Source organism: Choristoneura fumiferana, chromosome Z, assembly GCF_025370935.1.
Source record: "Choristoneura fumiferana chromosome Z, NRCan_CFum_1, whole genome shotgun sequence".
Lineage (NCBI taxonomy): Eukaryota > Metazoa > Arthropoda > Insecta > Lepidoptera > Tortricidae > Choristoneura > Choristoneura fumiferana.
Genome location: NC_133472.1, coordinates 20,336,427 through 20,460,437, shown reverse-complemented (window position 1 = coordinate 20,460,437; position 124,011 = coordinate 20,336,427). Strand labels below are relative to the sequence as shown.

At 37.3% G+C, this 124,011-nt stretch overlaps 7 protein-coding genes across 10 annotated transcripts in view; 4 read left to right on the top strand and 3 right to left on the bottom strand.

The window, feature by feature from the left end:
* Nucleotides 1-2,340: 2,340 nt before the first annotated feature.
* Nucleotides 2,341-2,765, bottom strand: LOC141431151 (NADH dehydrogenase [ubiquinone] 1 alpha subcomplex subunit 3-like). Its single transcript, XM_074092189.1, has one exon. The coding sequence runs from the start codon at nucleotides 2,633-2,635 to the stop codon at nucleotides 2,408-2,410; it is 228 nt and encodes a 75-aa protein (XP_073948290.1). The 5' UTR covers nucleotides 2,636-2,765; the 3' UTR covers nucleotides 2,341-2,407.
* A 2,536-nt stretch (nucleotides 2,766-5,301) lies between these two features.
* Got1 (Glutamate oxaloacetate transaminase 1) lies at nucleotides 5,302-17,577 on the top strand. Its single transcript, XM_074092125.1, has 10 exons — nucleotides 5,302-5,566; nucleotides 6,180-6,287; nucleotides 9,467-9,540; nucleotides 9,652-9,760; nucleotides 10,144-10,361; nucleotides 12,637-12,787; nucleotides 13,471-13,636; nucleotides 14,223-14,294; nucleotides 15,419-15,634; nucleotides 17,398-17,577. Exons 1-10 carry the CDS (start codon nucleotides 5,455-5,457, stop codon nucleotides 17,417-17,419), a joined length of 1,248 nt encoding a protein of 415 aa, XP_073948226.1. The 5' UTR covers nucleotides 5,302-5,454; the 3' UTR covers nucleotides 17,420-17,577.
* A 3,025-nt stretch (nucleotides 17,578-20,602) lies between these two features.
* LOC141431106 (periodic tryptophan protein 1 homolog) lies at nucleotides 20,603-35,211 on the bottom strand. The gene is made up of 13 exons (XM_074092113.1): nucleotides 34,969-35,211; nucleotides 34,568-34,626; nucleotides 32,449-32,573; nucleotides 32,268-32,341; nucleotides 32,054-32,159; nucleotides 31,803-31,910; nucleotides 31,528-31,702; nucleotides 31,335-31,431; nucleotides 29,324-29,494; nucleotides 28,302-28,392; nucleotides 25,533-25,611; nucleotides 23,416-23,567; nucleotides 20,603-21,638 (listed from the first exon to the last, which is right to left on the bottom strand). Exons 1-13 carry the CDS (start codon nucleotides 35,050-35,052, stop codon nucleotides 21,559-21,561), a joined length of 1,401 nt encoding a protein of 466 aa, XP_073948214.1. The 5' UTR covers nucleotides 35,053-35,211; the 3' UTR covers nucleotides 20,603-21,558.
* A 5,055-nt stretch (nucleotides 35,212-40,266) lies between these two features.
* Nucleotides 40,267-66,071, top strand: LOC141431092 (uncharacterized). Of its 2 annotated transcripts, none has more exons than XM_074092094.1 (9): nucleotides 40,267-40,417; nucleotides 41,095-41,235; nucleotides 41,319-41,517; nucleotides 42,476-42,833; nucleotides 43,402-43,475; nucleotides 56,310-56,432; nucleotides 57,554-57,662; nucleotides 61,878-62,052; nucleotides 62,160-66,071. In XM_074092094.1, exons 3-9 carry the CDS (start codon nucleotides 41,332-41,334, stop codon nucleotides 62,374-62,376), a joined length of 1,242 nt encoding a protein of 413 aa, XP_073948195.1. In that variant the 5' UTR covers nucleotides 40,267-40,417; nucleotides 41,095-41,235; nucleotides 41,319-41,331; the 3' UTR covers nucleotides 62,377-66,071. The 2 variants fall into 2 exon arrangements, with proteins under 2 accessions (XP_073948195.1, XP_073948201.1); XM_074092100.1 differs by lacking the exon at nucleotides 40,267-40,417 and adding an exon at nucleotides 40,661-40,813.
* On the top strand, nucleotides 49,341-51,619 carry LOC141439200 (uncharacterized). Its single transcript, XM_074103385.1, has one exon. It carries the CDS (start codon nucleotides 49,341-49,343, stop codon nucleotides 51,462-51,464), a length of 2,124 nt encoding a protein of 707 aa, XP_073959486.1. The 3' UTR covers nucleotides 51,465-51,619.
* Nucleotides 66,072-71,233: 5,162 nt separating the features above from the next.
* Nucleotides 71,234-77,544, bottom strand: LOC141431083 (protein lifeguard 4-like). Its single transcript, XM_074092083.1, has 5 exons — nucleotides 77,329-77,544; nucleotides 76,555-76,718; nucleotides 76,365-76,470; nucleotides 74,165-74,316; nucleotides 71,234-73,816 (listed from the first exon to the last, which is right to left on the bottom strand). The coding sequence occupies exons 1-5, from the start codon at nucleotides 77,392-77,394 to the stop codon at nucleotides 73,564-73,566; spliced, it is 741 nt and encodes a 246-aa protein (XP_073948184.1). The 5' UTR covers nucleotides 77,395-77,544; the 3' UTR covers nucleotides 71,234-73,563.
* Nucleotides 77,545-109,247: 31,703 nt separating this feature from the next.
* LOC141431071 (acetylcholinesterase-like) overlaps nucleotides 109,248-124,011 on the top strand; it is a 79,670-nt gene continuing 64,906 nt past the window's right edge. For all 3 annotated transcript variants that reach the window (XM_074092072.1, XM_074092051.1, XM_074092061.1), the window contains exon 1: nucleotides 109,248-109,356. The gene's annotated coding sequence lies outside the window, so the exon portion shown is untranslated. The remainder of the gene's footprint in view (nucleotides 109,357-124,011) is intronic.

Genomic DNA, 124,011 nt, shown 5'->3' with positions numbered 1-124,011 from the left:
TAACTGTCTGTCTGTCTCTGTCTGTCTATCTGTTACGCTTTCACGCAAAAACCGCTGAACCGATTTGGATGAAATTGGTACGAGATAGAATAGACCATGGAAAGAACATAGGCTATCTTTTATCGCGAAAAAAGAGCTTTAAGGGGTTGAACTAGGGGGTGAAAGTTTATATGGTGGAAGTTCGTCGCTGTTGAAATAAAACCATGAAACTTGGCATTTAGGCACTTAATAGAAATAAGTCGGTATGTGTTTTCAGCTTTTTTGAAAATTCGACCTGTGAGGCGGATGAAATAGGGGATGAGCTCATATGGAAGGTCGTCATTATCGAAGATATCCATGTTTCTTTATGAAACTTGGTATTTGGGCACGTGATAGAGATAAATAATTGTTCGAGCGTTTTTTTTTAATTCTTTTTCTTCTAAAACCGGTTAAATCGACTCGAACTCGCGCGTCAAGGGTTCCGTGCATAGGTATTTATGAATATCAAGTGTTAGCAGAGCCAAGCTCATAAGCAAAATGTACGCAATGTGGGGTCATTTTACATGGCTTATTAACATAAACAGTCAGAACTTGAAAAATTATGATTTTCAGATTTTTCTTACTTATTTTGCTATAAAGGGAATAAAATTTTGGCTATAAGACTTCTTTTACAAAATTCAAGTTCTAGGACAGCCGAAAGTACCCTAAATAATTTGAGTTTTAGGGTTTTAATTTAACTCGATAAATACTCCGACGTTTACGGGTAAAGGTCTTGACAGACAGACGGACGGAGGACAGCAAAGAAATCCTATAAGAGTTCCAATTTTTCCTTTTGAGGTACGGAACCTAAAATACAATTTTTCCGGATTTTTTCAAATTTCGTCATTTTTTCATACTACTTGAAATATGGGATGAAAGTTCGTAAAAAGGAATTCCAAAAAATTCTATATATAGAAATATTGTGTAGCAATGCTTAGTAAGAATGCCGTTTAATTAAATCTACCTCCTAACTTACAATAAGGAGAAGATTCAAGAGCTCACTATAAAGAATTAGTCCTTTTGTGTTGCAGGGTAGAATACTTTGTTTTACCAAATGGAAAAAAAAAAAAATAGTTTAATATAAAGCATGTATTAAATAGTTATTTTCAGTAAAGCCGTAGAAGTTTCTATGTGCTATTATTTGGCAGAATAGGTACCCTAAATAAATTAAATACTTTCCAAAGTTACTATTCCACGCGGACGAAGTCGCGGGCAAAAGCTAGTTTTGTAATAAATGTTAACATCACTGGAGCTATAGAAACGCAGATAATCGCGAAAAACCTGACTTTTTTGACATTTCACCTTGAATAACTTACCTATGATGCGGACACAAGATTATGTGACTTTTGAGACAACATTTAGGACACCAAAATGAAGCTGTATACAAGTTTCCAGCTTATTATTTCTCATTCCGAGATTGACCCCTTCTCATTCCTTAATTGACAGAATCAGTATGGTAATGTAGTATCACGTATGACAATGCATGTACAGTAAATAAAAGAACAGTGAGCAAGAAAAGCTGGTATTAAAAATAAAAGTTATGAACAAAAACTTATATAATAATAATTATAAAATGCTGTACAAAGCAATTTGAGCACTGTGAAATATACAAAGCTAAAATTCACAGACACTAACATTTTAATATGATTGTATTTTTATTATGTGGTTTCATAACTAATGACTAATACAAAATTTTTTGGTTACCTCGTCACTAGTTTATCAACCATTCATTATTACCAAATACTGATGTGCCAAAGGAAATTTTCCAAAATTGTGGAATATTTCATATAATAAAATTTCGGAAACTTCTCACAATTTTCTGTGGGGATTGCAACTTTCCGTTTCTTAAATTTAAATTTTCTATGTTGTGAAAATTATTGGAAACAACTTTTTGGAAACTTTCTGCAACTTGCACATCAGTACCTACTACCAAATTACCAATGACTCCTGACAGTAGCAAAGTGTGTTTTAACCAGTTTTTATATTTTAAATTGCGTTTTTGCACTCCTTAAACAGACATATACAAAACACAGTGAACCAAACATTTAGAAAAATAAAAATCAGTTTAAAAGGCAAATTTTATCCATCTGTAATGTTTGAAACTGTGTCTCAATTGCCAAATTGTTGACAGCAGTTAGTTTAGTTAGATTAGTCATTACATTATGTCAGTAAGGCTTACCATGGTAGTCAAGTGACATAATAGGAATAACAAACAAGTAGTCCGATGCGTAAAGTAGTTTCGAAATCTTTTGAGAACGTACAATTTCGCTCTGTAACTTCTATTTAGCTTCCAACTGTAATAACAGCGATTAAAACACAATATTTAAAAGAACACAAGTTTATTACATAATTGAAACTAGTCCTTTGCTACAACTCGAAAAAACACCAATCATTCCTTGCGAATTAATTTAGCTTTGGGGTCGTCGGGCCTCATCACTACATAGGTCATCTTGTATCTTCTATTATCACCATCGTTTTTCACGTAATTATAACAGCCGATGGTGGCCAAACCCATGCCTACAAACGCTACCCCAGTGGAAGCTAATACTTCGGGAATTTCATTCCATCCCTGTTGAAGGAGTTGGCCGAGGGAGCGTCTTGAAGCAGCAGCAGCCATGAGTGATTTAACTTCAAATTTACCTTAATTTACGTAAATTTGAGACCCAAATTGCGATACTCGCTTTCCAACTAATTTCGTTCGACGACGGAAACCAAACCAACCATAGATTATTACGGGTGACACACTTTTCCGGCCCGGATAACACCGACATGGAAATACCGGCCCTGCATGGCTACTACGAAACTAAAAATTCGAAGTTCGTATCGTACTGTCCCTCTCGCTCTTTAAATAGTATGTGTCAGAGGGACCGCACGACACGAACTTTGATTTTCGAGCTTCGTAGTAGCCCTGCTGTTTTTTGTGGGGTGACACTCTTTCCCTGCCCGGATAATACCGGGATGGAAATACCATTCCTGTTTTTCGTGTACACGCCCATAGATGCTCCTGTCAGTTTCTATGGGCGTGTGCGTGTACACAAAAAATAGGGCTGGTATTTCCATGTCGGTGTTATTCGGGCCGGGAAAGATTGCCAAGGTTTCCTTTGGTTTCACCCGATAATACAAAGAGATATATTATTTGACGTTTGTGAGACGTATTTTTCGCTTCGTACATTTTGTGTGTGACCACGGTATCAAAAGGCATGTGTATAGGCACGTATAGGAGTGTTTGTTTTGAGCATGCTTATTGCTAACGAATGTAAACAGTCCATGAGCATGCTCATGAGCATGCTAGTAACGAGCATCTGTAACAGTGCCTTTACACATGCTCGTTGCCACTAATGAGGATGCTCATGGACTGAAGCAAACGCGTTCACACTTGTTGTTACCTTTCCCCCTTTCACCCCTGTCTCGAGCATGCCACTAATAAGCATGTTCGATAGTAGCATGTCTTGTTCACACATGCTAGGTAGCATTTGCTCGATAGTAGCATGCTCTCTTGCTACTAACGAGCATGTGTAACAGTGGTCTAACAGTAGCTTTACTTTGAGCATTTGTGCCTTTTGACCGAAGCTTTTGACACGTTTTGGTTTCTGGTAGTCTCCGGTGCGGTGGTAAAATGTATGAGCGTGCCGAATAAATAACAACGGTACTTTTGAATGATTCAATAAATGCTCGGTGGACTTCCGCACGAAAAATGATTGATACTGGCTAACAGAACCAAACTATACTTACTAGACACTGGCAAAATTGTCCTCCAAAGGACAGCGCCAAATTTAAAAAAAAAACCTATACTTATATTTGAATTCGAAACGACAGCGTCAAAACATTCTTATTCAATTAAATACAACGATAAATTTGTATATTATGATATATAATACAAACAATTAGAGCAAAAATTTATTTCTAATAGTTGTGCATTTGCATCACCGAGAAATATTTACGAATAAAATGCCTGAACCTGCAGAAATTGGACACCAAGTCAGATTTGGTAAAAACTTAGTTGGCCTTTTTAAAAGAGGGTGTTGGGAAATACCGGAAATAATGTGCTCTTCAGTTGTGGCGTTGATAGGTATAGGTCTAGCCATATATGGTGTTAATAGATACATCAAGAATGATGGCGCTAACACAGAATTCAAAATGTTGTACACTGTTATGCGTCCAGGTGATCCAAGAGAATGCCATCTTAGAAATCCTGTTTTCTCTAAATATCAATGTTAAAAGTTATGTTGGAAGTGAGCGATTTGCTTAATGTAATAAATGAATAGTAACTTATTAAATTATCTTTTCTTTTAAAAAGTGCTTTGAGAATGCATTTTATCATGATTTTCCAGATTACAATATTACAATCATCACATTGACATCTATGTCGATGAGTCGTTGTTGTTTCTTTAAAAAAATATGGCTCTGTCCATCGGAGGACAATTTTGCCAGTGTCTAGTAGTTTTTGCCGTTGTACGGTAAAAAAATTCTAGAAAACGAAATATGAGAGGTGATGGTGGATGAACGATGACCAGCGAATTCATGTCGATGAGTCATTAGCACCAATATCTAACCCAACTGAACTCAACAAATATTTGATAGGTACGATTCAAACTGTCTCTATTTCTGGCAGAATATCTGCCGCGCCGCAGATATTAATGCAGGTGGCTGCACAGCCATCCAATAATAAGTATCCGCACAAAGTTGCATAACATCGTTATCTAATTTTTATAGCGCTGGTTCGATGTCCAGGTAAGGCAAGTTAAAAAAAAGTCATTCATTGTTCAACAATGAATTATGAATGACTTTTTTTTCGCTTGTCTTACCCGGGCATCGAACCAGCAGGGCTACTACGAAACCCTAAACTCGAAGTTCGTGTCGTGCGGTCCCTCTGACACTTATACTATTTAATACGAGAGCGAGAGGGACGGTATGACACGAACTTCAAGTTTCGAGTTTCGGAGTAGCCCTGCAGCGCTATAAAAATTAGATATCGCTGTTATGCAACTTTGTGCGGATACTTATTATTGGATGGCACTCCTACAGATCGGTTTCTTTTTAAAAATGAATGTTAAAAAAAAAAGTTTAAGGAAAATGAGCTAAGTATAGGATTTGAAGTAGTTTTTCCCAGGGCCCATCAATTTTTTCCATTGTACGCATTCATCAACTGCGACGCCATTATAAATAGTGACCACACTGCTGGCTTGTATGGACTATAAGTACTTAGCTTTTTCCAAAATGAGATTTAAAAAAAACCTGGCGTTTGTCGTTGTCGTATATGCACATGTCAACAACATGAATGACAATTGACGTCAATGACATTGGCTGAGCTAAGGTCAATTGATAAAAATTACACAATTTAAGCTGGAAGTTACTGATACTTGTTTCATAACTATTTTATCAAGCACTTAGTGGCTTTGGCTTCGCTTTAGCTAACATTATAAAGTTATTTAGAAAATGGGTTCCCGCTTCCAAGTTGTCGAACAGGGACCTCCGATCGAGGTGTTCCAAAAGAACAAGCTATTTCTTGAAGACACTTTTCAAAACAAGGTCAATTTGACTGTTGGCGGTGAGCATATACATTATGATACTTTTTATCTTAAATTAATTACTCTTACGTAATTGATAACTTTCTTCTAACCAGCAAGATTAAATGGATTATTTTTGCGCTGGTGGAAAGGCTTGGTGTCAGTTAATTTAACTCTAGCTAATATGTTCACGCGGTTCACGCCTGATTTCTATACACTAAATCACTTAATTATGTTGAACTGGCATTTACAATCTATTTATCTTATTTCAAAGGCCTTAAATTTGCATAAGCATTGCGAAAATCTGGATATCATTACAATTAGGAAATAAATTTAGATCAAAATAAGAGCCTTATTTTGTAATAATTAGTCCACTCTCATTACATATCAGGCATGTAGGCCATAATTAAAAAAATTGAGATTATCATGTCAATAAGCTAGTACCTGGGCGAAAAACTTGATAACAAGTGTTTTTCCAGAGATAAGACCAAGCTAGATTGATTTGTCATCCCTGAAAACCCCTACTTTCCAAATTTCATCGAAATGGTTGGAGCTGTTTCTGAGATCCCGAAATATATATATATATATTACATACATATTACATGTTATACTATCTATCTAATACCTTTAAATGAGCAATTGGTCCTTTTACAGCATACAGAGACGAGAATGGGAAACCATGGGTTCTGCCGGTGGTGCGCAAGGTGGAGAAGCAAATAGCAGCTGATGACACACTTCTGCATGAATATTTACCTGTTTTAGGTGAGCAGTCCTTACATTTTTTTAAAGGCTGAAAATAACTTCGGGGCCCAGGTATCATGAAAATTGCAAGTGTTTGAAACTGATTATGGTTGACTTTCTTGAATTGTACTTTTTTGAATTGTAGAACTTGTAATATTTGTGGTATAGGGCCCCCTGAAATATTGATTTCAAATCAAATATTGAAACATCTAGCTACCTGAGAATAGTTGTAGAATTCTTTATAAAAATGTAGTAATACATTATATCAAGACAATTTTTCGGTCTAAAATATTTTAAATATGCTCAAGGTCATCATAAGTAATATATATGTTATCAAGCCTTGAAAATATTTTGACAACTTTATGCCACATACTTTTAATGTATAGTGTATCATATGACACCTGACACATATCTATTTTAGTTCAAACATCCCCACTTTACCCTCCTATTTGAAGATATACAGCCTTATTCATAAAAAGTTAGAGCCTCCTTGAAGGCTCCTTGAAGGCCCGATGCTAAAAAACATGATTCATAAACGTCTGTTAGCGCTAATCAGTTGATCAAGGCTCTGCTAAAGTTAGAGGACCGTAGACCCTCCTTTATCTCTCTGCTAAGTCACAAAATGGCCGCCACAAGTTTGAACAGCTGATTTTGACTAGAGCAAAAAACCATAGGTACCGAAGATATTTATAGTGAAGGCAGGGCTACGCAGATTTAAAAAAAAAACAGGAAAATTTATTTTCAGGAATTTGTATTTAAAAATCCTCTAAATTAGCAACAATAAATTAACAATAAATATGAAAATAAAATAAGGATGATTAACATAATTATGGCTTTTTGCACAACATAAACATGCGGATCGGAAATGGCGGGAAAACAAACATCTCGCTTTTTATTTTTTTTCCTGGTAATTTGCTGTCACTGCTGTCAATTTTTTTTTTTAAATTATCGATTAGGCCATTTTTTGTCTTTGATTTGTCAAGGTGGCCAACATAACGCGTCTAATCCGTCTATCAGCAGCTCAACAACTAGCAGACTGCTAGCAAGCGTTTATGAATCATACTTCTTGATAACCATCTAACAAGCTTAATCAGTCTGCTAAGTAACAGACCGATCAAACCTCAATTAAGGATTTTTTATGAATAAGGCTGTTAATCTTTAGCCTATTAACAGTATGGTTTTTACCAATAAATTGTATCTACAACCTATACATACTCTTTTCTACAGTGTATAAAACTGATTCATTAGAGTTGTGCTAGGTGTATGCAGTCATAATTGGTGAACTGTTCATTGTTGTAATTAGTACTTCCTATGTTTAATTAGTGTGGTTCCAGCAGAATTATTGTGTTGTGGAATGAATAGTGATGAATGATGATGGATGGGTGAATATTCGAGTGTGTTGAGTGCTCCAATGAGGGCTATCGTTTTTTGTCTTTCTAGATGGCGCCACTGTTGCATGAGGTTTTTAAGTGTGGCTTTCAAAGTCTGTTATTACGGGCGTGAAATCAAAGTTTAGATTAAAATCATATTTAATACACCTTAAAACCGTACCATAAAAATATCGAACAACCACAGTGTTGCATAGTCCCGTTTTGTTCGGAAAAAAAAGGAGGTCAAAAGTTTCCGAAAGACAAAACTGTCTCAAAACACACAGACACTCATTGCCCCGTAACGCATAATTGCCATAATTAATTTCAGGTAATGCAAAATAATCACAAAATTATTTTAATTATAAATAAACTCACATAGCTCACTCAAAAACTATGAGATTTGACATTTCGGAGACCTCACGCTACACTAGCGCCTCTAGCGGCGAATTCATACGCGACAGCCCTCATTGAACCTCATTACCATCCCAAGATTATAACCTCAACGGAGGGACACGTTGTAACAACTTTGATCAAACTAGATTCAGCATTAGTACTACTTGTATCTTTTGTTTTCATAAATAGTTAAATTTTAGCATTATGTCTTTTATCTATATTTGATGAGAGGGTAATGACGAAAAAACAGTGAACACGTGCAATACGTACATACATACGTAATTATAAAGATACTTTATTCTTAAAGACTTGTTTTCATAATCAATGCAAACTAAACTGTTTTGTTCATTTATGGTGTTCTTATCATGGAATGAAATGATAAAGCTATTCATAGTCATTATGATGTGAAATGTCAAGGCATATTCAATAGCTTATCAATGTTATACCTAAAGACATTACGCCATTACCCATGGTCATCAACATTCGTTCACATAATTACATAACTTATTACCAAAAATATTACAACGCAAACCAAATAATAAAATTGTAAACGGCTATAAGCTAATGTGGTGTGGTGTACTCTCATTGTCGCTAATTTTATTATGACCAGCAAATATTAAATAACTATATTTTATGGATCTAGCATTCTAACTGTTGTCGATACATAGCACATAAGTAGGTACTTATGTCCCTTTGTGATCAACATACATAGATACGTGTAGCAAAGGAATGATACATGCATACTTCCTTCCTAAAACCAATTTACCATCTCTTTTGTATGCCACCAGCCCACCACTCGAGAAGTTTGTCGGCTGTTATGTTCTTTGCTCTGATAAGCACACCAAACACTGACTTTTAGGCACAAATGGGTTAAGATTTAAATATCACAGGTTTTGCAGGGCAAGGAGGGATAGATATGTCCTTCTTGTCCAATATGCAAATTACGAGTAAGATTATGGGTGAAACACACGAAACTTCCACAAGCAAAGATGAAGAATTCGAGAGAAAAAGAGAGAATGGTCAGAAGAAAGCCAAGCGATGATCGCTTACAATAGAGAGTCCTTAATGTTTTGCAAACGAGTAAGGACTTCTTCGGGTTAGGTTTTGGCGTGGCGGTAAACCAAATGCTCGTTTCTAACTAGTAAATGTGCGTGAAAATGATGGAATGCTCAAGTATACGATGAAGGCTTGTGTGCTACCGATGCGGTAACAGGTTGAGTAGAAGTTAGGTTTGTATATATGATAGACCGAAGGACAACGAAAAGGATTTTTTCTCTGTTCTGCTGGAAGGTTTTAAAAAAACATGCTTTAAATATTTACGAAAGCTTTCTCGAGACACTATTTGAAAACATTAAACGCAGCTACAATTTAGTAGGATTATAATTTGATATTATAATGAGATAGTTTAGTAAAGAATAAGTATGTTTTGTCTTGCAGGAATGGAACAGTTTTCTGCTGCGTCCGTGTCCATGCTGCTCGGCGAAGACAGTCCCGTCATAGCCAGCGGCCGCGTGAGTAAACTCAATCAGACTCATGCATTTAATAAGTGCGGTTAATTTGATGATTTTTTTTACTATCCTTAAAGTGAATTTGTGTCGCTTTACATAAGACTTGCTTGACAGGCTTTCGGTGTGCAAACCCTTTCCGGGACCGGCGGCCTGCGCGTGGGCGCCGAGTTCTTGAACAGACACCTCAAGTACAACACCTTCTACTACTCACAGCCGACGTGGGGTGAGTAATTTTTTGCGATTAAGACCTAACTTATTTTGATACCGATTGACTGTCATACGATTGGTTCTCATACGTTTTCTGACAATTTAAAGCTTGAACACACACAGAGAGCGGTGGCGAGCTAACATTGAAGAGGGCAGAATACCGCGCGGGAAATAAACGTGGCGCGGTATTCTGTGTGCCCTCTTTTAATTTGCCCGTATATCTATTATTAGTAAGAATAGCCTGTGATTATTATTATGCTATATTTATTTTTGAGGGTAAAATGAAGGAGTTGAAAAGTACTAGTAACTGGTGCTGGTTGTAAAATATTGAGGGGTGCCGGCGGATCCTATGGCCGGGAGAGTATAAAATTAGTGAGTAATAGTTGCTGGTTTATTTAGAGAACCATCACCTGGTATTCGTGCGTTCCGGATTCCCGAACGCGCGCGAGTACCGCTACTGGGACGCGAAGACGCGCGCCATCGACTTCGACGGGCTGATCGAGGACCTGCGCAGCGCGCCCGCCGACAGCGTCGTGCTGCTGCATGCCTGCGCGCACAACCCCACCGGCATCGACCCCACGCACGACCAGTGGGAGAAGATCGCAGACGTCATGGAGGTGCGTCACCCCCGCCACGTCTACTTCACTAAAAACCATAGAAGATATCAAGCATTTTGACCGTTTAAATTGCTATTCTAGCATCAAACAAGCGTAACCGGTCAAAGGTATGTGCTTGGCATCAAGCCGTTTTATTGTTACCGAAGTCTTAAAGATGATCCAACCGTACATACTGGACTAAAGCCGTGTCTCCGTCACACGCGCCTTAACCTTAATTAGCTCGCTTAATAAAAGGCGCCTACTTGCCTAGGCAACGTCCGAGCTACCGCAGAAACCAATGCTAATTTGCTTAACTAATTTGTAAACAAGATTCTAACCTAAAAGTTAATTCAAGTTAGCTTCATTAAAACAATCCAATGTTACATACAATTCCATTAAAATCTCACAAAATTATTAACATAAATCCTAACTATTTTCGCTATATGATATTCCAAAACGTTACCCCAACCCCGAAGCATTACACAAAAATAACTGCGCTGGCGTTTATGACAACAACAACGCCCACCCTTGCGATAAACTTGCCAAAAGCAAGTAATTGTCATGCAATAAATAGGTGCGTTGTTCTTATTTTGGTTTCGCTTATATGTATATAGGATTAACGTTAGCTTTTTTTCTCCTACAACGGGTCTGGTTATCCCGTAAAAGTGCAAAATTCCCGGATGACGACAAATTCTCAATAAAATTCACATGTCACAATGTTTATGACCAAACTCCTCTGAAACGGCTTGACCGATTTTTTTTTTTTTTTTGTGTGTATTCGCTAGGACGTAAACTATTTTTCATAATTCTACGCGAACAGAGACGCGGGCAACAGCTAGTAACTTCTAAATGCTTGACCTATTACTCTGGTTGCATTTGGAGATAGGTATACGGGACTGATTGACGTTATCAAAGAAAAACGAAAGGACCTTCATAATCTAGATGAACTAACATCAGCGAATAACATCAAATATAAAAAAAAAACTTTTTTTTCCACCGTCTAAAAGAAAACTACGCTTGCAGTCCCCTTATGTGCTTTGTACTTTAAATTGGAATCTATTTTGTTTAGCACGCAAGTCAATAAGATATTGAAGAATAAATAGTTTTGCTTACCTACCACTTATAGCAACCTATTTTCAAAGTTAAACACGTTCAACAAAATGTTTTCATCTTCAATGTAAAATAGTTTTAATCCGGTAAACAGATGGGTGAAGATTGGCCTTCTACATATCCTATTAGCTTGGTACTGTTTTGCAGTCGCTTGTGTATAATTTGTGCGTATGATCTCTTTACAATCTGATTTTAATGGTATAAAATAAAATTGAAACATGGCTTCATAGTGCAACTCTAATCGCCGGTCTTAAATATAATATTTTATTTACTAATCTACATTATCTATTACTAAGTGCCATAAAATTATTATCATTATTTGCTAACCATGTGGCTTCTGCCACATTGACATTAAAGGTCAATTCAGTAAACACTTTGTTATTGAAAATGAACAGGAAACTTTTTATGACTACATATATCATTACAATTTTCTAGCGGCGCATTCTCGAAAATAATGGCATTTTTGAAAGCGCTGATTATTAAGACAGACTAATAAAAATATCCTAACTTAGAAAAATTGAAAAACTCCACACATTGTCATTACATACAAAGTTCAATATCTCAAAAATGGCGAATAAAAAAATCGCATCAAAATTTGTTTGGGCGCTACGATGCCACAGACAGACACGCAAGCGAGCAAACTAAGGTCGCTCATTCCTACGTGCGTGTTCAACGCGTACACGCGCGCGCTACCAAAAATAAGCTTATAAGCGCGAATAAAACGAAAGTCTGTAACCGCCCTTACAACACCCCTCTTTTTGCGTCTGGGGTTAACCTCCTGCCGCCCAAGTCTAATTTTTGTTTTATCAACATGAAACTTAAGTCCCTTATGACAGAGTTTGATGTCAAATTACAATAAGACATATATATGTATAGGACACTGGGCGGCAGGAGGGTGTGGCTTAAAAATAAATTATTGACGAATTTGTATCTCAGAGATGCCCGCCGTCTAGGGTACCCGTGGTCTAACTAATTTGTCCCACCCGGAAATATTATATTTACATTTATTAATATAAATATTATATTTTAATACAAATATAGGTAGGTTATGGTTAGGTTAGTTAGGTAACTTCAGTTGCCCGAAGGCCGGAGCTCCGTGGAAAAGCAGGTGGACAAACTATAGTAGGACCACGGGTACGTCACGCGCCGTCTGGTAGCAGTGCTAAACACGAGCATGTGTTCTTAGGAGCGCAAGCTGTTCCCATTCTTCGACAGCGCGTACCAGGGCTTCGCGTCGGGCGACCTGGACAAGGACGCGTGGGCCGTGCGCTACTTCATCAAGCGCGGCTTTGAGCTCGTCTGCGCGCAGTCCTACGCCAAGAACTTCGGCCTCTACAGTGAGTCACCTATCCTTCCCCTTGGAATGAAATCAATGGCCTTTATAGTATAACGTAAACCTCTCGGAAATCTATTAAATAAACCTAATCTTGTCAATTAACTATAAACAATTACTTTGCTCACCGGCTGCTGGCCTAACCTAAGCCTAAGTAAACTAAGCCTGATTTAATAAAATTAACCTATTGTTATCTTATGTATATTCTTACCTTATCTGAAACTACATTTATGGATAGTTCTTCCAAGAGTTGGTGAAAACATATATTTATCGGAGACTTAAATATACAGCCAACCAAACCAACACAAAATTTATCGGCATGAGAGAATTGGGGCTGTTTGAATGGAGGCTTTTGTAAACTGTTGGCTGCACTTATGGGGCGCTCTGATTATGCAGGCGGGTTCATTCATAAATGAGTAAGCCCGCCAAACTTTTCAACTGCTTTATCGATTGCGTTACCAAAATCGAATATGAACCCAATTTTATTGCTACCTACTTCGCGACAGGTGTGTGTGTGTGACCGTCTTGGCAGCAACAAGCTATGTAACAAGGAAGCGCAAAATTAGCTTAACCCCTGTGCAATATCGCAACAAATTTAGACTGTCAATGATAAAGTACAAAAGGTCCATCTACTTTCGAACTTGACTATACAAATGAGATTGGTAGCATAACGTGCGTGTGTGTCAGACGAGCGCGTGGGCAACCTGACGGTGGTGACGTCGGACGCGGCGCTGGTGCCCGCGCTCAAGTCGCAGCTGACGTGGGTGGTGCGCTCCATCTACTCGAACCCGCCGGCGCACGGCGCGCGCGTCGTCGCCACCGTGCTCTCCGACAAGGCTCTCTTCGACCAATGGTAACATCAAACTTGCACAGTCGAACAAAATGATTCATGAAACATGGTGGAACCTTTTAATAATCAATTTCACTATGATTTTCTTGACAAAAGTACGATGTGAACATTACATTAATAGCACAAAGGGTACACTTTGGTACATGATTCAGTTTGTGCGACTGTACAAACAGAGATCGCAATTTTCGCGACACATTTGAGCGAATGACATTTCACATATCGACTTCAGCGGAGTCACGGAGTCACGGAGTCGAGGGCAACAGCTAGTCCTTATCCTTGCTAATATTATAAATGCTGTTAATTAAAATTAACAGGGCAATTTATTTTTGTATACAGAACGCAGCTTTTTTGAACGCTGCTATAGTAGAAGCGAGATGTCTATCGCCATCTCTCTCTCTCTCTCTCGCGATCAGACCCTCACGCAACGAGGCGTGGGGTGACACTCTTTCCCGGCCCGAATAATACCGACATGGAAATACCGACCCTGTTTTTTGTGCGGCGTGTGCAACAACTATACAAGCTTCTTTTAAAGATCCGCCTAATTATTGGAGTATTATAGTTCCCGTTTTGATAATTAATAATTTTACAGGAGAGAACACATTAAGACGATGTCTTCAAGAGTCATCCAAATGAGAGAAGCTTTGAGAGCCGAGCTGATAAAGTAAGTACGACAAAGTTTAACATATAATTTTATAGCCTAAGTATAGTGTCGCACTGCTGGGCATAATCTCTTCTTCCTTTCGCCATTCGTATCAGACAAGAGCCTGCTCCTGCCATTCGATTTTGTACGCGTCCAGTGGTTACCGGTTCGCTATAACCAAATGTCATAATACCAAGTTCCTAGTACGCCGCAATGTCAAAACAGATGTTACAAAATGTCTCAAATTTTAAATGACTTACCCCTACTTTTTAAAACATTGTATTCTTAACATTACTAGTTCAAATTAACTTGATACAAAAATGTCTTAAGATTAAAACGTACAATTCTCAAAATACCTAAAATTCACACTGAGATGCTATGGAAAAATGTCTAAATCTTGAAATCACTGTTTTTTTACAAATGTTATATAGCGATGAATAACTAAATTATTATCAACTTGAATTTCATCAATTTATCTTGTTATCTTTTTATCATAAATTTGATCGAAAATTTAATACCCAGTAAAAATGTTTGGTATTTTTGATTTTAGTAATTATGACACTAATGCATTTTCACCTTCAGTCTTATAATAAGTAATTCGATATTTGAAGGAGTTGTTCTTTTTACCAATTATATGTTTTGGATATCGGATGTAATGTGTAAAGGTAATTATGACATTCTGTTATACAGAAAATAAAACTATTTGAGATTTTTGACATTTTAGAACTAATCTGTTTTGACATTGCGACGTACTAAGAACATGGTATTATGATATTTGGTTTTAGCGAACCGGTAACGTCCAGTGCCCTATTTCACGAAGCTACAATTTACAAGCTTTGTTACTACCTACTTTGTGAATACCGCTTGTAGTAACTTGTAGCTTCGTGAAGTGGTCCACAGGTCATCCCGCATTCAACACCGCACCGTAAAAACACGTTCTTGCATTAATTTATTTTTATAGCGACTGTGGTATTGTAATACATATTCTGTGTCTATCTAATATTTCAAGTGTCAACTTAATACGGTTCATATACCGTACTAAGGATGATGATGTCCTCCCAGACGTATCCGTCGACCTTGTCAAGATGAGGTAGTCAGGTCTCTTACCTGGACGGAACCTGTTAAGCATAGTGGTGTGTGTTCAGGCTGGGCACGCCCGGGTCGTGGGAGCACATCGTGAAGCAGATCGGCCTGTTCTCGTTCACGGGGCTGACGGCGCGGCAGGTGGCGCACCTGATCCAAGAGTACCACATCTACCTGCTCAACTCGGGCCGCATCAACATCTGCGGCCTCAACCCCGGCAACGTGCAGTACGTGGCGCGCGCCATCCACGACGCCGTCACCAAGTTCCCCGCTCAGGAGTAAATACCTGCACTTTCCACTGCCGACCGTGTAGCGTTTAGTACTTGGCGAGGGCGCAGCCGAACTCTTGCAAAGGTTGCTTTCGTACTCTCCAATGTATACACTAAAATCTGTCTTGGTATATGCGTTTACTGGGCATGTACGTTAAAAATGATAATTCCCAAAGCGGATTCGACTCGACACCCTCACTTGTATTATATGCTCTAGGTTAACAACGTCTGCATTTCGCGACTGCACCTGTGACAACGCGTCAGTAACTCGATACACGCATTGTATAGCCAGCTGTCGTGATTTGCAAGAACAAATTAACGTTTAAATAGATGAAAGCTTGTAACCGGCATTTTAGTGCAATCTTAATATTAGGGTCCCGCAGAGGCAAGCTTCATAATAATATAGTGTAAGGTTTAGAAACGAAGTGTTCAACTAATTACAATTTAGTGTTATTGAAAATATACATAGCTTCAGAATAAACTTATTTTGTAATTGAATTTGCGAGGCCGAATCGCTGGAATAATTTTCTTGACATGGAAATTATCGACTACGAAATTGTAGTAAGTGTAGACATATGTTGCTTATTGTTATTAAAATTGATGATTTGATATTAAAATTATCCGAGCAATAATAGGATAAGTGATCTTTGTTTAGGCAAAGAGTAAATGTTATTTTTGTGGGTTAGTAAGTAATTCCATGATTTCATTTTGCATTTTGAAAAATATTTATTTTAATGTATGTTTAAACGATTTTATGTAACTATGAATTATGGTTTTCATATATTTCTGTATTTTTCTCAGCTTATTGCATTTTTGTTGATGACAAGCACTGTGAATGATCACTATCCCCAAGTGGATTATATCGGCGCCTTGTCTTTGTTTACTGGATGTTTCTTACTAATTGGTTACCTACTAGTCACTAAATACAAAGATAATACCGGTGCCGTGTTATCAATCAAGTAGTCTAATGATTTTATATTATAAATCCGTTGAGAAAAGCGCCTTGTTCATTCTGCTAACCAGTATTAAATGGCTTTTAATAGTGTGTGCGAAAAACAGATTTCCTGTTATGGTCGAAACATGCAATAGATGTAAGAGCTTAAGTTTTTTTTATAAATATTAATCCCGTCTAAACCGCTCAAAAATCATTGGAACTAAACTCGTTCTTACTTATGAGAAATAATATTAGTTAGGCAACCCGACAAACTTTTATCTCTATTAATAATTATTTCTAAAAATTGCATTTCATTTTTAAAATAGTACGAAACTACGCAGTCTAATTGGATTATAAAAGGTAGCGTATGATTACTGCAGCGGCACCCAAAATCAATTGAGTTTTCCGACGTGTATCGCAGCCGCATCGCACGCGGAAAGACGCGCCTGGACTTGCCTCAACCTAAAGCAAAGCCAACGCGACGAGATTGATTATGTCAAGAGACAGAAAAGGAGCGAGATAGTAATGACGTATCAGACAAAGATGAATAAAATTATTTATGTCAAGATACAGAAAAGGAGCGAGATAGTAATGACGTATCAGACAAAGATGAATAAAATTATATCTCGTCTCGTTGGCTTTGCTTTATAATCTGATATCACACAACAGGAAAGAAGTTAAACTTACTTCCTTCTATACTGTATAAGTACAGTAACCGAAGTGTATGCTTTTTGTAACACGTTTTATTTTTTATATTTGTCTTTATTGTTTTGTAAATGATGCATCCATTGTTTATTTGTCAATAAAATATGTTAAAATTAAACTTCTTTCTTTTCAGTGAACTAGTCGCAAAATTATAGCCGCTTATGACAACCACTGCAGAATGCGGATTGGTATGTTAAGGGTTTACGGTGGCGGTGTTATTAGTCTACCAAAACGAGAAATAGATACCAACTGTAAAAGTAGAAGCAGATAGAAATAACTAAAATAGTCGATACAAGTTAGTTGTCATATTCAAGCAAGTTTTCTATTTATACTACCTGTTGCCCGCGACTTCGTCTGTGAAGAATTCGTTTATCGCTATCACGGGAACTATGCAATTTTTCCCTCGTAGCAAAAAGTATCCTATGTGCTAATCCAGATAATAATAAATTATCTGTGTGCCTTTCATCATAATCCGTCAAACTGTTATGGCGTGATTTAGTGACGAACTTTTTAATTATAATACTCATAAATATTAGTAGGATTGTAAGGCTTGTCATTGTCATTTAACAGAGGTTACGAATTAGGGTTTTTTTTTGTATTATTATGAGGGAGGAAAACGAGCACGCGGGTCATCTGATGGGAATGATCACCGCTGCCCATGACTACAGTCACCAGCACCAATATGTGACAAACAAAGCGTGCATAAATATCTGATACGACTATATTTCCAGGGCCGGTAGGACGTGTCAGATATTTTTGCAGGTGACTGTACCATGGGCAGTAGGTACCATTTCTGACTATATACTAACCGGACCTCAGGATACTAACGCCAGCTAGCGATCCACCTGTCGCAAAAAGCCTATTCTAAAAGTAAAAATAAGTAAGTACTTTCTCGTAAAAGTAATAGATTCTTATTTTGGATGCAAAGAAACTAAACTTTTACATGCAGTGGGACAATAGTATTTTAGGCAACTGTATCGTAATAGGGGTCCTTAAAACACGAGTGTGGGTTTAATAGGGCCACATGAGTGTTTTAAGGCCTAATTACGTACAGTTGCATACAATATTTATTTTTTAGTTCTTTTTTATTTATTTCTATTAATTATTGTATATATTTTATTTGTTTATTTATAAATATTTTTTCCCATTGGCAATAAAAAAAAAGTTAGGTAAATATTCCATGATGAAAACTTATTATATTAGTATATAAGTACCTACGTGACACCAGAATTTTGGAATGACGCAATCGCAAATATTTGTTACTTTCTAATGAATTTTTACATAAAAATGACAATACAATATTTTATCTATATCTATATATGAAATCCTCTATCATGTGTTCAAGAACCATTGAGAATGACCTGCATTAACGAGAACTAGGTAGGTATGTCTGCCCCACGAGCTGCGCCCGCTGCGCGCGCGGCGACCTGCTGCTGCACGCTGTCGCGGCGACTGTGCTGTAATGATGTATGAAATCTCATTACGATACAGAAATCTGTACGTTACGATACAGACGTGTTCATAATAGAATCCAATGTCGTAATGCTGGTCAGTGCAGTGCTATGGTTTTTGAACGCATAATTGAGGATTTACTATATAAGTGTAGATAAAGATCTTAATGAACGTGGCAAAAAACGGAACTAACGCGGCTATCTTGCAAAACATCACTTTTTACAGTTCGCTATAGCACTTGAATATAAACCTAATATTAATATTTTTCTAAGGATTTCGTATTTTATACGGAATCTTCCAAGTTTAGGTATATTTTATACCTTAGGCTGCTTACTTCTCAAGCAAACTTAGCCGTTACAGTTTTCCTTGAAAGTTTGGTATACTTACTACCATCCTCAATTTTTTCAAATTTTTCCACCCACCAGTTTAGATTTTAGAGGGGGGGGACGCTCGATTTTCATGAAAATTTGCACTTAAAGTTGAATATTTCGCAAACAAATCACTGAATCGAAACCCCCACTTTACGTCTATGGGAGGCACACTAAAAAAATTTTTTTGAATTTTTTATTGTACTATTTTGTCGGCATAGTTTACATATATATTCGTGCAAAATTACAGCTTTCTAGCATTGATAGTCCCTGAGGAAAGCCGCGAACGGACGGACAGACAGACAGACATGGCGAAACTGTAAGGGGTTCCGTTTTTGCCATTTTGGCTCCGGAACCCTAATAAAATGAAGGTCACCCATCTTACCTACGAAAGAGCGGACAGTCAGTGAGTCATTTCATTTCTACTATTTAATGTTGTACTCGATGTGTACAGTCACCAGCATTTATATCTGCCACAGCGGAGCGTGCAAAAATATCTGACACGTCCTTCCGGCCCTAGAAATAGAGTCTTATCAGATATTTATGCACGCTTGTTGTGTCAGATATTGGTGCTGGTGACTGTACATGTCGATTCACAAGAGCTGGCACGAATGGATTGAATGAAAGTATCAGTGTGTCACCTATTTTGAATACACTTCCCACAAAATAATAATGAAATATCATGCATCTCTCATTTTCCTACAAAAATGTCTAAGTGACATTACTTTCATTTCGTTGAACCCATTCGTGCCAGCCCTTGTGAATCGATCTGTGCCCTACTTGAATGTAAATCGGTAACGCGGGCATAACATATTCATTGGTTACCGAACCAATCGCCACATCGTTAACGATTAATTAACAGTTTCCTTACATTCATTTCTTTACTCTTGTACTTCCAAAATGGAAAATTCTACCCGAATTTGATATGATCACGTATGATCCATGGAAATGGTCTAAAGCAATCAGGGATAAAACTGCGTTCATGATTAATATGTGATTCATTGGACACTATTGGACAGGAACTAGAAACTTATTCAAAGAGAGCCACTGAGTAGTGGATCGGCTTGAAATTTGGTACATACATGCAAAGAGCTCCGATTTCAGCAGCAGAAGTGGATGAACGGTTACGGTGCTCAACATGATCTACACACGACTCTACTGCCAAGGTAATAAGAGTGTGTCTAGATGGTTTTGAGCACCGTAACCGTTCATCCACTAACAAATGATTAAAACAATAACAAATTAACCTGAGTAAAAAGTTTATAATTTTATAAAAAAATGTTTTTGTAATGAAGCTCTTTTACACTTAAGACATTTATCACTTTAGTAAACGTTCATTCGGGTCGAGGGTCTGGAAAAAAGTGTAAAACACCTTTAATCGACTTCAGTTGAGTTGGTTTCTGAAATCAAAATAATAAATTTAGGTAATCCATCCATCCCAGCCTATATACGTCCCACTGCGGGGCATAGGCCTCCTCTCAGAATTAAGGTAATAATAATAATAAATAAAACAAAATCTAACCGTATTAATGTTTTTACTGTAATAAAATACATAAATGTACCTCTTTTTTATAAACAATGGTATACCTTACTGATAACATACGTAATTGTAATTTCCATTTATGATTATTGTGAATAGTACACCTATGCATTGAAATAAAATACCTGAGTGAAATGATACATCTTTGAGATATTTATTCAGTACTTATTAGCCAACCTATTACGGTGAGTTTATGGGGTAATATGGTTGTGTCATTTTAAATGCAATACATTAGAGAGTAATGGAGAGCCCCATGGCATAAAACTCTTAACTAATCTGCCTTATTTTCGAAGTCTGACTATAGTTTCATATAGGTACAATTTTTTTTTTCTGGGCACATCAACCAAAATCAATATGTAGCTTGATTTTCTTACTAGTTTTCATTTAAAAGCTCTCCTGCTTTCCTACCTTCCAGGGCAAGGGATATTGGGGTACGTTAATTCTTACTGCCATTTCTAAAAAGTTAACAGGTTCCCTGTCCCGAAGCAATGTGCAGCGTTCTTCTGACACGTCCCCATAGTAATGTGAAAGTATGAAATATCCCCCATAATAATTTTCATTGGTTATCTAAATGTGGTTCAAGAGTAAAAATAATATAATACGTAATAACTTTTATTATTTATCGAAAGAACAACTGCATTATTTACATCACTGGCCATGAGGCACATGTGCCTCATGGACGTACCAGTAAAGTCACGCATGAATCACATGTGCTTCATGAGACAGCGAACCTGTTAAACATTTTTTAAATTTCCACATTTTAGACAAACTCGTTGTGGTCATGCAGACATGGCGTTGTCAATCTCTATGTGTAAGATTTCAACACTCGCATTATTTGCAAAGACGCTTATAATTACAAACACTACATTCAGGTAATAATAACAATTATGTTAATAATCAGTAAATACTTAGGACTATCTTTATCGATGGTCGTTTATGTTTCCATAGCGTCCCCGTCGGCGGCGGGTTGCTGCGGGGGCGCAGGCGGCACTCGTGACCCGAAACAATTCATAACTGAAACAAAATTGATTTCTTACATTTCTATGCATATTTAACAAAAATATAATAAAATCAACTCTCACAAAGTTTTGCATCAGTAAACGAAGCATATATTTATAAAATCACAATGCCTAAAATATGGGGTTTCAGTTCAAGCATCCTGTATATTCAAGAAATTACCATGGATAGAATTTCTCAACTATATTCTGATCGCCTATAATGGCAATGATATGACGACTTGATTAGTGATATGAAAACTAGTCCAGGTAACCTATTAATTATTCTATCACGCTCAAATAAAATGTAAACTAAATGTGTGAATTTTGCAGGTTAATTTGAATCCACTTTTAACTTAAAAAGATTAACTTGAAATTTGGTACAAATATGTAGGTTGGATAACAATGCAACGACAGTAAACAAAAAGTTCAATCAGCAAAAAAAAACTTGTACTGGAAACAAAATTTTAACAAATACTTATTCATCACGTTCTATGTACGACCCACTGCATGGTATAGAGTATAGACCTCTTCTTACAATTGATTTGGCCAAAAAGTAAATTACCAGATATAGTTTCTATCAATGAACTAAGCCGTCTGTCGAAGTATGTATGTACTCGTATATGTATGTAAACTCTTTATTGTACTGAAATAGAGAAAGAAACACTTTACAAATGTTGAGTTTAGAGTTAAAGTTATCCCTTAATTTGAAAGATCTTTACCAATCAACCTTTATAAAGCAAATGAAAATCAAGAAAAACACGGTGTAGTATACTGACTCTCATAAAATTCTTATTCCTATTTTTAATTTTACTACCGATTTGTGTTCATAATATACTCAGCGGCACAAAATTTGGCACACCCTTTATACAAAATTACTTATTAGGGCAAATACATACAAATTAGGGCCAGCATTTTGCCGCTCAGTATAATTACTCTTCATAATTTTAATCCTCATACTTTTTTTGTTCATAATTTTTTATTACTAACATCGGAACTCATAACAGACAGTGTTCATATTTTTTTTACTCATAATGTCATTAAGTACTAAGAACACATCTCAACTCATAATGTTGTTTTTCAGAAAAATTTCCTTCACAACAGACTAATATCATACATAATTTTCTTATTAATAATGGCATTAATAAGAAAACATTTGAACTCATAATATTGTTTTCATAACGGTAACTACCTATACAAAATAAGATTTTCTTATATCGTTAATAATTTATATGAATTATTTCAGTATTAGGTGAAAAATTATGTTGGCCCTGGCGCTTCACTGGCCGCTGCCGCGGCCCGCTCGCTTCGCCCGCTCGGCTCGCGCGCTGTAGGGTCACAGTTCTACCTAACACTCCTCGCTTCGCTCGTGGTCGTACCTAACGGAGTTCTACCTTAAATAGATCATTTCGCACCATCGAAAATTATCCAAGCCCCTGCGCGTCAATAATGCGGGTAAAGAACGCTTATGATTAAGAAATATATGAAAACAAATATTAGTATTGATAAAGTTATGAATATTGGCGTTATGAATTAGAATGATTAGGAGTTTCGATCGTTAGTATAAGAAAATATATGAAAACCAATATTAGTATGAACAAGGTGTATGATTAGTGATATTATGAATTCTGATGATTATGAGTTTCGATCGTTAGTATAAAAAAAAATATGAAGACTGATCGTTATGATGTAAAATGGTATGAGAAACATTTTCGGACTTCCGATAATAGGACTTAAAAAGTTATGTGAAAAAATGCGCACCCTACGCACATACGCAATAAGAGAAGAATGCAAACCTTGTTCGTTGGCGGCGAGGTCGACGAGTTCGATGAAGCACTCCTTGTTGTCGCCGCCCAGCGCCAGCGAGTAGGGCGCCTCGGGGCACGCGGCGGCGCACAGCGCCTGCCCCACGCGGCCCACGCGCTCGCTCACCTGCGCCGGCGGCGACCTGCGAGGCATCGACGTCGGTCAGGCGGACCATCATCACATCAATATCGCAAAAACTCCTCCTTGCTAATGTATTTCCAAGTTGTTGAAAAAAACCAAGCGCGAGCAGACTGGCGCACCGAGGATTCTGTACATCTCTGAATAAACTGTCTGAATGCCCCCAATTAGCTGTATAGGAGCCCCTTATTTGTATGGTTTTGGGTCAACAAGATGCTACACTGCGCAAATTAAAGGACTAACTGTAACCGTTTGGCAGTAAAACCTGTGTGACAGACAGACTTACAGTCAGTCGGACATGTGAGTCACAGCAATAGGGTTCCGTTTGGATCTTTCGGGTACATATCTTTTTACAGGTTTTTATTCAGTGAGAAACTGTGGTGGCCTAGTGGTGTGACCTATCGCCTCTGAAGCAGAGAGTCGTGGGTTCAAACCCCGGCTCGCACCTCTGAGTTTTTCGAAATTCATGTGCGGAATTACATTTGAAAATTATCACAAGCTTTACGGTGAAGGAAAACATCGTGAGGAAACCTGCACAACCTGCGAAGCAATTCAATTGTGTGTGTGAAGTTCCCAATCCGCACTGGGCCCGCGTGGAAACTACGGCCCTAGCCCTCTCATTCTGAGAGGAGGCCTGTGCCCAGCAGTGGGACGTATATAGGCTGGAATGATGATGATTCAGTTTCACCTGTCCCGGGTGTCCGGGGACCTGGTACCCCCCTCTAATTTAGTGGCAAATCTTTTAGTGGTCTGATTGACTTATAATTTGTTTTGCAGGTGGTAGGACCTTGTGGTCCGCCCGGATTGCTACCACCATCATGCTCGCTAATCCTGCCGTGAAGCAGCAGTGCTTGCACTGTTGTGTTTCGGCGTGGAGAGTAAGACAGCCGGTGAAATTACTGGCACTTGAGGTATCCCATCTTAGGCCTCTAGGTTGGCAACGCATCTGCAATTCCCCTGGTTTGCAGATGTTTATGGGCGGTGGTGATCTCTTACCATCAGGAGACCCACTTGCTCGTTTGCCATCCAGTCGTATAAAAAAAAAATGCACATGGAGTTCGAATGGCAATGCAATTACAGTCAACAAAAAGTATGTACTTGCCAGCATAAAAGCTTACATTCAAAGTAAAACTTATAATTTTGATATTTGTTAATAAAGAGACTCATAAGAACACTAGTGTCGTTGTCGTAACTTAATCTGATCACGCTCCCCTTCATCATTTTTTTTTCATCACACAAGGGAGGAAAAGTTTAGTTTTAAAATTTGCAAACAAGTACGTAATTTCAGACTAAAGAGGTTTCAAGTCAGCAAACGTTTTATTTATATCTGTAAAACTTAGCTATGACCCAATTTCACACCGCAAAACTTATCTCAGCTTCATGAAACTGAGGCTAATATTAATGAATACGAGAGTGAGAGGGACGGTAGGTACGATACGGGCAGTAAGGAGATTACGAATTCGAGTCATTAAAAGCCCTCTATCTTCGGCGTCGGGCTTCTAATAGACTCTTGTTAGTAATCCCCTTCTTACGGCCCTTAATGCACAATGTAGTATAGATCGGCAGCTCTGACTTGCCTGAGGTCAACTTATCGACTATCCGCAAATAAAACTACACTAGTTGTTGAAGGTTCGACAAGGCTCTGACAAGTCATAATAGTGGGAATAAGCCTGACTAGCGGCTAACTTGCGGCATTACAGTTTAATGGCATTTAATGGTGCGTTCACATAGTATGAAAAAGGGCTGTACGTATATTACTGTTTGAAATACATCGACATCTATGTCCCTTACGGCACTGGACTGGCTGTTTGGAACAAAACGGGCGGCGCATCATTCATCAATATTATTTTGACACAACCCCTGTCACGGACGTCGTGAACTGTTCACAAAACCGCGCTGTGAACAAATGTGCGCCGTTGATGTAAGAAACATGCAGTCTATACATAGATGTCGATGTTGAAATACCTACCTTGTGATGTCCCAAGTTTTGATTTTGCCATCTGTGCTGACCGTGATAAGCATGCCGGGAATTTCGCTAAGGATGAGCCCTGAAAAAAAAGGATTAATTAATAAACAATTTGAATATTTCTCTTTTTCTTCAAACATGACACTGTTTATATTATTGGCCTAAAAACTAGTCTTTTTGCGCATAGAAAAACGGCATTCAAAGCATGATTGGTTTTTTTTTTGGAGTCTTTTTGTATTTTTTATTTCAACTCCAATTTTTTTACTTTTACGGTTATCCCGTGAAACCATCCCCAGTTGGTTGTCCAGCAGTGGTGTAGGGGTTATAGCACGCAGCACAGATTGCTGAGGACCTGGGTTCGATTCCCAGTGCTGGTCTCTTTTTCTGGTTTTTCTGTGCATCCATGTCTGTTTGTATTTTCGATAGCATTCAAAGCAGCCGAACATACTTAACCGTTAATGTAGGTCAGTTTGATTGACCAATACAAGGAGATATGGATAGATAGATGGTGTCACGTAGCTAATCCTGGTTCGCTCAAGCCTGCCCTAGGGCTGCTTGCAAAGTCTAGAGAATCGTCAAGTCAGGTAAGGAAAGTTAAGTTTCATACATTTTAAAACTATTTAACTATGAAAAATGTGAGTTATACAGAGTGAAAATATTTAACGCCATCTGAAGGTAAAATACTCCCAAAAATTAGTCAAGTGCGAGTCGGACTCGTACATGAAGGGTTCTGTAAACAGTTCAGTAAAAGATTTTCTTAAAATTCTTAGTTCTTTTTGCTGACTGTACTTTATGCCCCTGGTTACCAAAGTACTCGTCAAGACGACAAACGAGTCGAAACTCGATGTGGTCGAGTCGTTTATCACAGAGTTTCTATGGTCACCCGCTAACTTTATCATCAGATCAACTCCATGTTATAATAATATTGCATTGTCATCGGATTTATACATGCGTGTAAAATTTCAGCTCAATCGGTTGAAGATATCCACTTCAAATTTGAGTTTAAAGATTCCACCAGAGCAAACATAGTTACATTACACTGCAAATAAATATAATGCTTGTAATAAGTTTTTGTTAAAAATTTCATTTTTAATACAAGCTTTTATGCCGAATGTACTTTTTGTTGACTGTACTTGAATTGTGGTCTAAACTACATATCTGTACCAAATTTCAAGTCGGTACTATTAACTATTGAGGAGTTCCCTCCTGCAGAGACGATCCTGGCAGGACCACCAAGATGTCACTACCAGATTATTGTATTGTCACCAAATTTACATAAGTATGCCAAATTTCAAGTCGATCGGACCACTGGAAGTGGGTCAAATTTAGCTTCCAAGATTTGACCCAAACAAACAATAAATAAATAAATAAACAAACAGGGCAAGCTACAGAAAAGCTTCTAAAAATATCGCCGAAATGTAAGCACTTGTGCAAGTATTTCGAATAAAAAACAATTTGAATTCTCATCCTCCTTGGTTCTGGCTGTTTGCTTCTGAAACCATTGCCAGCGAACGCCGCGCGCAGTTAAAAAAAGATTGCTGTCTGTCAGCACAGTTCATTCGCGGGAAATTCGGTGGACTTCGTAAGTATGTTGTGTAATTAAATAAGAAGAAGCTCCACTAGTGTGAATTAATTTTAAACTGTATTATAAACCTTGTAAATAGTGTTAAATACGTAGTATGATTTTTTTAGTGTAAAAAACAATAGGTAAACATAGTGATTAATACGGTGCGGATTTGGCGAGCGCTTTATCAAAGTTGGCTTCATTGAGGTTTGTGGTGCATAAATTGCTTTATTAATTTTACACAAAAACAAATAAACCACACAATCAGACAGTCAGTACATTAAATTATCGAAGCTATTATAAAACATCATTAAAATCGCAAACTTAAAGGTAAATATTCAAAGGACAGCTACCCGTTGCTAGGCGACTCGGTCGCCTTAGCAACGGCTAATAACACCTAGCAACCAAAAAATGCTGAATAAAATACGTTTCTTATATGACGACCCCCTTTAATTTTCAACTTTATTTTATTTTTAGTATTTGTTGTTATAGCGACCACAGTAATACATAATGTGTGAAAATTTCAAGTGTCTAACTTTTACGGCTTCAGAGATAGAGCCCTGTGACAGACGGACGGACAGACAGACAGACAGACAGCGGAGTCTCAGTAGTAGGGTCTCGTTGGCACCCGGTACGGAACCCTAAAAATTAAGATATAAGATCTACGCAAAGGAAGCGTTCCGTTTTTATTAAAATACCCCAGTGAAAAAAAATCGTTTTATTTTTATCGGACTTTAATGAACTTTAACGAAATTTAATGGTCTGGTTTTCATTTTATTTACCTACCACATTGTAATCCTATCGATTCGTGCCATTAAAGAACAGGATATGTTTTATTTTTGTCGGCTCACTCCTCAACCAAGGTGTGGCAAGCACATTTCCAAAAATCTTTAAATGCAGTAGGTAATTAGTCTAAATTTTCCATTTATATTTAGACTACTTTCCTTCCAAGTGGCGTTAAAAATTTCCACCTGTATAGTTAGCTCTGGTAATGTGTAATTTATGTAGTGTGTAATGACTCATCATCATCATCAGCCTATAGCAGTCCACTGCTAGACATAGGCCTCCCCCAATGAGCGCCATTGCGCCCTGCCCTCGGCTAGACGCATCCAGCTTCTACCAGTAGCCCGCCGCGGATCGTCACTCCACTGGGCCCGGCAGACGTTCTACACTACGTCTTACATTACTAATAAAATAGAATCAGTTACCGGTGACCTCCTTTTCATGCGCCGCCAGCGTCCACACGGGCTGGTCGCTGCGCACGTCCACGTACGCCACCTGGCCCTCGTTGTTGCTCATCTGGGGACACACTGCTGACGTCACATTCCACGAGTAGTCACACTGCACTACTACACGACTGTACGATCACACACACGCATCTTTAGCGGGTAAGGACTAGTCAGAATAAAGCGCCGAGACAGCACACTGCACACACACCAGAGCTATGTATGAGAGCATGTTACACTTAAATAAGCCAGTGCATGCAGTTGTACAATTAGTTATACGAGTAGGTGAACAAGCGACTATGACTGCCCTCATTCAAAAAAAAATATGAAAAGATTAATTTGTTAGAACGCAAGACAAAATTTCGCCATAAATAGGTAAGGCTTAGGCAGATGGTGTTTAAAGAGTCCAGACTAAAATATGCAACGCTTGCGCCTTTATAGATGGACTGCTTGGAGCGGTCGCAACTGGTCTATTCTCACTTGTGCTATTTTCAATTCAAGGGTCAAAGTAATATTCAAACGTGATTTTCCCGGTCTCGATACCACGACCCTCTGCTTGAGAGGCCATAAGTCTGCAAAGCCTACTTCAAACTACATTTAGTTCCATGAAATGAAACCTTGCATTTTCAATAGCCTTCGCGACCGGCTGGTTGCGGTTGGGTTTGACCGCAACGCGGCTGCTTCGATGCCGCTGTTCATCCAGCGGGCCGCGCGGGGTGTAACCAAGCGTGGAGAGAGGAAGAGTCGCTCAAACCGCCCGCGTATGGCAGCAGCTCTCTGTTGTTGCTTGCAAAGCAATACTTCACTGCCCTGAGACTATACGACTCCAAACGAGCTGTTTGAGCGGTCCGTATATTATGAACGTTATTGATACTGCAGTTCGACCAACCTCAACCATCAAAAAGCTGTCGACACCGACTGCTCCAAACAGTCAGTCTACGTCAATGAATCGGCTGTGTTATGGTAGATGGGTAGAGATTAGTTAGGTTGAATAGAGTACTGACAGCAAAGCAGTAGGGGTTGGCGCGGTCCCAGGTGACGCGCTCGACCTCGGGCGCCAGCCGCCAGGCGCGGTGCGCGGCGGGCTCGCGGCAGTCGCTGGCGCGCGCCGCGCCGTCGCCGCACCCCGTCAGCAGCGTCTGCGCCTCGTGCGGGTGGAACTCCATTGTCTGGATCTGCACACGCCACGTTTCATCAGGAAACATATTACAAGCCTTATTCATAAAAAAACCTTAATTGAGGTTTGATCGGTCTGTTACTTAGCAGACTGATTAAGCTTAATAGACGGTTGTCAAGAAGTATGATTCATAAACACTTGCTAGCAGTCTGCTAGTTGTTGAGCTGCTGATAGACGGATTAGACGCGTTATGTTGGCCACCTTGACAAATCAAAGACAAAAAATGGCCTAATCGATAATTTAAAAAAAATTGACAGCAGTGACAGCAAATTAGCAGGAAAAAAAAATAAAAAGCGAAATGTTTGTTTTCCCGCCATTTCCGATTCGCATGTTTATGTTGTGCAAAAAGCCATAATTATGTTAATCATCCTAATTTTTTTTTCATATTTATTGTTAATTTATTGTTGCTAATTTAGAGGATTTTTAAATATTAATTCCTGAAAATACATTTTCCAGTTTTTTTTTAATCTTTGCTTAGCCCTGCCTTCACTATAAATATCTTCGGTATGGTTTTTTGCTCTAGTCAAAGTCAGCTGTTCAAACTTGTGGCGGCCATTTTGTGACTTAGCAGGGAGATAAAGGAGGGTCTACGGTCCTCTAACTTTAGCAGAGCCTTGATCGACTGATTAGCGCTAACAGACGTTTATGAATCATGTTTTTTAGCATCGGGCCTTCAAGGAGCCTTCAAGGAGGCTCTAACTTTTTATAAATAAGGCTGTAATACTTTACTGGGTTACAGTACTATTCAGTATCAAATAAAGACTTATCCACGGAGCCCACGCACCTACTTTTAGAACAGAAAACAAAGAACGCCATCGATTTTCGAATCGAAAGTCTAGTATACAAATTAATCACTTTAGGTATTTGAACTTTAGATTTGAGCAGGAGCGGATTTATACCTAAGTAGGTACAAAGCCGCTCCTGCTTTGATTGGGATTTTTCGGCTGCAGCCCAGGGCCCTGTGGATATAAAGTGACCCGAACCCCCCGTTGAAGCCCTACGAGGACACAGCGCCGTTATGGAACAGCATTTTTGTAGTCGACTAAACCAAAAATAGTAACAGTGAAACAGCAGCTGATAATGCGATGAAAAGAGTTTTTTTTTTATTCCAGGGGGCCTTTCTCAGAGCTGAGTCCTTGCTGAGTCTCAATGGTTTACAAGTGAATGAAAAACCGATAATGTCTCTAGTCCGAAACTGAAACGCTAAGTCGCGAAAGGGACGCCGCTGTATGCATACCAGATATTGTATACTAAAACCTCTTTATTTTGGAAAAACATAAATATTTCACTCCGTGTACTTAGCAACCGTTGTGTTGATTACAAATATAATGTTTATGCTGTCACTAATCCACGAGTCTCTTTTCTCACTGAAAAACTAGTTTTATCAATGAGGAGTTAAGAAGCACAATGTCGTGAGTACCTATGAAAAGTTATAAAACTTGAATAAAAGTTTAAAAGTTCTTGAAATTTAAAAAATATTCCAAGTAAAACACTTAAAATTCCAAAAGAATTGTCAGAATGAGTAACTTATACTGAATCGCTAAATTTGACACTGAAGCGATTTAATTACCGCTCAAGTTAAAAGCGTCATGGTACGAAAACCGCTTGAAGTGAGTGAATGAAAATGTCTGTATCACTGTCGCTGAACCGTGCTTGAACTGAATCGCAAAAGTGACGTTGTGGTACGAAATAGCGATGCAGTTCAGTTTAGAGCCTAAACTGAATCGTATTAAGAGAGCGTGGTAGGCCCCCAGCTCTCTTCTTGCTGGACATACCGACTAGCCAAATAGTTGGTCACTTTCCAAACATAAATGTGATATGTTATATATATGACTTACTTTGTCCTGAAAGTAGTCCAGTTTTGTGTGGGGAGTGCCTTGATCTAAATCCCATAGCAGCACGGTGTTATCTGCAGAACCACTAGCCAAAACATGTCTGAAAATTATTATAAAAACAACATATTAAGGTTAAAAAAATTCACACTCCTACAAAACATATCAACACCTGCGGCGAGGTAAGCGTAATACTTACGAAAAGTTCCTATTCCATGACATATCCAACACCGCACTTTTGTGTCCCACTCTCTTGGTTTTCTTCTTCTTATTTGGTTTCTTTCCCAGTTTGAATGCAGGCTCAAGACAGTTCTCAATGTCCAAATCCCATACTTGGATTACTGGGTCCATCCCACCCAGAGCACAAAGATTACCTAAATGTGTAAGAAGTCATGTGACACATCATTCAAATACAAATAACTATTCATTTTAAAAATATATGTATATCAATAGAAACTTCATCTCTAATTGTACCTGGCTTGGTATCAGAAGGATCGTGGCTCAGCCATTCTATACACAGTGGGAACCAGGGCAAAACAATGTCATGATGTACGTAGAAAGATCCTTCCTCCTTGTTGAAAACTACAAGAATAAAAACATAAATTATATTTTGCTGCTGACAGCATAAATAAATTCTATTTTATTTAAGAACACTGAACAATCGCAAAAAAAATATTAAAATTACATTTTACTTTTAAATATAATGTTTCCCAAGACGGACTTACTGTATACTTCCAGAACGCTTGCATCACTCTCCACATGACCCACCAACAGCAGGTTGTCATCAGGTTTAATAATGTCATCTTCTTCATCACTGTCAGGGCCATCTGTCTGTGAATACAATAATTCGATGTAAGTATTACTCTGTAAAGGTGATAAATTTACTCAACTATTTAGTTTTATTTTTTTTTGCAAATATGTATTTTGAATTCCACTTACCCTAATTTGAACATTATCTCCTAAGTCTCCTAAGTTGGGCAAAGTAGCTACTGTTCCTATGCCAACTGGATTACCTAAATAATAGATATTGCTTGTTTAAAGGTTTTAGATATAATAATAATTGTATTATACCAATCAGCAATTCAAGAAGTATATTGGCATGAAACCACCGCAAACTAACCTGAATCTTCTTCATCATACTTTTCAAAGTCAAATTCATCATTTGGATTTGTGGGTGGAGGCCGTGCAGAGCTGGGGCCAGCTTCATCCTCATCGTCAGACACATCATCACCTTGCTCTGTTAAACTATAAATAAATAAAAAATACATGTTTTATTTTAGGTTTGTTAAACAAATCCATATAAACGAAATTCAGATTCAACAAACAATTGAATGAGTGACTTAGTAGGATGAGAATATCAAAGCACTGTAAAGAATGTGTTTCAAATATATTTTTTTCAAGACTACTAACAGTAGCAGGGTAAGGACCTGAATTTGATGTCGCTAGGATTCTACCCATGCGTTTTCTCTTCTTTGGGTACTTACTAACACCATGCTCTGATTCCTTACTAATATTGCAGAGCAAACACTACTAGTGCATAGTACTAATGCCAAGGAGAGCAAAAAGCAGTTTGATGGGGGGATTTTCCCAGACTACCAGGAGGAGCAGCTAGAAATGTTTACCAACTTGCGAGAACCTGCACCTTGTTTAATCATCATAAAAAAAATAAGAGATCATTATCAAAATGCAGTTTTAATAACACCAAATATGGCTATCACAAAGAGAAACACATGAAGAAACTAATATTTGGACCTATTCATATAAAATAAAAAATATTATTAGAATGATCTTCAACTACGGCCCATTCTGAGAGGAGGCCTGTGCCCAGCAGTGGGACGTATATAGGCTGAGATTATTATTATTATTATATCTTTAAATCAAAGCCTCAGCCCTTCAACCTAAAACTCTCAAATTTTGAATAGAGGTTCCCTTTAAGCAAGTTATTGTTTTAGATATAGAGGAGGATAGGGTGCGTTTACGAAATTCCCACACAACAGGAAAGCAGAGCAGTGAACGTCATGTAAAACCTGTCTTTTGCATCCTTATAAGTGGTAATTTTCACTTTTAAGTTTACAATATGTTTTTTTTTTTATTTCCGTGATAGGGACACCCACCAATTTTCGTTATACTTGTATTATGTAGAAACTATTAGTCTTTAACATATTTTTTTTTCAAAAACATGCACTTGGATCAACAGGGTAAAAATACCATGTGTATGTGAACAGACACAACCGGGAGAACTTGCTTGGTCCCGTATCAACCGCTGCTCTTTACTAATTACCATAGTAAATCATTTTGGTTTGTCTATTCTATAGCAATGCTTATTGAATGATGTTAAATGTCACAATAACAAGGTGCTGTGGTTGCCTAGGAATGAAATTGGTTGACTGTACACTAAAGTACTACCTAATAGAATCAAAATTTGCCTTTACCAACAGCGGCTGCTCCTCCCCTACAGCCTTGCAGTCTGAGAGACCTTGCGCCTCGAAAGGTTCTTGTATTTTAAGTCAATTGAAAAAACTGTCACTTAATGTGCAGTGCACCATCATAGGGCCTTATAAAATCTATCTAGCCCACACCAAACTCGGGTCCTGCACCAGCACTGTTCGGTAAGCTATATATTCAACTAGAGTTGTGGATAACGCTCATTTTTGAGAGAGTCTTAAAGACTCTACTATATTTGACAATTAAATTGGCTTATTTTATGCATATGGATGCAAGAAACCGTCTGTGCGGCCTTTGAGAAGTTAAGCCTCGAGAGTCTTTAGGGTTCGAGGCATTAAGCCGCGAAATGAGCGTTTTTCGCACACTATATTCAATATTCACCCACCAACCAATTAATCATCAACAGAGGCTGATACAGAATTAAAAAGAATAGAATCACTATGTGCCAATAAAAGTGGTACGAAAATTACTCTATTACATGGAGAGATGGAGCACTGGTAAAAGTGTAAGCATATCATTTTGTTTAAATCATCCATTGCACTTCAGAATGATAATCATCATTTGTTAATAATTATATACCTACCTACCCTTCAAAACCAGTGAGGTTCTTCCATAATTTATACATCAATTTTGAGTTTTATCAAGTGAAAACTAATAATCTCAGACAAAATATCAGATTTTAAATTGCTCTATGGCAGCAGTTGGCTTTGAAAAGTTTTTTTTTTGCTGACACACTATTATGAAAATAATCTCATAGTAATTTTAATTTAACATGTGGTGGGCATATACCATACCGCAACTCATTTGCTGTTTGCTTTATAATCTTCTCTAATTCTTTCTCTGACAACTCGATCTGTAACAGACAAATAAATATAAAGAAATCATGTCCTGTTAGCACCAGCCTCTTAATAGCAATTGAAATTTAATGATACTTTCATGCTATTTTGCATCTGACTTGGTCACAGGGACCTGTTCTACCAAGAAATTTAGACCAATAGTTTAATTTACGCTATGAATGAATTACTACACAAAGAGGGGTTACTTTTCTACCAATATTCGAGTCAAATGGAGGTGGTGGAAAGTGTTTGTTTATGATCAACAAAGTAATCTTTAATTTAATACGAATTATGTAGGCTTTTTAATCAAATAAGTAAAGAAAAGACAATTACAATTCAACAGACAACGTGACATTTACCTTCTCAGGAACCGCTTTAGCAACTCCGCGTCGAACGAAGTGCATGCAGGACACCAAACTAACCGTTGGCGTATTTTCATCCATTGTAATAGTTGCTTAAAATATTATTTTTCCTCAGCAAGTATTCTAACCCAACGTAATGTGAACACACGTGCGCATGTGTGGATACGATCAATGCGCATTACCCAAAACACCATCAAAGTGTAAAGTGCTTTGACAGTGAGACAGTGACAGTTGGTGTGGTGACAGTGATAGGACAATGACAGTACAGTATGACTGTAGAGCTGAGTAGAAGTTTTTTTGACTTTTTTAAAGCGGCCCACTAATAGTCCTGCATACAATGACATTGCCGGCGAAGTCCCAGATTGCCAGAACCGAACATTTTTTGCTAATACTTGTATTATGAATATAAGTAAATGTTTGTAGTAGGTAGGTACTTGAGATGTTTGTATGTATTTAAGTATATATGTATGTATGTCTACCCGTTGTTTAGCACCCATAGAACAGACATTGCTTAGTTTGGGGCTGGGTCAATTGGTGTAATTTGTGAGAAGATATTATTATTATTATTTCATTCATTGTATTATCGTCAAATTTCAGTTCAATTAAGTATATCATCATCATCCCAGCCTATATACGTCCCACTGCAGGGCACAGGCCTTCCCTCAGAATGAGAGGGCTTTAGTGATGGGGGATTAAGTATATGATCAATATTATTTCCCAGTTTTTTTTTTAAATAATATTTAGGTAACCGTTTGATTCAATTTAGGTGACAGATCTACTATTTTAGTAACAAATATTATTTATTAGGTCGCCGAAAACGCATTTATTATACTCCGTTTAGTTTAAGGTTTGAATTTACGGTCAAATTGTAACACACGTTTCTCGATATTTTGAACACAAAAAAATACCTACATGTACATTTAGTAGCGTTTTTTATTATAGAAGTTCACAAAATTTTAAATAGTTCCGTTGTTTCATTTAAGAAAGTGTGCAAATGCAAATTTTACCGTTAAGTTTCAAATGTTAAAATAAATGGAGTATATGTTATAGCCTGTGGTGTGTGCCAGCCATCTGTCAAGTTGTCCTGCATCTCGGTACTGTTATGTTATCAGTCGAGGATTCGCGCTGTCATCGTTCATCCACCATGACCTCTCATATTTCGTATTCTAGTTTTTTTTTACCGTACAACTGCAACACCTACTAGACACTGGCAAAATTGTCTTCCACCAATGGACAGAGCCAAATTTTTCTAAAAATCTAATCTAATCTATGTTATCAGTCAAGGATTGTTATGATTAAGTTTTGGCTAAGATTGTTGAGGACTAAGAAATTAATAATTGTGGAAATTATTTTATTTTAAGACTAGCTTTTGCCCGCAGCTTCGCTCGCGTTAAATTTGGGTACTTAACACAGATTTACTTTCCACGATCTTTATTTTCGTGTTTTAATTGATTTTTCGGAGGATTATATTTGCAAATTTTCGAATTTAAAAATCAACTTTGAAGCCCTGTTTCACATCTTCAGGTTAGGGGTGTAATTTTAGAAAAACCTATAGTCTTTTTTTTAAATCAGCTCAGTTGTTTCAGAGATTACCCCCAATAAACAAAGAAACAGACAAAGTTTAAAAAGACAAAAAATCCTTACTGCACTTCTATGATCCTTTATTCACTTACTTACATGTGTGCCAAATTCAGATCTGTAAAATGTGTAGTTTAAGCTACGCGTTGTCTGTCAGTCAGTCAGCCAGTCAGGGTATTTCGTAGCACGGTATACTATACTGTCTTATAGGTCTGGATAAATTTTGTTACGTAATGAGTTGATTGGTTTGGCGTAGGTACTTAATGTGTCCTACCCTAACCGTTAAGGTGTTATACCTTTCAGCATCAGCTCACCTGAATAACCAGTAAGAACAAAACTAAAGGTCTATACGTGCAAATTATGATATTAAAAGAAACTTCCTCTAACTCCTAACCGTTAAGGAGTTTTACCTTCCATCTTCAGCTCATCAACATGAGATGATATCTATCAGACGTAAATACTTAAATAGCTAAAGATAATATATGAAAAACGTAATGCGTGCCTACAAAATTTGAGGGTTGCCCTCGATTTCCCTGTGATCCCGTCATCAGATCCTGATTTGGTGACAATAGAACCACCCCGCGAGTATACACTTTAGAATAAAAAAGATTTTTTAAAATAAAAAAGAAAGAGAAAAAGAAAAATCCTGTTTTTTCCCGTTCCCGTAATTATTTTCGGGACATGCTCTCTTAAAGCTCCCCAAGGAACCCACTTACCAAATTTCAGCTTTCTACGACCAGTAAAATGAAAAACCCGTTTTTCCCGTTCCCGTAGGAATTTCAGATAGTCGTCTCTCAATACTCCTTAACTCTCCCCAAGTAATCTACATGCCGATTTTTAGCTTTCTGCGTCCAGAGTAAAACGAAAAATCCCGTTTTTTCTCTTTCCCGTGATAGTTTCGGAAAATTGTCTCCTAGTGCTTCCCTACACTCCTCAAGAAACCTATATGCCAAATGTCAGCTTGCTGTGACCAGTAAAACGAAAAATCCCGTTTTTTCCCGTTCCCGTCAGAATTTCGAGAAATTCATTTGTAGTGCTCCCTTACACTCCCCACAGAACCAAAATAAAAATTTTTAGTTTTCTACGACCAGTAAAACGAAAATTCCCGTTTTTCCCCGTTACTGTGGGAATTTTGAAACTCCACTCTAAATGCTCCTCTGAATCCCGTTAAGCAACCTAAATGCCGAATTTCAGCTTTCTACAATCAGTAAAATGAAAGATCCCGTTTTTTTTCGTTCCTGTCAGAATTTCGGGAAATTCCTTTGTAGTGCTCCCTTAAACTCCCAAAGAACCTAAATACCAAATTTCAGTTTTCTATTATATTTTAATTAAATTTCAGATAATTACATCCATTAATGTTAGTAAAAAGTATACAAATAACTTATCAATCTATGACCAGTAAAACGAAAAATCCCGTTTTTTCCCGTTCCCGTGGGAATTTTTAAATCTCCACTCTCTATGCTCCTCTACACTCCCCAAGCAACCTACATGCCAAATTTCAGCTTTCTACGATCGGTAAAACGAAAAATCCCGTTTTCTCCCGTTCCCGTCAGAATTTCGGGAAATTCTTTTGTAGTACTCCCCTACACTCCCTTAAGGAACCTAAATACTAAATTTCAGCTTTCTACGACCAGTAAAACGAAAAGTCCCGTTTTTTCCCGTACCCGTCAGAATTTTGGGATATCCTTTTGTAGTGCTCCCCTACACCCCCAAGGAATCTAAATACTAAATTTCAGTTTTCTACGACCAGTAGAACGAAAAATCGATCCCGTTGAACTGATTATAAATCCAGTTTTTTCCTTACCCCGTGGGAATTTTCGAATATTCTTAAACATATTTTATACTATTATAATCACCTACTTTTGTGCCAAATTTGAAGTCAAGTAATTATAGTTCACAGGATTCCATTGAACTGAATATATAAATCCCGTTTTGTCCTTATCCCGTGGGAATTTCCAAAAATCCTAAAAATGGTTTTTTACTATTATAATCACCTACTATTATAATCACCTACTATTATAATCACCTACTTCTGTGCCAAATTTAAAGAGCCTAGTTATTATAGTTACTGAGATAGGGTCACTCGAAATTGAATATAGAAATCCCGTTTTTTTCCGTTCCCGTGGGAATTTCCAAAAATCCTTTCTTAGTGGGTGCCTAAATTGTATAAGTTATCTATGTGCAAAATTTCAAGTCTCTAGGTCCAGTGGTTTGGGCTGTGCGATGATATATCAACAGTCAGTTAGTCAGTTTAGAATTTTATATATAGATAAAACATGGCGCAGCCGGTAGGATCGTGATCGGTAGAGCGTAGAGCCGGTAGGTGATCGATAAAATCATACCCTATTTTATTCAGTTATTTTCTTAGTGCCTTGCTTTTGCTGAGCTGTGAAGTGTTTGGACACAAAACAATTTAATTTTTTCCAATTTTTTTCCTCGCAATGTGATGAAAATCATTGTGTGTATTACGGGCCGTAAGGGGATTACAAACTCGGGTCATTAAAAGCCCTCCGCCTCTTTTAATAGACTCGTTAGTAATCCCCTTCTTACGCCCCTTAATGCACAATGTACTATAAAAGTACCTAATGGGCGGTCACCGGCATGGCCGTGCACTGGCACCGGCGCCGGGGCTTCGTTTTTCCAGTGCGCCGGTGTCGATGCCGGTTTGGGTATTCGACCGGTGAGTGGTACACATGCAGTTTTGCCGGGTCGGCACCGAGTGGGAAGCTTGCTACCCCGACGACGGCGACGACCGACGCCGGAGGGACTGAAGTTGACTGAACGCCGGGCCGGCGCCGGCGCCGGTAAAGTGAAAAAGCAAACCATACATTTTTGCTTCCCCGGCACTGGCAGGCGGCAGTATATCCCAATATATTATACTACTCCTCGGGCCGGCTAGTGGAAAAATGCTTTCTAAATGTTCACATTACTAAAAGAATAATGGATTAAGTATTTCAAACTCGATGCAAAATTCGTGATCATGAGGGTATTAGGCCTGTGGCAAATCGTATGTATTCGTTACTAAGTAATGAGTACTTCATCTGATTTGAAGTAACGAATCGTTACTCACGAATACTTACGTCTCGTTACCCGTATAACCCGTATCGGTCGTACTCTGTTCTGGTTCAACTGTCATTCTTTAATCATTTTACTAAGAGTAGCGCGTTCAACCAAATAAAGCAACTCTTTAGCTTTATAATATTGACATAAATTAAAATCAATTATTATAATTACAATATTACTTGAGATTTATTACAATAATCACTTAAAAATATACATTAGAACATTTCGTTCGTTCATACCGTACGGTGACGGGATGCGGTGTTTCTGCTTCATGGTCGCATCAAAAGTAACGATACGATAGTAACGAGTACTGGTTAATAAAGTAACGAATACATACGGGTACCAACCAAGGTTTTCGTTACTTTACAGCCCTAGTGGGTATTCAACTCGATCTGCGTCTGCCAAATCGGAAAGTCTGCAGGGCTGCTACTAAACTCGAAACTCGAAGTTCGTATCGTATCGTCCCTTTCGCTCTCGTATTAAATAGTACAAGTGTCAGAGGGATCGAACGACAAGAACTTCGAGTTTCGAGATTTGTAGTAGCCCTGCTGTTCGCGGTATTACTAGTAATAAAAAAGGAATGTCAAAACCGCTGGAACAGTAAATGTTGCTAGGTATAGTTTTGCCATAGACAAAAAATATCTTCCACAATCCACATTCATTCATTATACCATACCATTTCGAGACTGACTTCAACGAGGATTTCTTCGGAACGAGAAAGTATTTTCTATTTTTGTTTTATGTAAGATTGCAGTTTCAAACATTTCGTTTAACAAGATTGATTTCGAATTGAGCTCCTATCTAGGTGAGTTCAAAAATAAATATCTTAAGTAACATCTTGAAATAATTTTAATGTGAAAGGATACCACATAATAGTGTTGCGTTCTATGAGTGAGACAGATTGCTTATAAAAATGCATTTGTATGTATGTTATGTGATTCTGTAAAATTCGTGACAATTTATAATTGAATGGCTCCGATATGTACTTACTTTTCTTATTTTAATTTTGTATAACTTACCTATCATTTAATCAATCTTAACTTACTCTATTACTCTATAGCATAGCTGTCAAAAATGGCGACGGATTTGGCATTTGTAACAAAAACAATGATTTAACAAAACATTTTGAATGCTTTTAATATTATATTTACCTCTATATCAACAGTTACTTAGTGAGCGCTAGTAACCACGTGAGAACGCAGTGAGTTAACTTGACAAACATAATAATTTAGTACCTGGTTGCCATCATGCATTGACATCTATGTACGATGCCATCATGTACCTATCCAGAAAATAAAACTGTAGTTTGTTCGGGTTCCCTGCTGACAAAAATTGTTTAAGGAATTGATCACTCTATGCTCCAGAGATATGACAACTATGATATTTTCGCTTTACAAGAAAACTTCCAGCATGGTCCATGCTGCATGGAATGCTTTTTACTAAATAATCGTTGTGTATCTTATATTTACATAAATATTTCAGCTTACAAGACAGGGTACCAACTTATGAAGATCGCTTGTGCAATTGCCACATTATTCATGAACACAAACTAAATTTACCAACAGTTTTTGCTCAATGTACAAATAACTAGGATTATGTGCCTTCTGAGAGTAAAGCAGATGAGTAAGTCTCATGTTTTTGAGATAATTATGTTGCTGCTTTTTGTTCAAGTATTAAATTTTATGATATGCATTTTATTTTATTAGGTTTGTAAGTGCCATGGATGTTCAAGATCTGCAAAAAAACAACATGGCAGAAAAAGATGATGAGTTTGAATGTCGGGCATGTCTAGACAAAGTGAATTCAACAGAAAACTTAGTTAGTCTTTTTCAAGCATGGACTACACCATGGGAAGGAATGGAAAGCACCATAGCAGAGGATCTTTCCAAAATTGGAAATATACAGGTACATCCTTTTTAGATGACCAGATGGCCTAGTGGTTAGAGAACCTGACTACGAAACTCGAGGTCCCAGGTTCGATTCCCGTGTCGGGGCAGATATTTGTATGAAAAATATGATAATAATAATAATAATAATAACAAATATCATGGGACACTTGACACCAATTGACCTAGTCCCAAACTAAGCAAAGCTTGTACTATGGATACTAGGCAACGGATAAACATACTTATATAGATAAATACATACTTAAATACATATTAAACATCCAAGACCCGAGAACAAACATTCGTGTTATTCACACAAATATCTGCCCCGGCCGGGATTCGAACCCAGGACCTCAAGCTTCGTAGTCAGGTGCTCTAACCACTTAGCCATCCGGTCGTCATGAATGTTTGTTCTCGGGTCTTGGGTGTTTAATATGTATTTAAGTATGTATTTATCTATATAATTATATTTATCCATTGCTTAGTACCCATAACACAAGCTTTGCTAAGCTTACTTTGGGACTAGGTCAACTGGTGTGAATTGTCCCGTGTTATTTATTATTTATTATTTATTTATCCTTACAAGCCTCGTCATTCTATTCTAATTGTTTACTTTGCCATGTAAAAGTAAAAAATATATATTGTCTGTTTGTGAATTATTAACTTATTATACTCTGTATGTGAGCAGGTGGTGGGGGTTAGACCAGTGGCGGATTTTTACTTTTTATGAGTGTAGGCCACTTTATATCCGCCGCCCTATGTAACTTTCTAAAATAATATTTTTTTGAAATCTGCCACCCCTAGGCCTCGGCCTATACTGCCTATTTATAAATCCAGGACTGGGTTAGACTGACCAAGTTAACACTGAAAATAGCCCTTGCAAACTAGTGTGAATATGATGGTCTGATCTGAAAAATCAAAAATGGAAATACAGTTTTATTTATTGCAATGCAAGTGAATGTATTTTATTTTTACAGCTATCATCATCAGACAGACATTCCAAAGTGATATGTGATTCTTGTTACAAAAAACTACATAATGCTTGTAGTTTTGCTGCTGTTGTTTACAAAAGTGACAAAGTTCTTAGACAGAGATACCCTCCTGATGAAGAAGATCCAAGTGCATTTGATATGGTCTGGCCAAAACCCATTCAACTTGATAAAAATATTAATGGAACTGTTTATGAAACTGCAATGGACATTGAAATAAAACAAGAAGTACTCTCTGACAATGATTATGGTACCTCTGATGGAACATATAAGGAGCTTGCAGATGGCATAGAAATAAAAATAGAGCCAGAAGAAATGATGAGACCACCTACAATACAGATTAATGGTAAGATGAACTAAATCAATGTATGACAACTGTAAAATGAAGATAAACAAATACAATGTAGCATTGGGCATACTACAGTATTATTTTCACATTTAACAAAGCATTCTGCTTTACTAATGAAAACTGCTGTTGCAGTTGTAGTGTGATGTATGTAATATAATTATTGTAATAACTCATTCTTTAATAAAACTTACCTACTATGATTATTAACAGCACTGAGACTATGAAAACAGGGTGTGAGGTCTTGATAATATCATGTCATATACTGTTTTTCTTGTTTTCCTTTAACTTCAAGAAATTGCTTAGTTCATTGATACAAACTTTACTTCAGCACTAATAATTTCAAAAAAATATTTTTTTAAGCCTTTAGCTTTATAGCTAGAGGGCCCACGCATGAAACACAGTAAGGGCATAAGTGAATAGTCAGTCACTGTCCGACCCACCCCATTCCATCCCTAGGGACCCTAGGGACTTAATGGAATTCAAAAATACTATTTGCTTGCAACAAACGACTGGCCCTTGACTGTCAATAGTTAATTACCTAATCCATTATTTTGTCTAATTTTAGGGACATTTTCTTACCAGGACTCCGACATGGTTACAAAAACAATGCTACAAAATGGACATGATATGCTAGAAGAAGTAAGTTTTAAATTTTCTAATAACATTCAGTCAAATCAGATAACATCCATTTATAGGACTAAACTAAATTGCCACTGACTGATGATGACTACTTGCAGATTTTTTTTTAATGTATTATCTATACAATAGGTATATATTGATTTAGTGTTAAGCTCACTTAATTATTAATTAACAACTAAATCTAGATTTTTTCCTGCAGTACAGTAAAGAAACAAGTTTCCAAATAACTACTTTAAGTCGCATTGACAATTGATACATACAAGGGTTGATCCAAAAGTAATCATAATGAGTATGAATTGCAAAGCATGTGGTCAAGAAGTAAATTTATATTGCAATGTCGTTTCCTAATAAGTCTACAAATGTGGGCATCTTGTATAGAAACCACAAAAATCTTTTAAAAAATAATTTTTTTCTTGACTCGTCAAAAAATTCATCCACCGCGGCCATTACCTCATTATTATTAGAAAAATTGTTGCCTCTGAGGTCTCCTTTGAGTCGTGCAAAGAGATAAAAGGAGTTTAGGTCTAACGAATAATAGGGAATGTTGCGGAATTTCGAGCCCTGCATCTCGAATAGCAGCCATCACTGGCCTTGTGAACGGGTGCGTTGTCTTGATGAATTAGAACGATGGCTCGAAGTTTGCCCCGCCGCCTCTCTTTGATTACTTCGCGCAATCTTAGTATTTGGTCAGCTTAGTAAAAGCCCATAATAGTGGCTCTTTTCTCACGATATTTAATCATTATTCCTCCCTTGGCATCCCTGAACACAGATGCCATAACTCATTTCTGCGGCGTTGAAAGGATGATCGTTTCTCTAGATCATGGACTGCTGTTTGATCTCAGGATCGAAATGATGGATCCAAAACTTGTCCATGAGCACAAATCGGCGCAAAAACTTTTCGAGATCAGTTTGAAAATTTTGAAGATTTGCCTTTGTGATTTCGCATCGTATTTCCCTTTGTTCAGCTATTAACATTCTGGGCACCTAACGAACGGATTTTTTTTTATGTGCAGTTGATCAGTTAAGATCCTTTGAAGACGTCCAAATGAGAGCCCCGTGATCTCAACTTGATGCCTGATAATTATTCAACTATCCGCCAAAACAAGATTTTGTTTTTTTTTTAAATTATCTTCAATGAGGGCTATAAATTGGCGGCCTTCGCTATGTTCGTCTGTAGTGGATATTCTCAGATAATACTTATTGCATTAGCGTGCAGTACATATGGCAGAGTCGAATACCCTACTGTTTCCAACAAGTCGCTGAATATATCGTTCAAAGACTTTTTTGTCAAGCAGGCGTATTTAATTTCTTTTTTTGCGCAAGGATTCCGACCGTGCGTGTATAAATAGCTGCAAATCTCTAATACATTATGTTATTATTAATGTTTTATTTATTTTACTAAGAAATGTATACAGCTACTAATGCAACTTCTTTTTATTTTATTTCGGAAATACATATATTCAATTATAATTACTTTTGGATCACTCCTAGTATATTATATTATTGCCTGCGATTTTAACTACCAAGAATTCGTTTATCTATCCTCCAGGAACTATGCAATTTTCCAGGCTTAAAACTATCTTATGTCCTTCCCATAATCTCAAATTATCTCCATATTAAAAGACGTGACAGACAGACAGTTTCAAACCCTACTAATATTATAAATGCGAAAGTTTGTGTGTGCATGCGTGCGTGCGTGCTGGACGCATTTAGATGAAATTTAGTATGTAGATAGATGGGTGTCTGAAAAACACAGGCTATTAGGGTTCCGGAGCCAAAATGGCAAAAACGGAACCCTTATAGTTTCGCCATGTCTGTCTGTCTGTCTCTGTCTGTCTGTCTGTCTGTCCGTCCGCGGCTTTGCTCAGGGACTATCAATGCTAGAAAACTGTAATTTTGCACGGATATATATATAAGTAAACTATGCCCACAAAATGGTACAATTAAAATTAAAAAAAACATTTTTTTAGCGTACCTCCCATAGACGTAAAGTGGGGGTGATTTTTTTTTCTCATCCTACCCTCTAGTGTGGGGTATCGTTGGATACGTCTTTTAAAACTATTAGGGGTTTGCTAAGACGATTTTTCGATTCAGTGATTTTTTTGCGATATATTCGACTTCACAGTGCAATTTTTCATAAAAATAGAGCGTCCCCCCCCCCCTAAAATCTAAACCGGTGGGTGGAAAAATTTGAAAAAAATCAGAATGATAGTAAATATATTAAACTTTCAAGGAAAACTATAACGGTTAAGTTTGCTTGAGAATTATTAGTGGTTTAAGAGTAAATAGCAGCCTAAGGTATAAAATATACCTAAACTTGGAAGATTCCGTATAAAATACAAAATCCTTAGAAAAATATTACTTAATTTTTTCTTAATGGCTACGGAACCCTATTTCGGGCGTGTCCGACACACTCTTGGCCGGTTTTTATTTATCCTGATATTCCCACGGGATAGGGATAAAATCTTGAAATTTCAACCGCTGGGGTTAAATAAAGTAAATGGGTAGTAATTAAATTTTGGACAGTTGTTCTTAACAGAACCTCAATGAAGACCACGATATAAATTTTGGGAATTCCCAGGGGAATTTTGTAAAATCCCTGAATTTCAATTGTAACTACCAGATCGAATAGTTTAAGCGTGCGAAGCCGCGGGAAAACTCAAGTTTGCAATATTACCATTATATTCTGTTTCTTAATGCATGTTTCATTCTTGGAATCAATATTGTAACTTGTTGATTGGTTGGTTGTATCTTGTAGTCACATTTAAGGGCCGACAACGCATCCGTAACTCAACTTATGTTGTGGGTGTCCAATGGGTGGCGGTGATTACTTTCCATCAGGTGAACCATTGCTTTTTTCCCCCCTATTATATAAAAAATCATAATATATAGGTACGTTTTCGTGGTCATCGCCCAGTGGTCGTTTCCAAAAATCGTTACTTGATGTAACAGTTGATGTAACTGTTAGTTACTGTTCACCTCAATCGACATATTGAAGTTTCACGTTATCAGGAATTGATTTTATAAAATAAAATAAGATTTTGTACCTAGATTGATATGCGCATAACAAGTAAGAACACAACATATCTGTTCGTAACTTCGCGAAAATATAGGTAGAGTCATTCACGGTGACGCGTGTGGTTCTTATTAAAATGTCATTACTTAATGTCTCATTTTGACAAAATCACGCGTCTTTGTGGATGACGCTAGGTATAGCAAATAATGATTTTGATTCGCTCTGCAAAGTAGGTACGGTAACGGTTAGGATTAATATTAATATGAATTCAACCTCAATCCAATATGTTTCCATCGAAAGTTAAATATGATGATTCGATATCCATAATTCAAATGACGTTGTTTTTGCGTGGAATATGTCTTTTGAGTGTTTATTTGATTTTCCGAGATGGTTGGGGTTGGCTTAACATTTCTTAAACGCTTGTCGATGCCGCCCATGTCTTAAAGATATTTCTTAATAGTTTCGCCGTCGCATTTAAATTTTCTCCCGAGCTCTCAATAAGATTTGCGTCTCGGCCGGCCTTCATTTTCATTAGTCGAGCTCCCTCTGAAGATTGCCTTAAGCAGGAATGTTTCCCTGAGCTAGGATTTCTAGCAGTAGTTTTTCTTAAGGAATATGACTCAAGAATGTTATAAACAATGCTTCGACTTTCACCGATTTGTACTAAATGTTCCACAAGCTTCGATTTCGGCCAAAGGAGATGAGTAACTACTGTAGAAATTACATACAATTTCCCGACATTTCGAGACGTCGTTCTTCTTTATTTCTTATAAAATTAATTATGATATACTCAGCGGCGCAAAATTTGGCCCACTCTACATACAAACTTTAAGCCCACACGATCAAATGGCTTGCCATACCAGGAGCTTTGGGCGAATTTTTCAAAAGCCACGCATTTTTGATGTTCTGGAACATCTTGACCTGCCAAACATGTACCTATAAAACTGCGGCCCTGGCCCCGGTAACATTCTCCTGTCTTTTTAGGGTTCCGTACCTCGAAAGGAAAAAACGGAACCCTTATACCGACTTATTACGACCGGATGGCCAAATGGTTAGAAAACCTGACTACGAAGCATGGGGTCCCGGGTTCGATTCCCGGCCGGGGCAGATATTTGTATGAATAATACGAATGTTTGTTTTCGGGTCTTGGATGTTTAATATGAACGAGTATATAAGTATGTATTTATCTATATAAGTATGTTTATCCGTTGCCTACTATCCATAGTACAAGCTTTGCTTAGTTTGGGACTAGGTCAATTAATTGGTGTCACGTGTCCCATGTTTTTTTTTTATAGGATCAGTTTGTTGTCCGTCCGTCCGTTTGTGCGGACCGAGACCGAGACCGATTAAGATCGTTTACGAGGAACTAGTTCTTTTCGGTCCGCGATGGGAATTCATTCTTTTTAGTTCTTAGTTCAGGACCGACCCAAGCCTACCACTGGCCCACTGCGACGAAAGAAAACGGTGGTCATCTTTTTGTTCTTTTTGTTATTTTCGTGCGTCGTGTGAAAAAAACACTGCAAAAAAACACTACATACTAACATATCTACATCCTGCACTGGTACTTTATTTACATATGCTCGTAACTACTTATTCGATAATGGTTTTTTTTTGACATGACGCACGAAGATTTACGCAAATATTTTTAGATGTGTATGTAGCTGGTTGGTACTAGTGGCTATCCATGCATATTTTTTCCGGAGGTGTACCTCCGCGAGAAGTAAAAAAAAAATTTGAAGAAAAATAAAATGTTTTTTTACATAATGAAGTATAAGGAAATGATGCGGGTTAAAAATATGTATTCTGTAGCCTATTTTATTATTGTCAAATATTATTTTGTTCGGTTAATCTAACTTGAACAGTTTACAAAATATGCCACTTTCAATGATACGCTGATGATTTTACATTATCCTGAATAAAGTGTTCTTAGGACTTGTCAGTACACCACCTGAAAGAATGATCAGATCCGTCGTGGGGGCCCTTCTTGTTCGCTTAGCTTGCTAGACCCTTTGTCGCGCAAAGCGTAGTTTAGTCAGTGCGTGCGTGGTAGGTGAACGCGGTCAAGTTAAAATATTATTTTTAAATAGAAAACGTGCATTGATTACGCTAAAACTTTGTCAAAAGTTTTATTAAGTCTCTAGTTTTCTGTAACAAGTAAAAGTGTGACCAAATTATTCTTAGTTTGAATGCAATAGCTTATTTTATTACCTAAAAAAATAACGTTTTTCAATCTTTTTCGAAGAAACGATATCACGCCATTAGTGGGTAAGTGTAACATTTTTATTTAAATATTTTGAAACTGAATGGTTAATCTTCTTTTCAAGTTAAAAGTATGTTAACTTTGTTTTATGATTTAATTATATTTTGTTCTTCTGCTGTTTAAAATGATAAAATATGTACATGTCACCTTTTTTTATCACGGAATTAGGCAGTATTTTCTGGCGGGTACCTTGTTCTCTAATTTTCAATAAAAACCGGCCAAAGGCGAGCTGAACTCGCTCACTGAAAGTTCCGTACCACCACACAATCTATAACTATTATACCTAAGACGATAGTTTTATGTCTTATTTTTACATACGATGTCACGGAGAAGGTTATATCTACGTTTGCACTTTGAAATTAATGTACATTTTCAACATTCCTAAGTTGTAGTTATTTCTTCCTATTGCTATATATATACGAGTATATACATATTTATGTATGAGTACGTTATTTAAAAATATATTTTTTTTAAATTCGGACTTTATTTTCAGACGGCCGGCATGGATCAAAGTCAACCAAAGAAAAAAAACAGAAAGTATTCTGAGGCGACCTTAAGGATTGCAATTGAAAATGTGTTAAATTCAAATATGACTTTATACAGAGCATCCAAAGAATATAAAATTCCATGGTCCACTTTAAAAGAGAACCTTGAGCGAGTCAAAGAAAAATCCGGTAGTAGCAATAGCAATACACAAGTCACTGTGACAAAAATGGGAAGACCATATGCATTGTCAGTTGATGTAGAACATCAGTTAGTCTCATACATAATTAAAATGCAAGAACTTGGTTTCGGCCTTACGGTTAACAAAATAAGACAACTTGCTTACACATTGGCAGAAGCCGTAGGCAAAAAACACAGATTTAATTCAGAAAAGAAATGTGCGGGCTGGAGTTGGTGGGTCAATTTTAAGGAACGTTTTGGCCTGTCATTGCGAGCACCTGAAAATCTCTCAGTTGGTCCCAATCCTGCGATATTGGAAGACTTCTATGACAAATTAGAGACTTCTTTAGTGCAGCATGGTTTGATGGATTGCCCAGAGAGAATATGGAATTGTGACGAAACTGGACTAACGTTTGTTAACAAACCAAATAAAGTAGTGACAAAAATCGGAAAAAAATATATATACAACCGAACTTACGCTGAAAAGGGCACTACAACTACAGTGTTGGCTTGTATTAATGCAGCTGGATGTTTTATTCCCCCCATGGTCATTTTCAAAGGTGTTCGGAATATTCCTGAGTTAAGTAATGGAAGTCTTCCAAATAGTTTGACACGATTGTCACCAAAAGGATGGATCAACGCAAGCTTGTTTTTAGAATGGCTGAAGTTTTTTGCTGCAAGCATTCCTCCGGCAAGGCCAGTAATGCTAATTATGGATTCACACGCAAGTCACATTAACCCGTCGGTACTGGAATATGCGAGATATGAACATATAGTATTGTTCACAATGCCTGCACACACAAGTCACCTCCTGCAACCCCTTGATGTTGGAGTTTTTCGCCCACTAAAAGTGGCATGGCGTGAAGAGCTGCAGAATTACAAATATAGTAATCCCACATCAACCCCAACACGTTTTGATTTCCACAATTTTTTCACACCAGCGTTTGACAAAAGTTTCACGGCATCAAATGTCCGTGCTGGTTTCAGAAGAGCAGGCATCTACCCACTTAACAAAAATGCAATATGCCCAGAAGTTACTGCACCTTCGGAGGTTACGGATAAACCACTTCCCTCAGAAGAAACGACTTTGCAAGAAGTGTTTGTTCAACCAGATTTTGATGAGGTCATCCCTCAATCAGAAATCTCTAAACAGAATGGTGATCCCCTCCATGATGCAGCGGCAGCAGGATCTGAAGCATTAAAGGATCCCAATCGAACCTTTGAGGTTACAAGTTACAACGCTCAAGTTTGTAACAAATTTGTAATGGAGTGTGATGCCCACCAGGTTGCTGCTTCAAGCACAACTTCGCCTGTTCAACATGAGCTTGAATGTTTAACTGGATCTAATGGTCAAATAAGAACTGATGACTGCGAAGCTCCAAGCACTAGTTCGTCTGTACATAGCTCTCAGATGGAAGCCTCAATTAGTATGTCCAGATCTCAAATTGCGGGCATAAAAATCCTCGAAATTTTGGAATTACCAAAGTGGACGCCAAAAGCTAAAAAAAACCCAAGAAGTGTTCCTAAAGCTGTGTGCTTAACAGCGGTAGAGCAACATGAGCCAGTTTCAAATGCATCAAGTGCATCTACTGAGAAAACTCACACAAAGAACTTGGACGCTGCTGACTGCTCTACTTCCATGCCTAGCACCAGCAGTTCACACCGATCTAGTAACGATAAAGGGTCTGACATTTCAGTTCCTAAAATTCATAAAAAAGACAACATCAAAACACGTGCAATCTTGTCACCAAAAAGAAAAAAGATCACGAAGTCTGCAGTAAAGCAAAAGGTAGTCTCAAACACTAAAAGAACAACACGCAAACTTCAACAAGAAGAACAGAAGACAGCCGATGACTGGATCTGTAACTCATGTCGGGGCATGTATTCTGAAGATATTTCACTAAAAAATGGGGCAGATTGGATAACCTGTTCTTTTTGCTTTAAGCCTTATCATTTACATTGTCAAGGTCAAGACGTTGATAAAAATCAGGCAGTGTTTATGTGTGATCTCTGCAGCGTTGATCCGGATGACAGCGATTCAGATTTTTAATTTTGCTTCTTCTTTTTTATTTCGTTTTTTTTATCTTCCTTTTTTTATTTTGATGATTGATAAGAAGCGATATTTTTGTTATATTTTTATTCCATGATGAAAAAATAAATTAGCTCATTTAATTCCGTTATAACGCAATTAACTTTATATGTATCACGGACTTAAGCTGATTATCATGGTTTTACCAAAGTTGGCGGGGCTAAGAAAACTTGTTATATTTTATACATTATTAGTAATAAAAAAGATCTCTTTTGGCTGTAATATTAACGAAAGACTGATTCGTGTTCTATTAATATATTAATAAAATATAAGAATATACAATGGACTTTTTCTTCTAAAAACTGATGTGTCACGAAATTACCTGAGTTTACCCTACCGTGCATGTGGTTTTTCTTATTCCCGATCATTTCAGTGTGCCCCTCGTAATCTGCTTTAGTCATGTTCCTCACTGGTCACGTTCCGCGTTGGTCATGTTCTATCCTAGCCATGATCTGCTGTGGTCATGTTCTGAATTTGTTCTGAATTTATATAGTACAGATTCAACCTGAATGTACTTTACCTTCCGGACTCATGTGTCATGTCCCCACTGCTTTGCTCCACTAGTGGGGCCATGAGGATCATTTAAACCTTATGTGTCCACTCGCGAGGCACCTCGTACACAGTCGGTTAGGTTAAAATTACTTTTTTTATGACCACCCAGAAACGATGTAATAGTGCCCCGAATCGGTTCTGGGTGGTCATAAAAAAATAACCTTTACTTAACCGACTGCGTTCGAGGTGCCTCTGCTTATGGGGACATAACGTCTAAATGATCCTCAAGGCCCCACAAGTGGAGCAAAGCAGTGGGGACACGAGTCCGAAAGGGTACTTTGCAAACGTAACTGTACAGCAATAAAAAGCAAACTTATAGTTAGATTGTTTTTATTCAAGTGGTCAGTACTTGACTGTACAGACTTACTTAAACAGAGCAACATAAACAAAAAACAGTTTAAAAAATAACTTAAAATAACAGCTTTTTCCTATAATAAAAGACAGTTTCGTGAATTTAAATAAAGATTCAGTAACAGATATACGCTGTTTACGCAATTTGCGAAGAACTGATTTAATTTTTGCATCTAATCTTTGTTTATATGTGTTTGTTACAGTTTTATAAATTTTGTATTTGCTCTGATGAATTTTGATGTCAAAATGGAGGGCTTATCACGGTAACACACACGAGTAATATTTACCTCGACGTTTCGGCAACATTACAGTGGTCGTGGTCACGAGTAGACTGAAGTGTGGGGTGTCAAGTCTGCCTAGCAGCGCGAGTCCTTCGAACTACCCGCACTTGGTCATTTTTATTTGTCACCACATCACACCGACACACAACACTAACAACGTCTGATCGTCCCTCAGAACATTCTTACCGACGCCGACACTTATGTATAACAGGATTTAGCCAAGCCATGATGGCTAATATCTGGGTGGAACATTTTGAGACGTTAATAGAAGTACAATCAATACAAGCGTGGTATGTTAGATTGTGGAAGCGGTACGTCGTCGATGTTTTCTGCGTTATGAAAGGTGGGAAACCTGAAATGGAACAGTTTCTGGCATATCTCAATTCCATTCATACTAAGATTCGTTTTACTTATGAGTTGGAAGAAGGACATTCATTAGCTTTCCTTGATGTGAAGGTAATGGCGAGAGCGGATGGTTCTTTGGCACATACCGTCTACAGGAAGCCGACGCACACAGATAGGTATCTGAACGCATCATCTCACCACCATCCCAGACATCTCGATCAAGCGGTCTAGTTCTGAATTTCTTGCAATTCGCCATGATTTCACTTCTGCTTTATAACCAAGCTTCAACACAAACTTCAAAGCTCTTATCCAAGAATGTAGTGGACTTATGCCGTATATTAAGCTGTCTTATTGAGAAACACATGTTTTCAAGTCATTAAATTGCGACTTCAGTCGCATACCACAATACGGGCAACGTAATTGTGACGGCGCTTCAAGAAGCACGTTTAAAACCTTTCCATCAATACCCGCACAGTACAGCTCACATTCAACTTCAATTTGGTCACCTTATGATGTTTCAGCATCGAACAAGCTTAGACTTTGAATTTGATTTTCGCACAATATCTGAGGACGTGGCTTTGACCGGCCTTAGTGGGCGAGGGTCATATTCGATGAACTCTCTGCCATGCTTGAATAGCATTCAAGCATGAATAGATTCTACTACTTGTAAATCATAGTCTTACTAGGGCATTGACCCCCTTAAACAGCTGACATCTCATTCATTATCATCTACTGTGGAGATTTTCCTTACCTAGACAAGAACTTTATCACGGCACGATATTCAATTTGCTCCATAATGACTGATTTATACCGAAATAATTGCTTTCAAGGCGGTATCGCAAAAACAAAAGACAATCTTGTTTTTTTTTAACTATATAATAATTTTTCCTCCTAATACTTCATTCCGCGAACTTTTGGACCTCCCCTCGTATATTTATTACTATATATCGGACGGATTGATGACGGATGGATTGATCGAAGGAGAACATTGTGTATTATGGACAAGTTCTACATATGTCACATTCCGTTAAATGTTACTTACATTGATTTTTTTTTTAGCCGCGCGCGGTTATTTTTGGGCATTGGCTGAAGCAAACAGCCAGAATCAAAGAGAATGAGAATACAAATTGTTTTTTATTCGAAATACTTGCACAAGTGCTTACATTTCGGCGATATTTTTAGAAGCTTTTCTTTAGCTTGCCCTGTTTGTTTATTTATTGTTTGTTTGGGTCAAATCTTGGAAGCTAAATTTGACCCACTTCCAGTGGTCCGATCGACTTGAAATTTTGCACATCTATGTAAATTTGGTGACAATACAATAATCTAGTAGTAATCTTGGTGGTTCTGCCAGGATCGTCTCTGCAGGAGGGAACTCCTCAATAGTTAATAGTACAAACTTGATATTTGGTACAGATATTTAGTTTAGACGACAATGCAAGTACAGTCAACAAAAAGTACATTCGGCAAAAAAGCTTGTATTAAAAATTAAATTTTGTAACAAAAACTTATTACAAGCATTATATTTATTTGCAGTGTACCTATTATAACTATGTTTGCTCGGGTGGAATCTTTCAACTCAAATTGAAGTGGATATCAAAATTCAAAAAATACAAATTAAAAGAAAAACCAAATTCAAATGATTTATTCAGTAAATAGGCCGCAATGGGCACTTTTACACGTCATTTTTTAACTACCAGCGCTTTCGGAAAGACCATCATTGCCAAGAAGAATGCACCGCAAGAAACTTGGCAGAAAGTCACTTTTTCATAAAAATATAATTAGGAATAAAATATTTAAAAACTATATTATACAATTAAAGAAAAAAAAATACAAAAAATAATAATAAAAGAAATACAGTGATGTATGGGGTCCCTTAGTTACAATACTAAACACTAACTATATCTAAACTATATCTACGTTCAGTGGAAGTGTAGAATGCTTCCACCCACCGTCATAAATATTAAAATTTTAAAATATCTTCAACCGATTGAGCTGAAATTTTACACGCATGTATAAATCCGATGACAATGTAATATTATTATTATAATATGGAGTTAATCTGATGATAAAGCTAGCGGGTGACCATAGGAACTCTGTGATAAAAAAAAATGCGTGTATCAGGTTCTGCTATGACGTGCCCAGGCGGGCGCATATCACTCCATATTTAAATATAAAAAAATACTAAAAATGGCAGCGCGAAGAGAACTGCATTTGGCCGTTCAGGTGTACAAGATAATGCAGTCACAAAGACCGAGTTATCTGTTTGAGAAAATAGAAAATTATATGGCCCAGGGGAGGGGCAGGTCGCGATCGTGGCGTTAGAAGCATGCATGCCAGGAAAGTCGTTCTTCCAAAACATAAGTCTAAGGGATTTAGAGGCAGTTTCCAGTTTAGTGCGTCCAAGATTTGGAATGACCTGCCCCCACCTCTGCGTTTTAACATGTCGATACCAACTTTCAGAGACAAACTGCAGAGTTTTTTACAGAAACAAATCGTAGAGGGTGCGTTGTATCGTACTTAACATTATCTAAGACTTAACAGCATAATGTCATCCAGTCAATCCTGTGGGACAGTAATATAGTAATACAAACATGATCGATATTATCTAATATATTTATGTAGGGCCATGTATCAAAATTTCAAATTTCAAATTTATATATATTTATTTTCTCTTTTTCAGTAACTATCGATGGAATGTTTTTTTTGCATGCATTTGTTAGCTTCACCTTGTCAACTAACTATTAAAGTCAAATCCTACCCGTCTCGTGTAATGTCTGTACGCTGTGTAGAGATGCAGGCTGAAAATCAGCGCGGTGAAGCATAGTCACACCGCACATGCTGAGCCTGAACCTTTTGCCATATGTAGCTGAATGTATATGTACCTTATCACGAATATGTATTTCTTTTTATGGGCAATAAATGTTTTTTCTTTCTTCTTTCTTTCTTTCATAAACGACACGACCGCATCGAGTTTGGACTCGTTTGTCGTCTTGACGAGTACTTTGGTAATCAGGGGCATAAATTACAGTCAACAAAAAAAAACTTATACTAGAAGAATTTTAAGAAAAACTTTTACTGAACTGTTTACGGAACCCTTCATGTACGAGTCCGACTCCCACTTGACGACCATTTTTTTATTTTCTGTCCGCTTCATATGAGCATATAGGCACCCTAATACTAATCCTCTGGGCTAAGCCATTGACGGACGGACTTAAGGAAACTACAGGTTTCGTTTGGAAGTACGGAACCCTAAAATTGGTGTTTTTATTTGTTCCAGTATTTAGAAACACCTTTAAAAGAAGAACCAACGAGCGAGGTGGATTCTGATGCTGTGTCTACTGATCTTCCTTTAGATTGCATGTTATGTGCCAAGACATTTCACAGCGTATCTGGATTAAAGGTAAGGGGGATAATATTTCCAAACTCTTTAACAAATAGGCCATGGGTTTCAGTCATGGAGGAAAATAAACGACTGATATGATTTTTTCCTTTTATCCTCTTTCATTGCCAACTTTAAGCCAGGTCCGTAAATTGCGGGATCAGGCGGATAGAAATTTCATCTGCAGTTGTGTTTGTCTGTTCATTCTGTTTTTTTTAGAAGTCGATTCTTTGTCACTTTATTTGATTATCATTAATAATTTTCGCTTTTTTTTAATGATGTATGGAATTTCTTCTTTTTTCTTCTGTCTTATTTTACGGCAAGCTTGTTTTATATTTTCTTTATATTCCTCATATTTACCGTTCTCCTTTAACTTCTCTCTTCTTTTTCTCATTTTTTCAGTAGCACTGAGTGGCATTGCATGCAACTGCAAATAATATTTTTCTCAAACATGCTATGTAGAAAAACATAGTTGTGTTCCTTAAAGTAGGCTTCAAAACTTACTGTTGCAGGCAAACGCCAAATATCCACGATAAAGGTCATTATTATACACGACCTGAAACTAAGGATCTGAATTGATACGGTTCATTTATTAGTTACTGAATAAATTTATTATTCTATATGTATATAAATATTAATTTTGCCGACGTGTTTTACGTCAAATTACAATTGAATGTACATAATAAAGTATTAATGTAGCTGATTAAATGGGCTACAGTTCATGTACAAGCATATATATTAGCATATATTAGCTATTTATTTGCCCTGTCCTTGAGGGTCTATTGCGTAACGTTTCTGACGCTCGCGATCGCAATCAAATGACAGATTTCGCTTACAAAAACTGTCATTTGATTGCGATCGCGAGCTTCAGAAACGTTAGGCAATACGGCCTCTGGTTAGGAGAACATCTTAAATCTACCCTTGCCGTTACTGTGTAAGGTTTTTATTTTATACTGCAACTGTCTGGTTCCGCATTGGTAAAACGATTCAAATGGGGGTCTATCAACCCGAGGGAAATGCGCCCCACTGTGGAACTTTATAACAAAAATGTCATAGCGAGCGACGTCCATTGCATGAGAAGAACCTACTGATATGTACAGATAATATGATTTTGTAAAAAAAATCGTTTATTATATTTTCAGGCCCACGTGATTGCCCAACATTCCTACAGAACTGTTAAAAGAAAGATAAGCGGAAAATCTTCGCCTTTGAAAAAGAAGGATAAATATGTGTGTGTTACTTGCCGACGGGGTAAGTTTTATCTCTGCTTTCAAATGACGCTTTAACTTCGTCTGCAATCTATAGATGGCATTGCCCGAGCGAACGCTGTGTCTCTTACCCCTAAAACATCCTAAACAGGCTGGAGGAGATGTATCTTCGTTTACCGTAGTCAGTATTTTTTTGCAACTGTTAAGTGTATAAGAGAGGTCATAAAACGTGAGTTGGCGTAGGTAGTGATATGGGATAAATATATTGAAATGAATGGAAAATGCTAAATTCTCCACAACAATAACAACAACAACAGGTACAACAATAACAACATAGGAGTACCTAGTAAAATATAATATTCTTTGTTTACAAAATATGGATACCAAATTTTATTTTTGAACGATTATTGATTAGTAACTAAATAAAAATGTTGTGAAATAATTTAAATGTAATGTAGTTAATATTGTATTTATTCAAAATAGAGGTTAGGAATCCTAAATTTAAAAAGGTAAGTGTCAAAGGAAGGTCATTGAACTGTATTATACCTGGTGTGGCTTGTAATCCTACTGATATTATAAATGTGAAAGTTTGTGAGTGAGTGAGTGAGTATGTTTGTTACTTCTTCACACTGAAATGGCTGGACGGATTTAGTCATCCAAAAAAAATAGTTTATAACCTGGATTAAAATATAGGACACTTATATTATTCCCACGAGATAGGGATAAAATTTTTAAGTAACAACCAAATTCAAATTCAAATGATTTATTCAGTAAATAGGCCGCAATGGGCACTGACACGTCATTTTTTTAAACTACCAGCATTTTCGGAAAGACCATCATTGCCAAGAAGAATGCGCCGCAAGAAACTTGGCAGAAAGTCATTTTTTCATAATAATATAATTACAAATAAAATACTTAAAAACTATATTATACAATGAACTAAAAGCATTTCCTTGCTCACCCGCGACCTTACGATAGCTAAGCTTATGCAAAATATGCGTGGTCATGCAGTTCCTGTCACTGTTGTGTCACTCTGAAGATGAGCTCTGGTTGAGTTCGAAACGCGTCATTTTTGTGTGTTCTTACAGTGTGGAGGTGGAGGAACTGCATGAACACGCATATTTTGCATAAGCTTAGCTATCGTATGGTCGCGGGTGAGCAAGGAAATTCTTTTAGTTCATTGATATGGACCTCCGCAAAGTAACGCCTGATTCAATAAATTATATTATACAATTAAAAAAAATACAAAAAATAAAAATAATAAAAATACAGGGATGTATGGGGTCCCTTAGTTACAATACTAAACACTTACTATATCTAAACTATATCTACGTTCAGTGGAAGTGTAGAATGCTTCTACCGTCATAAATTTTAAAATAAATTTGAAACCGCTGGGCTAAGTCATGAAATTTGGTATGTAGGTAGCTGATCGTCTGGAATAACACATAGGCTACTTTTTATTCCGATATTCCCACGGGATAGCGAAAAATCTCGAAATAACAACCGCTAGGTTTAGAGTAACGAAATTTGGCATGGGTGTTTTAATTTAACGTCAATGAAAACCACGATGTAATTTTAGGGAATTCCCACGAGAATTTAATAAAATCCCGGAATTTCAATTTAACTGCTGTAGGTATCTAATGATTTACGCGTGCGAAGCCGCGGGTAAACGCTAGTATGAGCATATAGTTGAAACATACATCGTACTCCAAACACCACTAAACAACATTAGTTCAGCGACTTTTACAAATAATTAGTTTTTTAATTTTTATTACACTTTTAAATTTATTTGAAAAAGCAATGTAAAGCGAAATGCTTGATGTTTGTAGCGTGATAGGCGACGTCAGTTGTGTTTTAGGATGGCGTACATTGATAGCAGTATTTAATTTGTATGAAAAAAAAAGGAAAATTCAGACTCCATTATGTTTAAAAGTCGCTGAACTAATGTTGTTCAGTTTGACGAGGACGATCTATGTTTTAATTTTTTGGTTGTATTACAGGCTACACCCGGTATTATGAATTTCAAAGCAATTTAAAAGCATCCATAAAGTGTGCTGTTATGAGCCAGAGACTTTTTCTCGGACTTATTATGTATATGTGGCGTTATCTGGGAAAAGGTACCTTGTTGTCGGTATTGAGTTATTGATATCCCCATAATCTACATACATGTAGCTATTAAACCATGTAAGAAACATGTATGTAGGTTTAATAGATATTAAAAAAAAAATGTTGAACCTCAAAAGCCAGAAAAGGTGATTATGAGAAAATTGAACTCAAACTTATACACCCAATAAAAGTATGTTGTTGTTGGAAGTTACATAGATAACATGCTATTTGAGGAGTAATTGTACGGGCTTTCAGGTTTCAAAAACAATTTTGTAATTGGACAACTGTTTTCCTATAGTTTACCTTGCCAAAGTGCATAAAGCAAAAAAAAAAGGGTTGATGGACTTTTTACTTAATTTTCTATTTATAGTATATTTCCATTGGATTTTATCGAAGGAAAAAATATTATGCGTAATTGGACACTAAATAAGAACTACTCCGTTTTGAATTAACGTTGTTTATTATATAAAAAAATACTTTAACAAAAATAACTTTGTGGTTTACAAATGTAATTAAACAGTCAAAATCAACAAACTTTTATATTTAGTACGCTAAAACATAGCCCAATGAGACCAAATTAACTCAACAAACCTTAAAAAACTAGTTTTTTCAGTCTCAAAATCCAAGGTACAGTTAGGAAAAAGTTGGTACAATCACTATATATTTTCTAAAAGGTACCTTATCGTCGGTGGTTAAATATTTAGTGATTATGAAGTGATATCATTTGAAAACGACTAATAACTTACGATTAATTTTAATAGTCTTAATTTAAGAACACTGTAGTATTAAAACTCTTACCAAAAACCTATAATTTTGTCTCAACACACTAAATGATTTACGTATTTGAAAAGGTACCTTATTGTCGGACGTAAAATGTTTAGTGACATAGTTAAGAATAAGATCTAAAAAAACGCTTTTGATTTGAAGTTCTAACTATTAATCGTTATTATTATTACTATAAATCAACCTAAGACCAGCAGGTGGTAGGACCTTGTGCAAGGTCCGGCCGGATTGCTACCACCATCTTGCTCGTTAATCCTGCCGTGAATAGCAGTGCTTGCATTGTTGTGTTTCGGCGTGGAGAGTAAGACAGCCGGTGAAATTACTGGCATTTGAGGTATCCCATCTTAGGCCTCTAGGTTGGCAACGCATCTGCAATCCCCCTGGTGTTGCAGGTGTCTAAGGGCGGTGGTAATCTCTTACCATCAGGGGACCCACTTGCTCGTTTGCCATCCAGTCGAATAAAAATACCGAGCGCACAGAAAGCATTCAAGAGCGGCACCGACAATAAGGTACCTTTCTTACTAAACTTTAAGGGATATTTTAACTCAAAAAAAATCGATTTAAAAACTTGTGTCTCTGTCAAATTAAAATTTAGACCCTGCTGATTAATATAGAGTAAAAAAAGAAAAATGATTTTTTTCCACATTTTACTTCAAGCGGCGATTATCTCGGAAACTAGAACCGACAACAAGGTACCTTTTCCCAGATAACGCCACATATCATTGTATTCCTGTTCGTGGACCTTTAATTGTCAAATAAAATACAGGAGTAGAAAAATATTATTAATAAATAAATAAATATTATTATTATTATTTTTTACCAAACCACACATACCGTACAACTAGGCTGTGGACTAAGGTTTTAAGAGCGTTTATACCTTCTGAGCTGGCAACGTTGCATTTTTGTTAGTTTGAATAATCGAGTATTCCTTAAAAATTTAATGAAAATTGAAAACGTGGTCTGATTCATAATATATAAGTTAATGTGTATTATTCGTCATAGAATAAAAAAACGAACAAATGTTTATTAACGGTTTTTAAAGAAAATAAAAGTCTTATCACGCATAATTATTGGAGTAGAGACATTAACTTATACATTACTTAAGAACAGTTCTATCAGACCACATTTTTTATTTTCATTAAATTTTTATGGAATAATCGAGAAAAACTACAAAAATGCAACGTATAAACGCTCTTAAGAGTATAGGTAGGCAGTTAAATAAAGTAGACAATATCAACTAAAATTATAACCCTCCTTTTAGCGTCGCTGTAGTCAGATAAAAATCCTCTCTTGCATTATTTATTACTCTAATACCAATATGAAACAACAGGGATGCAGCAAAGTTTTTAATTTTTATAATTTTCTGCAGGTTTTGTTACATCAACTGACTTGATGGTTCATGAGACTTGCCATAACAAAGCTACATGCTACAGTTGCAACCAGAAGTTTGACTCATTCGAGCTACTCACAAAGCATCGAGTTCGGTGTAAAGCCATCATTTCTAAGGAAGTGCCAAAGCCTAAAACATTGGAAGATGTTAAAAGGTAAGATTTTTGGGTACTACGACAAGCTACAGGTTCAAATTCCTTAAGATTTTGAGAAGTATGGAAATCATAGGAGTGTCTGTCACTGAGAGGTTTTGTCTTTTTAGATCAATAGCAGAAGAGCGTCCTAGCACAGATGATGAAATATTATCCAAGGACGAACTCCAGTGTCATCTCTGTCCAGAGAAATTCAGTGATTCGTACTACATGACGATCCATCAAGAGATCCACCATAGCACCGAGCAGACACCGGCGCAGCCGCCCGTCCCCGCCACCGCCATGGAGACAGAGACTCTTGAAAGCATTTTTAGTGAAGATAAATAGGTTTTATTTTAATATGAAATTTTTAATATTATGCGTTATTCAACTCCACAGAAAATATTAAATAGAAAGTGTACATTTTTGTTCTGAACCGATCAATTTAAACTTTTGGAAGATCCAATGTTGAAGTCCAACCTAACTGTATATAGTTGTGTGATAAAAATGATTATGAATCGTAATAAAAGGAGGCAGATTTAGCTATAAAAAAAAAAAAACTGTACTGACTATGGACTGTAAGTGGCACTGCCACTGGCTACGAAAAAGGCTCAGTACCGAATCGTCTATCAAAATGGCTACGACTTTAAATCGTCAAAAACCACATGTTGTCCATTGTACTAGTAAAACATCTTCGCATAACGTTCATGCAGGGACACGGTCACGCCCTATACTACGAAATGCAGAATTCGAACTTCGTATCTTCTTTATTTAATACGGGAGTGAGAGGGACGATACGAAACGAACTTCGATTTTCCAATTTCGTAGTAGACCCGCAGGTAGCAACAAGTCTAAGGGTCTGTTTCACCACCCATTGATTAGTTTTATTTGACGGATAAATGTGATGCTGTCTCCGTCTATTCAAACAGAACAAACAGAGACGGCATCACACATTTATCCGTCAAATAAATATAATCAATTGATGGTGAAACAGGGGGCAAGTATGTAATATATCCAATGGTTAATTTGTCCAAAACGTAAATTATTTAACGTCTCCCATAAAGCTGAACACCAAAATCGTTAAACGTCCAAAACATGTCATTTTAATGTAATGTCACGTATGTCACGATGTAAAGAGTTTTGAGTTTTAATGGTGATAGTCTGATGATTTTTGAACGCTTTGCTTTTTAGTCGTTATGCTACTCCGATTAACTGCTTTCAATAAGATTTGGCGCTGCTTTTTGGGCTACAGCGTTTTTGACAACATGTTTGGACATTATGCTACACGAACTAATTGCTGATGTTCTGCGTTATTTATTATAAATGTTATGCCAATTTAACAAATCACTAATAAATACGACGCCTGACATTTCGTTTCTTGGTCAATTTGCGTCGCTGGACATTTTGCTACATAGACGATTCGGTACTAATTCAGCGAAGATAGTCGGGCGGGACGGCAGAGGATTTAAAAAAAAATGCCATGCTTGTTCAACAGCAATCCTTACTTCCTGTGTAATAATATTATAAATGTAAAAGTAACTCTATTTGTATGTCCGTCTGTTACTACTTCACGCCTGAACCGTACCGATTTAGATGAAATTTAGAGGATGCCGCGGCTTATTTTCAGTAGTCTGCATTTAAAACCGCGGGTTCCAAGAACTGATTAGTGCGGAGTTTAGGTGTTTTTTATCCACTTGTCCGCTATTTGAAAAACTGGGCTATCAAGGGAGTACCTACTTCGCAGTACGAACAAAGGGGTGCAAACAGCTGGGAGCAGCCCGTAACTACTGCGGGATACGCCGGTACCGCGTCGGAATGAGCCAGTATGTGCAGGAACTATTTGCGCTGCGGCAGATCCCGCGGCATTTGGATCGGCAGAGCGGATCCTGGGTATCGTAGCGAGATTTGAACCGCCATAACTTGTATTTTATAAAAATGACTCTTTTTACCTTTTTTGTAATGTGCTTATAATCATGATCAATAATTTTCTACTTTGTAAAAATGAATAAGTGAATTCGATTTTGTAAAAATGCTTTACTTTAATGTTAAGAATTTTAGTGAAACACTTAGGGTCGTTTTCAGACGGGCTGCATTTCAGCTGCTTTCTGGCTCCAAAAGTGTAACTTGAATGCGGTTCTTTTGAAATTTATATAACTGCATCATTGAGCCTATTTGCGCAGTCCGGTCAACTGCAAAAGAATTGCATTCCAATTGCACTTTTGCAGGCAGAAAGCAGTTGAATTGAAGCCCGTTTGTAACGGCCCTTATCGAACCGAAGTGGTGAGAGAAAACACGGGTGCCGAGTGGTATATTTTTGGCAGTTCTACGACCGTTCCATGTTCCACAACACATAATAAATGCGAAAGTTTGTGAGTATGTACCTTAGTGCGCGCGCGTGTCTGTGTGTACACACTTGCCACGATTGTTTTGAATGCAAAGTCTGTGAAGTATAAATACCATGATGTAATATTTGGGAATTCCCACGGCAATTTTTGTTTGTTACTCCTCCACGTTAAAGCGACTGGACGGACAGATTTGGATGAAATTTGGTACGTATTATAGCGTCTGAAATATGGAATAACACCACTTTGTATTCCGATATTCTTACGGGATCCATCCCACAATCTTATATCAGAAGTCTATCTCTATATCTCTATCAGAAGTACCGGTTTTGGCCACCTTAAGCCCGTTTCTGCCCAGTTGACATTTGAAGTCATAAAGAAAGTTATAGTATTAAAATAATATGTTTAGTGAGTTTTCAAAAGTTTATACTGAAACGAATAAAGTTTGTAATGATTTATTACTATACATTTATTTCAAACGTATATTTAAACAATAAATGGCCATAAACGGTACAGTGGCCACAAACGGTACCTACTTCTGTCTTATTTGTGAATTCCCGCGGGAATTTTTGGGAAATCTCGAAATTGCAATGCAAATGCCATATTTAGGAGTTTTCAAAAAAACGTGTACCTTTTCTTTCAATATGTTTTTAACTTTTTCATACAAATTTTATGAGTCAGTTTTGTGACGCCCATACCGAATCCGAATGTAAGGAAAAAACGTCACAAAACTGTCATTTTTGATTGGGACATTTTTTGAACCCATTGAAATCGATTGTGCTTTTAATTCTGAGTAGGAAACATCATATTTTGTACAAAATAAAAAGAAAAAAGAATGGGCAGGTACACTTTTTTGTGAAAATGTGCATCTACTGGCTATCGCGAGTGAAGCCGTGGGTATAGACTAGTACGACCACCAATGTGTCTCACTCACTAAGTATACAAATTTGACTAAACTCATACCGCAATACACTAACTGGCTTTCCACCTACTTAGGTTTCATAAATATAATTGATAGGAGGTTTTAGAAACAATTGTGACACCACAATGTAAACCACAGATTGACGTTATGAATGTCAGTATGAGAACGAAAGGAAGGCCACAGTAGTCTGACTACCATGAGTTGGCAGCGGAAAAGCTGCAAATGAAAAAAAAATAGGATTGAAAAGAAATTTTTAAGTAGTACGAGACTACTCTATTGTCGTACAGACTATTTAGGTGTCAATCTGTTTATAGCAGTGGCATTCCTTTCATTCCCTTATTATAATTTACTAGTGAATGTAAAGTACTCTTCTTGTCTGTATGGTAATTATGAAATTTAGGATGTTGATTTGGAAAAACTTTTTTATACTATTTTAAGTTGATGTTGCCTTCTATATTATAGTAAAATTTAATATCTGTAAATTCTTTTACCTGTAATTTGACAAACATAGCTTGAAATCAATTTGATTTTCCTTTAAGTTTCAAAATGTTTCATAAGTAGGTACTTATTGTGATTTTAAGTAAGTAATATGTAATTGTTTCCTTACTATCGATAATACAATATTACCGATTCATTAAACAAATCATCATGTTTTATTTGTCTGTGGTTTGATGACATGATCTGCCTTTCCCCCGGCACAGCACAGCACGTAAATAACGGTTTGAAATATAAAATACTACTAGGGTTTGCAATCCGGTTAACCGGTTAACCGAAACTTTTCGGCCTCGGTTAAAACCGGTTTTTTTATAAATTTCGCCGGTTATTAACCGAATTGTAAATAGTCCTTAAAAACTGTAAATGCCTAAAATAGATACCTCAGAATATTCTTCAGATTATAAAACGACGAATATAACGTTAAAACGTATTTTTATTTGTAAAAAACAAGAATACATACCTATTCGTATTTCTTTGTGTAGTTGACATGCAAGAAGTTTGTTCATATTTTTAATTAAATTTCTTCACTAACGTGCTGATAAAATATACGAGCCACATGAAAAATTTACATTGCTGAAGCTACGCTACCGGTCAAATGTTCAAGTTCACTCTGTGAAATTAGGTTTTCATATTGAACTATATTCAAATTTCAAATAAAGCATATACTTTGAATTTTAGACGTTTAATTGGGTCCATGACTACCCAATAACAAAATAAATACTTCTTCGAAGAATTGTTATATTGTAATTCGCACATATGATGCGTTTAAAGGATATTTTTTGTATTTCCTATGAGATTTAATAAAGTCCGCAATTTTGAACATGAAACTACCGTGAGACTCACTCATATTAAATGATATTGTAACGGATAACTCGCGTCTTAAACCGAGTTTAGCTCGACATGTTTCGGGCTATTTCGTAGCCCTTCTCAGGAGCAAGCGACTTGGCGGCTGCCGCAACACGCACACTACTTCTTTCTACGAAGAAGGGCTACGAAATAGTCCGAAACATGTCGAGCTAAACTCGGTTTAAGACGTGAGTTATCCGTTACAATATCATTTAATATAAGTCCGCAATTATTAAAAATGGGTGGTCAAAGCCGATCTGAGTGTGGAAACTCTTGATGTTATTGTAGTTCTGTCCAATGAAGAGTACACGACACGAAAAATTGCTGAAAAATTAAGGTTTCCCAAACTGCTGTCATAAGTGCTTTGAAACGAAAACGTCACGTCAAAAAGCGAAGACAAATTTATTAACGTCCAGAGCAAACGCCAACGAACTCGAACTGCTCCAGAAATTCGCGAAGAACTCAACGCCACCATCAGCTAGTATCAGTTTCGATGGTGGTGATACTACCAGTATGGCCTAAACGCACGAACAAGACGAAAGTCAAGTCTAATGTCCATGTTTATTTATTTATTTATTTAGGTTTGCCAACAGGTAACATACCGTAAAACATGCAGTACAAACATAGGTATAACAATTGGAAGAGTATTTACCCAATTACAGGCAAACAGCATGCAGTTTAAACGTAAGCAGATCGCTTATTAATGCTGACTTATACTTAACTTATTATATACTTATACTATAAGTTAGGAACTTAGGAAACAATATATAGCATATTACTTAATTTTAAACAATAGCCAACGAATTAAAAGAAATAAACACCAAGCATTCGAAAGAGAAGAAGAAGCAAAACTATGTTTCTGTAGTTCTTTTAATCGTTCAAAGGTTAACTGGAAAAGATCCCTTTAAGGGATAATGTCGCCTTTCTACATCTCTTTCTCTTGTAAACTGTTATTTTTATGTTGTGCCAACTCCCGTAATAGTCGGAGGCTATGCGCTTAAAGTTGTTGACGATTACCTGAGACAAACGGTCCAGCTAGGTAGATCCAATTTCGAGAAAGAGATCACTCGTCGAATCCGACTCGGCTGGGTAGCGTTCGGGAAGCTTCGCAGTGTCTTTTCGTCCAAATTACCGCAGTGTTTGAAGCCTTTGACCAATATGTGCTGCCAGTGATGACTTACGGATCTGAGACGTGGTCGCTAACGATGGGCCTCATGAGGAAGCTCAAAGTCATTCAGTCATTGGAGAGGGCTATGCACGGGGTTTCTCTGCGGGATAGAGTCCGAAATGATGATATCCGCAGTAAAACTAAGGTTACCGACATAGCCCGAAGAATTGCGAAACTGAAGTGGCAGTGGGCAGGGCACATTGTTTGCAGAACTGATGGCTGATAGGGTCAGAAGGTTCTCGAATGGCTTCTGCGGACCGGCAGACGAGGTGTCGGTAGGCCTCCAACAAGATGGAGCGACAACCCGGTTAAGATCGCGGGATCGCGGTGAATGCGGAAAGCACAAGACCGGTCTTAGTAGAGAGCCTTAGGACAGGCCTATGTCCAGCAGTGGACGTCTTTCAGCTGACATGATGATATCTACAAGAAAGTCGTGTATGGATTTTTTCAACAATTAGACAATGATTCCCGTAAAGCCAAGTAGTAGCTACCTATACCTAATAACTAATGTATAACTAATGCCAAGATATAATTTCTCGTGTGGGCAAGGAAAAACAGTAAATACTACAAGAATGAACAGCTTTTTATGTAATGTAATGTTCCCCGTCTGTGTATATCTAACCTACATGAAAATAAATATTTTATTGAAATATACGTACAAAGTAAGAAGTCGGATAGTCGCCGACTACGAAAGTGGCCGGATAGTCGGCTTTAGTAAAACTTCAGTCAACCAAAATCACAGTGAACTTAAACTTTTGAAAGGTACTGTAATTTTATTTATATAGAACTTAAAAATATACTTTTGTAGTTACTAGGTGCCCGACACACTGCAACATTACCTCTCGTTTCGATACGGAGACGATGACTAGTTTGGCAAGCGGGGAGAGTAAGAGCAACAACGTCGAAACCACAAAAAGGTATGTAAGGAGTGGGGAATCCCTGAAGTATCGCATCAATGGGATATTGTTGATCTAGAGGAGAAAAAGTTTGTTAGGATAAGGTACTCATATAACACCGGATCTGATATGCATAAATACTTGATGGCTAAGACAGAAATCCCCATGAACTCAGACATGTATTTAGTAGAAGCAGGTAAAACTACAGGAACATGGATAGGCAAAAACAAGAAAGCAGTTGGTGAAGCAAAAGTTATTAAATTTCTGGTAGAAAGAAAGATGATACTTGAAAACCTAGGAATAAACGATAACTTGTACATGGCACCAGTAGATATAAACACCATTTTCCCGAGTTGTTGGTTAAAAGAAGGGGAAGAAATGGGAGGAAGACCTACTTAGGGACCAGGAAAACATATATACAATGAATGATCTTTATTGTAAAGAGGAGCCTCCTAGCACCATCACCCCCAGTGATTTCATTAACAATCTAAAACCCATAATAGAAAAAGAGGATCCAGAATTTTGCATAAAATGGAAGGGTAAAATACTCCCAGAACCTATCTGTGCAAATATAACAACCAGAGAGGCATTAGACTCAGATATAATCACTTTGTTGATATCTAGGATAAAAACAAGCATGCAATCAGAAAATCAAATTGAAAAAGTGAATATGAAAGAGAATAGTGCGTTAGACGAATCACTATTAGATGATATTGTAAACATTTGGGAAAACTCTGACAAAAACACATTTTCATTTATGGAGCATGTAACCATTTCCATGGGATCACATATCAAAAAAGCACTGGGAATGCAGAGAAAAGGTATAAAGTACGCACCTTACACAGAAGGGATGAAGCAACCAGAGTATACGGAAAATGTGGAACTAGGATATAGCCCATGGATAGAGGAGCTATTCACTGCTTTTCCTGAGAGAGGTGACCTACCATGGGGTTATACGCCCTGTCCGGAATTGTTGATAAAAAGTGCAGATGACGACCACCCACTCCCAATGCTTTGTGAGCCCGTGGCTACAGATGTTTTCGAAATGCTATTAAGCAACAACAAAGGAATTCAAGTCTCTAAACTGACCAATCTATATTCGAGACTGGGGGGTGCTTACGGAACTGGAGAAATACACGGAAAGGAAATGTTCAAAAACATTGCCATATTCCCCATAGTGACCACTCTCTCAAGCTTGTCCACTTCTACAGTTAAAGAAAACATTGAAGTTAGGCTCAGATTAGTATCTGGGATAGTAATTAGGGCGCCTTACCATGCAAGAAGGCCTACTGACAGAATAATGTTCATTACAATCGAAATTGTTGAGAAAACTGACAGAAATGCTCTGTTCCTCCAATATGTAAATAACTGTTTGATACATACGACTAAGGATTTTTTCATAGTAATCAGGCAGAATGCTGTCATGAAAGAAGATTCCACATATAATGCATTCATTACCACTGCTCTATTCACCCCTGTTAACATGCTTGGATGTCTCACCCTGGAGAATCCTAATATAACCAGAAATGAGAACATGAAATTGCTAATGCAAAGTACATTGGAGAAGGGTGACAAATGGTTAATTGACAGGGCTGTAGAAGGTGTCATGTTTGCAATGATAGGCAATGCAAGAGATGAGGGGTATTTTGCGTGTCTTAGGAAAATCTTTCTGGTGCTTATTACTTGGAGGAAGGGAAAAGCAGCTGCGAGCTTAGACATTGCCACATTTTGTAGAAAAGCCAATGAATGTTTGATTGACAACCCTATTTCTATGTATTTCCACATAACATTGTTATTCATATTGACAATATATAAGCATAGAGGAACCAGAGTATTCGGAAATCAGTGATTGAAATGAGTCATTGATCTGGTTTTCTTATATAGCGGTTATAGAAAAAAAAAAAAAAAAAAATTGTTACCGCCTTAGGCGCCTTACAAAGTTACATAATCATCATGTGTCATGAATCATGTTAGGACAAATGGGGTATAGAGGATCAAAGGACATTCAACTCAGTTGTCAAGGACTTTAATTCGTGCGTCAGTCACCATGGAACCATTTCTCAGTAAACGTCATAGTAACATCGCATTAATTAACAAGGAAAATCGTTATAACTTTTCCTTTGAAACGGTTCCAAGGCGGCTCATGAATCAAAGTCCTTGAGCGTACCTACCCAAAGAAGAATGGTCATTGATATTTTTCAAGTGGTTTAGCCGGATGGAAAATTGTATACCTACGTGCTCATGGTGAACACTACTTAAAAAAAATAGCTCACCTAATTTCCTGCAGCTTCAACATGACCCTCGTATGTGTTCTAGCAAATACGGATATGCTGTTCCGCAAGTAAATCATTTTGGTAGTAATGTGCGGAGTTCAAAAATTGGGATATCTTAACCGGTAGTTAACCGCTAACCGGATTTACGGAAATAATTATGGAAATACCTACAATGGAATATTTCATTGGCACTAATTTTAGTAATTAATATCCAATTTTTTGAACTCCACCTAAAATTAGGGTCCCTAATAAAGAAACAGGTATCACGCAAATGCAGACTTTATTCAAGAAGTTCACAGAGATTTAGTCTCTATTGGCTTCAGTGCTAGTAGTAAATTTAAGTTTCGTGCTGTATCTAACAACAATGGATAATTTTATCATTGTTCTATCAATGTGATTGATAAGATTCAACAAACATAATTCTGTGAAATGTACCCCCGTATCTAAAATAAATAAGTAGTTAAGAGTAGATAACGAAAACAGTTGTGAATAACCAGCAGTAACCGATTGTCACAGTGATAACATAACTAATGCTCTAATTGTCTATACTTAAACATTTTGATTACTCTTTTTCAATTCATGCCAAATAATATAATAAAATTTTCATCAAGTTTAATACTTAGATATTACGTTTACTAGCCTTACATACACAGCCTTTTTAAATTTATAAGTTGATTGATAGGTACAGTCGAACGAATCGATCATGTACAGTCGAACAAATTGAAATATGACCCAGGGTGGAACCTTTGTGCTACTGATGTCATGTTGACATCTCATACTTTTGCCAAGGAAATCATAGTGAAATTGATAACCTATTAAAAGGTTCCACCCTGGGTCATGACTCATGATCCAATTTATTTGACCGTACCAGGGTGGAATCTTTTAATAATTGATAACCTATTAAAAGGTTCCACCCTGGGTCATGACTCATGATTCAATTTGTTTGACCGTACCAGGGTGGAATCTTTTAATAATTGATAACCTATTTAAAGGTTCCACCCTGGGTCATGACTCATGATTCAATTTGTTTGACCGTACCAGGGTGGAATCTTTTAATAATTGATAACCTATTTAAAGGTTCCACCCTGGGTCATGACTCATGATTCAATTTGTTTGACCGTACCAGGGTGGAATCTTTTAATAATTGATAACCTATTTAAAGGTTCCACCCTGGGTCATGACTCATGATTCAATTTGTTTGACCGTACCAGGGTGGAATCTTTTAATAATCAACTTTACTAAGATATCGTTGATAAAAGAATGAGATGTCAACATCACAGTAGTAGCACAAAAGTCATGATTCACTTTGTTTGACTGTACGTTGTACATTGGAAAATAAACAAGAAATACTTTAAAAAGGCAACCGGCCTAAAAAAGGCATTCAAGTCGAGGGTTTAAAAGTTAATAATAAATAACAAAAAAGAAAAATAACTGGAGTGCCCTATTTCACGAAGCTACATGTTACAATTTACAAGCGGTAGTCTGTTTAACAGTTTGCATTGAAAAGAGACTACCGCTTGTAAATTGTAACTTGTAGTGTGCTTGTAGCTTCGTGAAATGGGCCTCAGATCTTTAATTAGTGTGTACCGCGCGTATCACGCAGCCCGATGCCCGCATGACGGCTGGATTCATAACTCTAACAACTACAAAATAAATATGTGTTGAAAAAACTGGTAAGTATCTGGAATATGAAACATATGAATTTACTTAATTTTTGAAATAAATATTCAGATTCAATTAAATCAGTTTAATCCTTACACTAAATGGGCTATGGAGCGGCGTGTCGGTTAAAATGATTCAATGAGTAGTAAGAATTAATTAAATAAGTATATTTTATGTTTCATATCCCAGACAGTGTATAGATCTACGATATCAGACTATTTCAACATTTGTAGTTTACGAGTTACTAATCTAGCGTCATTCGGGCCGCGTAATACACGCAGTACGCCTTAACTATGCGATCTAGAATTTCGGAAATTACAAATTACGCTACAGTCAACGGCCGTTCTGAAGTAAATTCTGACACATTACGCAACTATGAAGTTTCTGAAAACATTGACAATGTGAACCAACCATAGAAAAATATGTTATACTTACTATTGCTCAGAACAGCAGCTGAAATCTGAATTGAAATATTTAGGGTCTTAGATCAACCCAAAAATAAGTTCATGGTGTTTGGTTATAGTCACAGAGTAGGTAGTAATTTAGCTAATCATATGTAAATGGAACTCAAAGTAAACCAAAATTATTGCTTATTGCAAATTTATTTTATGGTCCATACTTTAATAAATACCAGTATTAAATTAACATTCTTATAATAATCTATCTTGGTCAAAATTAGGAATGAATAAGTAAAATATTTATATATACAATACACAATTACAATACATAATTATTATTTTCTTTGATGTTATCATTTCATTTCATTACTTTGCCAATTTGCCTGTGCTCAAATAAATCCTACCTGCGAAAAAGGCATTATTGATCTCCTGGCAGCCACGTTGAATGAACTTTGTGATATGATAACATAGCAGTAACAGTAACATTGAGGTGCCAGACGATATATTTGTGCAGAAACATTGATAATATTCAGTTAGTTTCGGTTTAATTCATTAAGTATGCGGAGGATGTGCAAGAACAAGTTAATTATATCCATGTACAAATTAATTGTTGCCAGAATGTATTCTTCTGGGGACAAGTTAGTCATCATCTGCTGAGTATCGAAGATTAAGAACAGGCTGAAGAGTATAGCACCACCAAACGCCAGGAGGAGCTCCAAGCCGGAGCTCTGTATGAAGATTTGAAGGATGCCCCCGACAATGAGAACACTTAATCCAGCCACAAGGCTAAAACAAAAAGTAACTTTTACACACTAGTCTAGCATTACAAAAGTAATTCTAATAATAATCTTAATTGATAGTAATTCTGTAATTTTAATTTTAGATTAGGTACTGAATGTTAATAAAATAAGGTTACTTTTAAAAATCATTTTTCATTTTATTTTATTTAATGTAGCGAAAATTCCTGTGGATTCCGTTGGTTGCGTCTACTGCCAGCTCGCTATGTGCTTTCTTGGGTTACCACAAGAGGGCATGCACTCATACATACACCAAGTAAGTACACACATTAACTTATAGATAAGTAAATATAGTCTTCTTTTTTAAATGAATGAATAAAAAACTTTTGGTACCAACCCATATCCCATAAACGAGAAGTCGCGTTTTGTGTTTAGTGTAAAGAGCGTCAGAGAGAAAACCACGGTAAATGTGAGAGCCAAGGCTTGCAGCACTATGAATGTATCGTAAAATGACACAATGACTCCCACAGTGTAAGACTGCACCACGGTCTGTAATAAAATTAAAAAGGATTATAAATACCCAATTCGGTAGTCAGTCTAGCATATCATTGAATGTCGTTATGAGTGATACAATAGATAATAAATAACTGTAAAACTGCAAAATAATAATAATATACAGTACTACACAAATAAGATGCCTGTTATTAACAGACTGTTGAAAAGCACATAGTCACCATAACATTCAATGTCCAGTTGGGTTGAGTAGTTTACTAACAATAACTTGAAATTAAAAATAATAACTGACAAAATATGTTAGTACCTACCATACTATTTTTGTCTTGCTTCCTATCAAATATTAGGTAATTTATACATTGAGAACATCTATTTTTAACCCCCAACGAATAAGAGGGGTGTTATAAGTTTGACCGCTATGTGTGTGTGTGTCTGTGTGTCTGTCTGTGGCACCGTAGCTCTTAAACGGGTGAACCGATTTGAATGCGGTTTTTTTATTTGAAAGCTGGTTTTCTAGCGATGGATCTTAGACATGATTTATCAAAATCGGTTCAGCCGTTTCAAGATCATCAGATCTTTTGTTCGCTGCGGTAGGAATCTTAGACGCATAATGGATATTTACTTTACTTTAAAACATATTTGGGACCTAAAATTTGAAACACCCATGTATGCTATATAGCTATGCAAGATTATGGAATTCTCGGCCTGATACTGCAGCCAGGATATCCAGAACACTAGTAGGTACACTGTTAATAAAACTATAGCAGATATATCGTGTTTGGGTTCGTTTTGATCAGTATTTGATTCTACAAACAATGCAATGGTGGCAACAGGATGAGCTGATGCTGCAGCCAGGATATCCAGCACAATAGTACACTCTATAAAAAATAATAGCACATATGTTGTGTTTGGATTCGTTTTGATCAGTAATTGATTCTACATACAATGCAGTGGTGGCAACACGACGAGCTGATGCTGCAGCCAGGATATTCAGCACACCAGTATACTCTTGAAAAAATAATAGCAGATATGTCGTGTTTAATTCCTTTTGATCAGTATTTGATTCTACATACAATGCAATGGTGGCAACACGATGAGCTGATGCTGCAGCCAGGATATCCAGCACACTAGTACACTCTATAAAAAATAATAGCACATATGTCGTGTTTGGAATTGTTTTGATCAGTAATTGATTCTACATACAATGCAGTGGTGGCAACACGACGAGCGGATGCTACAGCCAGGATATCCAGCACACCAGTATACTCTTGAAAAAATAATAGCAGATATGTCGTGTTTGATTCCTTTTGATCAGTATTTGATTCTACATACAATGCAATGGTGGCAATAAGATGAGCTGATGCTGCAGCCAGGATATCCAACACACTAGTACACTTTAAAAAAAATAAAAATATATATCAAAGTTTAAAAAAACATGAAATAAAAACAAATTTAAAATTTAAAAAAACCCCGACTTAAAAAACGCCAGCAAAAATAAAAATAAAAACGCTGCTTGAAAAGAAAATTAAAAAGTAAAAAATAATTATGCGCTACCTAGCTGTTGCCCGCGATTTAATCTGCGAAGAATTCGTTTATCTCTATCCCGCGGGGACTATGCTGATTTCCCGCAAAATTAGCCTAAGTTAATTTAGTATAAAGTATCTAGTAATATTTTTTATCTAAGCGTTGTCGGTGTCGGGGGACCGCTAAGGTTAATACTTTAAAAAATACAACATATTTAGTTTCATGTTAACCTTAGCAATAATTATTTTTTACTTTTTAATTGTCTTTTCAAGCAGCGTTTTTTTTTGATAGGTAGATGGTTAATAACTTTATTAACTTGGCTTCTGTTGTATTTCTAACTCTATCTTTCTATTTCTAAGAAAAAACGCCACATCAAGTAGTTAGTGTTATTTTCTATCCCATGTTATCGAATCAACTCTTGATTCTGAACAAACTGCTTTCAGGTTTTGACTTATTTGGTTAACACCTTGCAAAAAGACATAATCCTTTTTTCTGGTGGTTGGTAGGTCTAAAGAAAAATAGGTAGGTATGTTGCGCTTTTCTATGAAGGAAATACTTACAAATGCAGCAAGAAGATAAAGATTGGCAGGGCTGTCACGTCTTTTCACAATGAGAGCCAACAGTGTGGATATGCTCAGTATGAATGCTATGAACACCATCCAGTCACTAAGAGAAAGTATATACATAATTATTATAATGTTTCACTAACAAATTATTTGCAAAATTGTCAAATACCAATTTGCTCCTTACTTTTGATGAATGAAGGCCTTTATAGGTGACACTTGCATAAACACGGTGGTAATAGCCAATGTGGCCAGCAGCTGGATTGCTAGCAGCCCATACACCTTGCGAATAAAGCCCAGGCGAATTCCCTTGTCTGCATTCATGACATTGTTACGGTATGCAAAGTCATCCTAAAAATAAATTCAAATCAATTATTTATATAGCTTAATCCTTTTACAGGCCCTGCGAATTTAGATATGCTACAACAAAAAAAAACATAGTTTTATATTGTTTACCTATGAGGGATTAATTTAAAAACAAATAATGAATGAATTCAAATGATTTTGTACCATATTGCATACTTAGAAAGATCGAATAATTGTTTACATTTATGTGGTTGCTATATGCACTATGCCTAAAAAAGGGTTAAGCTACCTAGAATATATGGATATGAGGACATTCTCATCTGCTTTGTTTCTTTCCTACGATGTCGGTAAAGATTACATTTAGCGACATTGCGAATTGCGTGCTGACATGCCATTGGTGTACTTTTATGGCTAACAACAAATACAATAATAGAAAGTGATTATTTCAGTTTGCGAAATATAACATTGTTGTCTAGTCTTACGAAACGGAGGTTCATGGACAGTTTATTACAAATAGGTCCACCAATAAACAAAACAAAGTAATTTTAAAGCAAGGTCACATAAACTGTGAAGTTAACACGCCTAGCTTATCCAAAATATGGCATTCATAATTAAAAAATGACGATGTTGTAATATTAAGAAATGAAATCCTTACTTGCATGGATTCTTTTCCTCCAAGCTCACAATCTTCTTGCGCATACATTAACGGTACGGATGCCATGTTGTAGGAAAGTGATTTGAAGAATAATGTGAACACTTCTGTCTGAGAATGTTGTATTTTTCTAGAATAAGTAATCGTAAAGCGTAGCAGTAGTGACGACGTCGCCTTGGATGAAATTGATTATGTTGCCTGCCTGACACTGACGGTCGACGGACGACTGACAGCTGGCTCTGACACATGATTTGGCAGACATTTTTAAATTAATTTCTCCATGTATAGGCAAAGGAATGCAGTCCAGAACAGAGACAAGTCAGATAAAAAAATAATAATAATGCAGAAGCCGTCAGCTGAACCAGCTGAAAGAGTACAAAGTAAGTACATATACTTATAGGTTTTTTTAACTACGGCAAAAATCTTTTGATTGCGTTGGCTTAGAAGTTTAATTTTTTCTCTGCATATAGGGGTAGCAGACGGACAGACATACCTACAGACAGTCGAGCATCAAAATGATCCTATATATAATATAAGGGTTTCTTAAACTTTTTACAGTCACGGACAACTTTCATAATTGAAACAATTCCACGGACCCGCGTTAAAAAATTTTTTTGGAAATTATACATATAATAAATCTGTAGAAAGTCGGTGTCTGTACATTGATATTTGAGAAAACAATTACTATATTAGCGCAATAGAACCCAAAACAATGATTTTTAGAATTATTGTCTGTTTATCTGTTTGCCTGTGCGTTTGCACACGCTAATCTCAGAAACCACTCAACGTAGAAGGATGCAGTTTTCAATGATGTGTTCTCCTTGCTTTGGATTAACGTTAAATATACGCGCACCTGTCTTCGTCCACGCCATCTCGCGCAGTCCCTTTTGTAAAAACCTGAACTGCTTCTTCGGCCACTCCGCTCACGTTGGGTTTGACCGCACTGACCACTCAACACAAGACAGCCACTTTACGCACGTCCCCCATATCGCCGAATTCCGGCCCTACCTTCTAGATAGGCCGGTGCCAAGAGTGGAGTCTCCTGCCAGTAAGGCTATGGTTTCTCTGACCACGACCGAATGTTTTGTGCGGGAATATTTGAGGGTGGTTTCTCTGAAACGTCACCGGCAGCGGGTATTAGGCACCGTTAATTCGTGTGGTGCGACGCACATCCAGATGCCGCCGGTTGCGTGTGACGGGCCTGAGAAACCAGGGCCTTAGTGATAATAGGTAAGAATAAAGCCGTTGAAAGCCACCAACTTGTCATGCGGTAGAAAAGCAAAATGGGATAAAAGTCGCAGAGAAGCCACCCGGTAGGTACGTCTAGATTAACTAATCGGGATAAGTCCACAATCACAGGTTTTTTATTCGGTAACTATGAATAAGTAGTGAACATTTTGATGGCATGTATCTTTTGTAAGCTGCTAGGCAGTCAAAAAAATAACTGACTGAGATAAATCTAAGTCCATGCGGACGAAGTCGCGGGCACAGCTAGTTTCCTAATAAATATATTTGTTTACAGACTGACACACATGCTACGGATCCCACTTTAAAAACCCTGCTATAAGGGTTCCGTTGTGTCAGTGGAAAGTGGCGCCCTCGTTTAATTTTTAGTCTTTTAGGTTGTGTCTAGTGAGCGCACTTCGATCTTTCGGAACCCAATACCCGGCTGAGTCCGAGTGGGTAGGGCACTGAGACTGAAGGTCGGACGGACCCCCTGCGAATTAGCGTTGAGGGGGACGCTGCTCTGTCCTGCACCACTCCACGTAGTTGCCTTGTCTATACGGCTGAGTTACCTCACTAGTTGTTATTTATTAAGCTATGGCATTATTACACGCCTACTAAGTAATAAATGCTTTTTAAGGCCCCGCAAATTTAAACAAATCTACTTAGGTAGGTACTCCAAAATGGATCATAACATAGTTTTCTGTTTACCTTTGAAAGGTTTATTTACAAGCGAATCATGTATTAACAAATTCAATTTGACCACACCCACACATTGTAATAGTGCTAGCGGTAGGTACACCCCAAAATTCGAGTAAAAAGCTGCACATGATATTAAAAGCATGAAAATCGGAACGATTCATCTTTAGGCTATAAGAATCAGTTTGACCCATACCACGAAAAAAAAAACAAAAAATAGGAGAGGAGTTATGACGTCATCTTTTTGTTGTATGGAAAAAAATATTTTTTATTCTGAAACCTATCGTGTGTAGTATCTAATGAAAGGGCTAACTAAGCCGAAGCCGCGCAAGGTTAACAGCCGAAGCCGACAAAGAACAGAAATTCTAATAAAATCATATTTAAAGGTTTATAATCAATTATACGTTTATTGTTCAACCTTTCTAATGACCGTAAGATGGGGTTCTTTGCATTACCTATATAAAAAAAGACATATTTTACAAGAAGTTCCAAGTTTAAATGCATTCTGAATTCAAAACCTCTATACTTACTGGAGACTTGTGATCTTCGTCCGGTATTATTAACTTAATGGAGACTTTTTGAAGATGTAATGGCGACTTTACGTATCATTTTTGAGAAAAAATATTAAATGTAAATATTTTCGAAATTGCTTTCTTAGGGTTGGATATGAGGCTATTACAAATCATTTTAGGTATATTTTACAAATAATGAGTCTACCGCATCATATCTGGAGGAACCCGAACTTGGTATTTTTTTTTATTCGACTGGATGGCAAACGAGCAAGTGGGTCTCCTGATGGTAAGAGATCACTACCGCCCATAGACACCTGCAACACCAGGGGGATTGCAGATGCGTTGCGATGGTATGTTTTGAAAATGATTGTTATTTTAATTTAAAAGAAGTGACTGAAATATAATGATGTGATATATTTTTAGAATCGGCTTAGTACGAGTGTAAAAACTAATATCCTATGTCCTTCTAAACTATATGTATACCGAATTTTGTCTAAATTGGTTAAGCGGGTTAGACGTGATGAAGTAACAAACAAATAAACAAACAAACAGACTTACAAACTTTCGCATTTATAATTTTAGTGATATGTAATGTACACGAAATAAATAAATATTGTATGACAACCCTATGATTCGATTTTATTAAATTTTAACCACTGATAATGGGGTCTGGTGATCAACTTCTGGTATACATCATTCTCGTACGGGTACACCAAAACGTCATTTTGACCAAAAAAAAATCTCTACGACGTGTCCTGACTTCATCTTTTCACTCTACAGTTGACCAGTGGTCCAGCTGGGCTACTACGAAACTCGAAAATCGAAGTTCGTATTGTACCGTCCCGCTGACGTTTATATATATTACGAGAGTGAGGGGGACGGTACGATACGAACTTCGATTGTCGAGTTTCGTAGTAGCCCTGCTGGTATCATTCTCGTTCGTTTGGGTACTTTATGACGTGAGAGAGAGTAATTTTTAATTAAAAAACTCGGTCAAATGGAACTAATGCAGACTTGGTTTTATCACGTAACTTTGGGGTGGTTAGGTTAAGGGCCTATTATAATTGTCTGGTACAGTCGAGTTCATAAACTTGTAAGCAAAAATTTTATCGACTATATCTGAAAACGCTTCGACGCTGTTAACAATAGAGTCGTCTTCAGATATTTTTGATCAAATATTTGCTCACAAGCTTATGAACTCGACTGTACAGTCGCCATCAGATATTTCGGAGCGGCCAAGGTGGTCTAAAATATCGGCACCTGCACTCTATTATTTAGGTATAAGAGCGCATGTACCGCTATTTTTGACCACCTTGGCCGCTCCGAAATATCTGATGGCGACTGTACTACTCAATGACATAAGTAAACTTGCAATCAGTCGCGTAATATTTTCATGATAAAAATCTGAAATACCTACTCAGTCCAGTAGCGATGATTAAATGTCTGGACTGGCAGGTACCTATCTCGCCTAAAGCAATATTGGGATGGCGGATGTCTATCGATTGTACAAGGTCTACGAGACAGTGGCAGAGCCCTAAAAAGCAAATTTGCTTTAGCCGAGTTTATTAAGACCGTGCATATCGGATCCTATAGGATGGCCTCTATGAATTTAATCGATGCCGTTTTGCACACACATATTTGCTTATACCACAAGTTCTAGAAAATATACTTGTACTATGGCCTGCAAAAGTCGATGGACAATTCCAAAACATAATCGTCTGACGCGAGAAACAGCGCCATCTATGTGTTTGAAGTGTATTAGCGGTATTTACTTATTTACTAACTTAGTTAGTTTATTAATATCTCACTAGATGGCGCTGGCGCTGACCTTAAAAAAATATTTTATACTCATGTTAGAAATTTTATATTTCGCTGCCGTAGTAACTAAATTATGTCCCTGCCTGGGTGGGACACCGTGAGATGATACCGCGAATCGCGTAACGACATTTTCTGTCTCTTTCGTACTTATCGTAAGAGAAGGAGAATATTATTATTCGCATTACTATCGTTTCTTGTTCAATTCTTTGGTGTGTGTGAAGTTCCCAATCCACACTGGGCCCGCGTGGGAACTACGGCCCAAGCCCTCTCATTCTGAGAGGAGGCCTGTGACCAGCAGTGGGACGTGTATCTATAGGCTGGGAGGCTGATGATAATGAAATTCTTTATTTATGATGACCCATGTTGCGAATGAGTGTCAACTTTAGTAATCTCCAAATCTAGCAGTAAATTTACAAAAACACAAACTCAATATTATCGCCTGGTGGGATTCGAACTTGTGACATACGAACGAAGAACGAAGTTCATAACCACTTGACCATATTACTGTTATCATAAGCGATGAAAATCGGATCTATATCGGGTCGTCTTAAAATTAATCGGTAAGTCATGCGTGTTTAACGAAACTTAAAGAGGGTAGACTGAAGATCTTCAAACTACCAGGCTAAGTTTTTATTACAAAGATTTTGCTACTTGTTCAGCTGCTTGCAACATCGTTTGATCGTCTCTTTCAAGTTGAATCTGCTGATTATCGTAATTATTCTTTAAAATGAGTTCTCATCGCAATATTGAGATGGTTAAAAGTTGTGAAATTATTAATTTATATGAAGAAGGAAAAAATATGTCGGAAATTTGTAGAGAAATGTTAATGTGAGTTTTTTTTGGTTACGTTCATCCTACCAACTTCTTCATTAAAATGATATCTACGTTATATTATTTTATGTTTATTTATATTGTTACAGATAAAAACAGTTATATTGTGCAAGACTGGTTTAATCAAACACAAAATAATGTTAAAGTCGTTCCTTGGCCTGCCAGATCACCGGATTTAAATCCCATTGAAAAATTATGAGTTGTTATAACCATGTCCAACGTTGGGATAACAAAAATAAGCGAACTCCGGAAACATTAGAAGCCCACTGTGTAAAAATAAGGGACAGTATTCGCGGCTCTAATATGTGTGAAAATCTAGTTGCATCGATGCGATTCTTTTTGCAAGCAGTTATCGACAATCATGGTGGTTACAACAGTTATTAAAATATCAGCGTTTTACCTACCAATAAAACGCTTATTAAGCGATAACCTTATTTGAAGCCTAAGTAAATAAAAATATGAGAGTAGCGAACTTGATTTCCGCTAGCAAATCGGTCTTACACCCACCACTTTTCCTACCTAACGTTGTGACGTCATATCCTGGGCACCAGAGTGGGGAGGCGAGCTCCGGAGTGCTCGGCCGCTCCGTGGTCATTGAATCGCCAATATTTTTATACTTTTCACCAGGCAGAATTAAAATCTTAGGCTTCAAATAAGGTTATCGCTTAATAAGCGTTTTATTGGTAGGTAAAACGCTGATATTAAGCTTTGAACCGTTATTTGAAGCCTAAGTAAATAAAAATATGAGATTTGTTTGTTATCGCCTGGTGGCCAGGATAACGCCAATGTGACTTCAAAGGGATGGGATAATAAATTAATTAGAAAAATACCCACATCTTATACACAAAATTGTTTTATTATTGTTTAATCACTCGTCTATCATGTTTTATTAATATAATTGAAAAATTTCTTGTTTGCAAACTGTCCTAAATTTCGCATAAACAATCTTAATCAGAACATGATCAGAACATACCTCATAGCATCTTAATCTAGCATTCGTAATACACACAGATTACGTTTAAATTTTCTTTAGGTAGGTATAGTAAGTAACATTTTCAAATTAAATCACAAACTTAAATGATATACAAATATCACAAAATATTAATAATCACAAAATGAAAGAGGTAGTATGTAAAATAAACACAAGCACTTTTACTAAACCAACATAATTTTTTACTGTTCAATTGGTGTGAATAAATTGTTAACCGAATTAGACATAGCAGGGGGTTCAACTACCCGACAATAGTATTTTAAAAATGTGTTTTGCGAGCGCCAGTTTCCACGGGCTAAAATGTCATCTAATGGGCAATTTTGAATCCAACTCTTGGATGCTACTGCAGGCCTTATGCTGCCGGCACTAGCTGTAATACCAGCCTGCAGTAGGATTTTTTTGATCCAGCCTGCAATATTTGTCCGTGACGCTGGTTTTGGCCTTCCGCATGTCGTAATAAACAAATTATTCGCACCAGAAGATAATCGTCTCGTCTGAGAAAGTAGAATAACTTTTCTTATCCAAAACAATGGGTCCAAGGCTTGACATTCTTCATTTTGTAAAATTTTCCACCCAGACTGGCGGTTAATAACTGTGTCCGTCTTAGACCCATAATTTGGCCAGAAAGTTACAGAATTCTGCGAAAATATACATCTATCATCATCGACTACCAATAACGTTAAGTCGTGCACGCGTCGACCTGAGCATAATAGGAGCAAGATGGCAGTACGCGCAGAACATTCGTACAAATTATTTTCGTTACAGCTATTGTGTCTTAACCAATTGACAAGAATGTCTGTGTCCCATATTGGAGCCTTCTTAGACTTATAATTCGAACTACTTATACTAATAGATTTTAAAGCCTGTCGAACTAATAAATGTGAACTAAGACGATTATTCATATTTGGATCACCTAGTGTAGACACAGCAGACTTGTATACTAATATAGTACTATATGCTAAACCCTGTTTAAGGTGGAGATCAATTAAAAACCTAGCTAAATCGGCGCCCTGAGGTTCAGATACATTAACCGAGTTTTCATTAGCCCATGTTTGCCATCTCTTCCATGCTACATTATACGTTTTTATTGAAGAGTCCCGCCAGCCTTTCTGCAACATGACTAATTGGTCATGAGACCAGCCCATTAGACTTTCTGCCCACCCCCACATTTCCACACTTCTAGAACCATATCCTGCGTCATTGGAGGTGGATGTCCCGTTGCTACATCTATTAGGACTTCGTCCAGGTTGCGTATGGTAAATGGAGGGCTCAGTGCCCGGTTCTTGAGGTCGGGTCGCCAAAATACTTTCAACCACCGCGGAGCTACGATCAGATATGTTCCCTTGGCCGTATTCAAGTGTTGTAGCACGCGGGGGATCAAGAATGGGGGTGGAAACACCCAAGCGAGGGGAAAATCCCATGGCTGGCTGAAGGCATCGTAAAGATAAGCTTGCTTGTCTGTCAGATCTAGGGTCCCATATATCGGTAAGACATGAGCTGTTGCCGATGCAAAGAGGTCTATTACGGGACTGCCAAACCTGGCAAAAATTATTTTCGTCACCGTCGGCAATAGGTGCCATTCTGGGGGCTCCATAAGTCGTGACAAGCGATCGGCTTCGCCGTTGAATCGGCCTGGCAAGTAATGAACCTCTATATGAATGTTGAACTGATCCAACAGCCTGAAAATTTTGTGAACCAAATTCATCAACGCTATAGACTTTGTGCCGCCCTCGTTTCTCAAATATGCCACTACAGTCTTGTTGTCCGACTGTATCAGTAGAGAGGAATCTGCCAGATGCTGAGCGTGATCTTTTAAGACGTACCATATTGCCAACATCTCGCGATTGTTCGAATGTAGCTTTGCCTCTTCTCGGGACCAGGGTCCCGACAGTTTTATATTGTCCAGCTGTGCACCCCAAGCTATTCCCGATGCATCCGTGACCAAGTAATGGTTCACGGGAGGGAAATGGATCGGGGAAGACTTTTCGAGGTTTCTGCGCCACCACTCCAACTCCGTCAATGCCGGTGTTGGAATTGGGTAGCGGCAACGAGGATCCATTGCAAGTAGCCCTATACAATGTTTGAGAAGAGATCTGTGGTTGAGGCGACCTCTGGGTATCGTAAAACTCGCAAAATTCAACATTCCTGTCATACTTTGGACTTCGGATAGTGTAGCTCTCTTTCTTGCTAGTAGATTTAATACCTTCCTTAGAATGTCCGTCACTTTTTGACTTGGAAGTAGCTTCATGTTTCTGTGGGGGTTCCAGACTATACCTAAGTACTGGAGACTCCTTTGGGGGTTCAGTATTGACTTGGCATAGTTGATTCGCCAACCAAGGTGTTCTAGTAAATGAGTTACTTCGCAAGTCTGCTGGGCAAGGGTAAAAGGATCTTGATTTGCCAACAAAAAATCGTCCAGATAGACAATTATACGAACGCCCCTTTCTCTGAGTAGCTGAGCTACCCAATTTGTTAGAGATGCAAACACCTTCGGTGCACACGCCAGGCCGAAAGGCAGGCAGGTCATTTGAAAGAGTTGCCGTTTGTAAATTAGTCGAAGGAAGCACCTGTGTGCCTTGGCTACTGGCAAGTGGAAGTATGCATTTGACAAGTCTATTTTGACTAACCAATCGTGAGACTGTAGGAACGACATTATTTTGTGCATATTTACTAGCCGAAATGATTGCATGACTATGTATTTGTTTAAATTTTTTAGATTGAATATAGGGCGGGCCGATCCGTCGCTTTTCGGTATGAGAAACATCGGGGACACAAAACTGGGGCTGTGATCTGCAGGCTCCAACACCTTCATTTTCAACATTTCGAGTATTGCGCGGTCCATCTCGCGGCTTATTGGGGTTAAAAATCGATGATTGGTCATACCTTTTAAACTCAAAGGGGGTTTGGCAATGAAGGGAATTCGAAAGTTTAGTATGATTTGAATTAAAGCTGCTGGAGCCTGTAAATCTTCCCAACATCTTACGAAGTTTAATAATCTTCCTGCCTGAAATTTGTTCGAGTCAGAATCTACGTTTATTGTGTCCACGTGATGAGGAGGGGCCAGAGAATCTACCTCCCCTAGCACTGGTGTAGCCCTCTTGACTTTGAAAATTACGGTTAGGCCTCGAACGCGAGGGCCTTATTGATTGTTGGGAACCTTGTTTCTGAGTACCTTGAATATAATTGCGTGGCTGATAATTCATCAGCGGGGGTACCGGTAAACGATTCATGACATAATCAGAATATGCGTAGTTTGCGTTAAAAGAAACAGGGAATTTATTTGTGTAGCTTGTAGCATAACTAGGCAGGGCCTGAGCTTGCTGTTGAGGCTGAGCTTGCGCAGCAGCCTTATTGTTGGTTGGCACCCGGGGCGGCCAAAATGCTTTAGACGCGCCACCTGCTTTGTCGATTGCGTTTGAAAAAGAATCTCTATGAAACAAAAAATCGCAGGTAGGCGGAATTTTCTTCAAAGATGCCTTCAGAAAATTGTCTTTAACTGACCGTAGAATATTATCACGTCTTTGTTGGATCAATTCGGCTCGGTGACCGCAAGCCATTTGTAAAACGTCATTACTTATTTTCTGAAAGCTACCTTGCACGAAAATTTCGTTTAACTTCTCCTCTAGCAACTTAGGAGTAATTTGTTCAACCGTACTCGACCACTCAACTAAGCATTTAAAACCATTCTGAGCCGCCTCGTTTTGTTTTATTACCGCCTGAGTAATTGCCGCAAAACCGCGTTCAATCAAAGAAAGTGAATTAAATTTATCGAATGGCTTGATTTCATCGTTAGTCTCTAACTGAGTAAACCCCGGTGATGAACAATACTGTTTCTGGGAGTCAATGTAACGTACACTATCCCAATCGTCAGTATTAAATCTTTGTATGCTATTAATCAACTGCACGAGCTCGGGTGACGATTTGGGAATGGCTGGTTCTTTTAAAACCGTATTTAATGGTAATTGAAAAGAGCACGTGGGCGCAGTGGGCTCAACCGGAGGAGGCACAGAGTCGGTTTCGTTATCTTGAAATAATTCACCACTAACGTCTGCACTAACACTACCGTGGTCCAAATCTTCTACCCTAGGGGTAGATTGAAATGCAGGTTGAAAAGGCACATTACCCGCAAGATAATTTGTTATACTACCTACTTGCTCGCTAAGGTATCTTATCGCCTCTGCAGTTGTTGACATACGACGCCGTTTGTGCTTCCTATTTTTCTTTTTGGCTTTCCTTTTTAAATTAGCCCGAGACGGTACGTGCTCTCGCCCCACGTCGGGCTGTGCTGGAGCCGTCTCAGCAGCGGGTGTATGTGTGTCAGAGGATGAGGAGCTATTGCTCGAAGAATCCGATGATTCTCCCGAGTCGCTCCCCATCGTTAATTTCAAAATTGAATTTAAATAAGTTTTAAATACGAACGGTAACACCGTTAGAAAATATTTTATAATGAAAGTACTTCGTACGTACCTGTTGACACGACCGATTGCTAAGGCAATCAAAACGCCAATGACCACGGAGCGGCCGAGCACTCCGGAGCTCGCCTCCCCACTCTGGTGCCCAGGATATGACGTCACAACGTTAGGTAGGAAAAGTGGTGGGTGTAAGACCGATTTGCTAGCGGAAATCAAGTTCGCTACTCTCATATTTTTATTTACTTAGGCTTCAAATAACGGTTCAAAGCTTAATAAAATTGATAGTTACGTGTAGACCGGGTTATATACTCAAACAATTATGTTATAATAAAATATATAAGGTGCGGATATTTTCAGGGTATGTAATTAATAACCTAATAATTAATTATACACATAAATTATTTAAGTATAGTGTGGTAATATTTTTTTGCTTCATACAAAAATACCATTCCGTTCAAAAAAATTCATCCTCACATTAACATTAAATTAACTGTATTTTTTTTAATTTAATTTAATTGAAACCAATTAACGACGATGCAAATAATCGATCCTTAAAATATCCGCATCTGATTTCCTAGCACACTGTATTATATGAACCAAAATATTTATCTTTATTTGTGATCCTGTAGGTATCACTTTGTTATGAAAAGTAATTATTTGATTATTATGAACAAAACTTTTAATTATACCTTGATAGTTTTGTTTACTTATGTGATATAAGTGTGAAAGTTCAATATATGACTGTAATCTTATTATAACTGTCAGTAACACACTACAGTGGATCTACGCCATCAATTATTGATAAGTAAATGTTTAAAACTGGAAAACTTCAATTATTATAGTTTATAACGCGTACGAGTCTTATGATAACCCGGTCTCAGGTATAATTTACTTTCAAATACTATTTTTTTATTGTGGTTCGGCTTCAATCCTCTTTCCAGAATCGGAAATGAATACTTAAGCTAATACCTCAATAAAATGTTAAAATACAACTTTTGATCAGGTGCTAATAAAATAACTGAAAACCTCACACGACACACAGAAAATATTTTTTCATTTTATTTTAAGTTAGTTGTTGAAACATCCCTAAAACATTTAATTGGCGTATGAATTCGTAATATTTAGACTGGACACAATAAAAAAAGGATTTAAAAACTCTAACACTACCTGATTTAAAACATAGTGTAATCGATTCTACTCTGTATTCTGCGCAAACTACTTTCTGGTTTTCAGTTATTTAATTAATATATTATAGTATATAATAACTGCGTCAATATTTAATGAATAGAAATATTGTTTTAGGAATAAAAATTTTATGTTTTAAACTTCAAAACGTGTATTATTTCTGTTGCAACGTTATCCTTTTTTCAGTTTTTTTTTATTTCCATATCAGTTATCTACAAAATTAAAATAGAAACTTAAAAATAAAAAATAAGAACAAAAAACAATTCTGATATGTAGGATACGAACTTATGATCATTTACGAGTTTATCTAAGCAGCCGACCAACTCAGCTATCGGCACATTGCTGTTACGGGGATAAAATATCGATCATATCATAATAACTGTTTAACAGCGCCATCTAGTTCATTTCTTGTGAACACCTAACCAAATCGTCAACTCTCGTGTTCAAACGATTATAGAACGTAAGGTGTCCATCCACTTATGCAGGCCATTGTACCTACTATATGCGGTTGTTAAGCCAAGTGAAGCTAAAGGGTTATAGTAACTACAGTAGATATTTAAGATACTCATATGATAATAAGTATAAGCCAACACAAAAAAATATCCTGTGTCCTGTGTGTATGTCCGTTGCGTATCGAGCCACGCATTTCTTCTTTATTTATCACATAAACTCAATTTTTTTAAAGTTAAAAAAAAAGCTCTAATGACATATTACAGTAAAAAAATAGCGTAAATTTTTTTAAACACTTGACTCCAATAAAACATACACTTTAAAGCTTTGCAAACGACCTTTTAAAATTTTATTATTATTACTTTCTCGGCGTGGTTGATGTATGTACAGTCAAGTGTAAAAGTATGAACTTATTCAGTTTCGAAAATAAGGTTACCACAGATTCTTATTCCGACGCAATAAGGCCGTAGTAACATATTTTTGAGTGGTTCAAATAGATACTTATTTTTGCTCTTGACTGTACATACATACATACTCATTTCAGTTTTCTAGCATTAGCAATCGTGAAGCCAAGCCTCCGGCGTACGGACGGATATAGCGAAACTATAAGGGTTCCCTGTAGGACTACGGAACATGACATGACATATGACTCTAAATACGGTGTCATGAGACTCACTTAACAGGTTCGTTATTGTCCATTACTCCTTTTATTTGTCATCTATTTTGTTTATATACTCAGCGGCAAAAAATTTGGCCCACCCCTCATACAAAATTACCGATTCTGCATACACATATATATATGTGGGCCAGATTCTTTGCCGCTCAGTATATTATTGTTTTGCTTTTATTATTGTACCACATCAGAGAAAATACAATATACAGTCCAATTGTTTTTTAATATTATTCTTTTTTTAGGGTTTCGTATTCAAAGGTGACCAATCGTATTCAAAGGTGACCAATGGACCCCTATTACTATCGCTTCCCTGTCTGTCTGTCACACTGACACACGGCTGTGTCTCAAAAATCGCAATAGCTATGGTCTGTCCCATAATTCGAGATACTAAAATGACGTTTCATGTGTTACCTGTTTTTTGCGTTACATAAATAGTGATGTGCCGCAACCGGTTATCACCGAAAGATTGTGTAGGTACTATGTATGTATGTCGTAAAATATTAAGATATGAACGGATCCGTGATGTACTAGAATGTAGGGCACTTAGGACATTCTAGAAAAGGTAAAATAGGTCTAATAAAAATGCGACCGTTTTCGAGATATTTCCACTTTTTATGGATGTTGATGTTTAAGTTTCAATTTCATTCTTTGGCCTCTGTGTATACATATTTGTACGTATTTACATCCATACACTTCTCGGCTTTGCTAAGAGGTTGACGTTACCGTTTTTTCTGAGGCGAAAGTATTTATTCGCTGTGTCGTCTATGCGACGAAGTACTTGTCTGCTCAGAGTCCATGTTTAATCAAACAAAACTCAACAAAAAACACGACCAAACAAAATTAATAAATAAAAAGTCTTATCTCAACAAATTTAACAAATAACGTCAACAGCAACAATAACACGAGAAAACGCACTGATCACATCCGATGACAATACGAGTAAAGTAACGAAAATCGGTTGAATACCACTTGAATACGAAAAACATGAACAATGACGTTGTGTGATATCTGAGGGCCTACTCTGGAATTCGAAAGTCAAAGTTCGCACCGCAAAGCCCCTCTCACTCCCGCAGTAAATAGTAGCGTCAGAAGGACGGAACGACACGAACCTCGACTTTCGAACTTCGTAGTAGCCCTGGTGGCCCTAACTACGAAATGTAAAACCCGAACTTCGTATGTTGCCGTCCCGCTGACGCTTATCTCATTTAATACGCGAGTGAAAGGGACGGTGCCATACGAACTTCGTTTTTCTAGTTTTGTAGTAGCCTCTCTGTATTATTTTTTACGTTGGCACTAAGTGATGAACACTGTATCTTATCTTATCTTATCTTATTCTTGTATTATTTTATCTGTGCTTAGATTTTATCACTTTATCGTAAAAGTGCATTTATATTTACAAAATGGAAAGTAGAATATTGTATGCTATAATGTTATTTTTGCTATTGTAAAATATACTTTTTATCGGTTATTTATGACACCGAAATCATGGAGCAGCACTGTTCCTTTTATGCTGGCCACATTATTTTTACTTTTGACATTTCAGACTGTCATTTTAGTATCTTCATTTCAGGAATAGACCATACACAGCTGAAATTTACACAATGTACACTTTTATTGCCGCTATAACGATAAATAATAAAAAATTCATTTAATTAAAAGTTAAGGGGGGTCCCCATACAACAAACATATTATTTTTAATTTTATTTTATCTTTTTTTTTTTTATAATAAGGCTTTGTTACTAACAAACTATGGATAATAATCTGAATTAAATGACATTATTATTATAACCTATGTAGCTTAAATGTTTATTTTGAGACTGACACATGCTTGACTGGTTTTTATAATGTGAAGATATGCAATATTTACCTTTAACAGTATAGGTACCGAGTTTGAGTTACAGAGAAGAATGAAAAAAAAAAAAAAAGGTCAAGTGCGAGTCGGACTCGTACATGAAGGGTTCCGTAAACAGTTCAGTAAAAGTTTTTTTTAAATTTTTTCTAATATAAGTTTTTTTTTGCTGACTGTAATTTATGCCCCTGGTTACCAAAGTACTCGTCAAGACGACAAACGACTCCAAACTCGATGCGGTCGTGTCGTTTATCACAGTGTTCCTATGGTCACCCGCTAGTTTTATCATCAGATCAACTCCATGTTATAATAATATTGCATTGTCATCGAATTCAACATGCGCTTAAAATTTCAGCTCAATCGGTTGAAGATATCCACTTCAAATTTGAGTTGAAAGATTTCACCCGAGCAAACATAGTAACATTACCTACACTGCAAATAATTATAATGCTTGTAATGAAAACCCGAATGTACTTTTTCTTGATCTTGATAAAATGTACCACTCATATGTATAATTTGTTACTTATGTAAAAAATTTTTTCCTACTAAATACAGTTGTAGTTATTTAAAAATTTGACGTATAATTCACGAGCGCATATATTATTATCACAAAAAATTATAATCGACATACACCTTGACGTATACAGTATTTATACTTTGATATTTCTCATTAAATTTTTCTTCATCATGTCAACCTCGAGCAGGCCACTTAAGATCGTTACAAATCTGATAACAATATAATAGTTACGTGTGCCAGGCGGCCTAATGTTAGTAGCACGGTTAGGTATCGATTTCACTGGACGGGCATTATTTTTACTGGCCGTAAAAGTTTACTGTCATCGGGAGCCGAGGAAATGTCGACTCGTAATTACCACTTTTATCGTAACTGCTTTCCGGTGCATTAGTAAAAGTGAGGGCTGTTATGCTGGAGCACAGAAACGTTTGTACAATGTACCCGCAGTCGCCAAAATAATAGCTGTACCAGATAAATGCCAATCCTAAACACAATGTTTATTTAGTTTAATAAAATGTAATCAACTAATGTTTAACCTCATGCATATTGAAAAAGAATAAAACCGGCCAAGAGCGTGTCGGACACGCCCAAGATAGGGTTCCGTGGTCATTACGAAAAAACTAAGTAATATTTTTCTAAGGATTTCGTATTGTGTATGGAATCTTCCAAGTTTAGGTATATTTAAAAACCTTAGGCTGCTATCTACTCTTAAACTATATTATAATTTGATAGTGAAGCTGCTATAATTGTCCTTGTAAATTTGATATACTTACTACCATCCTGACTTTTTCAAAATTTTCCTCCCAACAGTTCCGATTTTAGAGGGGGGGGGGACGCTCGATTTTAACGAAAAATTTGTACTTTAAAGTTGAATATTTCGTATACAGATCACTGCATCGAAAAATCGTCTTGGCAACCACCCAATGGTTCTAAAACCTATCCAACGATAACCCACACTATAGGGTTAGTCGAGAAAAAAAATCACCCTCACTTTACGTCTATGGGAGGTATACAGTCAGCATCAAAAGTACTTACTTTACTTACTTGGTTACTTTTGTACTTTGTCGTTTTACAGCCACGTACTTAGCGCTGTACAAGATTGACAAATGTGTTAATGTGACAGAGTAAAAAAGTAACCAGCTACTTTTGATGCTGACAGTACCCTATTTTTTTATTTTATTTTACCAGTCAGCGTGACTAAATAATAAATATCATGGGACACTTGACACCACGTAATACGTATATTCATGCCAAATTACAGCTTTCTAGTAGTAACTAACGGTCTCTGAGCTTAGCCGCAGACAGACATACGGACAGGTATGGCGAAACTAAAAGGATACCTAGTTGACTACGGAACCCTAAAAATAGTTCAAATGCAGATTTTTCTTATTTATATGTGCTATAAGAGCTACCTTTATACAAAGTTTCAAGTTTCCAGGACATCCGGAAGTACCCTATTACTTTTTCTGTTAAGGCGATTTGTATGGAAACACCTTTTTAATGATTGTAGCTTTTGATTGCCTTGACTTAAAAGTTTTATTTTTCACAGCTTTCGGGGCTAATGACCTGAATTTAGGGTTTTAATTTCAACTCGATACCGATACTCCGCGCGCTTACGAGATAAAGGGTCATGACAGACAGACGGACAGCAAAGCGATCCTATAAGGGTTCCATCTTTTCCTTTTCAGTTACGTTTTGCAAAAAGCTAGTAATTTAAATAAGATATTAAAATACTAGCTTTTGCCCGCGACTTCGCCCGCGTGGAATAGTAACTTTGGGAAGTATTTAATTTATTTATGATACCTATTTTGCCAATAAAAGCACATAGAAACTTCTACGGTTTACTGAAAATACAAACTATTTTTTTTTTGTTCTTGATTCCATCCATCCGTCCATCCATGTTATAAATTTGGTAAAACATATATTATGCGGGAAGCCAAATTTTAGCAATACGACGTGTATTCTACTCTACCCTGCCAACATAAAAGGACTACTTAATTCTTCATAGTGAACTCTTGACACCTTACGTCCTTTATTGTAAGCTAGGAGGGTAGAATTATAATTAAGACGGCATTTTGACTAAGCATAGCTACACACATATTTCCGATAAATATACTTAAAGTAATTTGTTTGGAATTCCTTAAGAACTTTCATCCCCATATTTTCAAGGTCGAAATTTGAAAAGCGCCGGAACAAATGTTTTTTAGGGTTCCGTAGCTAAATAGGTAAAATGGAACCCTTATAGAATCACTTTGCTGTTCGTCCGTCCATCTGTCTGTCAAGACCCTTTATCTCGTAAACGCGCGGAGTATCGATATCGAGTTGAAATCGAAACCCTAAAGTCAGGTCAATAGTCCCGAAAGCTGTGAAAAAATCAAACTTCTAAGTCAAGGCAATCAAAAGCTACAGTTTTTAAAAAGGTGTTTCCATGTAAATCGCCGGATCGCGAAACTTAGAATTTTGCATAAAGGTAGCTCTTATAGCACAATAAATAAGAAAAATCTGAAAATTATAATTTTTTGTCTGACTGTCTATGTACCTACATTTTGCTTGAACTTAGAAGGCTCTGCTAACTCGCAGGTAAGGTAAAGGTAAAGGTGTCTTGTGTTTGGACACAAAATAATTTAATTTTTTGCATTTTTCCTCGCAATGTGATAAAAATTATTATGTGTACACAAGGGTAGGTATGTAAGGGGATTACAAACTCGGGTCATTAAAAAACCCTCGTTAGTTCTAATAGACGCTCGTTAGTAATCCCCTTGTTACGCCCCTTAATGCACAATGTACTATTATCGCTTACGGCAATATTTCAAGAAGCGAGCGCACTCTGAAGCGCAGCGCAGCGTAGTATTTGTGTATTTCTTTGCTGCGGCAGATTCGCGGCGCTCCGCTCAGTGTATTTTTTTAACATCTTAGCTCCGTATAATAATTTAGTTACATTTATTTTCAATTTCAATCGTGAATGTTGCGCGTCCTCGTGTACAGCGCGCCGCATCACACGGCGCGCTGGTCGCCGCATAATAGAGCGGGTTGCTGCCGCATTGCGTCCCCGAATTGCATCCACAACAGCGCAAATTAAAGCTGATTGCGGCTTTGCGGCAATAATCAAATTACGAAAAATGTTATAGGGTACCGTGTAGTCGTTCTTTTCAAAGTTTTGATATTAGCCTGTTTATAGGGTTCCGTACCCAAAGGGTGCCAACGGGACCCTATTACTGAGACTCCGCTGTCTGTCTGTCTGTCTGCCTGTCCGTCTGTCACAGGGTTCTATTTCTTAAGCCGTAAAAGTTAGACACTTGAAATTTTCACAGATTATGTATTACTGTGGCCGCTATATATAACAACAAATACTAAAAATAAAATAAAGTTACAAATTAAAGGAGGTCATCGTACAAGAAACGTGTTTTTTCAGCGTTTTTTGGTTGCTAGGCGTTATAAGCCGTTGCTAACCACAAACCTCAATGAAGCCAACTTTGATAAAGCGCTCGCCAAATTCGTACCGTACTAATCACTATGTTTACCTATTGTTTTTTACACTAAAAAAATCATACTAAGTATAAAATTAAAAAGTTGTGTGTACAGTTAAAAATTTATCCAGACTAGTCGAGCTTCTTATTATTTCATTACACAACATACGAAGTCCACCGAATTTCCCGCAAATGAACCGCGCGGACAGACATGAGCAATGATTTCAAAAGCAAAAAGCCAGAACCAAAGAGGACGAGAATTCAAATTGTTTTTTATTCGTAATACTTGCACAAGTGCTTACGTTTCGGCGATATTTTTAGAAGCTTTTCTTTAGCTTGCTTTGTTTGTTTATTTATTGTTTGTTTTGGTCAAATCTTGGAAGCTAAATTTGACCCACTTTCAGTGGTCCGATCGACTTGAAATTTAGCATACCTACTTATGTAAATTTGGTGACAATACAATAATCTGGTAGTGATATCTTGGTGGTCCTGCCAGGATCATATCTGCAGGATGGAGCTCCTCAGTAGTTAATAGTACCGACATAAAATTTGGTACAGATATGTAGTTTAGATGACTGTCTTGAGTCAACAAAAAGTACATTCGGCTTGTATTAAGAAGGATTTTTTTAACAAAAACTTATTACAAGCATTATATTTATTTGCAGTGTAATGTAACTATGTTTGCTTGGGTGGAATCTTTCAACTAATTTTTTTTTTCAATATTTATTTGTATGTTACTTCAAGGTGGACTGCGAGCAATGTTAGGATCAACCCTGTAATATTTAGCCTCGCCATCCACCTAAAATGAGAATGCTCCTTATTTTCTATTTTTTTGTTTGTTATATTTAACAATGTCTCATCGTTAAAAAAAAGTAAAGCCGCGTCTGAGTGTACCTACTCTTCGGTAGTACCACATACCTACTTAACTTACATGATTTTTTTCTAGCTTTTAGATCTAGTCTTCATTTAACTTTTATACTATAAAACTAACTACAAAAATTATATATAATTTCATTAGAAAGGGCTATTGGGGTACCAAAAGGAGATTTTTTAAATTTCCTCCTACCATGCCTACTTCCAAAAATTCATCTACATTTGAAATCGTTTGAAGAAACGCTACTTGTTGCGAACTTTATTTGGCTTGTTTAATGTACCTACAGATCTCGTGATGATTTGATTTTTCATTTACAAACAAGAGCAGGTTTGGGCAACCTTTGGTCAGTTGCGTGCCAAACTTCACTTTGTTAATGCAGTCGCGGGCCATAGATAAGAGTTGTGAACAAAAAACCATTTATCTTATGTCTTTATGTGTGATATATTTGGAAGTTACATAAGTAAATAGGGCTTTTATACGCAGTGTAAAACAGTGCACACAGCACAACAACAACAGTAGCAACAGCAGTGTAGTGTACGCGGGTTGCACTCTCGATACACCAACCTGCGTATAAAAGCCCTATTACAAAGCTAATGCTTTGTAAAATTGAACTAAAAACTACCAGCTTTATAATTTCACGCTTAGGTCAATCTTTGTAGAGCCTCTATAATAGAGTGGTGGGGGATTGCGAAGATACAGTAATAAAGAAAAAAAACGAAATAAAAAAAAAAATATACGCATTCACTGCCGGCAAGGCAGATATGCAATTTCCTAACTTTCTTCCAAATATTCTTACTGAAAATAATCATAATAAAATTATGTATAGTACAACTTGGGACAATACATGTCTTCTGATTCAAGAATTAACATGTACCTACATAAGTCGTAAGTAGAACATTTCAGAATCAAAAATTCACATAGGTACCTATGTCTTGAACGCACAGACGTCTTCATACATTTAGCGACTTTCGCCGTGAGCCTTCAACGCATAGGTATGTGAATTTTGGATTCTGAGAATGTTCTACTTTATACTCGTATGATAATTCTTGGATCAGAAGACATGTATTGTCCCAATTTGCCTTCAATTAGCACCAAATCAGGATCTGCTTTTTGGATCCTAAGGATATCGAGAGAACTCTTCAAATATTGTAGGGACACCTACGGCAATTTGAATATATTTAGCAGTAACTCGTGCACATGCCCTCAAAATCATCATTTGGTGAAGTGGAACTGATGATGAAGACCACATTTGATCAACGGAGCTACTACTCAATAACAAGTACATAACGGATTGAATTGTAATGCATATGGTGGGTGGTGAAGCACCAGGACTCCTGAATAATGAACGTCTCTGCATCGGAAAAAGCAGTTTTTCGTAAAAGGTGACGAGCAGTTGGCAATAAACTATTGTATCTTAGATTATTTACACGAAAAAGCATAAAAAAAAACAATAAATTTAGGTAACCGACTACAAAAAAACCATGAAAATAATTTTCTACTAGACTGAAGTCGGTGCCTCAGCACGAGCCAGCAAGAGTGATTGAAGCCCAATATACAGTATGCAGGTGAGGTAGACTGCTGGCTCGTGCTGAGGCACCGACTTCAGTCTAGTAGAAAAATACTTTTATGGTTTTTTGTAGCCAGTTCAATTTTTTGTTATAATTTTTTTTATCTGTAAACTCGATCTCATTATGTTTAGCGTCGACGCGTAAAGATGACGTTTAGACTTTAAGATTAAAAAGTCTGCGAATGTTGGTCTGCTATGGATTTTCACATTTGGTAGTGACGTATACCTAATAATATGTTTGGTGAATGGGACGGGCGAGCAGCCAGAGGCAGCGTGCCGCGGAGCGCTCGTCCAGCGCGCGGCCCCGCGGTGCGCCCGCCGCGCGCGCTGCCCGGGTTCGCTGTTGGCTGGCTGGTGCACTCGCGTGGAACGCACCGGACGGGATCCAATTTTCCTACATCGTTTCGTTCGAGGTTCTCTTCACTGAGCACTATTAAATCCCACAAAGCATAATTCGGTTGAAAGATTCCTTTTAATTATTAGAATCGAAAAACTGTTCAAGTGCGAGTCAGACTCGCGCTTAAATATCCAGTGTTAGCAGAGCCACAAGGTGTGCCAGATGTCCTGGGAACTTGAAGTTTGGTTCGCAGGTAGCTGTTATAACAACCATTTAGAAAAGTCTGAAAATCTTTATTTTTTTGTCTGTCTGCTAAATACTATAATTAAATGAAATATCATAAGCAGCGGTTCCGTACCACTCATAAGGTTCCCAAAGAGAACCCTTGCAGGTATTACTTTATTTTCCATATGAGTTGCTGAAATTTAAGCTCAGATAAATCCACTCAACCATTTGGGAGATTATTGAAAAATTAGGGTTTCGTACCCAAAGGGTGTCAACGGAACCCTATTACTGAGACTCCGCTGTCTGTCTGTCTGTCTGTCTGGCTGTCCGTCTGTCCGTCTGTCACAGGGCTCTATCTCTTGAGCCGTAATAGCTAGTCACTTTAAATTTTCACAGATTATGTATTACAGTGGCCGCGACAACAACAAATACTAAAAATAAAATAAAGTTACGAATTAAAGGGAGTCGTCATACAAGAAACGTGTTTCATTCAGCGGTTTTTGATTGCTAGGCTGCCAAGATGACGGCCGTCAGTTGCTAGGGGCAACGCCCGTGACCCTATGTTGTTTAATGTTTAACTACTTATTAATTTGCGATTTTATTAGTGCTATTTTATAAAACCTTCGATAATTAAATTTACAAGGTCAAAATTTAAAATCAGGTTAAGATTTATTCACTAATTTATAATAATTACGCGCCGTTTGGCCGAATTGCCGCGTCCAGCCACTTTTTTTTCGGCGCATGGCAAGTCTAAAAAGCGCTATTCAGCCTCCGACAGGGCGACAGCCAACGAGGATGAGAATTTAAAATTGTTCTGTATTCAAAATACTTGCACCTAGTGCTTACATTTTGGTTATATGTTTTTATTAACTTGTAATGTAATGTAACTAATTATGATTGTTCAGGTGGAATTCAATAATTTAAATAATTTAAACTATAGGTCTGTTTATATTTCTTTGCCTTCAATTGCATGTTTAATATTACTGTTTCTTTCTCAATAAAATATTAAATATTTCAACTTGAATTTGAAGTGGATATCTTCAACCGATTGAGCTGAAATTTTGCATGCATGTATAAATCCGTTGACAATGCAATATTATTATGGGTTAACTAATGTTTCAGCGAATAACGTTTGGCAACCTGTTTCATTTCGCAACTTTTCATTTCCCAACTGTTTAATATTTCTGAAACTGTAAATATTTCAGGATTTATATAAAACTCTAACCTTAAGGGTTCTACACGATGGCCCTAAAATAAATCCTGAAATATTTACAGTTCGGTTGAGTTTGCGAAATGAAAAGTTGCGAAATGAAACAGGTTGCCAAACATTACGTTGCGAAAAGGCAGTACTCGATTATTATGACGTAGAGCTGATCTGATGATGAAATTAGATGTCTCTGTAATAAAACGACACGACCGCATCGATTTTGGTCTCATTTAACTCATCTTGACGACTACCTACTTTAGTAACCATAGGGGCAAAAAGTACCGCCAACAAAAAAGCTTGTATTAGATTTTTTTACAAAAAAATATTACTGAACTATTGGTTTTTAAAACATTGTACGGAGGTGCGGAACCCTTCACGCGCGTGTCGCTCGCACTCGCACTTGACCGATTTTTTTTATTATGGCTAAATCATTAAAGAAAGCGATCCTGTAAGGCAAATTCAGCATTAAAACCATCAATTCTTTACAAAAAATAAAATGTTGATTGGATTTTCCTTAATTTGATATAATCGATTGCAATATATGTAAAATCATTCACGATGACGCGTGCCTTGGTTTTTATTACAATGCCATTAATGTCTAATTTTGACAAAATCACGCGTCTAGTGGATGGCACTATGTATATTATCTTTGAAAAAAAGCTCATTGTGGATTTGTATAATTTTGATTTAAGAGACCTGGATTCTAGTTAAAAAAAAAAAAAACTTCTTTCGCAGACTGGCTTGGATGGACTTACCTATATTAAAAAAAAAAAACTGTCATATGGATTTATCTGATTTTGATAAAATATTATGATTTTAAGTAGAGATGCAACGGATATCCGGCCAGTATCCGGTATTCGGCCTATCCGGCCACTATTTTACTATTCGGCTGAATACCGGATAGTTGCGTACTATCCGGCCGGATTCCGGATGGTAAAAAACTTATAGTTATGATTAAAAACTGGTATTTATTTATTAATCTATCAATTATTGACATCAGTTTATTATTCTAAGGGGCTGTTTCACCACCCATTGATTAATTTTAACTGACGGGTAAACGTGATACCGTCTCGCGTCTATTCAAATAAAACAAACAGAAACGACACCATATTTACATATTTATCCGTCAGTTAAAATTAATAATAAGTCAACAAATACTCTACAAGTTGCAACCTGCACGGAGTGTCATGCGAACGAATTAGCTTAATTTAATAATTGTACGTAAAACTAGGCCGAATATGCGGCGGCCAGATATCCGGCTATCCGGCCAACGGTCCCGCCGAATATCCGGTATTCGGCCAAACTACTATCCGTTTCATCTCTAATTTTAACTGTATTGTTCTCAAAGACCACACGAAATTATACTTAACCGATAAAAAGGTAACAAAACTAGTTTTTCCCCCTTTTATTTAACACCAAAATCTTAAAAAATTACAGAAGGTAAGCAACTCATATTATTATATCTGACTGTCAAAACCATTTTTCTCTGGAACATGTGGGTGAATGTCAGAGCCAGGCCGCAGGGCATAGAGTATAAGTACCTATAGAGAAACCGCAGGGTCAGCAATAGGCTCTCGTGTTTTATGTCTCGAGCCTTAAAACAGAAATAAACCATTATTCCAGGTTTTTATAGAAACATATGAAAAAATTAATAAGAGCTATATAACAAAACTTAACTTACCTTAAAGTTAGGTTTGAAATGATTACAATGTGCTTTAGAGAGTTTTTCAATTTGTTACCCACAAAACACTTTAGACCCAAATCACTCTATTGACTTTGCAACGTTTTGCGCAGTCTTGTTAAAATTTAAGTAAAAACTATCAAAAATCCGACTGCCTTAAAAAGACTGAATAAAAAATAAAAAGGAAAAAACAAATCCAGCAGTCTAGAACTCTTTTAAATAACTTAAAATATGACGGCCGGAATGCCCTGAATCCATTCAAAATCGTCAAAAGATCAAAATTTCCTAGTTATAGAGACACGACACATACATACTTACGCTCGAAACATACAACCCTCCTTCGGGCAGTCGGGAAAAGAGCAAAGCTCACGATATACTGTTATTTATTCAGAAGGAACTAGTTTTATGAGCTTGCTATGAGTCGCAATAAGCGCGCGTAGCAGACTCGTAGGCGTGCTACGAGCTACGGCGGCTACGCCAGGGCTACAGCGTGCAATGTGCCTACTCGTAGGAGTGCTACGAGCTACGACGGCTACGCCAGGGCTACAGCGTGCAATGTGCCTACTCGTAGGAGTGCTACGAGCTACGGCGGCTACGCCAGGGCTACAGCGTGCAATGTGCCTACTCGTAGGAGTGCTACGGGCGTCGACGGCTACGCCAGGGCTACAGCGTGCAATGTGCCTACTCGTAGGAGTGCTACGAGCTACGACGGCTACGCCAGGGCTACAGCGTGCAATGTGCCTACTCGTAGGAGTGCTACGAGCTACGGCGGCTACGCCAGGGCTACAGCGTGCAATGTGCCTAGTCGTAGGAGTGCTACGAGCTACGACGGCTACGCCAGGGCTACAGCGTGCAATGTGCCTACTCGTAGGAGTGCTACGGGCGTCGACGGCTACGCCAGGGCTACAGCGTGCAATGTGCCTACTCGTAGGAGTGCTACGAGCTACGGCGGCTACGCCAGGGCTACAGCGTGCAATGTGCCTACTCGTAGGAGTGCTACGAGCTACGGCGGCTACGCCAGGGCTACAGCGTGCAATGTGCCTACTCGTAGGAGTGCTACGGGCGTCGACGGCTACGCCAGGGCTACAGCGTGCAAAGTGCCTACTCGTAGGAGTGCTACGGGCGTCGACGGCTACGCCAGGGCTACAGCGTGCAAAGTGCCTACTCGTAGGATTGCTACGAGCTACGACGGCTACGCCAGGGCTACAGCGTGCAATGTGCCTACTCGTAGGAGTGCTACGAGCTACGACGGCTACGCCAGGGCTACAGCGTGCAATGTGCCTACTCGTAGGAGTGCTACGAGCTACGACGGCTACGCCAGGGCTACAGCGTGCAATGTGCCTACTCGTAGGAGTGCTACGAGCTACGGCGGCTACGCCAGGGCTACAGCGTGCAATGTGCCTACTCGTAGGAGTGCTACGGGCGTCGACGGCTACGCCAGGGCTACAGCGTGCAAAGTGCCTACTCGTAGGAGTGCTACGGGCGTCGACGGCTACGCCAGGGCTACAGCGTGCAAAGTGCCTACTCGTAGGAGTGCTACGGGCGACGACGGCTACGCCAGGGCTACAGCGTGCAATGTGCCTACTCGTAGGAGTGCTACGATCTACGACGGCTACGCCAGGGCTACAGCGTGCAATGTGCCTACTCGTAGGAGTGCTACGATCTACGACGGCTACGCCAGGGCTACAGCGTGCAATGTGCCTACTCGTACTGGAGTTAAAGGGGAAAAGTATAAGCGGAACATATGTATAAACATAAACATGCGATCATTATCTAGTGCCGGAAGCCAATACATACACATACTCGTAGTATGTTACATATATTTAAGTGTTAAAATTTATACTAACAACTACATTTTCAAAAACTAGAAAGTTCGTCTCGTAAACTAGAACGTAATTGGAAACATCCATTCGATGGTTGTTCTTATTGAATAATGGCAATACTCGTATGCCTTTGGGTATATTGATTTTGCGTATGTACACTAAATTTGATAAACAGATAGCGCTTTTATCACTTACCGTAGTCGGGGAGAATGGAGGCTGCGTGTCCTGACGTACGAGCACTGCGGAATTATACATGAGCACCATTACCTGACCGCTCCAATTGAAGGATAAATTCGACTCCTGCGTAGCGCGCCCCGCCCGGGGCTGCATCTGACGATGTTGCCGGACTTGTTCGAAGGTTTTTTCCACATTCACTACTTCTCTCCTTCCTCTGCAAGGAGGCACCACTCTAATATAATATATTTTTCTCAAACATGCTCGGAAATGTATGCGTTAATGTCACGAAATGGAGACTTGAAGTTTCTCATTTATGGCTCCCTACCACCTCCCTACATAACTTCTTGGCCTAGGCCATGAAGTATGTATGAAAATCCATTATTGTCCGCTGCTCTAACTTTTTAATTTTGCTTACTAACATTAAACTGACAAAGGAAAAATTACGAACAGCCAACCACCACTACTCTATAAGCATTTGCGATACTGCGATGCGATGCGATGCGATGCGAAGCGAAGCGATGCGATGCGAAGCGATGCGATGCGAAGCGATGCGATGCGAAGCGATGCGAAGCGATTGGAAGCGATGCGAAGCGATGCGAAGCGATGCGAAGCGATGCGAAGCGATGCGAAGCGATGCGAAGCGATGCGAAGCGATGCGAAGCGATGCGATGCGAAGCGATGCGATGCGATACGATGTCATGCGAAGCGAAGCGATGCGATGCGATGCGATGCGATGCGAAGAGATGCGATGCGAAGAATGGATGGATGGATGGATAGATGGATGAAATATTTCCTCACATTGTTTGAGAAAAGCACTATACAAGCCTCGGCCAGAACAGGGATTGCTGACCCCACACTCGTCCATCAATCCCTTACTTCATGGCCTCTGCAGTAATGTAGTAATACTTGCTACTATTATCTTATTTTTGCTGTATATATAAAAGGCAACCATTACTGAGACTGATCTGAGCTATGGCCATATAACGACCGGATGACCAAGTGGTTAGAGAACCTGACTACGAAGCTGAAGGCCCCTTTCGATTCTCGGCCGGGGCAGATATTTGTATGAAGAATACGAATTTTTGTTTGTGGGTTTTGGTTGTTTAATATGTATTTATCTATATCAGTATGTTTAGTTTATCCGTTGCCTAGTATCCATAGTACAAGCTTTGCTTTGTTTGGGACTAGGTCAATTGGTGTCAAGTGTCCCATGACATTTATTCATTATCATTATCATCATCATATCATCCGTAGGACGTCCACTGCTGGACATAGGCCTCCCCCATAGCCCTCCAGTTTCCTCGGTTGGAACCGTGAACCCACGACTTTAACCAGGTCATCCGTCCATCTCGTTGGTGGACGTCCCACGCTGCGCTTGCCGATCCGCGGTCTCCACTCAATAACCATTACATCGCGATCGTTAGAAACGTTAGGCAATACAACCTCTGATCTGTTAAAATAATAAATACAAATAGGATATAGGCTAGCAGCCTGAATTTATCTGAGTTTAAGTTAAGTGACTCAAAGATCATTCAGATATGTGTTTTAAATGTGTGCTCGATTCAGAGTGACCCTATTTCTGTAACTATGATTGCTAAATTACTCGTATTAAATTTTTGGCATACAGTAAGTAATAATAACAATAAGTACAACTAAATAAGTATTTAGGCATTTTCAAAAATCGAAATCAGTAAAGAAAATGGTTAAGAATGAAAAGGTTTCATACAAAAAAACCGGCCAAGAGCGTGTCGGACACGCCCAGGATAGGGTTCCGTAGCCATTACGAAAAAATCAAATAATATTTCGTATTGTGTACGATATCTTCCAAGTTTAGGTATATTTTAAACCTTAGGCTGCTATTGGCTGCATTTTATTGGCGGCATTTTATACCTTAGGCTGCACTTTAAAGTTGAATATTTCTCAAACAGATCCTGAATAGAAAAATCATCTTAGCAATCCCGCAATGGTTTTAAAAGACCCATCCAACGATACCCCACACTATAGGGTTAGCCGAGAAAAAACAAATCACCCCCACTACGTCTACGGGAGGTACCCTAAAAAATTTTTTAATTCATTTATTTATCTTACGTACCACTTTGTCGGCGTGACTGATATGTATATTCATGCCAAATTACAGCTTTCTAGTACTAACGGTCTATGAGCTTAGCCGCGGACGGACAGACAGACAGACGAACAGACATGGCGAAATTATAAGGGTTCCTAGTTGACTACGGAACCCTAAAAAGCTTTTCCGACTTAATAGGTTTCGTGATCAAGAGTGTTTAGTCCGGTCTTATCGCAATCTTGTCTACGCTAATGTTTGAATTAATACTCTTTTTTGCTTTCGAACTTTTAGAGGTCAAAGCTTTCCCGAGTATAATACGACCGTAAACGTATTACTAGAGTTGCAAAATTACAACTTTATCACCTTTAGGTTACACTATCCCCGTTGTGACACGTGAGGTGGCCCTTCAGCAATCCGGTTAGCTGGAATGAGACAGCATATATTTACCAATTTCTTATTAGTTGACAAAAATACTTCCGATTTAAACGTGAGTGATACTTCATATATCTACTTAGCATTCGGTCGTAATTTTGGATTATCTTCCGATACTAATAACTACTGTTTGGGATGAGCTCAACGCAATTTATAAAATTCCATTGCTACTCGCCCTAATGTGGACGTCTACCGTGGCTAGGTACCAATAATATCGGATAACGGATAAGCCATAGCACTCAAAATATCTACCGCAACTTTTCGTATAACCGGTGCAGTATAGTCACCAGCAATATCTGACACAACAAAACGTGCGTAAATATCTGATACGTCTCTATTTCTAGGGATCCTACGATGTGATGTGTCACATCAAAGTCAAAGTCAAAGTCAAAATATCTTTATTCAATTTAGGCTATAACAAGCACTTATGAATGTCAAAAAAAATCTACCACCGTTCCGGAAAAACTTCTGCTGAGAAGAATCCGGCAAGAAACTCAACGAGGTATATATTTTTTTAAATCAGATTTACAATATTATTAAATGATATGTATACATCACAAGTATTTAACACAACTTTATTTTTAACACAGTAGGTTCGCTATTTGAAGGGATCGCTAACACACACATTTTTGACATATTTGAACACGCTCCGCTGTGGCAGGTACGAGTATTAATGCAGATGATTGTATTGATTGTACATCATATGTTTTGTGGTTTGTTCTATCCTATTGGACTGCCAGCGACTAGTACTTTAAGTAATACGGTATTTGACTATTTTGTATATGTTTTATAAATTAAAACTACACAATGCCTGTTATCGAATAGAAAAACAATTTTAAGCTACCTTTACAAATAACAAAGTTATAAAGGTTTGAAATTCAAGATTAGACAGAGAAAGACATACTTGCTGCATAGAGAAAAGCGTTTGAGAAAGAGACAGTTGTATAGATTTTTCAAAAAAACACTATAAATCCAATTTTCAACCGATTTCAATTTTCTCTTCGATAAACACTATCTGTTTATCTATATTTTCATAATAATATTAAGATATGGCCAAATCAGGAGTTGTCAAATACCGTATTTTGTCGAGCTGAAAAAAAAATTCGTGAATTGGATAAGATTATAGTAGAGTCCTTTTACAAAAATCCCTGTGTCGTAAATATTTAAACCTTTGTAAAAAAAGTTATCGACTTTTGCCATCGAGTGATGTGATATTCAAGAGCTATTATTGTAAGTGCCACAGGGATCATACCTCTAGTAAGCTCTATCAAAGCTGATTAAGATTTAGTCTTAAAATCCATCCGAAGAAAGCCTTAAGTATAACTATTAATACAGATACACTATCCTTTGCTTACCCGCAATTTCGCTCCTGTCAACCATTACATCAGGCAATTGAAATTCCAGGATTCCAGGAGGACAAAAACCACGTCGGATTTATTATCGTTGCCATATTGTATGTTTTAAGCTTCACCATTCCACTGCAGGGTCTAGGGATCCCTCCTGAAGGAGAGGGCTTGGGCCGTAGTTACCATGCGGGCCCAGTGCGGATTGGGAACTTCACACGCATCATTGAATTTCTTCATAAGTATGTGGAGGTTTCCTTACGATGTTTTCTTTCACCGTAAATTTAATTTCGCACAGAAGTTGAAGTTCATATCTACGATCCTCTGCTTGAGAGGCCATGGATCAAACCACTGGGCTATTACGGCTAGTTTCTTAATTTAGCGGTTTAGTACATAGGTACCTATCGATATTTGTCCCGGTCCCGTGGGAATATCAGGAAAAAAGTTACCTATATAATATTCTAGAAATATAGCTTTCTGCGTTTGTATCCAAATCCGTCCAGCCGTTTTAGCGTGAGAGTGTAACAAAAACACACAACGCGCACTCGTATAATCACGAACTTTCTCATAATAATAATCAAGGTGGGCCCTGTACCAGGAGCAAAAAATTATACCACAGCTTCCACTCTTCGTCTTGAGTTGAGAGAGAGAATTTAGTTCTACCTACAACTTTTGAAAATAACTTGTATTATGATGACCTTTTGAACGCCACGGTCGGCCACAGACGACAAAAAAAAATCGGAAAATCGCTCCATAGGCGCCACGTAATGCCGACATGGCGCTTGTGGCACGATTTTCAGTTGTCGTGTTTTGCTGACCGTGGCGGTCAAAGGGTTAAAGTTCAATTGGACATGCAATTTATTGCGAAATCCGTCATTTTGTTACGTGACAGGCGATGTCATTTAGACTGGATGCCGTACATTGAAAATACCATTTAATTTGTTTGGTATATAAACTTAATGATAAAATTACTTAATTTTTGAAAGTTGCAGATCTAAAAAGTAGTTCCATTTGCATAACCTGTGTTTTAATTTTTTGCTCCTGTTACAGGGCCCACCCGGTATAATATTAGTAGGAAATCTTCCCAGGCTACATTATGTTCCACTGCTGGGCACAGGCTTCCTCTCAGAAGGAGAGGGCTTGGGCCATAGTTTCCACGAGGGCCACTGAGAGGTGTGTGAACCCACGATCCTGCTCTAGTAGGAAGTAGGATAACATAATCATAAATAGTAGATCGCGTTTCTGGCTGTCGCAATCCGAGCTAGAGACGCACAGGTTTTGCTGCTATGAGCCGTGACGGCAGGTATAAAACAATATAAACGTGGGAGACAAAATCTAATCAGTTGCACCTATGTATACTTGTACATTCCTAAAATGAAATGAGTGTCCGTTGTGGTGTTGCTTCAGATGAAATGCAATGCTCGGTTAAATGCTGGATGTCGATGGAAGCTTGTGTGCGGAGTGCGGAGCGAGTGGAGGGTCCACAATGCACGTTGTTTATCCGGCGGGACGCGGCGCGGGGCGCGGCGCGGGCGGCGGGGCTCCGGCCGGGCCCAGCCAGTCTGAGCCCGCCGCCGCCCGCTGCAGCCGCCCACGGCCGCGCGTCTCCTTCGGTCCTTACTACTAACTCTGACACTCCGACCTTCAATTCGAGAGAACGAGACATCAATATAAGGTTGGTGCTTTTTTCAAATTTGAAAGCGATGCGATCCTATTTTTCTTGACCAACTTTCCTCGATGCCCTGGTTTTTCGGACCTGATCGAAGGCTAGGAACTAATTGGTGATTAGCGCCCAAAATATTAAAGTAATAATCTTTGTTTGATAACACCAGTTTGAGGATAAATATCGAAATAAAAAGACAAGCTTTCCTGATTGGAGCAGTGCTCCCGGATGGCGTACACCTAGTTCATTATTTCAAAGCTTTCATCAATTAGTTCTTACACTAGTGCTTATCTTTTACACGAAAGCGTTTAAAGTCTTTGGAACAAGGTGAAGCAAAATATAAAACTCCTTTGTAATATATATAACTGAATGATGCTGAGATTACTATGCGAAATTATTATTAATTATTTTAAAATATGATTAGTAATCTACATATAATTAATTTGTATTAGTAGTAGCTGTATTTGTGTATAACTAACTAATATATTATTTTACTTATGATTGTTAATTTATTACGTAAGGCAATTTATTACCGTGCTCAACCTCGGCCCTATTTCATAGAACGAAAATGGAAATAGAAATTGTTAAGGAACAATAAGACTCTTAACAGGCGCTAACCCTCCACTGGCTCCTTACGTAATAAATAAACAGGTTTTGGTTTGCGGAGTAGCGAGGCAATTTGTTCCTATATACATATATCTAAAATATAGATCTTCACGAAGTATCTATCGCCTGTATCTATTTAATATGTAAACAAGGTGTTATTATCGTAATATGTAGCGATGTGATGAATAATATTTGGGTCGAGTGGGTTGTTAAGCGAGATGTGAGCGCGAGAAACGAGAAGAGTAAGAGAGAAGTGCAAGAGCAGTATGCTAGCACGTTGTTGACGAGAGGCGGCAGCGAGGCGGCGGCGTAACTGGGGTAATGGTGGCAGGCAATGCGTGTCTCACGCCCGCCGCCCGCCGCCCGCCGCCCGCCAGTGCGAGCGCGCGCTCACATTCCGTTGTAATTGTCCTGAAAGCCTCGACCTTGTACCCTGCTGTAAGTGATAGTCTCTGAAGCTTTTTCTTTATTCTCACAGAATGATGATCGATAACCATTGATAGTAAACATTATGTTGGATTGTTCAACGCTTTATTCTGAAAAAAAAAACAATAAAATCCAAAAAATATTTAAATCAATAAATATTTTGGAGATTGGATAACCTATGGTAGGTATGCTCAGATTGGTTCGTGACCCTGATTGTTAAAAGTTCCAAAACTTTTTAAAATTTGAACGTACACAGCACCTGATATCTATTCTTACTAATGTTGTAAATGTCAGTATGTTTGTTTACATATTTGTTACGCTTTCACTCTTAAAGTACTCAACCGGACGTGAAGAAATTTGGTATGGAGACACTTTGAGACCTTGAACAAAAGGACTTGATAAAAACTATATCTCGGAAATTTTTTTAGCTCCTGCGAGCTCGCGATAATCGAATTGTTAGCAGACGAAGTCGCGGGCAACAGCTAGTGTGATATATATTAACGTTTTTACCCTAGTAGGTAGTACTTAAGACACATTAATAATATACGTGGTCAAGTGCCCATGGTATTTACCCCAATTGCCGAATATAAAATTAAGTCATTCGATTGAAATTGCCCCATAGTATTGAATATTATTTAATACTATCTGTTACCTGCAACTCCGTCTGTGAAGAATCCGTTTCTCGCTATCTCGCAGGAACTATGCATTTTTTCGGGATAAAACTATCCTGTCTTTCCCAGGGTCTCAAACTAACTCCATACTAAATATCGTCGAAATCAGGCCAGCGTGAAGTCAACCGTGAAGATGCAATAGATAGACAGACAAACAGAGTTACTTTCACATTTATAATATCCAGTAGGAATCGCGCAATATTTCTAAATTAGTCTTTGCTAGGGATCGAACGCATACATGTGAATCCACTCATTTGTTGACAGGTGATGTGTGGGACGTATTGATCGGTTAAAGAAATTATGCAATCGCAGGTAATTACTTCAGCTGCAGGTGGCTTATATTATACGGTTAAATTATGTCGTGGTTGTTCAAGACCTTGATATTGGAGGTCGTACCAACTTGACCTTCGAGAGCAGGTTACCAGATCGACATACCGTAACTATCAATTTACTCGTAGGTATGAGAACAATACTCTAAGGGGCTGTTTCACCATCCATTGATAAGTGTTAACTGACGGTTAAATGTGATACCATCTCCGTCTATTCGAACAAAACAAATAGAGACGGCATCACATTTAACCGTCAGCTAACACTAATCAATGGATGGTGAAACAGCCCCTAAGTATCATTATAGTTTTAATCATTGTGTAGTTGTAGTTGCATAAGTATCAATATAGTTTTAAAAAATTTATTGAGGTGCCAGTCAAATTTCCAAATATCTATAGCTACTATAGCGCATCTCCAGATAAACACTACACAGCAGCTTGGAATGGGCTAGTATATGTAGACAAGTCCTTGCCCGCTGACTGATTGGGGCAACAATTGTCGCCGTAGTAATTTAAATGACTACGGGTAGGAATGAGATAGATTAAAAATTCCATTAATTTCTTCTACAAACAGTTACGTCCAGGTGTCAAAATAAGTGTTATGCATATATAGAGGGGGGGGGTGCCCACCCCAGGATGTTGAGCCACCGATTCAGTTCTATAACTTAGGCCAGAACCCCCCCCCCCTGAAAAAAACTCTACTTAATTAAATTTGTTTTTTATTCTCAAACATAGTTTTCAAGATATATCTGTTTCAAAGAATATCTACTTCTCAAAACCGCTGGTTGTTTCAAAAGATCCATTTCCCATAGAAACATCTACATAACGATCGGTGCTTACACCTACTGTAAGCGGATCTCTGTTAGGATATTATTGTTTGAACCCTAAATGTCTTAGTGTTTTAAAAATAGATTGATCGGAGTGGTGCCGGTGGTAAGTAAACAGTAAATAGACAAAAAAAAAACATTTGACCAAAACAGTTAGGGTTCAAACTCTTGCTAATATTACAATACAGTACAATACAATGACTCTTTATTGTACACCAGAAATAGTAAGCGATACAGAAAACAGGTACACAGAGACAAACTTACAAGATAAGCAATAGGCGGCCTTATCACTTAAGAGCCATCTCTTCCAGGCAACCTAATATAAACTAATACACAACTAACTTTACATGTTGACAAAATTGCGTCAAAAGCTTACAGAATGCTTGGCTATGTCTTCAGGCAGAGTAAAGATTTTAAGGATCCACGGACTCTAATCTTATTATACATGCATTCCTTAGATAGCATCTGGAATACGCGTCTGTACTTTAGAGTCCTCATTATTTTGTGCACATCTAAACTATTGAGCGCATACAACCAAATAAATTAAAGAACTGGTTGAAATTTAAGTATAAGTTTTTAACTGTGATGTTCTTGTGAGTCTGCAGTTGCGAAGGGAAAGGAAGGATCAAACGTTTTTATTTAAATTGTTAAACCACTCAATTGAATCGCAATATCTTTTAAGTCTAATCTCCTTTAGATGTCCTACCTTCCAAGCTCGATCTAACCACTTGTTTGCTGTTCCTTTCTATCGCTCAAAATATTTTAAAAATACATTTCTCAATAGAGTGTGACTAACCTACAACAGGAAATATTCACATGTTGATTTGTATTATGCATCTGAGCAAATTTGTTTCTACAATTAATGATATTAACGGAATTGAGTAGTAATAATAATTATATATTTTTTTTCTTCATTTTCTAATGACTGTAGTCGTTATGCAGTGGCATTGAATTGTTTTAGTAGTGTGATTCCTATTTATCTCTCTATCAATATGAGTTGTGTAATACCGTTGCATATATTCTTAATATCTTTATATTTACATCTTTAACTTTAATTTTATATCTAGTTAATCTCTCCTTTCTGAACTTATCTCTTAAACCTATTAGTGGGAACTGTTTTTGGCCGTTTGTTTCCCAATAAAGAAAAAAAAAACCGGTGTATCGCCCCTGAAGTTCATTGCGTAATTCCGGATATAAATACAACTTACTTTACACATATGATAAATTGTTTGGTACAGCTGATTATTTTAAATAAACGTGTTTTAATTATAAAAATGTTTTTTTACCTGTATATACGTGGACAATGTTATGATAAAATGACAAAGCACATAAAGTCGTCTATACATTATCTACAGGATAACTTTAAAGTGGTAAACAAAAATTAAAGTTACTAACTTGTTTTTTCACATACAACCTTATAGTGTAGGGTATCGTTGGATAGGCCTTTAAAACCATTAGGGGGTTGCTAAAACGATTTTTCTATTCAGTGATATGTTTGCAAAATATTCAACTTTAAAGTGCAAATTTTCATTAAAATCGAACGTCCCCCCCTCTAACATCTAAACCGGAGGGTGGAAAAATTTGAAAAAATTTAGGATGGTAGTACCTAACTATATCTTACAAGCAAAACTATAACAGTTAACTTTTCTTGAGAATTATTAGCAGCCTAAAGTATAAAATGTACCTAATATTCCGTACACAATATGAAATCCTTAGAAAAATATTACTTAATTTTTTCGTAATGGGTACGGTACCCTCGGGTATTTCGGACGTGTCCGCCACGCTCTTGGCCGGTTTTTTTTTCTAAAATATCAACATTTAGTAAATTGTTACATTGTTACTGCTTAGTTTTATTGAAAAGCAAAAAATTTAGTTACCTTTATCGAAAAACAGAGAATGCAGGGTGACAATTGAATAATTAAAGCATGTTGGGTTTGAATTGCAGCTTGCTAGCACTACATTTACGTCATAATTTGAGGGTCTGAAAAAATCCTAGTCACTGTTTTCGACCCGACCCTAATTAAATTTAGTTTCAAATAACTTTAATACTATATGAGAAAACAATTTGAATCGCAACTAGTAAGTCTGTGCAAATACACAACTAACTTGGAAGTAGGTAGGTACTTAAACACTCACAAACAATAAACTTGAATTGAAATGTCAGCTAATTTTATATCCATAATTGCAAAATGTCAAGCCCGACTACAACAATTTGTCCAATATGCTCTATTGTCTACCTCTCCATTCACTACAGACCTGCCTACAAGTAAGTATAATGGAAACAAACGAGTCTGTGGGACAACAACGTTATACAATTGCGGCCAGATAATGAGAAACAATTTGCTTTTACCTATACAATTGCGTTGTTATTTAAATGGCACAAAAGCGATGTCTCTGAAATGAGAGAGTGCCAAGATACATACGATACATAGATAGATAACTAAGTTGGGAAGGTGCGTAGTTCTTACTGTATATCTTTGCCCGCAACTTAGTCTGCGTCTTGCGGGACCTTTATAATTTTTTTGGACAAAATACTGCAGTTATAAACTTTCGCATTTCTTTCTCGTCTATTATCTTTTGGGACTTAATCAGTACTATTATTAATAGTTGCTTAAATTACCTGGACGTTTCGACCGTAGCGGTCGTAGTCACGAGCACTGAAGTCTAGAGCATCTCGTTCGTTTGTCCGCACTACTTACCTACTTTTTCAAATTATTGGCAATCGATTTTCTTGTTTTACTGGGACCTTAACATTTCGACACAGACACTCACAATATCTCGCGTTTTATCCGAAAATACATCTCAATGCCCACATTTGTCTATCACTTGATTCTATACAGAAGAGAGCTTATAAATACCCATCGCTCCTGCTAGAATTCCTGTAGCTACTGTACGTCCAGTGGAAATGATTTTGAAATTGTGAAAGCTCGTTACAATGATTTGGTCCAATAGATTGGTGGTTTGTTTGTGGTAATTGTAATAATTGATAATAGTTTATCTTACAACGTTAAATTAATGACGGGCAAAGGCCATAGTCGGGTTTTCATAGTAAGTCGGCCCTTACTTCAAATGGGCTTGGTTTTTTTTTGTGAGTACCTCTTATAGTGAAGAATATTTGTGCTGAGTATGAACATCCTACTTGTTTTTGACTTATGATTTTTGTAAGATTTCTTTTAATGTATTTTTTTTTCGGGATATATTCAAGCGATTTGCTTCAAATTTTGTAATGATGTTCTTTGTATAGATTTGCATCGCCACCCAAAAAACTAATATACTATGCTTGGTTTGGATAGGTATTTGACTAAATGTAAACAAACTTCAGCTGCCAGATTTGGTACATTCAAAAATATTAAACATTTTACTTACAAAGCATTGTAATACAAACTAGACTATTGTATTTTAATACAGAAATGTAAATGTTTAGATGGTTTAACGGCAGAATTTCCACATTTAAGACAGCAATTGACGTTGTTGAATACCTATCCAAACCAGGTAGGTATAGTTATCATAAAAAAAAGAAAAAAAATACCAAATAAAAAAGTATTTTTTTATGTGGTTGTGTAGTAGTGTCACCTCTAGATTTTCTTCTCGGAACTGACCATACATATATTGGCCTACTACTTGCCTAAATATCAAAAATTTCCAGGTGATACTTCCTATCAAAAATCAGCAATATGTGTGACCAAGTTCTGTATTCAATCGGTATTTTTCAGTATCGTATACAAACTGTTGTTGTTATAAGTTGTCATTAGCATTTTACTCACAAATACGATAATCGGATTAGAAAACTCAATAACAATAGAGGAGTTTGTACACATACGACAATGAAAAATAAGGTTTGAATACACATATTGCTGATTTTTGATAGGAATTACCTACCGTCTGGAAAAATTTGATATTTACGCAAGTAGTAGTAATGCTCTATTACGAGAAAAAAATCTAGACGTGTCACTACTTCACAACCACATAAAAAATGATTTTTTATTTGGTCTTTTTTTTTCTTTTTTCATATGATAACTAGTATAAGTTTTTTGGGTGGCGATCATCATGTTTTACACTAACTTCTGTCTAAATAACATGAAGAGGCCTTTTATTTTTACTATCTGTGAAATATTTACACATCATCGTATTTATTCATCATTGCCTGTGTCGGACACGACATGGAGGTCATCATATTCATCATAAGAGAAATAATTAGAATAAGAATGGATTTTTTATTAAAATCTTTTTCTTATAATTTTCTCTCCACACCTTATTTTACCTACCTGCTTATTTTTTGGATAGCTTATTATTGTGGTGTTCAATAGAGTCATTCTATTGTCTTATAAATGATACACTTTCAAATGATAATTTTCTTATGTCGAGGCTCGAGGTACCGCATTTCTGTATTAGTTTTGTGATTGTTGGTTTTTATTTATTCATATTACGGTTGAAGGTCAAGACACCAGTTTGTCAACGAGAACATTTACTGAGGCCAGATAACCTAATTCGATAACAGGCAGTCTAGAGGAATCGATGGGCTTCTCGAAAATGCGTGGACTACTGCTTAGTTCGTAAAAACACTAAAGAAAGCCAATTTTCTTCTGTTGCTTAAACCTGGCCCCTTGTTAAGTTTCTCATCTAAAAAAAATAACCGTAACTGTAGAATTGTAGCACTTTTAACTTTTGTGGTACAGTGGGCTGATCTAGTTGTCATAGTATGCTATCTTTACATCTTGACCTGAAACTCAGTACAAGCTTTCTATTTGCCAAAGGGCAACAGAAAGCTATATTTTGGATTTTTAAGAGCTAGGATATGTCACTTTCCAAAGTTCCAGTCAGAACTTACTAGGCAAATAACCAAAAACGCAACGCTAAATTTCATGAAGTCCCCGGATATATAAATAAATGTGTTAGCAGAGCCCTACTTCTAAGCATATTAAGTCCATGGGATCATATTAAACTAACATAAAAAATAAAGGGACTTCAAACAAAAATCTATTTTATCAATATCTAGATAATTGTTAGTAAAATATACGTAATATTTTAACTCACCAAACATGTTTAATAGGAAATAAAATTGTCCTGGAAACAAAATGTTGGTAAAAAAATCTGACATTGGTGGATTCACTTTTATTTCCCTTCTAATATTTTTTGAAATGGTACCTATAAATTAGGTACTCCACGCGCTATTACGTGCGCTTTTTTCTTGCGCTTCGAAGATAATTATTGTATGGTCCAAGTTGCCCGAAATAAATGGATTTATTATTATTATTATTACTAAGAAAACAACGATACCCCACTCGATGTATATGTTTATAGTTAAGTTTATGAACTTAACTATAAAAACATACATATCTATATAAGTAAAAATGAATTGCCGTAATGTATTGTACGCGCATAACTTCCAAACGACGGCACCTAATTAGATACCTAATTTTTCGTTATTGTCAGAACAAGGTTTGTGCGGAACAAAGTTTAAAGAAAAAGACTGGAACAGGGGCCAATCTGCAGGCAACACCTAGACTTAATAATAAAATATTTCATTACCACGCGTAGTAAATTGGATCTTTCTTTTTCACTCAGTTCCATGTCATCAATTAATGATGAGTTCTGGGATCCTCAATACAGGTTTAGCCTAGTTGGGAATCCACTATACGAGCACATGAAATTTCATATCCGAAAAAAACATGCACGAGTTACGTAGGTACAGTCAGCGTCATATAGTACGTAGCAGTCTAGATCACCAAATACTTGGAAATATACAAAATAGTCATTACCAGTTACTCAGTCAAAGCGGTCAAATTGTTCGAGACATCCATCTTGTACAAATATACCGGAGCACGCACGTTGCCAAACATTTTATAACATTCAAGCCGACATTAGTACCGTGTAGCAGCCAAAGTATCCAAAAGTATGGGACACCACAAATGATCCAGTTAGCTAGTCCTCATTAATACAATGTAAACGGTGTTCCATTTTCAGTCTCTTGGTGCCAACTTGGTGCAAAATGCACATGTTATTATTTAAAAGGAAACCCGTTAATCCGGAATTCTGACAATGTAAATAAAAATGTGAAAAAAGCCGTGTCAGGCCCCAAATGAAAGAGACGGAACGATCACTGACAAGTTGGTACTCTTTTCGGTGATTGTCAAGAACCAAAAAGTCGAATCTTATGCTTATGACGTGTTAATTTATTTCGCACTCAACTCGAGATTAAACCTTAAACCTTTTAAATAAAACTCAGTTTTCTAGTGTGTCTTTTGGATATTATGGCTGCTATGCTACCAGTGGTGATGAGCGTGCTCCGATTTATTTGTACACGATGGATGAGCAATTTGATCGCTTTGATTGGGTCAATGTTAATGACTATTTGGATGTTTACAAGTATTTGGTGATCTTGACTGCTACGTACTATATGACCCTGACTGTATTAAAGAGGACTAGCTAACTGGATCATTGGACCTTACACGGTATGTAATAAAGTCAATTTTCCTGTGGTGTCCCATACTTTTGGATATTTTGGCTGCTACGGTACTAATGTCGGCTTGAATGTTATAAAGTATTTGGCGACGTGCGTGCTCCGGTATATTTGTGCACGATGGATGTCTCGAACAATTTGACCGCTTTGACTGAGTCACTGGTAATGACTATTTTGTATGTTTCCAAGTATATGGTGATCTTGACTGCTACGTACTATATGACGCTGACTGTACATAGTACAAAATATCTTAATTCTATTCTAGCACATTAATAAAAAACAGAAAAGAAATATTGGGAGCAAGGCACGAGCCAGGAATCGAACCTGGATTTTCGATTTTTTCTATTCCGTTCTACTTAGTTACAAAAATTAGAAAGTAAAGGAGATGACCGATGTTTAGTACTTACTGTTAATACTTTTAACGTAACAAATAAACGTTTTAGTTCTCATCAAGACGCTTTTTTTCATGACTCCTGGGACAGATCTTAAAGCACTTTAGTATACAGTGTAGTGTATACAGTGTGTAATTAGCCCAAGGAGCATAACGCACTGTGTGATAAGTCTGGGCAGCACTTGGTCCAACTCCTATAAAAAAGTAGTCAATCTCCTTTTTGAAGTTTGTTAGTGAATTACAAAATATACACCTATCACTATAAGTGTACCGGCCATGCCGCCACATCTAGTATCCCACATGCAAAATCCTAAGGGTCTCCCTAAACCCATCGACGTGGAATGGGGAAATATCTGAAAAATCTAGAAACGCTTGAAACTTTTTATATCAATAGGAATAACCTTTCTAATTCTGTTAATTAGAAAGGTTATTCTTATTGATATAAAAAATATCAGATTTTAAAGTAGCATCAATTAATTTAAAAAAAAAAATACAAGAGTTTTCTTTACCGTCAAATTACGACAGAGTAACCGACCCGTAAACTGACATAAGTTTCTATGGGTGTGTATATGAAAAACAGGGTCGTTATTTCCATGTCAGTATTATCCGGCCCGGTAAAGTGTGTCACCTGTCAAAACGATCGAGTAAAAGACACATAAATTCATTTTTAATGTTTTTTTATTCTGGACTATGGAAACAACCTGTAACCGACCGGACTGTCGTAATTTGAAGGGAAAGAAAACTCTTTCATTTTTAGGGTTCCATAGGCAAAATGGCAAAACGGAACCCTTATAGTTTCGCCATGTCTGTTTGTCTGTCTGTCTGTCTGTCTGTCCGTCCGCAACTTTACTCAGGGACTATCAATGCTAGAAAGCTGTAATTTAGCATGAATATATATGTAAACTATGCGAACATAATGGTAAAATAAAAAATTCAACAAATTTTTTTTTAGAGTACCTTCCATTGACGTAAAGTGGGGATGATTTTTCACACACACTCATTTTACCACTTTGGATGTGTCTTTCGCGCAGTGCTTTTCGTCAGTTTAGAGAAAAAAAATATTATAAATCTCAATATCATTTTTGAAGACCTATCCATACCGCACGTATGGGTTTGATGAAAAAAAATGTTTGAGTTTCAGTTCTAAGTATGGGGAACCCCCAAAATTTATTGTTTTTTTTTCTATTTTTGTGTGAAAATCTTAATGCGATTCGCAGAATACATCTACTTACCAAGTTTCAACAGTATAGTTCTTATAGTTTCGGAAAAAAAGGTCTGTGACATACGGACGGACAGACAGACAGACAGACATGACGAATCCATAAGGGTTCCGTTTTTCCCCATTTGGCTACGGAACCCTAAAAACTCTCCATGTCGCTTTAGACGCTTTATACTCATACTCATACTCTTTTATTGGTAATATCATTATTACATGTCATTTTGTTAAATTATTCTAATATATTCTAAGAACTAATTAATTAAATAATTTCAGTAAATAATAGCCATTGGCTGAAATTTAAGGAACTCATCAAAAGTGTAGAATGTGTGCTCGACAAGCCAGTTTTTCAGTCTTTTTTTAAAAATGTCTAACGACGGAGCCGAAGTAATTGACTCGGGCAACTTGTTGTACACCGTCGGGCCTACAACATGAGTCACTTTGCCGGACTTTGACTGGACGGAGCCTTTGAGGGTTTCGCAGCGAGTGGGTATATCCACGCAATAAGAGCGTAAAAGACGTCGATCGGCTCGGCCGACGCGAAACGACGTTTACCGACGGGAGACGTTTTTTTTTGTTGTTATTGCGTGGATATAAAGCGGTTTTTGGTCGGCTTAAGACGACTCCGTGTCGATAGATGTGGGAAGACCCTAATGTCGAATAACCTTGGTGTCATGTGTAGTAGCTAATAAAGATGTAGTGATATTTGATTGCTCTAAGGCTTAGTTACAGTTAACTTTAAACTTTCTGTGTAACGCTACCAACGCTACAGATAATTATACCCGAGAGCCACATAGTTGTAGGATCCTCTCATTAGATGGGTACACGTTTTGCCATGAGCGAGACATAGAAGATGGGGCCAGAGATCGAGAGTCCTAAAGTGATCCTACTTATATGATACGATTATAATATGGATGTAAACGATATTGTAACGGATAACTCACGTCTTAAACCGAGTTTAGCTCGACATGTGAGTCGCGCGAGCAGAGCGGTGGCGCGTAGTGCGGCAGCCACCGAGTCGCGTGCTCCAGAGAAGAAGGGCTACGAAATAGCCCGAAACATGTCGAGCTAAAAAAATAAATTTGGATGTACTTTCAAAATGTAGGTACATTATACATATATATCATTATAAAAGCTTGAGGCGCCTATGTACCTACTGTACACTATATGTGATTCAGGATTAGTAGTATGCAATATTACCTAGTGCCTCAAGCTTTTATATTGATATAGGTTCAGTGTGTTACCGGCAGCCAAGCTTTTTTTAAGGGAGGTTAAAATAACGTATTTCTGTAACTTAACCATGATCTCAATTTAATTAATAAACCAAAATACAAACTTTGTTCTTTTTGTAACAAAATTAATTATAATGCCAGCAAAGTAAATTGACAAGTAATAGGTTGTTGTTGTTGTTGTTTCTTTAAAAAAATATGGCTCTGTCCATCAGAGGACAATTTTGCCAGTGTCTAGTAGTTTTTGCCGTTGTACGGTAAAAAAATTCTAGAAAACGAAATATGAGAGGTAATGGTGGAGGAACGATGACCAAGTAATAGGTAATCAAAGCATCTGTCCGCTGTCATTTACACGTACTTGTCAATTTACTTTGCTGTACATTGCTGGCTCTCACTCGCGCACGTTTCCGTACAGTTAAGGGCAAAATATTATATACAGCATAAAATCTTAGTAAAAAGTACAGCCACAGACAGACAGGTATGTAACAAGGTGAGCTATAGGCTATAGCTCAGCCTATAGCTACATATAGATAGATTGATAGGTACATAAGTAGAGATAACGCTTGACCGATTTTGTTTGTTGTGTTTGTATAATACCGGGTGTGATACGAGCAAAAAATTAAAACATAAATCGTCGGTTAAAAACTAAGTAATTAATTTGTAAAAATGATTGTAATTATTATAAACTGTATTTTAATTACCTCAGATTTTAATGATTTCTACTGTTGAAGTGATAGGGCTGCTTTTTGCTTGTTGGGATTTTAACTAAGACAACGTGTGCTCGGTATGAATCTTTATTAGCAACTAAAATAATAAAAAAAACATTTATTCAAGCGGACTGTATGTGCAGTACCGGTAGGCATGAACAGTCAAGTGTAAAGATATGTATACAAGTATTGTTAATAAAAACAAGTAACCATTTTAAACTGCACAAAATTGGAATCATGCTCATTTATATGTAGGTACACACAAATGTGTGAAGAACTCATAAATATGTATACTACACGTACAGTCATTTATATACATCAACTGTTACATTAACATGTTTACAATATTAAGCTAAAAAATAAATATTCACATATAGATGCAAAAATATGTAAACAAGAACTATTAGTTGGCGTTGATGGACAGAGCGTGTAGACAGCTCAAGACACTTTACGGGTCCTTGCTGTTTAATGGTTCAAAATCAAATCCAATGGCATAAAACCTGTCTTAGGTTTTAATATTATTTGTGATGATATAAATTACGCTTAACTCAAAGAATTATTATTTATTAACTTTACGACACCGACTTCGTCGGACTGACAGGCTGACGGACGACAAAGTATTATATGTATAAAAGTTCTGTTTTGCCATCCGCACCAACCTTACATATACGTTTTAAAGCAATTAAAATAAATAATATCAAGGATATTCTGAAGTGTATTAAATATAATCAATATCTTGAGTGTTTAAGTGGTCGAGTAGCCAGTTTGTGCCGTTGAAAATACCTCTAATGTAGGAAGGGAGTTTAGCTAGAGTTAATAGCAACTACGGCCACGTCAAAACTACTTGTCTTCTTACAGAACTGGCTGATGATTTTCTCCTTTGTAAAGAATAGTAGATTGTACAACAAGAGCATAAAACGAGCCATTTTACCTGAGGCGTTCATATAGTCACCCGAGCCAGTACGGCGAGAATCGATAGAAAAGTCGAGGGAAAAATGGGTTTAATGCTCGAGTTCTACACTCTGCTTTTCCCTTCGATGGCGAGGAAATGAAATAACAGTGGAAACAATTTGTTCACTTACTTACCTTTTATTTGCCTTTTATTGTTCATGCATTACTATATTATATAAATTTTTAATGTTATTAATCTATTTTGATTGATTTGGTTGATTTTTAGTTTTACATAAATTGAAAAATTATTAATAAAAATATATAGAAACTTCTTTGTTTGTGGCTGTTTACACCTGATTGCCTTGGTCTTAGACGAAGATTTTACTTTATGCACAAGAGCATAAAAAGTCATTTTATGTCGCCTAGATCTAGCATAAATACGAACGTTACAAGCATGAGAAGTGAAAAAATCTTTTAATTCAGAGTATTAATTTTTTTACCGCATGTTCTGGTGATTCTTTTTCAGGTAATTTTATTTTTAAATCTTGTACAGTTACCATCATAAATGTCGATGCTTTCTAGGTGAACCTATATTTATTGGAACTGACTTGTCACTCGCGTAAGGCTTGCAGATATTTTTGAGCATCTAAATAGCTCAAATGTTTGTTGTTGACTGTACGTCGGATTTGGGAGGATATATATTTTTCGAACAACTAAAGTGGAATCTAAATAGCTAAAACTTTAGAAGAACTCAGCGGCGCAAAACATTAACAATGGCTATTATAAATGGGGCTAGATTACCTATGCTCTTTCTGCAAGTTCTACTAAACTTAATAAGCCTTGCTAAAATGTAGGGTAACCGTGGCGGAACCCGGCGGCGCATGACGCAGCCCGCCGCACTGCGGCACACACGAGAC

Excerpts from the sequence above, each read along its gene's own strand:
- LOC141431151 (XM_074092189.1), bottom strand. The coding sequence starts at position 2,635 with ATGGCTGCTGCTGCTTCAAGACGCTCCCTCGGCCAACTCCTTCAACAG.
- Got1 (XM_074092125.1), top strand. The coding sequence starts at position 5,455 with ATGGGTTCCCGCTTCCAAGTTGTCGAACAGGGACCTCCGATCGAGGTG. Across the intron at positions 9,761-10,143 it reads CTACTCACAGCCGACGTGGG|AGAACCATCACCTGGTATTC; the intron begins GTGAGTAATTTT and ends TGGTTTATTTAG. Across the intron at positions 10,362-12,636 it reads AGATCGCAGACGTCATGGAG|GAGCGCAAGCTGTTCCCATT; the intron begins GTGCGTCACCCC and ends ATGTGTTCTTAG.
- LOC141431106 (XM_074092113.1), bottom strand. The coding sequence starts at position 35,052 with ATGGATGAAAATACGCCAACGGTTAGTTTGGTGTCCTGCATGCACTTC. Across the intron at positions 34,627-34,968 it reads CTAAAGCGGTTCCTGAGAAG|ATCGAGTTGTCAGAGAAAGA; the intron begins GTAAATGTCACG and ends TGTCTGTTACAG. Across the intron at positions 31,432-31,527 it reads TCATGGAATAGGAACTTTTC|ACATGTTTTGGCTAGTGGTT; the intron begins GTAAGTATTACG and ends AATAATTTTCAG.
- LOC141431092 (XM_074092094.1), top strand. The coding sequence starts at position 41,332 with ATGGATGTTCAAGATCTGCAAAAAAACAACATGGCAGAAAAAGATGAT. Across the intron at positions 41,518-42,475 it reads CCAAAATTGGAAATATACAG|CTATCATCATCAGACAGACA; the intron begins GTACATCCTTTT and ends TTATTTTTACAG. Across the intron at positions 62,053-62,159 it reads ACATTGGAAGATGTTAAAAG|ATCAATAGCAGAAGAGCGTC; the intron begins GTAAGATTTTTG and ends TTGTCTTTTTAG.
- LOC141439200 (XM_074103385.1), top strand. The coding sequence starts at position 49,341 with ATGACTTTATACAGAGCATCCAAAGAATATAAAATTCCATGGTCCACT.
- LOC141431083 (XM_074092083.1), bottom strand. The coding sequence starts at position 77,394 with ATGGCATCCGTACCGTTAATGTATGCGCAAGAAGATTGTGAGCTTGGA. Across the intron at positions 76,471-76,554 it reads AAGGCCTTCATTCATCAAAA|TGACTGGATGGTGTTCATAG; the intron begins GTAAGGAGCAAA and ends ACTTTCTCTTAG. Across the intron at positions 73,817-74,164 it reads TTCTCGTTTATGGGATATGG|CCTTGTGGCTGGATTAAGTG; the intron begins GTTGGTACCAAA and ends TTTTTGTTTTAG.